The 144,179-nt window shown below is 42.2% G+C and overlaps 1 protein-coding gene and 1 pseudogene across 2 annotated transcripts; one reads left to right on the top strand and one right to left on the bottom strand.

Moving 5' to 3' along the window:
* Positions 1 to 27,898: 27,898 nt before the first annotated feature.
* On the bottom strand, positions 27,899 to 94,063 carry NPR3 (natriuretic peptide receptor 3). 2 transcript variants are annotated; one of them, XM_012531652.3, is made up of 8 exons: positions 92,771 to 94,063; positions 83,317 to 83,439; positions 68,993 to 69,159; positions 40,663 to 40,798; positions 34,967 to 35,061; positions 33,002 to 33,137; positions 31,165 to 31,252; positions 27,899 to 30,164 (listed from the first exon to the last, which is right to left on the bottom strand). In XM_012531652.3, exons 1-8 carry the CDS (start codon positions 93,525 to 93,527, stop codon positions 30,053 to 30,055), a joined length of 1,614 nt encoding a protein of 537 aa, XP_012387106.2. In that variant the 5' UTR covers positions 93,528 to 94,063; the 3' UTR covers positions 27,899 to 30,052. The 2 variants fall into 2 exon arrangements, with proteins under 2 accessions (XP_012387106.2, XP_004266074.2); XM_004266026.3 differs by having other exon boundaries at positions 29,120 to 30,164; positions 31,165 to 31,249.
* Positions 63,003 to 63,596, top strand: LOC105747807 (coiled-coil domain-containing protein 167-like; annotated as a pseudogene).
* Positions 94,064 to 144,179: the final 50,116 nt, after the last annotated feature.

The following is a 144,179-nucleotide window of genomic DNA, read 5'->3' on the forward strand; positions in this document are numbered from 1 at the left end:
ATCCCCAAAATAATCCTACTTGAAAGACTCCTCACAGGCATTCATGGAAGTCTCCAGCCTCTTAGACTTCATTTACATTTCATAGCTTTCACTGAATTTTCTTCAACTGTCTCTCCAAACATGCTTCTCTGGTCCATAAATCATTTCCAGTGAAACTTGGATCATATTTGTTGTAATTCCTGTAACTTTGCTAGAACCGGAGGCAGACCATTCATTTCTAAGCAAAGCTCTACTTAAAAGATTACCTTTGCCATTTCCCAGTCAGCATTGTCAGTAACTCCATCCTCCCTCCTGATAATCATGATGGTCTGTATCTCCCTAAAATAGGGGTTACTGCGACCCTTGTTGCCACTTTTAATTTCATTGCTTCTTTATAAACCTTTATTTATTAAACTATGAAACAAGTCTGTTCAAATTGCATGGGGCCAAATGTGAGAGAAATGCTGTAACATTTGATATTCCCAGCCTTCCCCAACCTTGTCCTTTTAAGTAAAAAACCTTTTATACTAAAATTTAGATAACACGTAAGGCTCAGAGGTGACTTCTTCCAGTATATGAAATTTTCATTGGGGCTAATGTAAGGTGGAACTTCAGGGAGGGAGCATGTTCTGAAGCTCTTGAAATATTGATATTATAACATTAAGGTAACCACTTACTCCGCTGGGTCTGAGGGCTCTGAGAAGTCAGAGGAATTGCTCACTGTGCCACTGCTACCTGGAGTTTCACTTTTTTTAAAAAATTTTTTATTGGAGTATAGTTGACTTAAAATGTTGTGTTAGTTTCAGTTGTATAGCAAAGTGAAACAGTTTTATATATATATATATATATATATATATATATCCATTCTTTTTCAGATTCTTTTCCCATGTAGGTTATTACAGAATATTCAGTAAAGTTCCCTGTGTTATACAGTAGGTACTTATTAGTTATCTGTTTTACATATAGTAGTGTGTATATGTTAATCCCAATCTTCTAATTTATCACTTCCTACAACATCTCCCCTTTGGTAACCATAAGTTTGATTTTGAGATCTGTGTGTCTGCTTCTGTTTTGTAAATAAGTTCATTTGTATCATTTTTATTAGATTCTACATATAAGTGATATCATATGATATTTGTCTTTCTCTGGCTGACTTACTTCACTTAGTATGATAATCTCTAGGCCCATCAATGTTGCTGCAAATGGCATTATTTCATCCTTTTTATGGCTGAGTAATATTCCACTGTATATAGGTACCACATCTTCTTTAGCCATTCCTCTGTCGATGGACATTTAGGTTACTTCCATGTCTTGGCTATTGTAAATAGTGCTACAATGAACATTGGGGTGCATGTATCTTTTTAAATTATGGTTTTCTCCAGATATATGCCCAGGAGTGGGATTGCTGGATCATATGGTACTTCTATATTTAATTTTTAAGGAACCTCCGTACTGTTCTCCATAATGGTTGTACCAATTTACATTCCCACCAACAGTGTAGGAGGGTTCCCTTTTCTCCACACCTGCTCCAGCATTTATTGTTTGTCGATTTTTTGATGATAGCCATTCTCACTAGTGTGAAGTGATACCTCATAGTAATTTTGATTTGCATTTCTCTAATAATTAGTGATGTTGAGCATCTTTTCATGTGCTTTTTGGCCATCTGTATGTCTTCTCTGGAGAAATGTCTATTCAGATCTTCCAGCCATTTTTTGATTGGGCTGTTTGGTTTTTTGATATTTAGCTGCATGGGCTGTTTGTATATTTTGGAGATTAATCCCTTGCCAGTCACATCATTTGCAAATATTTTCTCCCATTCTGAGGCCAATATCACTGATGAACATAGATGCAAGAATCCTCAACAAGATACTAGCAAACTGAATCCAACAATACATTAACAGGATTATACACCATGATCAAGTGGGATTCATCTCAGAGATGCAAGGATTCTTCAACATACACAAATCAATCAATGTGATACACCACATTAGCAAACTGAAGAATAAAAACCATATGATCATCTCAATAGATGCAGAAAAAGCTTTTGACAAAATTCAACACCCATTTATGATAAAAAAAAACTCTTCAGAAAGTGGGCACAGAGGGAAACTAAATCAACATAATAAAGGCCATATATGACAAACCTACTACTAACATCATTCTCAATGGTGAAAAACTGAAAGCATTTCCTCTAAGATCAGGAACAAGACAAGGATGTCCACTCTCACCACTTTTATTCAACATAGTTTTGGAAGTCCTAGCCACGGCAATCAGAGAAGAAAAAGAAATAAAAGGAAACCAAGTTGGAAAAGAAGTAAAATTGTCACTGTTTGCAGATGACATAGTAATATACATAGAAAATCCTAAAGATGCTACCAGAAAACTATTAGAGCTCATCAATGAATTTGGTAAAGTTGCAGGATACAAAACTAATACACAGAAATCTGTTGCATTTCTATACACTAAGGAGGAAAGATTAGAAAGAGAAGTTAAGGGAAAAATCCCATTTACCACTGCAACAAAAAGAATAAAATATCTAGGAATAAACCTACCTAAGGAGGTAAAAGACCTGTACTCAGAAAACTATAAGATGCTGATTTAAAAAACTCAAAGATGACACAAACAGATGGAGAGATATACCATGTTCTTGGATTAGAAGAATCAATATTGTCAAAATGAAAGCAACCTACAGATTCAATGCAATTCCTATCAAATTACCAATGGCATTTTTCACAAAACTAGAACAAAAATTTTCACAATTTGTATGGAAACACAAAAGACCCTGAATAGCCAAAGCAATCTTGAGAAAGAAAAATGGAGCTGGAGGAATCAGGCTCCCTGACTTCAGACCATACTACAAAGCTACAGTAGTCAAAACAGTATAGTACTGGCACAAAAGCAGAAATATAGATCAATGGAACAGGATAGAAAGTCCAGAGTTAAACCCATGCACCTGTGGTCACCTAATCTATGACAAAGGAGGCAAGAATATACAATGGAGAAAAGACAGCCTATTCAATATGTGGTGCTGGGAAAACTGGACAACTACATGTAGAAGAATGAACACCTAACACCCTAACACCATACAAAAAATAAACTCAAAATGGATTAAAGGCCTAAATGTAAGGACGGATACTGTAAAACTCTTAGAGGAAAAGAGAGGCAGAACACTCTCTGACATAAATTGCAGCAATATCTTTTTTGATCCACCTCCTAGATTAATGAAAATAAAAACAAAAATAAACAACTGGGACCAAGTTAAACTTAAAAGCTTTTGCACAGCAAAGGAAACCATAAACAAAATGGAGTTTCACTTTTTAAATGATCTGAGTGTAGTTAGGAAGCAGCCTGATCCGTAAAAACCACCTACGACAGAGAACTCCACAGTAGGAGAGGCATTCTCTCTGCCTTCACCCGTCCTGGAACACAGAGAACACATAAAGGCAAGCTCCTCTTTAAGTCCCCTGAAAGAACAAAGTCTCTCTGGATGTGCATACATCCACCAGAGCACTGTGTGCAGGGCATCACCACTGTTTGATCAGCTGCCTTTGTTGTGAGATTGTCAGCTCTGTGAGGGTCCTATGGCCATCTCTAGTACCTGGCCCAGTGACCACCCCTATTCACTCATTCATGTATTCTTTCATTCATTTAACAGATATTAATATAGTGCTAGCACTCTGGGCCAGGTGTAGGTAGTACAATGATGAGCTGCCTTTTAGAACCTGTTGTCTATTTGTTAATGTTATCTGTTCGTTAATGCATAAATATTTGCAGAATAAATGAAGGGTCAAAGGAGAGAATAAATGAACCCCATACTGTCTTATGTTGTTGTCTCACTGCTTCATCATATACCCCCAGCCATCCGGGACAGCTTTAACTGTGAGGAAGTCCTGATGTTGAATCAAGGTCTGTTGCCCTGAAGCTTCTATATATTAGTCCATAAAGAAAGGAGCAGCTGACGACAGCTGCTATGTCCCTGGGCCTTCTCCTCTCCAGTCTAAACATCCTCAGTGTTTTCAGGGGTTCCTTGAGATAGCTACATCAGGAATAGCATGGAATGGTTTGAGTTGCCCCACCAGTCTCCTTGCTTCCCTCAAAATTCTCTCCACTTGGTCTATAAGCTCCTCTGAGCATTATCCCCATAACAGAACCCCTGCCTCCAGGTGTGCTGACAACTGCACCTGCAACTCCACATTCACAGACCCAGTCTGTGGCCACATCAGCTTCTCTGAAAAACACATTCTCTTGCTGACTTAATATTGACAGTGTTGACCACACGCTTATGCTTAGACTATAGGCGGCTATTTATCCAGAAACTCCCTTTACTTCTTGAAATTTTGGAATTTCAAGGACATTTAAATGGCTCTTTTGAAAGCTGCCCTTTTTTATATGGTTCTGTTTCCCTGGTTACAGGAGAGACCTTACCAGGTTTCCTATCAGAAATCTTCCACAGAATTTTTCTGAGCATCTCTCAAGTCCAATAGCAAAAGTCAGAAGACGTGAGACTCATAAGCATTTAAGGGCCATGACCCTGCCTAATGCAAAATGATGGTCTGTAGCGAGAAAGAAGAAAACCCAAAGGAGAGGATGCCACCCAAAGGGAAGCTGAGACTAGAATGGAGAGAGCCCCAGGGCTCTTGTGTCCCTTGCCCCATTTACCCCTGAAACCCAGCAGCCTCCTTTCCTTCCCTCGGTCTGGTTGTTCTTGGATTCCAAGAGCCAATCAATTCACTTTCTGCCCTTTTGCCTAAGTCCAGTTGGGTTTCTGTAAGTTTGCAACCAAAAAATTCCTGACTAAAACAACCCGTAATTTTTTCTTCCTGAGTGCTGCTGTGCTGTTCCTAAACCAAATATTCACAACCTGTACTTACGGATTTTTGAACTCAAAAGCAGGATCTTACATTCACTGCTATGGAACATCATCTGGTTTTATTTGATTCATAATTCTAGTGTAGCTGGTCACAAATTTGCACACACTACCTTCAGTTGTGCTAAGAAAATGTGGCTTTTGTAAACTTTTGGTAACAGAGCTAGTCACCCTCATAAGACCCTGCTGGGTGGCAGGAAAAAAAATAAATTTTCCGGTAATGATGTTTCATTAAAGAAGACTTTTAAGCCAGAAGAAACTGACTCAGTTCTTTTGAATAAATTTTCAGTCCATTGGGGCACTCCAACCCTTCTTCTCCAAGATGTCAACTAGCTGAAGGAGGGAATCATGAGACCTCATGACGATGGAAAAGGGTCCCCAAATCCAAGTGGCATCCTCTGGTTCTCACTGGTCTAACCATGGAGCAGCTTGTCCAGTCTCATCCCTGAGAGATCAATGGCCCCAACTGAGCCTTGGGTTATCATACTGGCACCCACGGCTGGATCAGTAGCCCTGGCCATTTGCCTCTGGTCACAAACTCACCGTATGCTGTTGTCAAATAAAAACAAATCCAGACTTAATAAGATGAGACTTTATCCAAAGGATTGTTGCAAAAGGGGGAAAGGTTATTGCAGAAGGAGCAGGGGCTATTGTAATAGGAGAACTTTGTGACCATAGGTCTGCAAGCCTCTCAAGAATTCAGCAAAAAATAATTTTTCTTTTATAGAGAGGAGTAAACAGGGCTAAAAAGAACTGGGTGTGGGGAAGTTCAATGAAAGGGTGGTGTGATGGAATAGTAGAGCAGAGAGTATATTGTACTCTGAGACCAGCCTATTCTTAGGAGGGGTTGTACTCTGGCTCAGGGTAGGCCAAAGTTCAGAGACCTGGGAGAAAGAGAGAATCCTAACTCTTAACTAAACCAGTTTGCTTAACAAGTTATTTTGTTGCAATTGATCAGTATACACAAGCAGTTTAGCTAATCATTTATGAGGCAAAAATGGGCATTTGGGGACTGTGTATCTGGTCTTGTCATAGGTAGACAAGGTGGCATCAGAAAGTCTTTTCTAGGTCCTATGAGGGAGGGTGGTTCTTTACGGTGATCCCTTTCCTGGAACACAAAAGGTTGGGGGATTTCTTATCCTTTACTTGTTTTCCAGGATCACAGGGTTCGGGTAAGGTCTAACACTATCACTGTGAACTTTTGTTTTCACTCTAAGTCCTCTCAGCTTCTCCATGTGCCCTCCTTGGGGCACGGGAGAATGTCTGGGCTCTGAAAATGAAACAAACAGATCATAGGAGGCTGGAAGTGGTGTGTCTGATCCTTCCATCAACCTGCTTCTCTGTCTGGGACATACCACATTGGAAGCTGTGGCTGCCCAACCCATTGAGAGGCCAGTTCCAGAATTTTGCAAGTCATCTCAGTCTACATCTAAAGAAACTGACCAATCATCCCAATATGACTGGGTTTATGGAAACCTATCTGGATATTTCTTCAGTCCTTGCATTTTTGGCCTTGAATAAAGTCCCCAAAGCCCTTACGTCTGACTTCCATATCTTACTCTAGCTCCTTCCTCCTTCCCACAGCCCTCTGAGATTGCAAGGGATGAGCTTTCCTTCCTTCTTTAATGGCAGAGGCTTCTGAGACATCATACCTAAGTTCCCTCTGCTCTGTTACTTATAGTAAACCTCAATGGTCTGAGACCAAAGAGGAGCAGTGTACTCCTAGTTATATATCCAGGAGAAATAAGACATATGTCCACACAAAAACCAGTTCAGGAACATTCAAGCAGCATTATCCATAATAGCCAAAAATGGAAACAACCGGAATGTCCATCGATTGATGAAGGGATAAATCAAATGTGGCCTGTCTTGCAAAGGACTATTATTTGGCAATAAAAATGAATGAAATACTGACCCGTGCTACAACTTGGATGAACCTTGAAAGTGCTATGCTAAGTGAAAGAGTCCAGTAACAAAAGACCACATGTTGTATGATTCCTTTTGTATGTAATAGCCACGATAGGCAAATCCATAGAGACAACAGTAGTGGTTGCCGAGAGCTAGGGGAGGGAGGAAGGGGTGTTGCCTGCAAATAGGTACAGGGTTTCTTTCTGGGATAATGAAAATATTCTAAAATTAGATTATGGTGATGGTTGCACAACTCTGTGAATATACTAAAAGCCATTGAATTGTACACAGTGTTTTGTGAGCTGTCTTCAATATATTTGCCGTATTATAGTGTAATCTGTAACCTTATATGCTAAGGGTGAGGATGGCCTCTAGGAGCTGAGGATACCCTCTAGCCAGCAGCCAGCAGGAAGCTAGGGCCCTTAGTCTCACAGCCACAAGGAATAAATTCTGCCAACAACCTGAGAGAGCTTGAAAGAGGATACTTTTCCAGTCAGGCCTCCAAATGAGAACACAGCCTGGCTGATACTTTGATTGTTGCAGCCTGAATCCAGAGAATCCAGCTAAGCCTTGATCATATTCTTGACCCACAGAAATAGTAAGATACATATAGTATAGAATATATATAGTACGTAAATATATAGATAAAATAGTGACATAGCAAATGTATACTGTTTTAAGATACTATGATTATAGCAATTTGTGACATGGCACAGAAATCTAATACAGGGTCATATAGTGAGGGAACAAACTGTTCAGACATGTGCCTTTGTTCTGCTTCAGATTATATTGCCCCTTTAGTCAGGTGGCTGAATCAGGACTCAGAAGAGCTAGGATCCCATTAGACAGTTCCCATTAAATTGTGACCAGCAATTTCCTTCCCTTCTCTATGCCTCATTTTTCTCACCTGTAAAATGAGTATATCATAGTGGTTGAACTCTAAGGACCATTACAGCTCAAGAATTTTTTGTCCTATGGCCCAAAAAGAGGAAGATACCCTTGAAAGGCATTTGAACTGAGGTGAAGCAGAAAAGAATGAAGTTTGGACATAATGGAACAGAAATGAGCAAGTATTGAAGACTAAAAGGAAACTCAGCTCAGAACAGAAAGTTTAAAAAGCCCATATACTGATGGCTCCATAGAAGTCAGTGAAATGACCCAGACCAATTACAGACACGACGCTGGCACACCCTGCCAAGTGGGCAATGGGACCATTAGTACTTCCCACTTTTGGTTTTATGGACTTCATTCTGAAGACATCCATTGTTTGGGTGTTTTTTTAATCTAGCTCAAATCTTTTCCAGTGAAAGAAAAAAGAATTTACCTTTAGCCCAACTCTGAGAAACTCTGTGGAAATCCTCTTCATGTTCTCCATCCCTAATACCAGGCATTGCTCAGTTATTAGACCACTGTCATGACTTCTTGTTAGTCGGAAGAGCAGAGCCAATGTTCCTAGAAGTAAACCCGAGCAACAAACTCATGTGAAATAGTTTTGTGGGTCTCCATTTTCTAATGCTACATAAAGAAAGGCTTTGAATAGTGCTGGATTTTGGGAAGATCCATGGTGAGTATTTTCTAAGATTTCAAAGTCAATGGGGGCAAAACTGAGAACATAAATTCTAAAACCATCATAAGCTGAATGTTGGAAAAAGAGAAGCAAGTGTTCTTTTCAGGGTGAAAAAAAAAAAAAAAAAGCCCTGCTCATTAAGGCCTTAGCATGAATCTACTCTTACAAGTCTAATCCATGAATAAACTAAGAAATATAACTTTGCTGAAAAATTCCTCATGGATTTACAAGTTGCTGTAAGTCCCCGAGGAGTGGGGTTTGAGCTATAAAGTTGCCTGAGGTATACAAGTCTGTACAGTGTAGTGAGAATTTGGAAACTGACATCTGTCCACAACAAAGACACTACTGATACCAAAAACCAGACCTATCTGGCTTTCTGTCCCCTGGGTTACATAGCACTTAGTGTGGGTTTAAGAGTAACTTAATGGTTGCTGTCTCAAGAAAGAGGGAATTTTGAGCTATTGTTGGATGTGTGAAAGCAGAAGAGCCAACCTAGATTTCTTAAAAATCTAGAACTTTAAGTCATTTAATTTAATTTTTATCTTAAATTTATCATATAATTGGTCTAATAATATTCAAAATTCTTAACTACTTAGAAACATATAGGTAAAACCAGAAAACAAATGTACATATACCTTTACTCCTCTTGTCAAATGAAATAACACTATTAAAGAGCCCAGCAAATAGAAGGTATCAATAAATGTAGGTTTCCAACAAGGACCTACTGTATAGCACAGGGAGCTATATTCAATATCTTGTAATAGCCTATAATGGAAAAGAATCTGACAAAGAATATATATATTTATATATATCTTATATATATTCTTTAATATATATATGTACCTTTGCTGTACACCTGTAACTAACACAACATTGTAACAACTATACTTCAATAAAAAGGTTAAATTTTTTTAATTTAAAATTAAAAAGTAAAAATAAATGTAGGTTTCATTTCATCTTCCATTCTGTGCTTTATTCAAATGTCCCATGATAATGGACCAATTCTTTGCCAACTCTTAGATTTTGTAATGAACTAAGCTGAATGTTAAATGTGTTGTTTCGGATGAACATCAGTTAAAAACACAGTCACAAAACTGGACTATAGTAAGACTAAGCTGAGAATATTGACTATCCAATCTCTGATGCTACATCCATTTGTGAAGCTTGCGTTGGTCAAATGCAACCTTCCTTTCTTCCTCAACTGAGGAAGGATCTAATTTGGAAGAACTATGGGAGATAGGAAAATGAGTAACTTTGGGGACATAAGAATGCCTGGTCAGAGTAAGGATTATTTTATCTTCTGTATATTTTGCTAATTAGACTGAATCAAAAATCTGGAAGTCAATGATTGGTAGTGATCTTACCACCTTAAACAGATAGCTGGATGCTCATCAGATGGAGGACTTCAGGGAGATGTTTTGTGACCCTTAGATCTCTTCAGGATGGGCTTTTTTCTTAGCTTGGAGTTCATTCAGACTTTCTAGTTCACATTCAAGAATTCAATAAAAGAAAATGTTTAGCAATTTCACTCAGTGTATTTAATTACATATCAAATACTCATCCACCAAAAAATGTATTGGTGTCCAACTACATTCAAAATGTCTTGCCAATTAAGAAGAGCAGTTTGGAGAGAAACATAGGAAATAAATAAGACATAATTCCTGGCCTCTAAGAATACCTAGTCCTGGTGGGAGAAATGAGACATAGTCACGTACAACCACAATACAAGGTAAGATACGCTGTAAGAGGAATACAGGTAATATAAAATGTGAGTTTGAAGACAGAAGGATTATTTGGGATTAGCAGGAGTCAAAAAAATATTCAATAGTATTTTCCATTGACTTCACAGTAAGGAGCAATCAGATTTATCTTAGAATCAAGGACCTCTGAGAAATCTTCAAATCCAATCCTTTATCCCATGGGTTCTTAAGTAGAAATCCATGGACTGACTTTAGAGTATTTAGACCTTCTACATTGCTTCTCATTCTTTATCTCCTTTGGAAACTCACCCTCTTCTACCCTGTCATTAAATATTGAAGTTCCTCAAATATTCATCTCAGGCCCATTCATCCATACCCATGACTTCAATAGCTATAAATATCAATGATTCCTAAATTTATCTCTCTAGTCAAGATCTCATCTCTAAGTTCCATATATTTCACTGCCTACTAGGCATCTCCACTAGGAAAACACAACACTTCCAAGATGTACCTCATAATCTTCCCCCTTAAACCTCGTCCTCCTTTATAGTTACTCCCTGCATCCATCCTTAAACCCCTACAACCCTATCTCCACCCACTGAAATTAGACCATCTTTTTTCCAACTCATAGCCGACCATGTCACACTTTTGTTAAGATCCTTTAACAGCTTCTCATTGTTCATTAGTTAAAGACCAAACCCTACAAGGCGTCATGATTTTGGATGCTTTTGGATGCAAATAACAGAGAACCCTCACTCAACTAGCTTAACTAATAATGATGTCACTTAACAAGAAGTCCTTAAAATGGTGGCTCCAGATGGATCATCAGCGTCTTCAAGGACCCAATTTTCTTCCATCTTTTTTCTCTGCCATTGAATTGTTTTAAGATTTCTGGTTTATGTTCACCATAGTTTGTTCATGAAGGAAAAATTTTCTTCCCATATCAATCCTTCATTGAACTGTTATTTAAAGTGTCCTCATTTTGTCTTTTAATTATGATGAGGGCATTTTGCAAGGCACTTTCAAGTGTGATTAGGTAGGGTCCATGGGATATGTTGCTTCACCAAGGTGCACATTTTTGAGAACAACCACCCTGGTCACATGGCGAAAAAGGGTCATGGTCCCATACTAACTTATCTGTAAAGCAGCAGAAGCCAATGAGTTTCAAGGTCAGAAGAATTGTTGTATTGGACTGAAATGTTTAATAGTGTTCAATCATGAATAGGTTGGCACACTGTGTTTCCTTCAAGCTACCTCCCAATAAGATAAAATATTTATTGATTGTGAGTCATAAATTCTCCCCTTGCCATGTATGTGTTGTGTTAAATGGGTACAGGGCTGTAACTCAAGAGATAATAAGGAAATAAAAGGGAATGTAAGAAGTACAATTTCTTATTTTAGAGCCATGCTCTGGGGAGAGGCACACCAGGCAGAAATGCACCATGAGATACCCTCTTTGGGAATGGCATAATGCTGACAGGAATACAGCTTGCAAAGCTAAATACACCAGGTTCTAATCCAATATTAACTGCAAATAAAATCTGATGAACAGAAAGTCATTTGCAGTAAAAGTTCTATGTTGCTTGTAGTCATTACTTAAAGGTAGCCAAGGCAACCTTTGTGACCTCCAAAAAAAAGCCAACCACCCTAGCTTGAGGAGAGACCGAGACTGAAAATCAGAAGGGAATGGACTCCTATAGTTCTAGTCTAGTCTGTTCCAAGCATATAAAAGACATGGCACAATGACCCTAGCATGAGCTCACAGAGGAAAAGCAGAAGCCAAGATGAAGTGGTCTTTCCATCATTAGGAAAACACACAGAAGGCTTATAAGAAGAGTTCTATAAAGCTTATGTAATGAACCTAGGTGGAACTTGGTAGTGAACATTAATTGAGTGATAATTTTGGATGGAAAGCAAACATGAACTTTCTGGATGTTTTCTACTCTTGATCAGAAAACTCTTAATTTGTAACAACTTCTTTTAATTTTGAAGATCATTCGAATACCCATCGCCATTGAAAACTGAACTAAGCAACTAGAGACTTACTGATGGGATATTTTCAAAACATCCATAATTCCAAGAATCTTATGAAGAAATATAAGAAAGATATTGCCATCTCACATCCATTAGGATGGCTACTGTCAAAAAAACAGAAAATAACAAGTGTTGGCAAGCATGTAGAGAATTTGGAACCCTTGTGCCCTATTGGTAGGAATGTAAAATGGGTAGCTGCTATAGAAAATAGTACAGAGCTTCCTCAAAAAATTAAAAATAGAACTACTATATGATCCAGCAATCCCACTTCTATGTATACATCCAAAAGAATTGAAAGCAGGATCTCAAAGAGATATTTGCACACCCGCGTTTATATCAGCACTATTGACAATAGCCAAGAGATGGAAACAACCCAGATGTTCATCAACAGATGAAAGTAAAAATAAAATGTGATGTATTCATACAGTGGAATATTATTCAACCTTAAAAAAGAAAGAAATTCTGACACATACTAAAACATGGATGAACCTTGAGGACATTATGCTAAGTGAAATAAGTCAGTCCCCAAAAGGCAAAAATACTGTATGATTCCACTTATATGACGCATCTAGTAGTCAAAGTCATAGAAATAGAAAGAAGAATGGTGGTTACCAGGACCTAGGGGGAGGGCAAAAGGGGGAGTTGTTTAATGGGTAAAGAGTTTCAGATTGGCAAGATAAAAAACGTTCTGGAGATCCATTTCACAACAACGTGAATATGCTTAACACTACTGAACTGCATACTTAAAAATGGCTAAGAAGGTAAATTTTATGTTATGTGTTTTTTACCACCACCATAACAAAAAAGACATTGCCAATTCCTTCACTGGCAATTAACTTCAGGAGAGACTTGGCGAGAGACTTCCTCACAGGTAACGGGAAGATGGATGGGGGAAAGAATACGGAGAGTTTAAGGGGTCTGGATTTGTCTGTCCTTCCCAGTAACTTGGGAACTATTGAGGCTGCAGAGCATAAATGAAGAGAGAGCTGAGATAATAACCTTGGGATACAAAAGGGATTGAAGAGTCTTATGCAAGACCTCCTTCCTGCTAACTTCAGGTCTCCTCAATTCTGAATCTCTTGATAGATCTGCATCTTTTGATACGACACACCCACTCACTCTGTCCTTCTCAGAATCTGTACTACCTGAACTGTCAAAGCAGAGTCTTCATATGATTTGCCTCTATTGTGCTGGGGAGAAGACTCAGAGAAAGTACTGCGTCCTGAGAGCTACAACACAAGAGGCAGGTGAGCCATCTAAGGGTGGAAACACATGGTTCTTTAGGTTGGATCAAGGCAATAGTTCAAAATATTCAGGCACAGGCTAACACAATAAACCACAGGATTACAAAGAAATGAAAAGAAGGCCAGCCAGTGGGTCAGAGCCTAAGAAACAGAGACCAGTAGTCTGGACCATAGACATGACTAGGAGCCTCCCTTTCCCAGGTGGGAAGTATGACCAACAGAGGTTTAGGGACTCAGTCAGGTGGTCCAGGCAGCAGATGCAGAAGCCCTGCAGCAAAATGTAACTGATGCCCCTGTCAGAGAGCTCTTCCCAGGAGTAATACAGACCACCCAGTACAGAAACTCACCTCATCTCAAAGACTCTGATTCAGGACTTCACCAATGCCTGACACTTTCTACTAAGGGTAAGAAGGTGCATCTGTTGTTGATCTGTTTCCATTCTCTTTACATCAGATTTCAAAGACTTCACTTCTGGCAGTATGGAGGATGGGATTACCTAGAAACTACCCACTGCAGAACAGCTAGAAATGCTGGGTAACTCTAACAAACATTCCTTTAAATACACACTTGAGCTCACCAAAAAAATCAATGGAAAGCTCAGGAACCCAAAATGCATAAGGAGCGGAATGAACACTGGAACAGTAAAAGCATGAGCCCTGGTACAAAGCAGGTGGGGATTTGTCAGTTTACAGAAACCAGGACTTGGGTTTTAGCCAGACAGGAAGAGAGAATGAATGTTTCCGAGAAAATATGCCATGACTAGGTATCTCTCTTAGGTGACCCTGGGTGACTTCTAGCCTTCTAGTCAGAACCAGTGTCCAGATCTTTCTTCCCATTGACTGGTCCTGAGAAAGAACCTGGTAAACTTTCTTTGGTGGTTCTTCTGGATATGTTTATCTCTGTCAGAAAGCAGAGGACATTGAAGGTACTTAAGTACAATTTATAAACTCTGGAGACCCTCAGTGTCCTCTGGCTCTGGGCATTTAGTCACCTGAGAGCCTTTAGCTCCTCATTTTCTCACACAGATTCACAAAGTTTAGGGGTACATCTTCCACTCTTCCCGCCTGCCCCGCTCCCAGGCACCTAGAGTCTAGAATCTCTAGCCCAGAGGATCCTGAGTTCAGAGCCTACTTTGCCTTAAAATGAGCAGTCAAGCCTAGAATGTTCTTTCTGAAAAATTAAACAATTATTCCTTTTAGAAGGCGGAAGCCTGTCTGTTTTTGAAGCCAAATATGATGCGTTTACTTTAACAAGTCTCCATAGTGACAACTTTGGTCACGGCCACCTCAAGTCTGGAACCAGCATCTAGGAGAAAATTTGGAGGTCTCAGGACATGGCACCAAACTGTCAGGTCAGGAGACCAGTAGGCACCTTGGAAGGAAAAAAGGAGCGCACAGTTACGGTAGAAACAGAACTCCTTATCGGTGATGTTTGTCCTTAAACAAGGAATTCCGTGTTTTCCTGAGAAGGTAAATATGAAAAGTTTATTAGCCCTGAGATGACTCACTGAAACGCACCCAGAGTAGCTGTATGTTCACTGGGAGACCCCCACTGGCATTGCAGGCTGTAAATTATGGTCATTCCTAAGAGGTAACAAGAGAGGTTCTGTCAGCTGTGCGATTACTTTGTTTTGGCAGGACACTTTGGAGTCAAGAAAACATTGGCTGGGGTTCAAGGCCAAGACTTTGGATCAGCTGCCTCCATAATTTTTCAGAAATGTGATGACTGTTCCTCAAGAAATAGTTTCCTAAGAAAGCTGCAGGAATGTCTTCTGTACATGTTCAAATGGGATTTAAAGAATGAAGCCCTTGGGGACTGACCAGTTCAACCGAGTTACCACGGGCTTCTCAAGCAAGGGGTGAGAAGGCCAGGTCACATCAGGAAGCGTGCTCACCAAGTGGCGTGAAAGAATTAGCGATTTTCATTGAGATAAGGCATGCCTGGACTCTGTATCTTCTACAAGATATATGAGAACAGCAATATAAAATCTACTGAGGTTACCCAGATAGATCTTCTCTCTTCGAGTTCTGTGTTAAACTAACAGTGTACTACGCTTCCTATGCTTCTCCATATCCTGTTTGGATGTAATAATTGTAAAAAGGAGAATCATGTGAACATCTCACTGGCCCCCAGCCCTCCAGAGGGCCACTGGGTGCACTCACTCTTTCTTGCCTATTCATAGTCCTTGATTTATATAGCAGAAAGAGTCATTCATACTTTAAAAATTCAGGTAATCATTGCAATTTGAATACCCGAGTCTATGGCTTGGTGTGAAGAACATTCCCTGCTCTTTTTTATTTAGCATAACATTGCATCTATGTAAACACTGTATTAATACTGTATATTGGGTTCGTCAACAGAAACATTTACAATGTACCTGAGTTCCTAAGAGAAAAGAAGATAAAGTTTGGGTTGTTGGAGGTTAGGTATGAAATTGAGAGTCGAATATTGAGTCAGAAATTCCATCACGGAAGCATAGACATGATGCCTGAGGAGGACTGAGCAAGCTTAGCTGTGAGGGCAGAGAGAGGAAAATGCCGGTCCTTTGAGGCAGTAGCTGGGCCATGCAGATAATAACCTGAAAATTCGCTTATTATCAGCTATTGCAGTCATTTTATTGATTTTATAGGAATAAAATTAAGTATATTAAAAACACCATTTGCTCTCTAAGAGATTAAAGAAAGATGGTAGCCGGTCTCTGAGAGTTTACATAGTTCACACAAATGGTTTCCAAGATGGAGGCTGATGATGGATTTCTCATTCTATTTAGGAAATTATATTCACTTGTCTTGGGGAAGCCTGTAAAAATTTCTCTGCTCCACTATGAGTGTGCTTAGATCGTTTCTACACTAGAATACAATATTTAAAATGTCACAAGAGGGCTTCCCTGGTGGCGCAGTGGTTGAGAGTCCGCCTGCCGATGCAGGGGACACAGGTTCGTGCCCCGGTCCGGGAAGATCCCACGTGCCGTGGAGCGGCTGGGCCCGTGAGCCATAGCCGCTGAGCCTGCGCGTCCGGAGCCTGTGCTCCGCAACGGGAGAGGCCACAACAGTGAGAGGCCCGCGTACCGCAAAAATAAAATAAAATGTCACAAGATAGTGTTATGCAAATGGTATGGACTGAGATCTTACTTGGAAGGCCTACTATATTTCAATTGTTTTGAATTGAGTTATTTATTTATTTATTTTATTTATTTATTTTGTTTTTGGCTCTGTTGGGTCTTTGTTGCTGCATGCGGGCTTTCTCTAGTTGCGGTGCACAGGCATCTCATAGCGGTGGCTCGTCTTTATTGTGGAGCACAGGCTCTAGGCATGCAGACTTCAGTAGTTGTGGCACACGGGGGCTCAGTAGTTGTGGCTCGCGGGCTCTAGAGCGCCGGCTCAGTTGTGGTGCACGAGTTTAGTTCTGTGGCATGTGGGATCTTCCTGGACTGGGGATTGAACCCATGTCCCCTGCATTGGCAGGAGGATTCTTAACCACTGCACCACCAGGGAAGTCCCTTGAATTGGATTTTTATTTTCTATATTTTTTATCATGTTGCCAACTTTATCATGTGTGCCATGTGGTGAGTGGGGGTGGGTGTACATTTAAGGAGGTGGGAGAGTCTAAAAAGTTCAACAACGAAGCTTCCAATTATTAGATCCCCAGGGATTCTCATCCTTTTGTGCCATTCTCCCTTTGCCATCCCACAACTTGCAATCCATACACAAACCTCGCTAAAATACTAAGGGTTTCTTGTGAGACAACAATTTGGGAATATTAGCTGAGGCCGCAAAAACATTTTCATATTTTAAGGATTTCTGTTATAAGAATCAGAATCTTTGCTCTCTCAGCAGACCCTTAGGGCAGAACTCTCTCCAGGGCTCTTGTTAAGCTGGGAAGTTCATCCTAACACTCAAGATTCTTTTTAGGGTCTGAGGTGTCTTTCATCTGCTAGTATAAAAAAAGCACTAGACTTTTGGAGCCCTGGGTTCTAGACCTGAGATTATTGTTTGCCAGCTGTGAGATTTTGAACAGATCATTTAACTTCTCAGAACATCAATTTCTTTATCTGTGAAAGAGAAGTGTCGTTGTTGGGTTGAGTTCTGGGTTCACCTACTAGGAAGACAAGGATGGCAGACAGTGGTGTGCTGGTGAGCATTTAACAACCGTGTCTCTGAAGGGAATGTGCTGTGGTTTGTAGTGTTTGTTGATTTCCGTGGTGTAAATACTCGTACCACGGCCCATTTCTAGCTACCTGTGTGACGTCGCTGAAGGTGGAGCTGAGAAGAGATGTACTGTAGCAAGCACACCATTATTTTGTATTTCCGTACAGACACCTTACAGATAATGTAAATAACCTCAAATGCATAGGTAATGTAAATAACTGTAGCAAGCACACCATTATTTTGTATTTCCGTACAGACACCTTACAGATAATGTAAATAACCTCAAATGCATAGGTAATGGGAAAATGTAGTAATTAGAAAGTGACGGTTTGAGTCTTTATTTCCTTTGCTTTTAATAAGATTTATTTAATTGTGATCTAGTTTTTAAGAATGGCTTTGTTTGCGCACCAGCTCACGGAGTTCCTGAAAATGTAATAACTTGTTCTTACAAGCCAGTAGGAGCCAGCTCCAGCACGCCACCAGTGGGTCTGGTTTCTTTATGGGACAGAGATGAACCAGAGAATGACAATTCATTCTTAAATAAAATCTAAGAAAGCCTTTCAGCAAAGACTCACTTGAATGAGAATATATAGGATCTTGGATGGGTAGAAATGAGAATAAAACGGAAAAAGCATCCACAGTGATATGCAGGACTTGGGCACCAGGGGCTGTTCTTTTTTCTCTTAAGTCAGAGCAGCTAAGTTTAAAAGGGCTTAAAGTAAGAAAAAACAGTTTCAGTGTGATGGTTTGGAAGGACACACTAAGTGGAGGTCTCTAATGTGTTGTCCCATTATTGTCACTATCCTTACTGTTGTTATTATAGTAAGCTGATAAGTAGTGATCTGTCTCACTATAGAAGCTGCTTGTAAGGTAGCTAAGAGTTCAACCTTGGGGACTGGTTTTGAGAAACAGCTATGAAACCTTTGAAGGAAAGAGCTTCAGTCTGAGATGTTTGTTCTGCCAACAGTTTTGGTTTGAAGATGACTTAATCATGACTAGTCAGAATGTGAGGGATCGCTCAAAGAAGGGCAAAGATAGACTATTAAGAATCTGGGCTGGGACACAGGTTTTGTGTGGCCCTTAAAAGAATCAGCCAGCAGGGAATTACTCAAAAAATATCTCTAAGCTCCTGGGATACACAAAGGGGGGAAGGCTGGCCCAGAAGACAAGATACAGTCTTGTGTAACAATGAATAAACAAGCGGACATTTTGTAATTCCATCAGACAACAGACTATGTTTCTAGACTGGTGGATTTCAGGAATTTCACCCATTATTTGCCAACTTTTTATTTTGTCTAATAAAGACATTAAAAAAAAAAAAAAAAACCACGGCTTCCCTGGTGATACAGTGGTTAAGAATCCGCCTGCCAATGCAGCGGACACGGGTTCAATCCCTGGTCCAGGAAGATCTCACATGCTGCAGAGCAACTAATCTCTTGCACCACTACTACTGAGCCTGCACTCTGGAGCCTGTGGGCCACAACTACTGAGCCCGCATGCCGCAACTACTGAGCCCGCATGCTGCAACTACTGAAGCCTGCGCACCTAGAGCCTGTGCTCTGCAACAAGAGAAGCCACCGCAATGAGAAGCCCACGCACCACAACGCAGAGTAGCCCCCTCTCGCCGCAACTAAAGAAAGCCCGCGCGCAGCAATGAAGACCCAACACAGCCAAAAAAAAAAAAAAAAAACCCACTACTAGCGTCACTACCATTTTATAATAGAAAAGGTATTTTTTTCACAACTCAGACACAAAATCACTAAGTTATAATCTCAGAAGAAGAGCCAGTGCTTTAAATACTGAATCAACTTGTGTTTATGAGCATTTCCCTATTATTGTCCTAATTTTTCTTATTTCAGCACAAACTGGTAAAACTCCATGGATTGACACAAGTCTGCAAATGGTATTGATACTTGGGAACCTCTGAGCTACAGTGCTAAATTCTGCTATAAACATACTATCCTTTTCTTACCATAGTGGTTGATGTGTGGTAGGACAAGAGGTGACAGAGGATTAAAGGTGGAGGGTCTTTGGGGGTCTTGTAGACATACTGAGGACATTAGGACACCGAGGGTGCCTCTGGTGTATTTTAGAGGGAGGAGAGCTCGGGTTCTAGAACAGACTTGCTACTTTCACGCCTTGGTGCTGTCATTTCCTGACTGGGGATCAGGGCAAGGTGTTGAAGCACTCTGTGTCTCAGAGGTGACCACAGAGCCAGGCTCGTAGGGCTGTGGTGGGATACAGGACTGCGTAAGATACAGGACTTAGAACAGCCTCTGGCAGAGGGTCTGTGCAACAGACGCGAGCTATTGCAGCTGCTCTGTGCCAGGAACCTCACAGCCACAATCTTGGTACCCCCCAGCATCGTCATCTATGAAATGAGGATGAGGTTAGAAGGATGCATGTCTACCACAAGGTTCATGGCAAAAAGACCCCACGTCTTCTGTTTGGGACCAGGCTTGACACCAGGAACCCAAGAACTTGAGGCAATAAGTAAAGCTGTCTCATGAAAATAGTAACAGCTCCAGTTTATTGAGCTGCTGCTGCATATCAGACATCGCTTGAACCCTACAAAGTAGTTAATATTCTCCTGATTGTACAAAGGACGAAACTGAGGCTGAGCGAGGCCTGTGGTTTGCTGGGCCCCAGAGCTAGTAAACAGAAAAGCAGGAATTTAAGCTCTGGAGTCCTCCTTGTGGGAGGACATTTAAGAATATCCCAGTTTTAAGAAAATTTCACAAAGCAGAAAGATTATGGATTGAGTATTAACATTACAAAACTACATGGAGTCTCTTTGGGTAATAATTCCCCTGGGGCGGGAAATATTTTATTTTAGAATCACTTAGCACTTGACAAAGATGATACAGGAAGAGAAACAAATCTAAAGTGTCAGAGAAATCTTTGAAGACCAGCAGCTTGGAAGTTATGACGTTGAAAAGATAAGTAAGGTGGCAGTAGAAGAAATGGGGCAAAGGTCCACGTGATTGTCCAGTTAGCTGTACGTGCAGAGTTTGCAAGCCCCGAAGCCCTGATGTAAATCAGAAAACTGGGTGTAAGAACATCGAGAGTGTGGGGATCTGACAAACTGGAGAGCATTTGCCCCATCCAAACACATTCAAATTCCTTTTGTTCTTTTTTTTCCTTTCTAAACACTGGCTGGCCAAACAAAACACATCTGCAGACCACCCATTCGTAACCCCTGCGACAACAAATGCCACAAAATAGAGTAGCGCTCATCCGAGGCGAGGGTGGATGAGGAAGCTTACAGAGGAGTTGGGATGTGAACTGCAGATAAAGGATGGATGGACCTGATTAGAAAGCAAAGGGTTTTCCAGGTGGGAGGAACAGTGGGAATAAAACGTTGCTGGCAGGAAAGTGCAGGGAAAGTTTAGTGGATGACAAGTAAATCAATTTGAGTAAGTCAATTTCAGCATAATTTGACTGAACAAGGAATAGTGAATAATAAGCAATAAAGGAAGACTGAGGGGGTAGGGCTGTGACACCAGGAACCGAATATGGAAGCTGACCTCTGAGGATTGGGAGTCATTATAGGTTACTGAACAAGAGAGAAGCATTAGGGCTTCCCTGGTGGCGCAGTGGTTGAGAGTCCGCCTGCCAATGCAGGGGACACGGGTTCGTGCCCCAGTCTGGGAAGATCCCACATGCCGCGGAGCGGCTGGGCCCGTGAGCCATGGCCGCTGAGCCTGCGCGTCCAGAGCCTGTGCTCTGCAACGGGAGAGGCCACGACAGTGAGAGGCCCACATACTACAAAAAAAAAAAGAGAGAAAGAGAAGCATTATCACAGCAGTATTTTAGGGAGACTGACATGGCAGTGGTGAGACAAATGAGTTAAAAGAGGAGAGCTTAGAAATAAGAGTTAGGAGGCTGCTCCCTGCTAATTTGGGGTGAGGTTTAGATAAAGGCCTGGTTTGGCGGCAGTAAACATGGAGAGGCAGAGATGGATGAGAATCTGATTGGTTGTGGAGAGTGAAAAGGGCGCGAGGTCTACTAATCGAGACTGAACTGACCACGAGCCACGGGATTCAGCAGTTTGGCATGGCCGTTGCTACGGCCACCGGTCTGCCTTCAAACCCCAGGCCTGCCGCCTAGTAGCTGGGAGGCCTTGGGCAAGTTACTTAGCCTCTCTGTGCCTCTAAGGTGAGGAGGTTGACCGTAGTCCTGCTTCGTAGGGGTGACGTGTGGATAACCATGTCTGGTGAAATAAACGAGCACAGTTTAGGTGCTTGGCGCAGTCTTGCCATGTAGGGAGCTCCCCATAAAGAACCACTGGGGTTGGATTGAGATGGGCACACGCTCCTTGTCCTTCTTCATTCTCCTTCCGAATAAAACGCTGAGAACAGTCATCAAGGGTATACGACTAAGACACCAGGGGGCCAGCTCTATTTAGATAGGGCCTCTTGCAGGATTTTCGCCTGAAAGCATAAAATACCTTTGACGGCACCCACGACGGCCACAGCTGGGGGAGCACAGCTCGCACGCACAGCTGGGGCTTCTCAAGCATTTGATGGAACTGGTCCAGCCCCGCCAGAGGGTGCCCAGCACTGGCGCCTGCAAGAAGGGATGTGGAGGAGGGGCCGCAGCCTGGAATGCAGCCTCCCAGACCTGCCTCACCCGACCCTCTGCACTGTGGCGGGCTTTCCAGAAAAGCGCTCTGTCTTCATCTGGTCTCTGGGGCCACTAGGTCCCATGGGGAGAAGCCCCACAAGCACCAGGGATTTCATGGCTTTGATGAGGTCACTTTCCAGCAGGCAGCAGGATGCCTGGTCTCTCTTGGCCCACTGGAGTGGCCGTGGAAAAAGAACCCCCTTTTGTCTACACTGGAAAATCCCCCCCGTCATCCACTAACACACTTATGAGGTGCCGCTGTTGCATTTGGGACAAAATCCCGGCTTTCTCAGGGGAGGCCTGGGGTGAGGGCAGCCCCTGGTGGGAAAGATGTTCTTTAGGGCACACGAGATTCCCTCATGTTGCAGGGGAGAACGTACTGCTCTGACTGATCACAGCTGCTAGCGTCATTGCCCAGGGGGGATGAGGTCCAGGGAGCGGTCCTTAAGGTCCTCTCAGCCAGTGGCGGAAATCAGGATGTGTGTGGCAGGTGTGACACACTGGCCCAGCTGAGGAGAAAACAGATTTGAATGAAACTGCTCACGCCCTCTGAGAGCTTCATCACTGTCCCCTCCTGTCCCTTGTCTGGACCTTTTGGCGGGTGGGGGAGACAGTGTACGGAAAAGGGACCTCTTTCTCTTCATAGTCTCTCATCTCATCCTCTAAGAAGGCAGGACTAGGTGTCATCAAGCCAAATTGCCTTGAAAAGGCTCAAAAATGGCCAGCTGAGAGTTTTGTCTCCTTATCCAAGGAAACAGGAGAGTGTGGTAATCGTTCTTTTGAAGGCTTCACTGTGTGGCAAGTTTGAAGTCCTCCCAGCAGGCTGATGAACTCGGCACTATGATTATCCCCATTGTCACACAGGTTACACAGCCACAAGGATCAGAGTCAGGATATAAACCCCAGGAGTCTGGCTCCACTGTGTCTTCGTCTATGAAATGGGAATGATAGGGCTTTGGCAGCTATGACAGGGATGCACAAAGCCTGCAAAAGGAATTATTTTTCGTGGTTCTAGTTTGATGATAATAGATCGCTTATTAAATTGCTAATTTTTTAAAGATCCGCAGCCATTGGTACCTCTCCCAATAGTAGATGCTATTTAAGTCAACCTCAGAAGCCCATGATTTAGGGTTAGGGTGAGGCCCTAAATCAATGGTTTTTGGAGCTCCCAAGGGTTCTTCCAGGGACATACCTCCCGCTAGTTGCAGTCATGAGGCATCTTTAGCCTATTGTGGGGTGTTGGGTGTTCATGAAGAAATTCAAAATGGGTAGGATGTGGAATGGAAAGATTCAGGGAGGCCATGGTCCCCAAAGTGATGTAGGAAAGTAGTGATAATACTCTGTGCTATGGACTGAATGTTTATGTCCCCCTTAAAATTCATATGTTGAAGTCCAAACCCCAGTGTGGCTGTATTTGCCTCCAAGGAAGCAATTAAGGTTAAACGAGGTCATAAAGATGGGGCCCCATCATAGGATTAGTGTCCTTATAAGAAGAGACACCAAAGAGCCTCCCTCCTCCCTCTCTCTCTCTCTCTACACACACACACACACACACACACACACAGGACAGGCCATGTGAGGATGCAGGAAGAAGCCAGCCATTTACAAGCCAGGAGGAAAGCCCTCATCAGGAACCAAACTTTCCAGAACTGTGAGAAATACATTTCTGTTGTATAAGCCCGAGCCTATGGTATTTTGTTACAACAGCCCAAGTAGACTGAGACACCTGTGCTTCCTGGAGGTTTCCTGGCCCCGCCCTTCATTCCTGCCAGGACCCAACCTCCAACCCTAGAGTCAGCATCCTGATGCAGAACCTTCTCAAACTCCAGTACCCAATGTGTCATTGGTGGTATTGCCAGGGGACCTCACTGGCGGTGGCAACAGCAGCAGCAGGGCCCGGGACACATTGATCCAACCCTGAGGATTGCTATGTGTTTCTTGGGCTTAAAGTAAATCATGACTAACTTCCCAGAGAGTGAAGCAGCTTTTTACAAGCCAGAGTCACCTGTAGATGCTCCAGGCTATTGACTTGTTTAGTACCCTAGAAACTGAGGAGCTCTTTAGAATGACAAAACTGACTTGAGACCTCTTCAGAGTGGGCAAGGCACATAATAATATGAGGCCAACTGGAGCTATGTGGTGTCCTCAAGCTGTGGAGACTCAGGATATCATTCACAAAGATTTCTCCCCTTACCTGCCAATTCAAGGTTTGCTCCTCATTTTAATAATATATTCTTTTCTTATTTCTGCAAATTTCCCTGTCCTGGGAAGAAATTCTTGAGTTCTTTCATGGGTACCATTCAGACAGCACAATTCATCCCATCTGCTAATTAATCTTTTACTTAAACTGGTCCTAGGAGACCAGAAAGTCCTCGGAGAATATGGATATGTGCAGTGTATGTTGGTTGAATTATAAACAGGAAAAGGTTTCTGTGGGACGTATTTTTTTAATGAGAACACATTGTTATACTGTGAGCATGTGGCATTCTTGCTTAACAGAAACATTTACAAGAACACATACACATTTATATCCAAACACCAGATGAAGATATCTTAACTGACCAATTTGCACCAGAAATAAAATATATTATACAAAACAGGGGTTATATCCACAGTCATTAATTCTCGTTTTCTACACAAAACAACAATAAATTAAATCACATTATATGCAGATAGTTCTACTTACATTCGAATAATAAACTGTATGTAGCTGTCAGCTTTTACTTTTACTTTTCTACCAGACTCATGGTAGGTATGTACTGTTCGGTAGTCCTATATAGTAAATTATCAGTGAATAATATGGCCCAGAAGACAAGGGCTGCAGAAGTAATCCCCCACGTGTCTGTTCTGTGTCCTCTTGAATTCAATTATGCACCATGCACAGGGAACAAAACTCAGATTCCCAGGACCCAGCAGAAAGATCTGCAAACTCACAGCATCTCCAGGCTGTTATGGGCACCTCATTGCTGTCTTGTAGGACACACCACACTGAACATTTTAAGATCTTGGCATTGAATAATAAATAGGATATCCTGTCTCAAAATCCAAATTTTCCTCTTTCTCAACCTTCTCTGAGCAATTATTATGTGCTATGACAGCTTTGTTCTCCTAGCAAATAGAATACACTTTGGTAGCCTATGTTGTGACTTACCCTGGTGAATGGGCCCTTTATTCCTTGCACGTAGAAATTTAGGTCTTTAAACATGTGAATCAAAGCAATGCAGCACTGTAGCTAACTCTTAATTCTGCTTGTTCAAATATGTCCCCTAGGAATCATCCCACACCTGATACATCAAAGAGTTATTGTAATATATGGATTTTTACTTCTGAGACTCAGCTCCCACTGAAACCCTTTCACCGTGTTTGAAGTGGCTTAAAATATGAACATCAACAGCATCAGCTGGTTTAGAATTGCTTTGCCTTTGGTATGAATTCACATTAGTGGTTAATGAGAAATTTGAACAAACTGCAATCCAGCACCTTTCGAAAGTCGATGTAATCCTGGAGTCTAGCTATGGGGCACACCTGCAAGCTCTACATGCTGAAAACCGAAGCCAGGTTTGTTGGAGCATATGCACATCAGAGGCTTGAACTGCCCTGGGAGCACGTGGTCAAGTTAGGTAAGGGTTCTGATCAAAAGCCAGCTGCATTCTTACAGCCAGCACATGGTCTTCTTTCCCCCCGAGGAAGCATGGAGGTACTCACAAGCTGCTACCTGCATGGCACGATGCTGATGCATCTTTGCAGCCATGGTGGACAGTGGAAAGGGTGTTGGCGGGAGGGGTGGTAAAGATGCTGGCAGCTGGCAACACTACCCTCTTCCGTTTCTTTCGGAAGAGCTTGATCCTGATTCTTCTTGCTGGGTGTGTCCCAAGCTTCTTACTGAAGAGGAACTAAATTATAGGTTATTCTATAGTTCTAAAGATCAACTGAAAAAGAAACAGATTCCTCTGAACAGCGCCACCTCATTCTCTGTGCTTCCGCACTGCCCCCAAAACATACTCCATGTTATTAGTTTCCTTTTTTTCTACTGAAGAAGAAACTCAGCTCGTCTTCAGCTTCCTCATGAAGCACTGAACCACACGGCATAACTAAACCAACCCCATGAAACGTAGACCGAGGGACCTGACTTTGGTTGGTGTTTGGCTTTATGACTGCATCCACTCAGGATCTGAATGCTTTGTGTCCCAAGAAACACAGGTATGTGTTCCTTTCAGTTTATAAACACTCCCTTAATACCAGTGGCATAATATTCTATTTGGTCTCCTAAGAGACTTCCACAAACAGCTACTTTATGCTCACTCACAAGAAGGTGGTCAGCCCACCGGACCTACTCCGAATTCCTGTCTCTGTCTGTATAAGGTCTATACAATGGCCTCACTTTCACGGTCAACGGCAAATCTCACACTCCCAAAATCAGCGGCAAGCAGAAGTAAAGTGGTCAATTAGGGGAGCAAAGGGCACAGGTGCCTTGAATAAGTGAATGATACCAGGAGCATGTGATTAGGGAGAAGTGCTTGACATTCCAAAGCAAAAGACTTTGAATTTACGGAAGAAGAGAAAAGGAGGCATTAACTTTCCCTTTCTCCCCTTCCTCCATTAAATATAGCTTCTGAAGTGTAAAGAACCATTTTAAAGCCTGTGGAACCATGTCTGCGGTTCAGGAAAGGACAAGCTGATGGTTCTTCCAAGAAAGGTAGTGTTTACAGGGACTTCCTTGTGGAGGCTGTGGCCATTCTGGGGGAAGCTCCACACTCTACACAGAAAGTTCTTCCTGGATAGAAGTGATCACCTAGAGAAAGCTTTTATTTCTGAGTCCAGAAAAGAAAAAATCTAAGATGATGATGATGACCATAAAAACCTATACTTATTTCCAACACCAAGAGTATACACACAAAAAGCATATACTCATTCTGACCTGTATCAATGTCAGCTTATGTTTGGCCAGATAAGAAAATACTGATAAAGTATCCCTTTTGAAATCTGAACGCCCTGGAGTTCAGGATAATAATTTATGAACGATTTAAGAACTAAAGTCCTATTTATTTTACCATATGATATGTGGCTACTGGTGAAGTTGCCCCATGAATAACTAGTTGTCAAACATGTTAGCAGTTAGGAATTTCAATCCCGATTTATAACTTCCAGAAGTCTTAACCCAGGGTAACCTTGGGCCAAACACCTACACTTTTAGCAAAGGTTTCCCAACTTAAGGGAGCTTTAAAAACTTAATAAAGTTTTGTAACTCATGTGACAATTTCAAGGAAGAAAGGATAGCAAACAGACATGTAAATAAACAATCTTAAGAACACTAGAATCACTTTAAGATTGGAAGAGAATGGCGTCCAAATATCAGAAACCTTATGATTTGCTCTACCATTTTTTTTTTTTTTTTTTTCAGTACGCGGGCCGCTCACTGTTGTGGCCTCTCCCATTGCGGAGCACAGGCTCCGGACGCGCAGGCCCAGCGGCCATGGCTCACGGGCCCAGCCGCTCCACGGCATGTGGGATCCTCCCGGACTGGGGCACGAACCCGTGTCCCCCGCATCGGCAGGCGGACTCTCAACCACTGCGCCACCAGGGAAGCCCTGCTCTACCATTTTTAAAAGACTAAATTCTCACTTAAAATTTTTAAGATTTTACCTGGGAATATAATATTAAGTTTAGAACTATTCCTCTACCTGAAGTAGAAATAAAAGATATTTGCTTTAAAAAGGTTAGCGTTAACAGTCCCTATATAAATTCTAGAAAGGTTAGAAATGTTTCTACCCAAAGACTGCAGCCAGGTAAGAGTGTTTTTTCCCTATAATAAGCACATAGGCTCAAAATTTTAATGTTTTTTTACAAACACAAGATAATAGAGAATGAGTATCTCTAAAATACATGGAAAACATCACTGAAAAACATAAATGAGAGAGAAATAGTCTCTCAACTCACAAAAGTAAGATGGATGCAACTCTTCCATTCTGTTTTCACGTTGAGTCCTGAGATGTTACACGCGTCACTTTCCTGGATTTTACTTCCCAAACTGTCTTCCTGTGTCAGAATTTCTGGCGCTGGCCTCTCTTGCCTGCTTTTTCCATCCTGTTTTGAATTCAGCACTTTTTCATTTGCACCCAGCATGGAGAACTACAACATAGTCCCTTGAGTTGATCAGAGTTCATTCTTTTATCATGTTCTCCAACTGCCTGCGTTCCATTTTTAAACAATAGAGGGGGAATGTGCCTCACGCAGAAATAATCCATTCACTTTGGCTGAAGTAGGAGTGGCGGAGGCCTCCAGGGAAGCAAGCTCAGGCCAACTTCCAGGACACACGGCTCTCACTCGCCCTGCCTCACCTCCACCATTACCAGTGTGAGCCACAGCCTCCATCACTACCTAGGAATTGCTCCAATTCTGGTATTCCCCTATTTTCTTAAACTGCCCCATTTTCCTCCTATAGATGGTCTTTTCCAGACATTAAGATAATTTTTAAAACTATTTTCCGGCTGCTCAAAACATTATTGAGGAAAGACCCTCGTGACGTCATGATAAGATGGTACAGTGATCTGGCAACTTCCCATTCTTCCCTCATTGTCTATTTTCTCCACAAATTATACATGAAAGTGGCAACCTGAGTTTAAACCTATGAGCAGAGTACTAGGCACAAAGTAGAGATTTGATATATACTTATTCAACCCTGTCCAAATTCCTCATATCCCTACGCCTGTTACATGGGTTACTAGTGGATGACTGCAAGCCTCTCTGGAGTTTACTAAAAGGGAATATAGTAGCTATTTAGATTCCCTCTTTTAACCAAAATCATCATTGTGAATTTTGGTAAAATGTCATCTATTAAATGTATCGTTTCTGTGCTTACTGTCAAGTTCTAACTCTATAAAGTTCTTCTTGAGAAAAAAGGACTGCCTCCCTTTTATAAAACCTGACTTAATTCTATTAAATTTCATCCTTGGTCTTGACACTCATCACTGGCCAGAACTGGAAGGAGTCTATCCCTAAAACAAGTTGCATTTAAAACAGGTAAATTGATGTATTCCTGTAGAGTCTATAATCTAAGTACATTTCCAGATCTCTGTAATTAAAGCAGCAATTTGTATTGGGCTACAGCCACGGGGAAGAGGAAAAGAGGGAGAAAAAGAGAGGCATCTTTCATCATTATTGGTTTGTTGTACACTTTACCCATGCTTTTAAAATAGAAGTGAAATTTAATCTTCAAAATGAAAAAATAGACACATTTTCTAATAGTAAAATATAAGATTAAAATACTTTAAAATAAAGTGTTAGTGTGAAATAGGGCTTTTTTATATTAAAAAATGAAACATCTTAGATTTGCTTTTCTTGTATAAATCCTCTTAACTTATTAATAGTTACAACTTTCCAGAGTAGCTTTTATGAGACGCTGAAGGAGACAGGGGGCAGGGGGGGGATTCTTTTTCGAGATATGAAGTCAGGACCTGAATGTACACATCGGACAGAGCAGTTTTCAACTTCAGATCTGTCCACCAGCGCTAGAGAAAGGAATGATGTATTTCCTACCTTGAGACTTTTCATTACGTTTTCTTCTTCTTGGGGTTAAATTCTTTTCAAGGATATTCTACTTGTAAAAATTATTTTATTCTAGCTATAAAACATCTCATTTAAGAAAAACACATTTTATAGCCTTGCATAAAATCCCCGCAAAAGCCATCAAGATATGGAGACATCAGACCTTCAAAACATAAATCTGATCATGTGCCCTTGAAATAGTATGAACATTTAACAAAGTGACGTTATATTCTTATATTTGTTTGTCACGAGATGAAAGGCCGGGAGGCATATGGTGATTAATAACATTTCCTGAGCTTCTAAAGAAATTTTACAACGAAATGACTAACTGCTTAAAAGAATGAGTTTTTCAAGAGCGCCCCTTCTGTTCCATTGATGTTTTTCATCCCATTTATCTCCTTAAAGAATCTCAAGCCAAAAGAATAGGCTTCCTTTTAAGCCACCGAAAAATGGGATCTGATGGAATCTTCCCGTAACTCCCGATGTTTTCCAACGTTGCTTTCTTCTTGCTGGTGTCGCCTCTCAATGGTTATTCTGTATTTCTTCCTGGGTAAAGGGAAAGTGAATGTAGTAATAAAACCTCGCTTGGCTACAAAATACTATGGTTTCTCTTACAAAGAATGCCCTCAAGGGACATCTGGGTTTGGGTTAATAAATGAGAAGTGACACAATATGAAACCCTGGTCAAAGATTAAAGTAGTGTGCCCTAAGGCATTGTGCCCTTATTCAAGGAGGAAAATTGGCCTGCTTTCCCAGACGCCATAGAACAAGGCTTCCCCTTCTTCCCTGGGTGCCTCGTGGGTTAAGTCTTGTCTATTCTGCCACAGAAGCTCTCCCCAGCTCCCAGGATATGCCCTAGATAAAGATCAGATGAAGCGTAAAGGAATACAATTGTCCCCACAAAGAGTCACATACACCCGCAGTTACAGTTCCATACAGAAATGAAAAAAATCACGGTCCGCTGACTTAAGAATAAGCCACAGACTCAACCACCAAAGATTGCAGAGGAATGAACAGGTCTCAAGATGCGAAACTATCGGTATCTTGAACACACATAAATATTACAACTTTACAAGACTCGGGGCTTAACCACAGTGGTCACTAAGCATGTGGGTTCTCAAATACCGAGCACAGATGTCCTGAGAGCGTAGGCTGCTTGGAGCCACTACGTCCTCTACAGAAGGTGAGCCCAGCACCTGTTTCTAAACTGGAGGAAGCCGGAGACTGGGGAAGTTGATTCTCCCTTTGTCCAGATTCCCTCTCCACTTTCGCATGTGGTGGGCGGTAGGAATGGGGTCAGAATATTTGTAAGCCAAAGACAGCAGTGGCTCTGTGGCCCATAGGGGGAGGCAGTAGAAACCTTGACCCACTCCTGGTATGCTAACCCACTGACCACCAAACCAGCGTCACACCAAAGGAATGGCTCAGTTCTTCTCACCACATGCTTTTTGGGTAAGAGCAAGATAGGCACAGGTCACAAGGAGGATCGTTCGAAGGCAAGTGGCAAAGGGGAGTGAATTTTAAAACCTTATAAAGTGGTCCTAACCTGAAAAAGTAGAAGGCCATTAGCAAACCAGCTCCTAGTAAGGCTCCCACAACAATTCCTGTCACCGCTGACTCTTCTAGGCCACCTGCTTGAAAAAGAAACAGAGATAATCTGAGTTCATGTTGAGAAATAGCTAGAAATCCCTCATTCTGACGTTTCAGTCATTGAAAACTTTCATTCATTGGAAGGTGTTTCTCAATTTCCCACTTGGGGCAAATTTTCCAATTTTCCTTTCTTTTTGAGAACTATTTTCTAGGGGATCCTGTTCGTTGTTGTGGCAGTGGTGGTTGTGGTTTGGTTTGGGGTTTGAGGGTTTTTTACCAAGTGCAAAGCTTAAAAAGCACTTAAGGGCTTCCCTGGTGGCGCAGTGGTTGAGAGTCCGCCTGCCGATGCAGGGGACACGGGTTCGTGCCCCGGTCTGGGAAGATCCCACATGCCACAGAGCGGCTGGGCCCGTGAGCCATGGCCGCTAAGCCTGCGCGTCTGGAGCCTGTGCTCCGCAATGGGAGAGGCCACAACAGTGAGAGGCCTGCGTACCGCAAAAAAAAAAAAAAAAAAAAAAGCACTTAAGAAAATACTAGATGAATGACTGTTACAAAAAAAAAAAGTGAGCACAGTGGGAATAAAGCAGGTTCAAGGAGGATTTGAAGAAAACTGGAAACTGAAGTTTTCAGATCTAGCCACACTCTTGAGTTTACTGGCAGAGAAGACAACCATGGAGACCATGGGACTGAGCCGGCTCTTCTCATTTTCAGTGTCACTTGGATGGTGACACTTCCAAGTGCTGGAAGATTTGGTGAGAAAATTCATTGGGTTAATGTTCTGTTTCTAGATGTTCTCTCACCAAAGCCAGAGTTTCATGTCAAAATGTCTTATATAGCTTTGTGAAAATGTAACAGTTTGAAACAATCAAGTTCAGTGGTGTCCCAGTTATTATATAAAAACGATAAATAGCTAGCTTGTGTAGAAAGAGTTTAGGACACAGTCTTACATGCATTCGTATTTAATCCTCAGAGCAGTCCTAAGAGTGGGATACATTTCTTTCATTTTACATATGAGAAAACTGAGGCTTAAAGAAATAGAAGAACACTCCTGGGTTCACAAAACCAGTAAGTGACAACGGTGGGATTCCAAATCCAGGCCCAATAACTCCAGAGACTGTGTTCTTAACATATTTCTGCCTTATGCCTTCCCGTAATTATTGCATATACAAAAATACCTCACAGGTTAAAGACTGTTCCCAAGACATAAGGAGCACACATACATTAGCCTAAACTGAACAAGTTCCCTGAAAGGTCGATACTCACTTTGCCCTCCCTCAGTAGCTTATCAAAGCGTCTTGCTAAAACAATGATTTCCAACCATTTTCCTACTTTTAAGCTCCTTATGAGACCCTCCACTTGCTTCTATATTTATGACAAGGCTGCTCATAAATAACAGATTTCACACTTATTTGCCAATTTGTAAATTTTCAGGTGCCTAAGGGACACTGGTTCTGAGGGATAAGAGAATAAATACAAACTTTGAAACAAGAGATGAATAAGCGAGTGACATTTAGTATTTGATATTTTAATCCTCCCTAAAAGTGTAAACCTCAAATACTAAGAAATTATAGTACAAGATGTAAAAATAGGGAGATGCCTTCTACCACTTTGGAAAAGGATGGAAGGGAAGAAGGACCTAGAAGCCTCTGCTGAAGGCGGATGCCAGTTTGTGAACTGTTCCCATGGGTCTTACCACATCAGAAACAGGAATCTGCACTTTCAGGGCATGACCCCTGCATTATACTGATACCATAGATGATGAAACACAGAGCGAATTAAGTCTCTAAACTTACATGCTTTGCAAGGAGAGCTGTTTGTGTGCTCCACCATTCTGGTTTCATCTATTCTCAGCTTTAAAGGTCCCCAAGGATATTTGACGTTCGGTCGCATTTCAAAACGACCTTCTTTTCCAAAGTAATCACCAATAACCTATATAAAGGCAAAAAATATATACATATACACACTGAAAGGTCAAAGTTATCTGGTTCCAAAGGAGGCACAGAGTGGGCTCCCCTGTCGTTCACACTGACTACAATGGTGTGTTTCTGAGGACTTTGTAGGTCAAGATTTTCAGGCGCCAACAGCGCTCTTAAGGTGAGCATAATTTATGGAGAGCGGGCTCCCCATGGCAGGGAAGGTGGTTATACAGAAAGCAATAAGCTGGGAAGGCATGGCTTTTCCCTTGCTCACGGGAGAGGGCACTGCTACTCCCACCTGCCACAGAGCAGCCCACGTGGTCAGCCATCTGTCAGGCCCAAGTTCCTTTCAGGGACGAGGGATGTCAGGACCCATCTTAAGGGTCCCAGGCTAAGTGGGCCTCACACCACTCAGTTAGCCTGACATATAATTCAAGCATTAGAGAGCGTCTTCAGGAACTTCCCACTTCACCCTCCTCGGGTTGCAAAACTATTCCCCATCCTGACTTCAGGGGTTACAGTCTCCTCTCTGATGAATTTACCCTATTTACACCCCACTTCCAAGCTGAACTCCTTTTCAATTAGCTCCTGTGGCCCCTGACAAAAATCAGTATTCTTTTATGGGTCAGTTCCAGGTTCACTCTCAGTTTCTGGTTCAACAGCCGTTTCATCAGCTCCCCGAGCCCTGACCTAGAAGTACCTTCCCACCCAGGTTCTCGGGATCCGTTTCCCTTTTGTCTGGGCACCGGCACCCTGCTCCTGAGCGGCCTGTGACACTCCCTCCCCCTCTCTCTCCTGAAGGAGGCCAGCAAGCTCTCATAGGCCATTTCATGTCAGAATGAAAAGAATTCTAGATAATCACCAAACTAACAATCACTGGCATGTACTGAGCACATACCAAGTACTTTACACACATGCACTCCTGACTCCTCACCACAACCCTATCTATAATAGACGGTTACTATCCACCTTTTATAGAGGGGGAGACTCGAATATACACGAGACCCAGACCATCGAAGAGTAAAAAACCGTGCAGTAAATGCAGCAAGTGCGGGTCCTGCCGGCTCAGCCCCTCCCACAAAGGCCAAGTACGTGTGGACTGAGAGAAGACAGTCCTTCATGCAGGGTCGCAGGAAGTGTGACAGGAGCATCAACTCTGGGTGAGAGCCTTCAGAGAAGCAGAGAGGGAGCCGCATTATGGGACCTGAAACACTGCCTATTCCTATAATCTTTATTTATGTATTTATCATGTAAAGTTTATACAGTCCTTTTCTAGGTTCCATTTTATCTGGTGTTTGTGATCATCACGTGAGGTCAGCAAGGGAGAGATTATGATTTCCTCATTACAGCCGAGGAAGCTGAGGCCAAGAGCTTGACACCCCAGGAAGTGTCAGAAACTCCTCTGTGTGTCCAGGGCACCCTTTTCTCTTCGTGATGCTATCCTGAAACTCCATCATCTTTTGAAATACTAATGCATGTCCAGTTTGTACCCACCCCTGCCAAAAACAATTTTTTTTTCAAATTTTTAGGGAGGAAGTAAATACACAATTTCACTTTACGTCTCTCAGCTGATGATGCTGTCCTGTATCTTAGGACTGAGGTGTGATTCTTGGCCACTTGAAAGGTAGGATTTCCCCACTTAGGATAAACGTGGAACCATTTCCTGAAGTCTTCCCTGATACCCTCAACCAGAAGGAAGCCCTCTCTTGGAAACTCCCTGTGTGCAGCTCATTTTTATTTGGAGGCTGCTTTCGGGGCAGCTATTTGGACACCAGGACAAATACATTCCTTGGAATTTCAACAAGCAGAGGAGCGGCTGGGGCAGAAGTCCTGTTTGCTTACCTCCTGGGTGCCCGCTTCCGTGTCGGTCATGGCAATCACGGAGAAATCCCCGTACCGGTCTCCATTGGCATCTATGGACACCTGCCCGGCAATACCTAGAGGATGAGATGGAAAGGACTCCAGTTGGTTACTTAAAATGCCTCTGTCCGCCAACAAAAACAAGAAAATGAATTGACAGGACTTTTTAAAACAAACTCATGCCACAGGGAATCTCATCAAACTCGGAGCATTTTTGTTGGCATTTGAAAAGACATTGTAATTTCATCTGTGTCTGCATTCCTAAATTCTTAACATTTCTCCATTTAAAAATGAAAAGAAAAAGAAACAAATGACCTTCTTTGGGGAATATGTTAAAGAAGAAAAAAAAAAGATTAAGGCTAATCCCGAAAGCAGTATGCTTATCCCAGAGTTTTGTATTAATTTTTTTAAAAAATGCAGAGCGAGAAGTGGAGCTGTAGTACAGTTCCTAGACTTGTCAGGGGTTCACGTTATCACTGGGCAAACACTTATAAAAGAAAACCCATTCCAGGCCCAGGACTCAGTGAATGTGCTTGCCTGTGGGCTCCTTGGACGCCCAGGACAGCAAAGGGCCTGCTTCGCAGGTCATGGGAGCCAAGAGCAAAGATGAGCTAGTTTTATCTCACTTGTGTTCATTCATTCATTGTTTGGGGGGTTTTGTTTTTGTCTTCCAGTTTAATGGAGATGTAACTGACATATCTCACTGTGTGAGTTTCAAGTGTACAGCATAAAGGTTTGACTTAACAGATACTGTGAAATGAGTTTAACATTCATCATCTCATATAGATACAGTAAAGTATTCATTGTTTATCCAGTGATAACTAGGGGCTGAATTTAATGCTGAGGCAAAGATGATCTGGACACAGTGTCTGCTCAAGAGAGAGGCAGCCTAGACAAGGGGTTTATTTTGGTGGCGCTGGAATCCAACTGCCTGCATCTGAATCCCAGCTTTCACATTTCCTAGCCTATGACCTTGGGCAAGGATTTAGCCCACAGAGCCTCAGTCTCCAGGACTGTAAAAGAGGCATAATAGTAGCTCCCTGCCAAGAGGCTGCTGAAAAGATTAAGTGAGCTAAAACAGGTAAAGTGCTTTCAACATGGGTTTAAGAGAAGTCGGTCGTTTCCTTCTTTTGTCGTTACTTCTATCGCTATGCCTGGAATCTGGGAGAGGACATTCTGACTGTGCCCACACCACTCAGAAGAGGAGCTGGCACATCTAGTTGGAGACTCCTGGGGGACTCAGTAAAAGAGAGCAGGTCTTTTATAGGAATGTTGGTGAAGCCTCTGATTCAGACAAGCAGCCAGCAGAGTGTGGGAGTGTTCTAGGCAGAAAGGCAGCCCTGTTAGTATTTACAAAGCCACAAAAGCTGAAAGGAATCCAAGGGACGGTGAGGTTTTGGGGGAGGTGGCCCATGTGTATGGAAGGGAACAGTGAGACGTAAAGCTGGAACAGCTGGAACAGGGTGGCCAGAGCATGGAGGGCCTTGAGTGCCACACAAAGGATTTGGATTTACTTTGGTTAGCAATGGTGGCTTACAGCAGCTAATCAATAAAAGCAAATACGTATATACTATTAGTTGATATTAAATATGTCTATATTGCAATTTTCATTAACTAAGAGAATTTATATGTCAGCCACATTCTAAGTATTTGTTTTCTTTCAATTTAAACTGTGGCAAAGTTCAGTGTAATTCTTAATTGGCACCTCTACTGATGTGGTTCTCTCCGGAAGTAAAATGAATGTCTGGGAAAAGGGATCCCAAGGGAACGCTCCATCCTCTAGTGTGGTTTGGAGAGGGCAAGTATGTGGGTTTACTGTCCTCTGGGTTGCTGTTTGAAGGCCCACTGATTTTTCCAGACTTTGGTCTACTTTGCCGGAAACAGAAATGGAGCTACTATTCATCTTGATTTCTTTGTCTTCTTAACATAGACTGATTACAAAGGATACACCTATCTCAAGCTAGCTTATCCTTGACAGTCTATACAACTTTTAAGTAATTAATGTCATTTAAATATATATATATTTATCTCCAAACATATTGGCTGTCTAAAACCACATGCCGTTCTGTTCAGAGGTGTTTATGATGGTGTGTTCTGCTACGTGTTTTGCAGAGTATTTTATAAGGCAAGGTGGCCCTAGTAATCCAAGACCTCACTACACTTTAAGCTATTACAATTCTGCCAAGAAATGGGGTGTGAACCCTCAGGTGGCCAATTAGCAAGTGAGACTTCACCTGAGAGTATTGTACATAAGGTGAGATCGTCAGGCTGACAGCAGAATTTTCCTGTACATAAGTAATGAGACTTTCCACCCTCATTTCTATTGGCCTGTAGCGGAGCTCAAGGTTTGAGCCACAGTCCTATTTACCTTGTCACTCTGACGTCTCACACAGAGAGAAATTCAGCTTCTTCCCAGGCCATTTATTGAAAACCTTGAGATTTGGTCATAGGTTTCACGGTAATGAAATCCAAATCTGTCAAATAACGTCCAGAGTATTTTTCCCTTGACAACTTTATGGTCACTTACAGTGACCATTAAAATTTAAATGGTTTTTAATTTTAGAACAGTTGGGGATTTTTTTATAGTTCTTTTGTGGGCTACCCTCAGATTGATCATTGTTTAGCAAATAAAAGGGGTTCTTCAAACAATTCAAGGTCAAAACTTACCTTGGCTTCAATTATCTTTACATTTGGACAAATGAGATTCTAAGTTTAGACTGAACTATACAGTTGATTGTTTTGGGACTCATTTCGTATTGCCTGTGTAGACCCAGCCCTAGAATGGAAGCATCAGGTTGGCCTATGGGAAAATTTAGTCCATGTCCTCTAAAGAAAACTGAGTTCCAGCCATTGTGGGCACCTGCCCTTCCCTTAACAACCTCCCTCAGATGACCAAGAGCAAATGACCACATCGTGTAGTGAGGAGTAACTAGGAACAGGATGTGGCCTACCAAGGTCATGTCCACACATGCCGGTTTCTCAGTGCACAGGACACAACTTCTGGGAAATTTGACTCAGTCCTAATATGCCCCCTGACTTATCCTATTTGATTCCAACTCCTCAGCTGAAGCAGTCAGAGGTCGAGCAAGATAATCCTGGAGGCTTATTTTATTCATTCATGTCCTACAATCTGTCCAGAGTTAAAGCAGATGTCACTCTAGTTTTGAGTAAGATGTGGCATCCACTGAAACCACCAAGGAGAAATGAAATCCACCAAATGTCACCATAGCTGCTGCCCAGACAACTCTCGCTGGAACTTGACCTCTCTGTACCATCCTACCCTTTCTAATAACCAAGGGCAAGACGAGGCAGTGGAGTGGACGGGAGTCCCAAGGGAAAAAAAAAACACGTGCCCCAAATCTAGCCTTGATAAATACATATAGGCATAGCCCCAGTGCATTAAAGGACGAGTTGGCATGATGCAGAACTGAAAGGGTCTTTGTCAGTCATCGGCTAGTCCAGCCCCCTTAGTACTGGTGACAAAGAAGAAGCCCAAAGGACTGAGGTCACAGCCAGTGGCTAGGTTGTGGGTTTCCTGACCTCTGGTCAGTGACCTGTATGGCAGCGGTCCTCAGATGCTACCCACCAGCATACTACAGTTTATTTTCCTCAGCCCCCAGAAAGCCCCCATCTAAAAAAGACTCAAGACAGATCCTGACCCTCGACACCCTCTGGTGGCTTTCCATCTCACTCAGGTGGAAACCCAAGGTCCTCAATGCAGCTTCCGGGCCCACAGGATCTGGCCCCACTACCTCTGACTCTGGCTACGATCACACTGCGGCTCACATACTGCTGCAGCCACACCGGCCTCCTCGCTCTTACGGGGGCCCTCAGCACTCTCCTGCCAGATACACTCAGGGTCTCTGTGTTTGCTGCTGTCTCTGGAATAGTCTCTCCTAAACATCTACATAATTTCTCTCACTACTCTGAGGTCTCTACTCAACCACCGCTTATCAGAAAGACCTTCCCAGACAACTCTATTTAAATTAGCAGTCCTACCACACCCCTCCCATCACTTTCCAGCCCCCTAACCTGCTTTACTTTATAGCCCCTGAAGTGGTATATTTATTCGTTTATCGCCAGTTCCCGCTACTACCATGGAAGCTCAGTTGATAGCAGGGGATTTCCTTAGTTCACCGCTGAATCCTCAGCGCCTTGACCGGCGCCTCGCACATAGTAAGTGCTCAAGAATATCTGATGAATGAATGAGTGAGTGAATCTGAAGTTGATATCCGCAGGGCTCCAGCAGCTGGATCATTCTCATATTGAGTCTCATGTTCATTTTTTTTTTTTGACTGATGGGGAGGTGAGAGGAAACTAGCACTCCACATGCTGTTACCAAGAATATGGACTGGTAGACCTTTCTGGAAGATATTTGGCAATACCTAATGTACTTTAAAAGGTACCAACATACTTTTGGACCCAGATAGTCCATGACTGAGAATGTTCCCTATTGGATGTACTCACAAAAATTCATCAAGATGTGTAAGATCATAATAGCATTTTGCATAATAGCAAAAACTGTAAACAACAGAAGTGCCCATCACTAGGAGACTGGTTAAAGAAATACTTGTACAGCCAAACAGTGGAAAAATATGGAACCATCATGTAAAAATGTGCTGAATCTATGAGCGCTCATACGGAAAATTCTTCTGCTTGACATACAAGTGAAAAAGCTAAGGTGAAGAATGGCATTCATAGTATGACCCTTTTGTGTAAATTTTTAGATAAGATATACAAATGCATATGTGCTGGCAGAAGGCATAAAATATGTTTAGGCTGAATCATAGGAAATCGTTAATAGTGATTACACTGGGGACAGGGGACTAGGGTGTGAAGGGAAAACTTTCACTTTTCATTTTGTACATTTTTGTAGCATTCAAATTTTCCAGCCAAGAATGGTCTCATTCTTGTACAATGTTTAAATGTCAACGGAGATTGCTTGAGTGATGAGATGACGAGCCATTTTGTTGTTGTCATTGTTCTTATACTTCTCTGTTCTTAAGCAACAGCTGGTATTCACCATTTTAAAAAATAAAATATAAGCAGAGAGCTCAAATGGACCTGCTTATCATCTCAAACCTCCCAGTTTTGAACAGAGGAATGTATATCTGGGATTATTCCTTTTAAAACTGATCACAGGGCTTCCCTGGTGGCGCAGTGGTTGAGAGTCCGCCTGCCGATGCAGGGGACACGGGTTTGTGCCCCGGTCCGGGAAGATCCCACATGCCGCGGAGAGGCTGGGCCCGTGAGCCACGGCCGCTGAGCCTGCGCGTCCAGAGCCTGTGCTCCGCAACGGGAGAGGCCACAACAGTGAGAGGCCCGCGTAATGCCAAAAAAAAAAAAACTGATCACAGAACTCTTCACAAACTGATTATTTGTTGTGAATGAAGCTTGCGATTAATTTTAAGAAGCCTAGAGCTGTCATCTAGTCATCAGGAGACAAGGCTCTTCCTATATCAGGGGGACTCTTTCAAAGCACTTTCACAAGTTTATCTCATTTAATTTTCACAACAAGCCTGTGAAGTGGGTTGATCTTAACTTATTCTCCTTCTTCTACAGCTGAGAAAAGTAAGACACCGGCAAGGTCCCAAGGTTGTAAGAGAGAAAAACAGAACCAGGAAAGAAGCAGCTTGGTCAGCTGCAGAGTGTTGTTGCCTTGTAGACTGAAACCTCACCTTCAAATGTTCTGTTCCAAGTCTGCTGGATAATTTTCCCTCCATCCTTCTTACTGTAACCAGCTCTGAGTACTTCATGTAAAGCCAGGACGTAGAGGAGGATGGCATCGTGGAATCCTTCAACAAACATGTTAACCTGGAAAGGAAAGCCCAGCTGGGTGAGCCCAGACAACAAACGACTCACATTCGGGAATAATGTGGGCAAATCCAAGTGGTTAACAAGTTAGACTCGAGGCCCGTAAGCAATGGCAGAGGTGTGCGAAAGAGTAGCTAACAAGACTCATGCCACAATTTTCCTGGCACTGGCTTCGTCAGGAAAACCCTTCCCCCGTTTGGGAGTTTGGAGAGCAGACAAGATATTACAGAAGTCAAGAACATTGTACCTGTGGGCCAGGTTAAGTATTCCAGGTGCATCAGCCTTTGCCCATAGATGCCTCTGCACACGTGCCCTCCTTCTTCCCACATCTGCTCTCCACCTCAGGCCAACTAGAGTCCAACCTTCCCCCTGAGGTCTTCTCCATCTTCACCAGCCCCTGTGATCTCCATGCCCTGAATGTAGAGCATGGCTAAAAACACAGTAGGGGTCCATTCATTCATATTCAAATACTACTGAACTCCTAGTAGAGCGCAAAGGGGGCAAAGAGGAATGGACGCTGCCATCTCTGCCTGCCCAGCATTTCTGTCCTCTCCTCTACCAGCATCAACATCTCAGTTTCTCTTTCCAGTTTGTGTTCTGAGTAGTTCCAGGGCATCTGACCACTCCCTACCTCCAGTCCCTGCCAAGCGCCAAGGACAAGAGTGGAAACGGGCCATTGGTTTATCTCAGTTGAGTCCTGGCTCAAGTAAGATAGCCCTTGCGCTCAGAAACATACAACTTCATGTGAAATTGGAGAAGTCACTTAATCCTTCTGAGCCTGTGTCCTTCTATAAGCACCATTTGGCAAGTTCTGATACCACATTTAAACCCACTGTAACATTCATTGAACATGAACTGAGCAAATACAATCTTGAAACACTTAGTAACTTACAGATTAGGTATAAGAGTACCCCCAAATTCCAGCCTTCTTCTTTCAGAAGAATGGAATTCCATGCAGCAGAGTGAATTGGGCATCCCACAGACAACCACGGTGAGGCATTGAGAGAGGCATTCCCGCCCCAGTCATAGAAAGAAACCCCGGAGGAAGAGAGCCACCTGGTTCAAATACACAAACATTCACAGAAGACATGGCTCAACGTCCAGTTCTTCTTGGCCTCATCCCACCCTGAAGGACAATAAGTCCTGTTTGCATCAGAGGAGCGAATATTTCAGAATCGCCAAAGCCTAGTGCTGAGAGGCAGGCTAGAATAATGGTTAAAGAGCCTGGGCTCGCCACCCAGCTCTGCCACTTCCTGGCTGTGCTTTTGCACCACTCTGGGTCTCAGTTTTCCCCATCTGGAAAATGAAGAAAATATTCGTGCCTATCTCAAGGGGTTGCTGTCATGTTTAAGTGAACTAATAGATGTAAAATATGTAAAAGTCAGCACTCCCTGTTAGCTTTTGTTGTTATTGTCTAGAGACAGAGAATTATAAACCTAGGAATCCTGCTTAGCTTCTAATTCCTAATAGCAGTGTTCAAAAAATAAGGGATCTAATTACTATTACAACATATCTTATTGACCCACTTTACACTTAATGGAAACTAAGCCTCCTTGTTCATGCTTTCATATTCCAAACAGTTCTCTTCCACAAAGTCACGTCCTTAATTCCACCCAACTGCGATGGGTGCAGCCCAAGCTAGTCAATTTCACTGACCCTCTGGGAGAGGCAGAGGACAGAAGAGTATGGTTTACAGGAGACCCCTCAGTTAGCTGCTAGACCCAGAGTCTAATCCTGGCCCTGACATGTTAGTTGATCTCTCAAGTCTTCAATATCCTTATCGACTAAATGTGAGTTTAGTATCTACTCATCTCACAGAACTCTTCTGGGGATTAAATGAACGAGTGCATGTAAAACATCTAACACAGCTCTTGGGACTGTGAAAGCAAATGGTAGACATTAGCTCTTACTGTTAGCCATCAAGTCTCAGAGTCATTATTTTTTTAGGCAAAGCAGAATGGTGTAGAAATAAAATCTACTAGTCAAAGATAATTTTCTGCTGATTGTGCTATGCTAATTCGATTTTCCAGAGGAATATGAAATTTCCACTTAGGCCACGAAGTCATCACGGCTTGAGAACGTAGCATGCTGATGAGTTAATGAGCGGACTGTAGCTGTGTAACTTAATCCTCAGGCCACAATGAAAACTATTTTTTCAAAAGATCAATCTTCCCTTTGATAATTGTATAAAAACCACCCTGCTACAGAGGGAAGCATCATAGAATCGTGGAATATGGGAAACATAAGATGCCTTTGAAAAGCCCTGGTCCGATCCACTCCTTACTTTGAGAACCTAAAGGCATCACTCACCTGCCATCTCCCTGCATTCTGTAAGTGAGAATTGTTCCATCTATAGTCCTTGCTCTGAGGGAGTCTAAGACAGCCCCTACTTAGACTGTGAAGTACCAGCTGCTGGACATCACCTGTCCACCTCGCTCCCTCCTCTTTCTCAAAATCCTAACCCTGGGCCGCCACGCTGCCACTGGCCACCCAAAGCACTGGACACGTGTCCCAGCACCACCCTCTGTCTGGCTCTTGAGCTCCCTTCCTTCTTGATACGCCCTCTGAGCTGCCCCCTCTACAATCGGGATGGGAAGAATAATTATCTGGCTGAAAAACATGAACTTGGATTACTTCTGTCCTCACAGGCTTAATGGTAGAAGAGAATAGATAGGCTCTCAATACCTGCTCGCGTCCAAAAACTCATTTTATCTGGGTTTGCAAATGAAATGCAAAATTTACCTTCTTTCCTCTCAAATTGGCTGAGTGTCTCCCTCTCCTGCCAAAATTAGCAGGAGAGCTGCTGGCCCCCACTGAGGTTCACTCACACCCCAGCCCGCTGCGGGGGACGTTTCATAACACCTACCTCATAGGACCTCAAGCCAGAAGCAAGACCCCAGAGACCGTCTTTTCTCGAGGAGAACATTCTCACATCCACACGTGTTTTTTAATGGGAGGAAAGCCCATTAGCACATTATAGACACTGAAAATTGGAAGTGCCAATTTTTTTAAAAAATGAGGGAGAAAAATAAATCCAGAGTATTAAGTTGCCTTTGGAACACTTTCCACTGGCCCCCAGGCTGAAAGGAACGAGGTCATCTGGTCCGTCCTCCCCCACCCCCCCACCTCCGCCTCTGGCCAGAACAACACTGCGACTTCAAACTCCTGCCTGACAGATCAGGCAGTGGTTACTAAAGGAAGAAAACAGCGTTCCCTCTTCTGACCGACCTGTTCTAGTAGTAAGCCTCATTTCTAGCCGTAAAGCCCTTCCTTACTGTCATTAGCCATGAGTCTTCCTTAAATTCCTAAATGCAGCCATTCCCCTGCTCGATGGCAGAGTTAAGAGAACATATACAGTTCATGAGCCATAGGAGTTTCGTCTCCACCAAACAGCACCGCCGCCCCCCACTGGTGCGTAGATGGACTCCACACAAGGTAGCTGGTGAAGTTGACCCCCGTGAGGGACCAAGCTCCAGGATGATAATGATTTGCGCTGTGCATCAAAGTGTCTCTCGTTCAAACAAGATGGAAATCGTTCACCATCTTCCGCTCATTCTGGGGAGTTTGCCCAGAACAAGGAAGCATGCTCTCCCATCATTTCGTCTCAGTTCCCTTGATTTTGTCCTCTGGTGCTGGCCAGTGGCAGCTATTCCACATAAAAGAAAGCCATTTTTGCCTTTGGCCTTTCTCCCTGATAGCACCTGTCAGCCACGTCTATTTGTTAGTGTAGTTTCTTCTTAATTCTCTATCATGGGAAAAGCTGAATACAAATCTAGTTCTTTTCCAAAGCGGACTCACAGATACAGAGGACAAACCAGTGGCTACCAGTGGGGAGAGGGAAGGAGGGAGGAGCAATATAGGAATAGGGGATCAAGAGGTACAAACAATTAGGTATAAAATAAGCTACAAAGACACATTGTACAATGTGGGGAATATGGCCAGAATTTTATAATAACTATTAATGGCATATAACCTTTAAAAATCATGAACCACTATATTGTACACCAGTAATTTATATAATATTGTACATCAGCTATCCTTCAATTAAAAAAAAAAAAGAAATCTAGTTCTTTTTTAACTGAGCATAAAGCGTTGCGGTTCCTGACATGGCTCTTATCTGTGACAGTGAGCAGAGTCTTTCTCATTTCTCTTTGGGGAGACAAATTCATAGGTGAATTCCTCAATGCCTGTGCTCCAAACAAGACAGCAGAGAATGCTACATGCCTCAGCTGTTCTTGTAAAGTGAGAGTGGACCACCCGGCAGTAATCTCGCTCCCAGGGTCGTCTGGATACCTGAGAAAGCCTGTAAAGCTCTCAGATGGAGACCAGTGGGAGAAAGCTACCAAAGTTAAGCACAAGGCTAGGCTCTCCCAGGGCTTCGCTCGTGGTGTTCACATGTACTCAAGCATGTCGTAAGGTGGTTCTGTCTTTCTCACCACAAACCAACGGTTCCAAATGCAAATCAGGAGAGCACAGGGTTTGGGGCAGTGTTTCTTAAGAGTCTTTTGAAAAGACATGAGCCTTAACGTCCCCATCAGTTAAAGGGGAGATCAGGGACAAGGACATTTTGATGGCAGGCAGATAAGAGGAGAGATGGTCCAGGACCTGCCTCTCCCTATCACAGCAGAAACAGTGGCAGCTTCATCTTGAATTATTAGTAATAAGACCCTGAAAATGAACCTTGTCCTGCCCTCCTAGGCCACTGGAGATGGTAGACACAGAAGAAAGTGGCCTGGCCATGCTGCATGGGGAGGCCAAAGGTTAAAGGACATTATGCATTTGATGAACACTGCACACATGACCTCCATACAATAAAAATATAGATCCTATCTGTTTTCATTCCATTTGCTTTTGAAACATAAAATTTTAAATCTACAATATAGAGTAACAACAGCAGGAACTTCCATAAATCAAGTGATATCACCAATTCTTCAACATCAAAAGAGGGGTTCTCACTCTTACTGGCATACACCCCTCTTCTATACCGGGCCTTCTATACTGCTCTTCTATACTGGGCCTGCCTTCATGGAATTCACACTTGGTCACTTGCTGACTTGTTTTAGCCTTGAGGAAAGTGAAGTTGTACATTTTTACCCTTATCCTAGTAACTCCGAGGAAATGCAAAGGGCAAGTGACTTACCAAGAGTCAGGCAGCAGACCTGGGAGAGAGCCAGGGTCCAGCCCTGTGCTTGGCCGAAGAATTGCCATATCGTCTGGCAGACTTGTTTGGGGTGGGGATGGGCCCTAAGTCGCCCAAATGACTGTCTCCATCCCAGGCTCAGCCCTGCCCCTATAGTAATGCCCTAGACTGGGAAACTAACTTGGGTCTCCTAGCCTAAAGTGTGGCTGCCTGCAAATAGAAGCAGCTTTTTTTCTCTCTCTCATCACCTAAAACAAAATGGATCATTAAACAAAAGCAGCCCCGGGGAAGATCATTAAGTCAAGTTCTGACCCCTCAGGTGTCTCCCACGCTACCGCAATCGGCTGCCCTTCTAATGACGGGAACGGCAGCGCAGGCTGTGCGCAGGTGCCGCGGTGCTGGTGGACGGCATCCACTTACATGAGGCAACCTCAGCGAGGAGAGCCGCCCCGAGAAACGAGGTGGAGGAGAACTCCGTGAAACTGGGCTGCTGGAATTAGTGGGTGTGGAGCGCAAGCATGAGAATGACTTTTTAAAATTCTCCCAGTGCTCATACAGGGAATTCGGTCATCTGATACGTGTGCCCTTTGAATGTGTCCCACACACACGTCATATGAGGATGCTTCTCATCACCTATCACTCTTGAAGGCTTAGTTGAGAAATGCACATACCTAATGACATAATCGTCTCTGGCTTTCAGATGAATCAGGTGAGCAATGTCTGTCCTTGGCCTTCATGTCCCACCAGTGCCCGACCAGATGTGCCTCCGGAAAGCCTGGGGACCCGACCCCCACAGCCTGCTCTGGACACTTGCTGGCCTTCTTTCCAGGGGTCTATGTTCCTGTCGGGCACAATGTCGAGGTGGGTAAACACACACACCAAACCCAAGGGGGAAGGGCCGAGGCAGGCAGCAAGTGTCCTGCTCACTCTGCTGGACGGTGGGGCAGCCCCGAGACTGCAAGTGGGGTGACCAAGCCAGAGTGAGATGGAGACCGGGGGACACAGGGGGACAATTTCTGGCCTCACTCCTTCTGAAAGGCTAGACCCTACTTTATCCACCTTGACGACATCCTTGAAAGCTGAGCCTGAGAACTTCAGAGAGCTTTCCTTAAATCTCTCGAGTCACCTGGAGATGTGATTACAAGGAAGAGATAAGCAAAAATCTAGGCTTTGTATCAGGATGACTTTCTTTTTCATTTCTGTCTTGTGTCTTAAAATGAAACCTCTCCTTCTTATTCAAGCAGTTTCAAGGTGTGGTGAGGACGGAGTTAAGATCCAGAAGCCCGACTCCCAGTTCAAGCAGCTCTGGTTTATTCACTCACTGTGAACAGTCAGCAGCTTAATTTTGTTCAGTTCTTAATTCAGAGTTTCCGAAGCTGGATTCCACACAGCAGCAGCATTCCTTAACATGTTAACAGATGGCTCTAGAAATAGCACTCTCATGGTTAAACAGGTTTACAAAATGCTAGATTGAACAAAGTCAAGCAGTTCTCTTTACTTCCAGGTATTAACTATGATATTGAACATATTCTAGGAGCTCCTATATATAAGTTCAGCTCCTATATTCTAGGAGCTGAACTTAAGAATTTAAGTTCTACTGTGTTTAGTCCTTACAAAACCTTCATAGATGGACACTGTTATTACCCTATAAGAGACACTCTGACTAACATCCTAAACAGAAACGAGAGATCTTTGTCGGTGGATGGGGTCAAAACTGCAGAAAATGTTGGGTGGGCAAGTTCTTAAGGAGGGGTCCAAACCAGGCTTGCCTAGTTATGACATCTATCCAACTGGCACATATGTTCAGCCAGCTAAGGTTGTAAAACAGTTTTGTGCTCTGGTTTCTGCTTCTAACTGGCTAATAGTTGAGGAGTTCTACAAGTTGAGCACGTAGGCTGGAAAGACCAGCGAGGGTCTATAAAAGAGAAGACTAACAATGTACTGGAAGATGAGGGAGGGACAGAACCCACACCTAGAGACAGAATGAGAGGGCAGAAGATGGAAGAAGAAAAGAGGAGAGGGGACATGAGGCAACACACTAACTGTTAAGCAGATATTTAAACCAGCAGCTCAGATCAAGTGAATCAGGATTTCTGACCCATCTGTGAATAAAAAGGCCTGTTAATCCTATTAATCCCACTTCTGGGTATATATCTTAAGGAACGGAAGTCAGTGTCTGGAAGAGATACTGCACTCTGTTCATGGCATCTTTTTTCACAATAGCCAAGCTATGGAAACAACTGTGTCCACTGGCAGATGAACGATTAAAGAAAATGTGTGAAAGAGAGAGACACATAGAATTTAGTCATAAAAAAATATGGAAATCCTGCCACTTGTGACAATCTGGAGGGCGTTATGCTAAGTAAAATAAGCCATACAGAGAAAGACAATGCTATATGATCTCACCTGTGTGGAATCTAAAAAAGTCAGATTCATAGAAAAAGAGAGTTGAACGGTGGTTGCCAGAGGCTGGAGAGTGGGAGAAATGGGGAGATGTTGGTAAAAGGGTAAAAACTTTCAGTTATAAGATGAATAAGTTCTGGGGCTCTGATGTACAGCATGGTGACTACTGTTAACAATACTGTATTGTATACATGTGATTTACTAAGAGAGTAAATCTTAAAATGTTCTCACCACCAGAAAATAAAAATAGAAAAGGTAACTATACGAGGTCATGGTGTGTTAACTAACCGTCTTGTGGTAATCACTTCACAATGTACACACGTAGCAAATCACTATGTCGTACACCTTCAATTTATGTGAATTCATTTGTCAATTATAGCTCATTAAAGATGTGGGGGGAGGAGGGTGGTTGCTTATGGGGGTAGAAACTGATTGGAAAGGGACATGAGGAAACTGCATGTGGTCCTGCAAATCTCCTATATCTTAACAGGAGTAGTAGTTGCATGGACATACACATTTATCAGAGGTGATCAAATAGCACAATCAAGAGCTATGGGTTTCATTGTGTATAAATTTTATTAAGTAAAATAATAAACTTATCTCTGAGATACATATTAAAATGCTTAAGATGAAACGAGGATGCCTTAGATTTGCTTCAGAATTACTGGCGCCGAGGGGTAAGGGTGGGAAAAAAGTTTGGGATGAAATTAGACTGACTTGGTTAATTATTGAAGCTGAGTGGTGAGGACACAGAGTCTCACATACTGTGCTCTCCATTTTTGTATGTATTTAAAATTCCCCATAATAAACATTTTCTTAATTCCCTAAATGAATATCCCAAGTCCGGAAAATTGTGGAAAACTTTCCACAGTAGCTTCTATAAGAACATATGAAAATACATAATCATAAGGTCAACATTCATGTTTTGTCCAGTCCAGTTCTGTTGTCTGTCACTGAACTAAATTCATTTTTAATTTTTAAATGAATAAGTCTTTAAAGGTATTTGTATATCGCCAATATCAACTTTAAAGAATAGGGCCTCACACCAAAAGATCAACACACTCTGAATCCCATGTGGGATCCAGCATAATGAACTGATCTAAATCATTCTGGAACCCATGTTAAGACAGCCTTTGGAAAATATGCAAGTAATGAGTTTCATACGCTTACTAACTACCAGGAAAAATAGTCGTTCCTTGTCATTATCCTGAAAGTATCCCTTCAGGTCTACTGCTTGAGAATTCAGTTAAGTCTTCAGATTTCAAGAAATGCCCCATGGTCTTCACAAGGTTGGATGGTGCAACATTTCAAAGAGATGGATCTTTTTAAGTCTATTTCGTAAGAAAATTGTTTCACTCCCTTGGGCAATTAAAAGATACTCTATTTCTTTTTAAAAACATTTAGGGCTAACATATTCTTCTAATGTGAGGAGACTCGTTTCTCTTAAGAAAGTTACCAGAACTATGCAGAGTACTCTAGATGCAGATGTATCATGATTTTGAATCATGGATAGAATGACACTGAGTTTCATAAATATATTGGTCACAATACAAGAGAGACCCTTGGGTACACATTTTAGGGAGCTGCATCATGTTAACCTCACAGGCATTCTTAACAGCCTAAAAGAATTACAGAATCACAAGTTTACAACTCGAAGGGAATTTACAGCTCATATAGTCCAACCAGCATATTGTGTAAACGAGAAGCTGAAGCCTGTAATAGTTGCCTGATTCACTCAATGTTGCACAGATAGTAAGAACAGAGCTGCGACTGGAACTCAAATCTCCTGGCTCCAAATCAGTACCTGCATCATCGGTGTTGATTTGTCTATCAAGCAAGGCACCTCCTTAAAGACCAAACTCACACCCAAGGATAGAGCATCAATATGAGTTCTCTAACACGTATAAGATTTCCAAGATGTTATATGCACATCAAGAGAGAGAAAAGAAGAACGAAGAAGTTTGCCCTAGCAAACACATTTTTAATAACCTGTCAGGAAAGTATAATCAAAGGAGGGGGGAGAAAAGGTGATATTGGATACCAGATTGTTTAAGTTAGCTCCAGGTTCCCTTTAAAACAATGTAAATTGACCAAAAGGCTTAATCTGTTTAAGCCCACTGCTCGTAAAGTCAATTCATCATTATTTAAGGATCTGCTATATCTTTCTTAAGAGCTGAGGCACAGAACTTAAAGGGGAAAAATCCTAATCAGAGGCTCTGTTCTCAAAGAACTAAGACGTCAATAATCCTACGTCAAATATCACTGTCATCTGACGCAAGGACTCTCCCTCACTCCCAGGGCATAATGAATGCATTAAGGTTGGCAGTCAGCTCACGTTCTTCCTCTCCACCCACATTACTGCATTCGTACTGAACCATTTCAATCTCCCTGTGCATTATCCATTCATTGATCATTGAACACTTCATCTTCACTGAACTTCATCAATTCACTCTCATGCACATAGCCTAGGCCAAAGCTTCTCAGAACTGTGCACACAGTTCACCTGCAAATCTTGTTCAAATGCAGATTCTGATTCAGCAGGTCTGAGGGATAGAGCACTACACCTCCTCATTTCTACAGTCTCCCAGGTGATGCTGGTGCCACTGGTCCATAGACCACCCTTTGAGTAGCAAAGATCTTATCATCACCCAGAACTGCTCTACTTTCAAAATCCTTGAAAATCTCTTTTTGACTACAGTCTCCTACTTTCTACTTTCTTCTGCATGCAGAATAAGTTCTTTGAACTCGGAGCTCCATCCTCCTTGACTCCCCCTCTAGGCTTGGTCCAGCAGAGCTCAGAATGGAGCAGTTCTGAATGAAAGGATGAGGCAGGTAGACACAGTGTTATTCAGGCAGAGGTGCCAATGGGCAATTGGAACTCGGGGTCTGCCACTCAAAGACAGGCTGGAGTTGGAGATAGAAATTTAAGTGTTATCCACCTCAAGATGAACATCCCACCCAGGCGAGTGGATGTGCTGCCCAGAAAGTGTTTAGAGAAGAAAAAGGGCCAAGGAAAGAATCTGGGAAACACTAATATTTGTGGAGCAAGTGGAAAAGGGGAGTCATGAAAGGAGACCAGGAAAGTCTACAATGTAGGCAGAGAACTTAGACACGGTGGTGTCTTGGCAGCCAAGGGAGGAGCAAATTTCAAGAAAGAGAGACTTTTCCAAACTCCTCCTCTACAAAAATCCCCTCATTCAAGGCAGGTGATTTTGCTCACTATTCCCTAAATGTGTCTACTGCCTCCTTCTTCTAAGCTGGGATTCCCTATATTAGCCTCTCTGAGGAGGCTCTTCTGCACCCACCTCTTCTTACCCATCCTTCAAGAGCCACCCACACAAGTGATGAATTGTCCTCACAAGACACAATGCCTTGGCTGAAGGAGGCGCTCAGTAAGTGTGCAATGGCGGGCATACAGGTTCAATGAACAACCGTCTGCAGGCTTAACTGTATGCCTGGTGATACATAGGGTCAAATGATCAACAAAAACGCATGTGCATCTAGAGGGCATATGTGCTGTATCTGAAATCTGTTCTACCCAAGAAATTCTTAGACATAGGGCTACCATAAATATACTGCTGGGTATATTTCCGTCACTGCTGAGTTACGAAAAGAGAAAATGGCCCCAAATTGAAATGAATGTAGTTTGTAGAGCAACGATGGGCAAATTAGAGTGCCGATCTGATGCAGGACTATTTACTAATAAATGAAATCTCTTTAAGATCTTTAGGATAGGGTAAAAACAAAGCTGGCTGACTTCAGTGATTTAGTAATTATCCCACATAGAGATAACGGTAAAGGGAATAATACAGGTCCCAAATTTAGGCCAATTGTCAAATTGTTCATTATACACACACAAATTCTCTGCTCACCTCCTCCCTATCTGTAAACCACAGTCTGTGGGAGCAAGACTTTTAGAACCAGGACTTCCCTGGTGGCGCAGTGGTTAAGAATCCGCCTGCCAATGCAGGGGACATGGGTTCGATCCGTGGTCCGGGAAGATCCCACATGCCTCACAGCAACGAAGCCCGTGTGCCACAACTACTGAAGGCTGTGCGCCTAGAGCCCGTGTTCCGCAACAACCGCGATGTTGTTGATGAGAAGCCACCGCGATGAGAAGCCCGCGCAATGAAGAGTAGCACCCGCTCGCCGCAACTAGAGAAAGCCTGCGCGCAGCAATGAAGACCCCACGCAGCCAAAAATAAATAAATAAAATTTTGTAAAAAAAGAAGAGAGAGGGACACGGTGGCTGATGCCTCTTGTTTTAAAAAAAGGAAAAAAAAAAAGATTTTTGGAACCTTATAAAATGAAGCAAGTTCTCTCCAGGGGGGAAATCAGATGATAAAGACTAATCCAAAATAATTTCCTACAGCTTAAGTCACTTTCGAATTTCATAACCAGGAAGGGGTTGAGCCCCCAGCAATATATTATTCTAGTTCCTCCCTTTTAACAATTGGCTGGACCCCAGAAAGGATGCCATTTGACACTGCTGCTGCACACTGCTCACAGGGCCACGGAGATGCTCTGCTCTCTGCAGCTGGGGCTGTTTTCTTCGGACACTATCAGTCAAAGCGCTTAAGCTTCGAAAACCCCTTTACAATCATTCTTCATAACTTCCAAGAGCAACCTGGTGTGGTTTTCTCCATTTTACAGATTAACGTCTTCGGCACACAAGGTGGCACGCCCCCGGGTCGCCGATTGTTTTAATGCCTATCAATTAACATTTACTGAACCACTACCTTGGGCTCCTCCGCCATGTCCACTCACACGGACTGAAGCATCAATGGCCAGGCCTTATGAACCCAACTCTGCCCACGGACTTTCAAAACTGTGGCTGCAGTCAGCATCAAACACCAAGAGTCCTCTGTTAGTGCAGCGGCCAACGAAGCCGACGGGGCCCATCGGCCTCCCTCCCCTCTTCCAAGCTGGAAGGCTGAACACATGGGCACTCCTCTCTGGTTCCTGTCAAATTATGGGAAATGCAGCCATTTTGCCGCTGCTCTATTAGTAAAATGCAAAGCTTCACGTAAGTTTAGAAAGTACCACGCTGCTCTAGCCACAGGGCGGCCCGACTAAATAAATGTTTCCTGAGCAGAGCTCTCTGGCAGAAAGACTAAAGCCTGGCATTTGAAAGGCTCACTCATCTCCTCCACGGAACAGAAAAGTATCACCTTTAGGTTTACTTATGTTGTCTTCCTTTTCCATTGAAATGAAATATCCTGGTAAAGCTAATCTACTGAACCCCCAATATCTTTGTGGAAATGAGTTCCTCACCAAGTGGAGAAAGAAGGCTGCTGAGGCCCCCAGAGCACAGAGATGTTGGAAGGGAGGAGAAAGGCAGAAGAAAGAACTCTGAGCTTTCATCCTCTCCAGTTTTGCCCCATGCTTCTTCACTTATGCTAATGGGTATAACTGTTCGAGCTGATGTATGTTCTTTCTGCAAGCTGAACTGGTAATGCATCTCTAGTCCATATTTTAAGTGACCTGACTCTTCTAGAAAGAATGTGCTTCTGCTGTAAAGAGTTTGGCCAAATGCGTGAAACGCCCTTCTACTCCATTCAGTGACGATACAGGAAGAAAAACAAAGGAAAATAGCTTGGCTTTTGGATTGTGAAACTTATTTCCACACTGCATTGCTATTTTAGTCATGCGCATTTGAGTACATTGTCACCATTATTGCAAAATAGCTTTCTAACTGAAACTACATCACTGCATATAATGGAAAAAAAAAATGCAGTGATTGTCTTTTGAAAGGTCAAAATGAAGTCTACTGCTTGGAAAAATCATTTCCAAGTGGGGTGCTGTGGATTCTCCTTGAACATTTTCCACTTGCACCAGTTCAACAGCATTTTTGCAATTAATAAATCCACACCTGCCAATATGTAGAAATCACAAGTAAATGGATACCTATTTACAATCAAACAAAAATACTTTAGCCAGGAGATTCCCAAGTTGTTTTACTATTCTAATTTAGCACAACTAAAGCTATTTAAAAGTTACAGAAATAAACAATTTTAAAACATTTTTCCCTTTTATGTCAAGAAAGTGAAATTGATGTATTTTTTTAGATTTCGGTACATCTTTCTTTAAATGTGTTTTGAAAGCCGACTGGTATTTCTTTAGCTAGAAAATAAAAGAATGGCTTTTAAAAAGCCATTCCTCTTGCAGTCCTTATTCTGCCTGATTACATCTTCCTAATAAAACTAATCTTATTAATATGTTGGTATGTGAACACATTACTTTTCTCTTGTTAAAAGCCAACTTGTGGTTTGCTTTGAGTCTTTCAAATACAATTAGCAAAGCCCTCCAGTGCCGGAAAGGGCCTTTTCATTTGGACAAATTATTCCCTGGCTGACTTTAAAGAAAAGGGGGTGAGGGCCCAGGGCAGGGTGGTGTGGGGGGTACTCTCCTATTCTGATGCAGCTCTGGCAGACACAAAAGGCTGCCTGTGCACACCCTCACCAGAAGTGGGGCAAATACTGCTTGCGTCCGCTGCATTTTTTTTTTCTCTTTCATTGGTTTTACTGAAGAGCTAACTGAAAATTTTCAGTAAGAGTATCCAGTTCCGGGCTTCCCTGGTGGCGCAGTGGTTGAGAGTCCGCCTGCTGATGCAGGGGGCGTGGGTTCGTGCCCCGGTCCGGGAGGATCCCACATGCCGTGGAGCGGCTGGGCCCGTGAGCCATGGCCGCTGGGCCTGCGCGTCCGGAGCCTGTGCTCCGCAGCAGGAGAGGCCACAGCAGTGAGAGGCCCGCGTACCGCCAAAAAAAAAAAAAAAAAAAAAGAGTATCCAGTTCCAATTAAATGATAGTATATAAGACAATAAGGGGGGAAGTGCCCAGCCAAGATTTCACTGATGAGCTGATAACTTCTCAACTGATAACACCTCCCACACTGCATCTGTGGAAAACCAGTGTCAAAACACAAGCTGGATTAGACAGCTTTACTGCTGGGCCTTCCCCTCATTGAAGGAAATGAGAGTGTTGTTTCTCAACATTTTGGACTTTCCAAAATGTAATGCCTGGCCTATCTAAACAATGACTTATTAAACCTTGTCTCTTTTCAAATACTGTGGCTAGATAAGATGCAGGCTCCAGGCTCCCATTTCGTTTTCGAGTGTCAGAGGGAAACCTGGGAGGGAGGAATGGCCCAATACACATCCCACCTCCCTAATAATTCTGCTGTGCATCAGACACTGCCGGAATATTTGTTTAATTAGTTAAATTTTCAACTTTTAAATAAGGAGAAAAAACAAGCTATGGGTGGCCTGCTAACCTCAAATGAGCAAATATCCAAGGTTATAAAATCACCTCCTGCTCAGAATACCTGGTTAGAAATAAAAACAGCATTTACCAAATTCTACCCCAAGTCAAGAACAGAGGTCGCATTAAGAAGTATGAAACTGAATTTGAAAGCCAGAGTACCAAGGGTGCAGCATTATTTCATTAAAAAAATGGACTCTGCACATTCTCTATAACTAAAACACCTTTCTTTAACAACAACATCAAAAAGCCATCGCTGAGATTAACTGGAGAAATACTTTTTTAAAAAATGCATCTAAACCACTCTTAAAAACCAGGCTCTATTTTGTGTTTGCAAAACGACACTTGCAGCTGGATCCCTGCAAATGCAAATTGGACGCAGAACATTGCAATTACTTAGTTTGTGTACACAAAGATGAGTTTTGCATATACAAAGGGTTTCAGGCTGCAGAACGGTGACCAGTCTGGAGCTGAAGAAAAGTTGGTCCTTTGTATTTTAAAGCTGGAGTAATGAAAATTTCCAAGAGACTTTTATGATATAATGTTATAAGCAGCAGAATACTTTACTAGAATAAAATTCTCCTAAAATGCAGGTGGGTGGGTTGTGATGATTGTTACATTGTGATTTTTCAATAAAGGGTAAGTAAATTCCATATCCAGATATTGACAATGAAATAACAACATCTAAATTAAGACTAAAGTTAGAAAAACACTTTCAACATATAATAACAGAAACCTGGGAATGGGAAAGCCCCTTGAGGCGGTGGCCCCAATCTCTGGTTTTACAACAGAGGAAGCCCTAAGAAGTAAAGGGACCCAGCCAAGGGCCTTCTCAGCCCAAGTCCAGGGTCAGGAGCGCTGTCTTCTCTCCTACAGCTCCTTTCCCAGCTGGATTGCCTTTGGTTCTAGAATAATGCTGTCTGCAACATTGGAGATTACTAGGGAACAGATCCTCTTCAGAGGAGATGGTCTCTACTACCCAAGGTTGCACTGGAAGGTGACTGAGTCCCATGTTGGAACCCTCTATACAAGTTTATGTCTTCCAATGTTTTCACTTTTTTCTGAAGTATTTTGTTGTACAATAAGAGAGTCCTAAGAGATTCTAGAAAGGGTGCAAAATTGCTACCACTGCATTGTGATAAATTACAAATAACCCACCAGGACACAAACAGGTCCCATTATTTTTATGTAAATATTCCATTTTTTAACCTTAAAACTTAGCTTTTTAAAAAATCCACGTTAAAACCTAAACTTCTACTTACACTGGCACCAGGTTTCCTAGATGATATTCCTATACGTGTTCCTTTTTCCAATGACACTGGCATAAGAGCTGTATTAGAAGAAACAGTTTAGCCCTGGACACAGAGTAAAATAAAGTCTTCATACACTAGTACGACAAACCTGTAAAAGAACAAGCCTTTTCTTAGTGAGTATATATTATTGTTCATGTGTGTTGCTTCTGTACAACTGCTTTTGAAGAATCACAGAGGGCAGGCATATCTGTGAGGGTAAGAAAGAAAGCACTGAGCTAATAAATCAAGATTAAGTAGCCACTAGAAGAGAAGCTGTAACCAAGTGGGAATTTCTAAAGAAGCAAGAGCATTCTGGACTAAAAGAAATACACTGACCCCCTCTCTCAAACACACACTCTGTCTCTCCCTTCCTCTTCCTTCTTTGCTTTGAATGTAACCAGATCACCACAACCACCACCACCCCCAAAAAATAAAGATGGCGCCACCATCTCTGCATACTTGCCTGGTACTGAGAGACTTCAGTAAGTCACAACCATTGAAACATACATTCCCTGCAAAATCCCCACTAAAATGACAATGAAATTTTTAAGATGTAAGTTTACCAGTTGAAAGAGTACAGGAAGGAAATAGTAGATGAGGAAAGTCAAAAAAAGTTTGGAAGTTGGAAAGGGGTAGGTGACTCAACAGACCTGAGAAACCTAAATCCAAGTGTGCATGGGAGCGTGACAGGGAATTCCAACAAGAAGCAAAGAACTCCAGTCCAGAGGCTCTAACCTGGAGACACTAGTTACCTCTGGAGGCAGGGATGCAGTGGGGTTGGAAATACTGGGATTAGTTGAAAATCTGTACAAGAAGCACTTAAATGTCAGATCCCCCCACCCCCAAGCCTTAAACAGAGAAGAAACTGTCCCTTCCTATCCAGGCAGAAGACAGGAGATTTATTGTCTGAATATGTTGACACGAAGATCCGACTGGGAGGGTACAAGGCACAGCTGGAGATTGGGTGAAGCATAATACTGAAAATTGAGGTGTAAGTGAAAAGTCCTCAATCCTAAAGGTGAGAGTCCCCCCTTTCTAGGCTCCCAGAATGTAGGGCAGGCTTATGACTCTCAAGAAGTTATTTGGAGGAGAATTATTTATTGAAACTGACCAGCCTAAGAGAAACAACCCTCACATAATCATATTTGGGATAACCCTTTGAAAAAGCCAACTTGACATGTTATCACCCTACAATAAAGTCCACCACTAGACAAGTTCCCATGCACACAGAACTTAGATAAGGATTACCAACAGTTTAAGAAAAGCTTATAATATGAAAGAGAAAGAATTCAAAATGAATATTTTTAGAAAGGAATTTGAAAGAAATAGGCAAGCAGGAAGTAAAAGAAAACTTTAAAAAAATCTCAACAAAGATGAAATATCTGCAATTATATGAAGCACCTTTATTATATGTGCCCTTAGAAAGAAAAAATTATGACAGCCCACCAATTATAAAATGAATCTCAACTTTAGATAAGTTAAAATGTGAACGAAGTATATTCTAGAACTGATGAAAGAGTATACTCAGGAAAAGAAGATATTGCATCCAGGAAACAAGGTCAGTGTGTAATTCTTTTAAAAGAGAACAAAAAAGAGGTCTTGTAAATTAAAAATATGATATCAAAAATTAAAAATTCAGTAGACAGGTTGGAAGATAAAGTTGTGGCAATCACAGAAAATAAAAGAAGTTGGAAGAGTTGAAAAAATGGGGGAACCCAAGGAGAAACACTTCGAGACACATATTAATCAAACTAAGAAAAATTAAATTCAAAGAAAAAATATTAAAAGCAGCAAGGGAAAAGCAAAAAGTAACATACAAGGGAATCCCCATAAGGTTTTCAGCTGACTTTTCAGCAGAAACTGCAGGCCAGAAGGGAGTGGCAGGATATATTCAAAGTAATGAAAGGGGGAAACCTACAACAAAGATTACTCTACCCAGCAAGGATCTCATTCAGATTCAATGGAGAAATCAAAAGCTTTACAGACAAGCAAAACTAAGAGAATTCAGCGTCACCAAATCAGCTTTACGACAAATGCTAAAGGAACTTCTCTAGGCAGGAAACACAAGAGAAGAAAAAGACCTACAAAAACAAACCCAAAACAATAAAGAAAATGGTAATAGGGACATACATATTGATAATTACCTTAAATGTAAACAGATTATATGCCCCAACCAAAAGACACAGACTGGCCAAACGGATACAAAAACAAGACCTATATATATGCTGCCTGCAAGAGACCCACTTCAGACCTAGGGACACATACAGGTAAAGTGAGGGGATGGAAAAAGATATTCCATGCAAATGGAAATCAAAAGAAAGCTGGAGTAGCAATACTCATATCAGATAAACTAGACTTTAAAATAAAGACTGTCACAGAGACAAGGAAGGACACTACATAATGATCAAGGGATCCATCCAAGAAGACATAACAATTATAAATATTTATGAACGCAACATAGGAGCACCTCAATACATAAGGCAAATGCTAACAGCCATGAAAGAAGAAATTGACAGTAACACAATAATAGTGGGGGACTTTAACACTTCACTTACACCAATGGACAGATCATCCAGACAGAAAATAAATAAGGAAACACAAGCTTTAAATGACACAATAGACCAGATAGACTTAATTGACATTTATAGGACATTCCATCCCAAAACAGCAGAATACACTTTCTTCTCAAGTGCACACAGAACATTCTCCAGGATAGATCATATCTTGGGTCACAAATGAAGTTTCAGTAAATTTCTCCTCTCTCAGCAGGAGAAAATTGAAATCATATCAAGCATCTTTTCTGACCACAACACTGTGAGATTAGAAATCAATTACAGGAAAAAAAAAAACTGTAAAAAAAACACAAACACATAGAGGCTAAACAATATGCTACTAAATAGCTAAGAGATCACTGAAGAAATCAAAGACGAAATCAAAAATTATATACAAACAAATGACAATGAAAACACGATGACCCAAAACCTATGGGGTGCAGCAAAAGCAGTCCTAAGAGGGAAGATTAGAGCAATTCAATCCTACCTCAAGAAACAAGAAAAATCTGAAATAAACAACCTAACCTTACACCTAAAGCAATTAGAGAAAAAGAACAAACAAAACCCAAAGTTAGTAGAAGGAAACAAATCATAAAAATCAGAGCAGAAAATAATGAAATAGAAACAAAGAAAACAATAGCAAAAATCAATGAAACTAAAAGCTGGTTCTTTTTATTCTTCAATTTGTTAATATGGTGTATCACATTGGTTGATTTGCATATACCAAAGAATCCTTGCACCCCTGTCCTTCAAAACTAAGGTGAAATTCAACAAAGAAGGAGATTTGATATCCAAGAAAAAGAGGATCCAGTACAGGAGAGAACTAAAGGTTGGTACTGAAGAAAGCAATTACTCTAAACTAGAGCAGGAAGACAAAAGGGGGAAAAAAGAAACGTCATTATCCAAAATTTTTGGCTGAGGGAATAAGAATGAAATAGTGAGAATTACATGGAAGCAAGTAAAAAACCAAGGAAATTACTAACTGCAGAAAAAACAAAAAGCTAGGCAGGAAAAGAAATGTAATCATAGAACACTACATGATTCAGTTGTAAATACATATACATATATATGCATGTCATAATAATAAAAGCTCTATTTTTTTAGCTTCAAATTTTATTTTGTGACTATACCTTTAACTAAAAATTATGTCACAAAATATTGGGAGGATGGGAGGAAAAAGAAGTATTGGTAGAGGAAGAGTGTATAAAGGAGCTAAATCTTTTTCCATTTTACAAAATCACAAAATAATATCAAAATTTTTAATATTCAAAACATCAATATAGATAAGCTATTTTAGAAATATAAAGGGAATCAGCAGAGGCCAATAAAAACGTTAAGGAGGGCTTCCCTCGTGGCGCAGTGGTTGAGAGTCTGCCTGCTGATGCAGGGGACACGGGTTCGTGCCCCGGTCCGGGAGGATCCCACATGCCGCGGAGCGGCTGGGCCCGTGAGCCATGGCCGCTGAGCCTGCGCATCCGGAGCCTGTGCTCCGCAACGGGAGAGGCCACAACAGTGAGAGGCCCACGTGCCGCAAAAAAGGAAAAAAAAAAAAAAAAAAAAAAAAAACGTTAAGGATTATGGCCTCCAAAGAATGGCAGTCAGGAGTGGAGAAGAGCAGAATGGGAGACTTGTGTTTGCCTTAACTCTCAGAGTATTATGAATTCATTTTTAATTCAGTGTGGGTCTTCTTTCATTGTATTCAATCTAGAAAATCATGTATCGTTTTGATTTAAACAACTACAACATCAAGGAAAGAGGGTGAGCTTCACCCAAGGGCAGAGCCAACTGTTAAAGGGCCAGCCAGTGAATGGGTCTCAGAAGTGCCAAACACAATAGGAGAATGGGGCAAAGCCAAGAGTGGGATTTACAGGACCGAGAAGTCAGAGCAGCTGCCAGAGGGGAAAAGAGGTCTCCAACATTGGCTCAGTCTAAACTGAGAAATAGTAGCTGGGACAAAGTTAAGTCTACCTCTTAAAGATCTCATGTGAAAACACTGGTAGTTGTAAAGACTGGACTGACTCCCTAGTTCAGAATGAAGGAATAAATAAATGAATTAGTATCTCTTTCATCTCAGAAATAAAACTAATGGTTTTAGAATATAAGATTAAAAAATGTTAGAGCATTCAGGTGTCTCTTCATTTTCTTCCAGGGGAGTGATTTTTCAATGCAGTCCTGCTTGCACAATGTTGTACCCTATCCGTAGGAATAAATAGGGCTTGGGACAGTAACTGGTCAAATGGTATGCTGACTAACTCTGGTCTAGTTCAATGATTCTTACCTTTTTGTGACATTGACCCCATTAAAAATCAGATGAAGGGTGCTGGCCCCTCTCTCCAGAAATATACACATGTGCCCTTACGTACAAACTTTTGCACAGAACTGTAAAGAGTTAATGCACCCTAACTCAGGAAACCCTCATCCACTTAAAGAGGTCATGGAAAGCTGGATGAATTTGGAGGGAGCCTCCTACTAACGAACTAAGTGAACCCACTCCACCGTGTTTGATTTCATTTCTCTAGAAACATGGATATTTTCACACATGTGCCACATTTGGTCTACTGCAAGATAAACTGTCCAGACTTGTGTGAATGCCATCAGTGTGTCAGAGTGCTGACACTGAAGTGAATGATGTTTCCAATCTGTGCTGGCACAGGAATGCAGCTCTTGTAGCCTCCCAGAGCTCATGGCCATGGATATTTATATACTTGCTCAAGTATTTTTAGGTGATGAAGATCCCACCCAAGATGGGACCATTACATGGTCCAGGATCAAGTTCACAGCCATGGTCCCTGGGGTGCTCAATAAACAGCATCTGCTGATTTAGGAAATGGTGGTTTACACTTCAGAAGAAAACAGGCAAAATAGATCGCTGCAGATGGAGAGGAGACGGAGTCCTAGCCGGACTTTGTCAAGTATGTGAAAGAGTAAAGAGAAACTGATATGTTAAAAGTGTGTGTTTGGGCAGGCAGGGGGCAGGAAAAGGAAGGAAGCGCTCCTGCCTGTGCCGCCTGCCGGGCTCACTTGTAGGGCCTGAGACACTTAATCTTCGGGTCATGGGTTTGCCCCCATATTGGGCACATTGTTGTTAAAAAGGTCAGACTGATGTAGTGGATAAAGAAAGCCACTGACCAGGAGTCAGGGGATGCAACTAATCTTGGCTTGGCCACCACACAGCGCATTCTAAAACCAAATACCAGTGCTCTAGAATTGGAACAATTCGGTGGCAGAGGCCAAACAGCTCCATCCAGACACCCTGGAGTGAGAGCCACTGCACATGTGGGCGACCCAATATAAACCACCAGAGAGCGTCCAGTAATGACTCCGGGAACCCGGCAAGTAACATGACTAAAAAGAAGCTAGAGGACTTCCCTGGTGGCGCAGTGGTTGAGAGTCCGCCTGCCGATGCAGGGGACACGGGTTCGTGCCCCGGTCCGGGAGGATCCCGCGTGCCGCGGAGCGTCTGGGCCCGTGAGCCATGGCCGCTGAGCCGGCGCGTCCGGAGCCTGTGCTCCGCAATGGGAGAGGCCGCGGCAGTGACAGGCCCGCGTACCGCAAAAAAAAAAAAAAAAGAAGCTGGAGAATCTGGGCATCGCTCTAGAGATCGATGGGCTGGAGAAGAAGCTGTCACGTCGGAGGGACCTGGAGGCTGTGAACTCCGGGCTCTACGGGGCGGAGCTGGGCTCAGAGGCCAGGAGGTTTCTGGAGAAGGAGAAAAGCAGCCTGATGAACAAAGCCTCCGACTATGAGAAGGAGCTGCAGCTGCTTCGGCAGGAGAACCGGAAAACATGCTGCTGTCGGTGGCCATCTTCCTCCTTCGGACCCTCATCGACGCCTACTGGACCCTGTGAGCCTGAGATTTCTCCAGTCAGCACAGGCTTCCCCTCAGCGCCGTGGTCACGGCCAAGCAGGCCCGTCAAGCCTCCAGAGGGCCAAGGTACAAGGGCCATTTCTGCCTGACCCAGACATCGCAGCAGGGCTTCCTGTCGGCCCAGCCCCTCTCGCCTCCTGTTCCTGCTGTGGGGCTTGAGTCTCCAGAAGGACTTTGTGCTGGCTTAGCCCAAGGGAAAGGCAGTAAAGACCACCCTGGCTGCAAGACAGAACCCCACCAGAGGAGGCTAGACAGACACTTGGCAAGCACTTGTCTGAGCCACGCTGGGAGTCCCACTGATATCTGACGGCCTCTCCAGTGGGGCTTTACTTCTAACTTCAGATTTCTGATGCCGCCCACTAGAAGGTCTTCAGAATCCCCACTGTAAAAACCCATTACTACCCCCCAGTACCATCTCCCACAGTATAAGTGGATCTGAACTCCTGGCTTTGTGTACCTGATAAGGTCTAAGCACAGGACTCTGTCACCACCCAGCATTGTTGTACTGACTGCAATATAGCGGTTACATTTGGAAAAGCCACCTCACCTCCCTGGGCCTCAGTTTTCACCACTGTACAGGAAGGGGCTTGGATTTGATGTCTTCTGGTCCAGTAATAACCCCAAATAATAAGCATAATAATAATAGATTACATTTATCGGCTGCGTCCTATGTGCCGAGCATACAGTAAGGGGGATGCAAGAGTGAACAGAAACAGACATGGTTGCTGCTCTCATGGAACTTACTGTCTGGCAAAAGAGGCCAACGTTAACTTAAAAAAATCCCACACATAGACGTGTGGTTACAACCAGAGAGGCATGCTATGATAGAAAGGAGCGGAGTGTGTGAGACTCGTCTGGAGTGTCAGGAAAAGACATCCTGAGAGAGTGGTGTTTGAGTTAACTTCTGAAGGATGAGCAGGGGTGCTGGGGAGAACACTGACATGCAGAAGCCTCATAAACATTGGTTACGTTGGCCTGGAATATGAGAAACAAAAGTAAGAGAAATCATGGCTACCATGTATTGAATATTTACTTAGTGCTTGGCATTGTGTTCAATATTATTTACATACAATGCTTGAGTTCTTTCAGTGACCTTGTCAGTTAAAAATTATTTATCCCCATTTTAGAGTCAGTAAACTAAGGCACAGTTTCAGAAACATGCTCAAGACCAAAACAGTAAGACGCAGAGCTAGGTCTGTGAAACCCCACGCCTGCACACTTAACCATCAGGCTATACCATCTCCCAATATAATGGGCCCTATTAAAAGATGATGCATCAGAATAGATAAGGTTTCCACCAGGTTCACTAGTAAAAGGACAAATATACTTTTAAAAATACTATTATAGTACCCAAAGGAATGGCGGAGACACTGTCATAGATACATGTGGTAATAATGAGACAATTACAGTACATGCAACACCCAGAGCCCCAATGATAGCCCAGCCCTAAGCAATCCTATTTTCCATCGCATCGCACACCTGTACCCGCCCAACTACCCACCAGAGATGAGTGAAACAGGAGTGGACTTCCAACCTAGAGAGCCTAATCTACAGGCTGCCAATAGCCTTTGAGACAACCCAGCATGGAAATCTCCACCAAGGCAAACTTGTACAGGTTCAACCACAATTATATTCTCCAAGACATGAACTGGGAAATAGAGGAGTTTAAGACTTGGTATAGAGAGAGAGCAGAGTTATTTCAGGAGTGCAGAGATTATTAAAGTTAGAAAACTCTAGTAATGAAGGTGGTTCAAAGATACAAATGTCCAATTATAAGATAAATATCAATACATTCCAGGGATGAGATGTACAGCAAGATGACCATAGTCAACAATACTGTATTGTATATTTGAAAGTTACTAAGATAGTAGATTTTTATAGTTCTCATCACCAGAAAAAAAATTTGTTTGTAACTATGTGAGATGATCAATGTTAACCAAACTTATTGTGATGATCATTTCTCAATATACACAAATATCAAATCCTTATGTTGTACTTACACTTATACAATGTTATATGTCAGTTATATCTCAATAAAACTGGGGTTCAGGGGGAAAACCCTGGTAATGCAACTCACCACATTATAACAGAATGAAGAAAAAAATCTGATTATTTCAATAGATATAGAAAACGCATTTGATAATATTCAAACACCCCAACCTACACAGGTGATAAAATTCCACAGAACTGAATACCCACGCACATGCACATACACACATAAGTACAAACAAAATTGAGGAAATGTGAGTAAAATTAGTGCATTGTATCAGTGTCAATATCCTGGTTGTGATCTTACATATAGTTTTCCAAAATGTTACCACTGGGGAAAACTAGGCACTATATACGAGGAATGTCTCCATATTGCATCTTAAAACTGCATGTAAATTTGCACTCATCTCAGTTAAAAGTCACTTTAAAAAAAGAGAAGGCAAGAGTTGGAGATGAAGGTAGGGAGAAAGAGAGAAGGAGAGGGAGAACAAGAGAGGGGGAGAAACAAAGCAACATTAATAACAAAATTTGGTAAATTTAAAATATATAATAATAATTTTATTAAAAAATACCATTGCCATTCCATCCTTCTAATGTTTCAGTATAGCCTTATAAAATTTTTTAAGCTCCAAATTTTTGCATCTTGAGAAGATCCCAAGCTTTCCAAAGACACCAACCACATGCTAATCTGATGACTGTGATACTAGCATACATGACATGGGGTCAAGGATATCATTTAGTTTACAATGCCTACAATCAAAAGCTGTGTCCTGACATAGAGAACAGAAATGTGGTCGCCAAGGGGGAGGGGGGTGGGGGAGGGATGGAGTGGGAGTTTGGGGTTAGCAGATGCAAACTAGTATATATAGGATGGATAAACAACAAGGTCTTACTATATGGCACAGGGAACTATATTCAATATCCTGTGATAAACCATAATGGAAAAGAACATGAAAAAGAATATATATATGTATAACTGAATCACTTTGCTGTACAGCAGAAATTAACACAACATTGTAAATCAGCTATACTTCAGTTAAGAAAAAACCTGTGTCCAGATCCTTTCCTAATCTACATTATGTGAATCTTTATGTTTTCTGTGCTATTTTTGTTTCAGTTATCCTAATAAAGGGAATCATTTTGCCAGAACAGAACCTCACCAACAAATAAAAACAAATAAAAGAGAACTTCCACATCTAATAAAGACTCTTTCCCCAAAACCCCACAGTAAACATCACACTTAAATGGTGATGTGAACAGATATGAAATCTGTTACATGCTGTTCCCTTTAAAGTTCAGAACAAGGCAAGGATGCCCACTACCACTACTTATATTCAATACTGTATTGGGATCCTAGCCAGTATCATTAAAAGTTTTAATTTAATTAATTATACTTAATTTAATAGACAATGTAATTAAATATCTCTTGATTAAGCATACTTAAAAGAAGAACTGAAAAGAAACAAAACTGTTACTGTTCACAGGTCTTGTGGTTGTTTAGAAAATGCATGGTAAAACTTTAGAATAGAGTCCACCAAAGTTGCTGGATTTGAGATCCAGTAACAAGGACTGAAGAGCTCACGATGGGTGTCACTAACAGAAATTCTAAGTAGATGAGACAACCCATGAGTTGTCTCAACCCATGAGAAGCAGCAAGAATGAGGAAAGAGCTGAGGCTTAGGATGAAGACCACCAAGCCTTGTTACTCCGCTCCAGCATCTCCCGCTGCAGGAGATCAAGCTCTAGCCTCCGCGAGGCCCCGTATCTCCCTCTTCCGCGATACTCACCACAACCACCTGTCTAAACTAACCTGATAAACGGCTGCAGTGGCACTCAAAAGAGCACAGCTAAAACACACATAACTACGAAAGACAGAGTAAGTCATTATGAGGAGCTCCAATTTCTACATTATCATTTTTATTTATGTATAAAATCCGTTTTAATGATCCCACCATCAGAGGGAAGCGATATTGTAATCTACAACTACAAATAATCTCTAAAGCAGCAGTATTGGATTTGGAATGTATTACGGGTCTTTGGAGTAGGTACACCTTCCAGGGAGATCTTGCCTAGACTACCCTTAAAATAAGATTTAACATTCTGAACACAGGATAACTAATGACCAAGAAGATGTACCTGATAGTGCAATGGAATGCCAACTTTTGCCCACTAAGTATCATCATGTTGGACGACCTGTACCGAAATACTTGAACTTCAACAACCTTAGGAAAGAGGTTAGACAAAAGGACACCATTTCTGAGTTTTTAAACCAGAAAATTAATATGAACCCAGTAAATTAAAGTAACATACAGTGGCATAGGTAAAAGACTTGGATGTTTTCAGTATTGACACAGGCCACCTCTGGCAGAACTACTGAAGAGAACTACAATGTCCTTTGTGTCCTTTCACATTCCTGAGGCAAAAGATTCGGATGATGACAATACTATCATAGGTTTCTGCAAACTTGGGCTCTACTTCTTTCATAATTAAGAACACCCTGCCCAACATGACAGCCACTGGCCCCTTATTGCTACTGAGCACTTGAACTGAATTAAGATACTCTGTAAGGGTAAAATACACACTGGATTTCAAAGACTTCATACAAGCAAAAAATATATACAATCTCAGTCATAATTTTACATTGATTAAATGTTGAAATGATTTTTTTCTATTTAAGTGAAATAAAATGTATTATTAAAATTAATTTCATCTGTTTTTTTTAACGTTTTCTAATGTGGCTACTAAAAACTTTTTAATTACATTTGTGGCTCACATTACATATCTAGAAGACAGTGTTAATTTAGAAAGTCAAAAGGTATTTTAAATGATACGTGTATAATATATAAATCGCATTTAAGACATTAATGCATGTTTATAAGACACTTTGTATGTCATTTGGTAGCAAATTCCTATAAAGATAGGCATGATCTTATAACAATAGTACAAAAGAGGCACCATTCATTGAGTTCCAACTTTTTGACCTGACAGTGCTAAAGACTTCAGCTAGATTATCTGTAACCCTCCCATCCTCATCTGAATGAGGGAGACTGAGGAATCTGCCCCAGATCACACAGCTAGGTGTCCCTCTACTTAATCCTGAGCCTGGCCTGAGCTCCTGACTCCAGTCCACTCTTGGAAGAGGCATGAGTAACAACCTCACTAATGGTGTGCGACACTCTGGAATACTTCAGTAGGGAACAGCCTGCAGCAGAAGGAGGCGACAACACGGCCACAAAAGAGAGAAGCAGACTGGCCACGAAGCTAAGACAGATTGCCAAAAGAAGGAGCCTTCTAAAATCCAAAATACCTTCCTCACCAAGCTCTGGAAAAATCAGGCATGCAAAACTTTGGCAATCCTTCATCCGTCTTCTCCTCCAACACGCTCCTAGCAGAATAGGTGATGGAAGTCTCCAGATCTCTGCTCAGCATGACCACAAGTACCCACAGAAAGCAATTTCCCTTCCTTCAGCAGCGGGCAAAGTGTAAGTGAAGCGTGGGGTGATGGGCGCCTGGTGGGGAGGAGGGAGGAGAGCTGGCCAGAAAAAAAAAAAAAAAAAAAAACACAGGAAGCAAGAGTGACATTCAGACGAGAACCTAGGAATGGTTCAGAACAGGACGCTTTATCACACCTGATTTAATTCGAAGACTGTTTTCAGGATGCGAAGGTCTAGACTCATAATCAGTTACTTACGTAATCCTCCTCACTGAGCCCTTGCTTCTCAACAGAACTTTTCACCTCCATGGAAAACTTCTCAAACTCAGGTTTCACTGTCCTCAGTAGAGTGATTGTTTGGAGGGATGAGTACGCCTGCTTAGCTTCAAAGTCGTGTTTGTCTCCTCTCTTCCATGAGCCATCTCCTACGGGAGAAGGAAAAATATTTACAATTCCAAGCCAGTCACCATAAAGGGGCCATTCTCCCTTTCCAACTGCGAAGTGTCTCTACATGTTTCTTTTGGTGGCTGGGGCAGGAGGTATTGTCACAGTTTTGCACTTGGATAGAAAGTGACAATGTCAAGATCCTCAAAGGAGAAGAACACGTGTTCCTTGAAATGTGAGGCAGAAACAAAAGCACTGTTGGGTTCATTGCCTTATAATAACCCTGTAACTAATTTTCAGCCCCCGAGAATTGCAGCACTGCAGGAGTAAGCAGTAGGTCTATTCCTTTCCATTCACACTTAGTTTTTAATATTTTTTAATCAACTCTGGAGGTCAACCAAGATGTTACTGCGCTACAGTAAACCCGACACTATGTAGATGTGGAAGGCAGGGATGGCTACGTACGACAACACGAGTATTATAAAGTTGGTGCTAAAAGGAAAAGGTTTGAGGGCTTCCCTGGTGGCGCAGTGATTGAGAGTCCGCCTGCCGATGCAGGGGACACGGGTTCGTGCCCCGGTCCGGGAAGATCCCACATGCCGCGGAGCGGCTAGGCCCGTGAGCCATGGCCGCTGAGCCTGCGCGTCCGGAGCCTGTGCTCCGCAATGGGAAAGGCCCCAACAGTGAGAGGCCCGCGTACCGCCAAAAAAAAAAGGTTTGAGATTATTGATATTTCTTGAAATGTTTCTCGAATCTCTTCAGACTGAAAAGTAGCTTAGGTGAACTTGAGGATTTATATCTCTCTAGTGCTGGCAACATCAAAAAGATTATTTATTGGACAAGTCGATCTGTGCATCAATAGTAATAAAATAAAAATTGCTAACATTTATTGAGTGTATATATATATATGTATATATATATTATAATAAAAGCTTAATTATTGAACACTTTATATTTATAAACTCATTTAATCCTCACAAGATCCCGTGACTGTGGGTACAATTATCCTCTCTATTTTACAGATGAGGAAACTGAGGCATTCAGAAGCTGGGTACCCCGCTGCTTCACAGCTCTCCCTTTCACAAAAGCAAAGGCAAATTACATGGATAAGAATCATTCCTCTTCTCTTTATTATTTCATTTTTGAGAAAACATGTGGCTTGCAGGACCCCAAAAGGAAACATGGACCTCTAACTTTTGACCATAATAATAATAATTCTGTGAATTATCATTATGAGTTCTTGAGATCTCTGCAAATACAACAAGGCATTCAACCAGCTGGAGTCCAACATCACAGTCATTTGTTTGCCCTGAGCCCAGAGTCCAGTGCAGATGCCCAGAGTCCAGCGGCTAAGAGAAGATGCTTCTGGAATGTGCAGCCAGGGCTCCATGGCCCTTGCTCTACTCTTACAGAAAAAGTTCAGTTAGGAGCTGGTGGTTTTGGAATTTCTATCATAGCTTAAATCAGACAAACATGGATTAACTGAACTACGTGCAAGTTTCTGTGACAGCCAGCACAGTGGGCACCATAAACGTTTTGAACAGTCTCCACCACTTCAAGAGGGGGATTCAGAGATGGGCATGTAAACACCTGAAGTCATTACAGGGTAACAGTTAGCTTACTATGCGGGGCGGGCGGTGGTACATGGAAACCACGCAGAGTACAGAGGAAGAGGTAACCAGCTCCAAAGAGGGAAATTTCATGCCAGGAGGAGGCATCAGCCTGGCCCTAAATGTGTGAATAGGATTTTAATAAGAGGAGAAGGGGATGGAAAAGCATGCTTGGCAGAATCTACGGCACGGGCAGAGGTGCAAATGTGCATGACATCCAGTGGGCAGCTGGGAACCTCTGTCTGGAGCATGAGAAAAGGCAGAGACAAAGAATTTGTTTGTGGAGGCATCTGTTTAATCATAATCCTAAAAATAGCAGCCATTTATTAATTGCTTAGTATGTGCCAGGGAGCTGTTAAAAGATAAATAAGACAGAGTCAAGGACAGAATTCATTAAGAGCTCGATCCATTCGCAATGAGCACAAGAGTAAATTTCAAGCCACTGAACAAAACTTGATGAAGTCCTCCTCCTCCACTATGAAACCTCCCAAACCCCAGGGAGGCCACAGCTATGCCGGCGCTTGCTCAGAGGGCAAGCGAGCTGTGTGGCACTGTCATCTGCCAGGGCCAACCCCTCTGGGTGCTGAAGACATGGACAACACAGCCTTCTGTCAAGAGGCCAAATCCATTTGCCAGCAAGACCCCAAATTCTAAGAATGTCCATCTTCAACCCATGAAGGAACCCATTTCTTCTAGGTGTGCAATCCACATGTATTGATTCTTTTTTAATTGACTCGAGGTATCAAGAATCAGCAGGAATGGTGTTTCTTAGGCAATGAGGGTCAGAGTTTCTCGGCTTTGAGTAAGAGAACCCTCCAGGCACAAGAAAGGAAATAACCCTATAGGGTATTATGCTGTGTAATTCACATAGAACTGGAAACAGCAACTATCTTAGTTACTAATATGGAAAAAACTTTTTTTTTTTATCTTGAAAGAAGTGAAATACAGTACAATAAATCTGTCTACCACAATCTAAAAGGTAATGATCTTGGGGTTTCGTTTTCTAGAAAAAAAGAAGGGACTTCCCTGGCGGTCCAGTGGTCAGGGGGCATGGGTTTGAATCCCTGGTCGAGGAACTAAGATCCCACACTACCGTGTGGCACGGCCAAAAAATAAAAACAAACAAAAATTTTAAAAAAGAAAGAAAGAAGAGTGGAAACAAAAGTGCTTAGTAAATGTAAGCCAAACTAAATAGGTATCTAGTCACAACCATAACCGATACTATGACTTCCTGCTTTGTGTGTGTTTCTTATTGTACTGTGTCAGTAACCTCTCAGGGCCACTGAACCCTAGGAAAAGCAGAGGTCGGCTTGGCATGATGCCCCATCAGTGGGGACAAGTTTAATTCAGCAGACACTGGGTGCCTCTGGAGATCTACGCGCGGAACAGAAGAATGACATGATCAGACTCATGCCTTGGGAAATAGCAATGGATTAGACTGGGAGACGCTGAGGGTTCACAGCCACAGTAACCCAGGCAAGGGGTTACCAGAGGTTATATGTGGGAAGTCACACCCCCCCAAAAATTGAACATGGCTCTCCGGGTGGTTAGAATTACAGGCATCTTTTCTTTTCTTTTCTTTTTTTATGTGTTTTTCTGACTTTAGCAAATTTTCAGCAGTATATTTACTGCTTTTATAATCATAAAAAGAGGGAGGGCCCTTGAGAATGAATGCAGAGGGCTGTGCAAGAGGAATCTGAAGACTCTACAAGAGTGAGGGAGTGAACGACAGCCGAGAGGGACGCGCGTCACCAGTGATGCCAGAGGGGAAAAGCAAATGGTTGTCAGAAGAAATAGCAGAGCCAGAGGGAGGAGGAGGGGTTACGTGGACACGGAAATGACAGTGATATCAGTTAGGGTCATGGTCAATCCAAGGTGACTGACTACAGAGCACCCAAGGGGCAGCACCAGGCTGGGGTTGGAAAGAGGGGTCTGAAGCCAGCAAGAGAAGTGAGGGCTAGAGAGAATGCTGGCTGTCGCGTCCATATGTCTTATACTTAGTACCCAGAAGCAGAGGGCGGAGGGTGAGCACACACACTTTGGGGACGCTGTTTTTAGTGGGCAAAGGACTAAAAGGAGACAGAAGAGCTAAGAGAAAGCCCGAAGAATGCTGTACCACCAAAGCTAAGAAAAACAGGGTTTCCGGAAAGAAATGGGCGGAAACAGTACGGCAAGGACTAGAGCTGTATATAGCTCTACTGTAGCAGCCACTAGCTCCATGGGTGACTGCTTACCTTTCAATTACTGAAGATTAAATAAAATTTCAGTTTCTCACTCGCACTGGCCACATTTTAAATGTGCAATAGTCACATGTGGCCAGTGGCTCCTGTACTGGGCAATACAGTAGGACACAGCCAGCATCATAGAAAGTTCCCCTGGACAACACTGCTTTAGAGGCATGTAGGCACAGTCTGCACTAAGGCTGATGGCTTTGGTGATGAGAAGGTCAGCGGCGACCTAACACTCTCAGAGGAGTGGTGGGTCTTGTTGTCATACTCTTACAATGGTCCTGAACAAGGGATTAAGAAGAGGAGAAAGAAGTCGGCTAATGAGAAGTAGGGCAGAGAAGGTGATGCTTGCAGTTGCTTCAGGAATAAGGGAAAGTGAATTTGCTTTCTTTGTTTGGTTTGGTTTTAAACATCATGGAGCCCCAAGCTCGCATTTAGAGTGAGAAGGGTACAGAATATTTGTGAAAGAGGAAATAACCTGTTCAGCACCAAGCCCTGTGCTTGGCAATCCTGCGGCCAGGGAGCTGGCAAGAGCCGGCAGTACTGGGATAACTGTGTCATCCTGTAGCTCTCAGTACTTACCGAGGACCCAGCACATAGAAAGCCTTCGGTAAATGTGTGCTGAATGACGGAGCTGAGACATCACAGACTACATCCAAAAAATGATGCCTGGAGTACACCTGGGCTGGCTGCAGAGTACGTGGCTCTTGCCCTCTGGAAGCCAATTAAGTGAGACAAAAGGATTGACCACCCTGCCTCACCCCAACCTCTCCAAATACCCAGGAGTTACCTGCTTGCCTTGAGCGAGGCTGGTCCAGATTCTCCCATCAGTGATAACAGCACCACTTACTGAGCGATGCCATTGTGAATGGCTTTGCCTGGAGCATTTCATTTTTTAATCCTAATGAAAACTCTATGAGGAATATTTAAGTATGATCCCCATCTTACAGATAAGGAAACTGAGGCTCAAGGAGATTAACATGCCCGAAGTCACTTGGTTAATAAGTAGAAGCAGGATTCAAACGCAAGCCAGCCTCCAAACTCCAGTGCGGTGCCTGCTCTTCATTCATCTCATCAAAGTTTGGTGTGTTCTAAGATTTAAAACTTCAAATTCAGTGGAGGACAAGAATGTTAAAAATAAAAGTAACAGAGGAAGAAAGATCAGAGGAAGAAGTGTCTAAACGTGGTTTAACAACTCTTACAGTTGAAAGACTGTGTGAGAATTCCTTCTCTTTTCTCATTACCCTAAACTGACTATAACAGGAATATATCACTTTAATAGCAAAATATAAATCCAACCCTTCCCCAGTTTTTCTGCCATTTTTCTACTTTTAGCGAGTCAAGTAATTTATGTGCATGACCAGCCCTGGAATTCTCCCATCCTCACCTTACTGAGTGCTTCTGTGTTCTCAGGAAGTCAGGAAAGCTCTACAATAACCTTACAGTCCCAGACAAGATTGCGCAAATGACTTTCCACCTAACTTACATCCAAAGAACATAATGCCAGCGAATGAAAATGCCAACAGGTGCTATTCAAAACCCTGCAGCGCAATATATATCATCTTCACTCTGGATTTTTTTAAAACCTCTCCTTTCAATCTTATTTTCCATCACTTGAATTCCCTCATAATACATTCAGAACTCCTGTAACAATATAATTGGGGCAGATCTGAGAATTTTTCTGAGTGCTCACCAAGACAATCTAATAATCAGTAAATATGGACACGCTATCAATATGTTTTCTTAAAAAACCAATCTCAAGTATTATTTAAAACAGAGCCTTTTTCTAGAACTGGTGTAGACTTTGATGTGAGGAAGCACAGGGAGAAGAGGATGTTGGAGAAATTTTCAGGATAATATATCTGATTCTTAGAGTATAAAAATCTCAGAGAAAGTCCTTTATGAGTGACAGACACCAGAACCTTGGTCTAGGTCACTGTGCCTGCCATAAGATTCTATTTACTGCTTCTACTCTGAAGAGGAAAAGTGCTTCAGGGTCTGCGGCAAACCTCCCTACATCCATTCTCTCTGTTACTCCCTTAGTAACAGATTCCTGAATTGATGTGGGGTAGCAGTGAGCCCAGCTAAAAGCACACATTTCCTGGCCCCCCTCTCAACCACGGGTAGCAAATGATACGTAAGCGAAAGTTAATGAGTGGGGCTTCCAGAGAGCCCTTCAAACAGAACTGAGTCAACTGAAAAGGATCTCTTTTTGCCTCTCATCTTTCCCCTTCTGTCTTGCCTAGAATTAAGACACAATCCCTGGAATCCTAGCCACTATCTCATGATCTTGAGGATGGATGCCATTCACTAGGATTGAGGGAGTAGAAAACAAGAAGAAGCTTGGGTCCCTGATGACATTATGGAACCATCATTCTGCCCTGGACTGCCCACCTCTGCACTTCTTACAATTGAGAGAATAAACCTCTACATTTGTTTAAATTACTATAGCTGGAAGTCTTGGTTATTTGCAGGCAGATATAATTCCTAATGCACCCAGGTCCTTAGGATGTACTAGATAAAAGTTGACTAATTGGGTAACAAAAAAATGTATGGCCTAGGGCTTCCCTGGTGGTGCAGTGGTTGAGAGTCCACCTGCCGATGCAGGGGACACGGGTTTGTGCCCCGGTCCGGGAAGATCCCACATGCCACAGAGCGGCTGGGCCCGTGAGCCATGGCCGCTGAGCCTGCGCGTCCAGAGCCTGTGCTCCGCAACGGGAGAGGCCACAACAGTGAGAGGCCCACATACCACACACACAAAAAAAAAAGTATGGCCTAAATCAAGCTATATAACTGCACCATAAGAAAATGTACAAACTTATCACTTTTAAAGTACTATATGTAATGGTCAAAGTAAACTAAAATTAATAGTAAATATAGTGAACATTTACTAAGCACTCATCATGTTCCAAGCAGTTTTCTGTTTCTCTCACATACACCACCTCAGTTATTACTCAGCCTGATGCCATGAGATAAGTACTATTATTATCATTAGAAGAAACTAAGACTTGCAGGGGAAGGGCAGGGTTATGTCAGTTTGCCAAGAGCTAGTACATGGCACAGACTCTCAGGCAGGCTGACAGCCGAGCGCAAAGCCTAAGCAACCAGGCTGTAAAAGGGAAAAGAAAGGGGATATAATCAGAAAAACCCTGACACCACAGAAATACAAAGGATCATGAGACACTACTGTAAGCAACTGTATGCCAATAAAATGGACAACATGGAAGAAATGGACAAATTCTAAGAAAGGTACAATCTCCCAAGACTGAACCAGGAAGAACAGAAATATGACCAGACCAGTCACAAGCACTGAAATTGAAACTGTTATTTAAAAACTCCCAACAAACAAAAGCCCAGGACCTGATGGCTTCACAGGCGAATTCTATCAAACATTTAAAGAAGAGCTAATACCTATCCTTCTGAAACTGTTCCAAAAAATTGCAGGGGAAGGAAAACTCCCAAACTCATTCTATGAGCTCACCATCACCCTGATACCAAAACCAGACAAAAATGTCACAAAAAAAGAAAATTACAGGCCAATATCACTGATGAACATAGATGCAAAAATCCTCAACAAAATACTAGCCATCTGAATCCAACAATACACTAAAAGGATCATATACCATGATCAAGTGGGATTTATCCCAGGGATGCAAGGATTTTTCAAAATCCACAAATCAATCAGTGTGATACACCACATCAACAAATTGAAGAATAAAAACCATATGAGCATCGCAATAGATGCAGAAAAAGTTTTTGACAAAATCCAGCCCCATTTATGATAAAAACTCTATAGAAAGCGGGCACAAAGGGAATATACCTCAACATAATAAAAGCCATATATGACAAAACTACAGTTAATATCATACTCAATGGAGAAAAGCTGAAAGCATTTCCTCTAAGATCAGGAACAAGACAAGGATGTCCACTCTTGCTACTTTTATTCAACATAATTTTGGAAGTCCTAGCTATGGCAATCAGAGAAGAAAAAGAAATAAAAGGAATCCAAATTGGAAAAGAAAAGTTAAACTGTCACTGTTTGCAGATGACATGATACTATATGTAGAAAATCCCAAAGATGGTACCAGAAAACTACTAGAGCTCATCAATGAATTTGGTAAATTTGCAGGTTACAAAATTAATTAATACACAGAAATCTGTTGCATTCCTATACACTAACAACAAAAGATCAGAAAGAGAAATTCAAGAAACAATCCCACTTACCATCACATCAAAAAGAATAAAATACTTAGGAATAAACCTACCTAAGGTGACAAAAGACCTGAACTCTGAAAACTATAAGATGCTGATGAAAGAAATCAAAGAAGACACAAACAGATGGAAAGATATACCATGTTCTTGGATTGGAAGAATCCATACTGTCAAAATGACGATACTACCCAAGGGAGTCTGCAGATTCAATGCAATCCCTATCAAATTACCAATAGCATTTTTCACAGAACTAGAACAAAAAAATGTTAAAATGTTTATGGAGACACAAAAGACCCTGAACAGCTAAAGCAATCTTGAGAAAGAAAATGGAGCTGGAGGAATCAGGCTTCCTGACTTCAGACTATATTACAAAGCTATAGTCATCAAAACAGTATGGTACTGGGCTTCCCTGGTGGCACAGTCATTAAGAATCCGCCTGCCAATACAGGGGACACGGGTTCGAGCCCTGGTCCGGGAAGATCCCACATACCGTGGAGCAACTAAGCCCATGCGCCACAACTGAGCCTGTGCTCTATAGCCTGCAAGTCACAACTACTGAGCCCATGAGCCTAGAGCCCATGCTCCACAACAAAAGAAGCCACCGTGATCAGAAACCTGCACACTGCAACGAAGAGTAGCCCCAACTCACCACAATAGAGAAAGCCCACGCACAGCAACGAAGAACCAATGCAGCCAAAAATAAATAAATTTTTTAAAAAAACAGTATGGTACTGGCACAAAAATAGAAATATAGATCAATGGCATAGGATAGAAAGCCCAGAAATAAACCCACACTCCTATGGTCAATTAATCTACAACAAAGAAGTCAAGACTATACAATGGGGGAAAGACAGTCTCTTTAATAAATGGTGCTGGGAAAACTGGACAGCTACATGTAAAAAAAATGAAATTAGAACACTCTTTAACACCATACACAAAAATAAGCTCAAAATGGATTAAAGACCTAAATGTAAGACTGAACACTATAAAATTCTTAGAGAAAACATAGGCAGAACACTCTCTGACATAAACTGCAGCAAGATTTTTTCTGATCTGTCTCCCAGAGTAATGGAAATAAAAACAAAAATAAACAAATGGGACCTAATTTAACTCAAAAGCTTTTGCACAGCAAAGGAAACCATAAATAAAACAAAAAGACAACCCACAGATTGGGAGAAAATATTTGCAAATGATGTGACCAACAAGGGATTAGTCTCCAAAATTTACAAACAGCTCAAGTGGCTTAATATCATCAAAACAAACAACCCAATCAAAACATGGGCAGAAGACCTAAATAGACATTTCTCCAAAGAAGACATACAGATGGCCAAGAGGCACATGAAAAGACGTTCAACATCGCTAATTACTAGAGAAATGCAAATCAAAACTACAGTGAGATATCACCTCACACCAGTCAAAACAGCTATCATCAAAAAATCTACAAAAAATAAATGCTGGAGAGTGCGTGAAGAGAAGGGAACCCTCCCACACCGTTGGTGGGAATGTAAATTGGTACAGCCACTGTGGAGAACTGTATGGAGGTTCCTTAAAAAACTAAAAATAGGACTACCATATGATCCCTCTATCCCACTCCTGGGCACATATACAGAGAAAAACATGGTCTGAAAGGATACATGCACCCCAATGTTCATTGCAGCACTGTTTACAATAGCCAAGACATGGAAGCAACCTAAATATCCATCGACAGAGGAATGGATAAAGAAGATATGGCACATATATACAATGGCATATTACTCATTCATTAAAAAGGATGAAATAATACCATTTGCGGCAACATGGATGGACCTAGAGATTGTCATACTGAGTGAAGTAAGTCAGACAGAGAAAGAGAAATATCATATGATGTCACTTATATGCAGAATCTAAAAAGAAATGATACAAATGAACTTATTTACAAAACAGAAACAGACTCACAGACTTAGAGAACGAACTTATGGTTACCAGAAAGAAAGGGTCGGGGGAAGGGATAGTTACCGAGTTTGGGATTGTCATGCACACACCGCTATATTTAAAATGTATAACCAACAAGGACCTACTGTATAGCACAGGGAACTCTGCTCAATATTATGTAACAACCTAAATGGGAAAAGAATTTGAAAAAGAATAGGCACGTGTATATGTATAACTGAATCACTTTGCTGTACACCTGAAATTATCACAACATTGTTAATCAACTATACTGCAATATAAAGTAAAAAGTTTTAAAAAATAAAATAAATAAATTTTTAAAAATTTGAAAAAAGAAAAACCAAGGATTTGGTAGATTGTATCAGAGCACATTGTATAACTCCATGCAATTCAGTTTTCAAGAAGCAGAAAAACTGAACTAATGGAAAAATAAGTTTTAAAAAGTTGTCCCAAAAATCACCAACAATAAGTCATACATACATAAAGCCAATAGTAAGTCATATACCTATGTATATACATATACATGACTTCTTATGCACTCGTATTTTGCACTGAGAAGGATACAGCACCACTTTTGTAGTATTCTTGCCAAAAATGTGTAAACTCAACTTATCATTTGAAAACACCAGATAAATCCAAATTGAGAGACATTCTACAAAATAACAGACTTATCCAAAGTGTCAGGTCATAAATAACAAGGAAAGGTTGAAGAACTATCACAGACTAGAGAAGATTAAGAAGACACACAACTGGGCTTCCCTAGTGGCGCAGTGGTTGAGAGTCCGCCTGCCCATGCAGGGGACGCGGGTTCGTGCCCCGGTCCGGGAGGATCCCACATGCCGCGGAGCGGCTGGGCCCGTGAGCCATGGCTGCTGAGCCTGCGCATCCGGAGCCTGTGCTCCGCAACGGGAGAGGCCACAACTGTGAGAGGCCCGCGTACTGCAAAAAAAACAAACAAACAAACAAAAAGAAAACACACAACTAAATAGATTGGATCCTGGAACAGAAAAAGAGCATTCGGAGGAAACGTAGTAAATTTCAAATAAAGCCTGTAGTTTAGTCAGTAGTATTGTACTAATGTTAATTTTCTTATTTTGATAATTGTACTATGCCCATTTAAATTGTTAACATTAGAGGAATCTGGGCAAAAAGTATACACAAACTCTATTTTTTTTAAAGTTCTCTGTACATCTAAAATTATTTCAAAATAGATTTGTTTTTCAATTTTCCAAAAATTACCTCTGAAAAGAAGTTAGGTCCAGATCGAGAGTTGAATTGTTTCAAGGAATATTCTTATGGTATATAAACTGTTCTAGAGCATAAAAACAATGGAAAGTGTCCCAATTAATTTTATAAAGCTAATATTAACCTGATATTAAAATCTGACAATACCACCTGAATGCAAGAAAACTGTCTAATCTCATGAGTATAGATTCAAAAATCGTAAATAAAACACTAAAAAGTTAAAATCAGCAATACATCTAAAAAAAATCATGACAAACTATGCTTAATTCCAAGAATACTATAATGGCTCAATACTAGGAAATTTATTAAAAGTACAGATAAAATATATTTGATAACACTCATACTCACTTCCAATTTTTAAAACCACACTTCATAAACTAAAGAATATTTTAACATCTACTTCTGACAAGATATTAGAAATTAAGTATCACCATTGTTATATAATATTATTCTAGAGGCTACGGCCAATGCAGTAAGAAAAGAAAGATAAATATAACATTCAACTATCAAAATGGAGGCATAACTATTGTTATTATTTGAAAGTGATTAAGAAAATCTATTAGAACAGAGGATTTAATATGTGGAATTCTTGTTTTCTATATAACGACTACAGTTACAAAATGTAATAGGAAAAGATCATGAACATAATAAAAACCAAAAAACATAAAATGTCTAAGAATGAACTCAGCAAGAATGGTGCAGAATTCAAATAAAGAAAACTGCAAAACTCTGCTTACGGACATAAAAAGAAATTCAAATAAATAAAATAATTTAAAAGTTAGATGATACAGGGTTGACAGAGATACAGGAAAACAAAATATCTCATACACCATTGCAAAAATGTAAATTGGCAAACCTCTTTAAAGGACAACTTTGGCAATATCTATCAAAATTTAAATGCATGTAACATTTGACCCAGAATTCTACTTCTAGAAGTTTGTCTTACAGATTACACACACATACATATGTGTGTATGTATGTGCACACATGAATGCACATGGCAAGACAACTCAATATAGCATTGCTCTTACAGCAAAAAGCTGGAAACAACATAAATATTAAAAAACAAAAGACTGATTAAGAAAGATGGCATATCAGCATTATAAAATACTATGTATCCATGCAATAGATAGTATGATCATTTTATTGAACATTTTTCATAAATATATAATTTTTAATAAAATAGACAAGACGGACATCTAAATATTATCAATGTACCTTTATCTGCATGGCAGAGTTTCAGTAACTTATTTTCTTCCCTATGCTTTTCTATGTTTCTCAAATTTTCTGTAATACTTGTGTATTGTAATGAGCAGGGAAAAGTAATGCAAGCTCTATCCGTGGATGAAAGGAATTCCAGTACCTAATTTGTACTTGCGCACTTATAATATGCATTCACATGCATTGCCTCAAAATGCTATGCTTGCAGTAGCCAACTTGCAAAACTCAGAATAAATTTTTTTCATTTTTCACCAGTCTCTACCACTGTCTCAATGAATTCAATACTGTAACCAATGATGTAATTACATTCTGATCTTGGGTCAAGAAGCAAAACTGCCACTCTGCTTGTGTAAAGATAGGGGGAAAGACAGTGATGGGAGCAAGCAGGGGAAAACTGGGTGTTTATCCTGCAAGCCTCAAATCTTCAATTTTATCCGCTACAGGAAGAGAGGTTACTTTTGATTCAACAACTTTGCTTTATTCCCGTGAGAAGTATGATTCATTATGTTTATACACAATGATCTACTGCTTAAGTAAGCCAGGAGCTTATCAGAGCAGGAAACTGAGGCATATGCTTTAAGGTTTAGATCCCATCTAACTATATCTCGACCATGATAACTGAGAAGTGGAGCTCAGCATGAACATGCTGTTCGTGATACACACACTTACAGTTCCCCTGTAACTGCCAACGTGCAGTACTTGAGAAAATGGTCCATAGCCCTACACTCTTTACTTCAGAGAGAGCCCTAACCACATTTGGGGAAAATGTTTTATACCTGCGATCTTGATGACTTCCTAGAACACCCTCCATCACAGGAACCCTGGGAACTTCCCCAGATCCATTTTAAGGAGTTAAATGCTTTTGATTGTAACTGTTAGTGGCTTCCCAACTTTTTTTTTTTTTTTTTGCAGTCGCTGGCCTCTCACTGTTGTGGCCTCACCCGTTGCGGAGCACAGGCTCCGGACGCGCAGGCTCAGCGGCCATGGCTCATGGGCCTGGTTGCTCCGCGGCACGCGGGATCCTCCCGGACCGGGGCACGGACCCGTGTCCCCTGCATCGGCAGGAGGACTCTCAACCACTGCGCCACCAGGAAAGCCCAAGCTCCCCAAATTTTTATAAGAGAAGCTAAGAGACAGTAATCTAGAAGGAGGAGGGACTGGGAGCAGCACCTTTCAAAATTTTTTACCTCGATTTACAGTAATGGTTATTTTATTTAGTTCACATTGTGGTCCATTACAAATACATGTGTAACATGCATAAATATATACACACAAACATGTAATCATATTCCTAAAATAAAAGTTGTATGAAACCATACATATGCTATGTGTGACACACTTTGACATGTTCTATTCTATTACGTTGATGTGTTCGAGTCTATTCCATGCTACTAAAAATTCTGTCCAAATCTCCCTAAAATTACTCCAGCAGTCCATCATGGTGGCAACCCAAAGTTGGAAATGCACTGGGGAGGGGTCCTCAGGGCCTGGATTTATGATCCTTTGGAGTGCTGGAGTGAGCTATGTTCTCCCCAAGTCCCTTGGCATCACAGGAGGTGGTAACTTTTTGCTCTGAGTTCTCAGAGAAGGAAAGCTTGAGACCTTATGAGAAGTGGGAGTGTTCAGAATCACAAATTTCTAAAACCCTATCTATGGAAATCAAATCTACAGAGATGACTCAAGTTATTGGCCCTGTCTCACAATCCCTTTTTGACACCCTGGCAGTGGGAGGGGAAACCGGAGGCAGAGTTACCGTAGGAAGAGCTGTTGAAGAGCTCGATGTTGAAGAAGGCGTAGTCTCCGCTGGTCATCCCGTGCCTGTGCGCCGCCAGCATGATGCCGCGGATGGTGTCGCTGCTCGCACACATGATCACCACTGCGGGGAGGAACAAACAGACGCGTGAAACGCCCCTGCACGGAGGACAGCATCTGACGGGGAACAGGGCACGGCTAAAGTCCTAAAGAATCCTCACAAATTATTCATGAATTACAAAGGTCAGAATAATAGCTTGACAGTGGAGAAAGCTATCCATCGCCACCATAACAAAGTGATGGACATCAACATCACTCACCATGGGAGCAGACTCAGGAGTTCCCTGGTGTAACACACCCCGGGCCCCAAACCTCACAGTGGGCGACCTGAATCTAATCAGAAGGAAGGCTCTGCAAACCCAGCTTGGGGGACAGTGTATAGAATAGCGGACCTGCGCCCTTCAAAGTGGTCACTTTCATGAAAAACAAAGATGGCCTGAGGAAATGTTCTAGACTAAAAGAGACTTAGAGAAACAGAAAGCTGACTGCAGTGTGTGGTCCTGGATTGGATCCTGGACCTTAGAAAAATAATAATAAAAGTTTTTCTACAAAGGGCATTATTGAGACAACTGGAGAAATTTGAATAAGGTCTGTAAATTGGATAATAGTATTGTGTTTGTGTTAAAGTTCTTGCTTTTCATAATTCTACTGTGGTTATATGAGTGGATGTCCTTGTTCTTAGGAAACACACACTTCAGTTTTCAGGGGTAAAAGAGCATGATAGCTCTATTTACTCTCAAATGGTTCATTAAAAAGATAGTAATATTTGTGCATGTATATGTACATGCGTATATATTTGGAGGGGCAAGGGAGGGAAGGGGGAGATTAGAATGACAAAGTATACCAGCAGAACGCTAACCATTGGTGAAAATCTGGGTGAAGGCTATAGGAGGCGCTTTATACGTTCTTACGTCTCTTCCAAACATACACAATTGTTTCAGAATGAATTCCTTTAAAAAAAAGACTTCAAATAAATTCCCAGATTTGCCCAATATAAGATAGTGAGGATTGTCAACTGCTTTTTATGCTTTTACTAGCATAGTAAACCTACTTTCCTGAGAAAGCTTTCATTTGGCAAATCAGAGGATGCAGCGAGTGCTACAGGCTTTCTGCAGTCTGAATGTAGAACCCTTTTTCTCAAGCTGTCTCAACATACATAGGAAATAATTACCAAGATTCCAGGTCCCTCCCCACGTGCTCTCAGTTCACAGCCACACTGTCAGAGCTGAGAGGCTTTAAGCAGCTGCAGAATAGTGTTGTCTGCCACGTAAGAGCTGCAACGGCCTCGAGGCAAGTGGGGACCTGGCCTTCATCCAGTTATTTTGATCACTGTTGATGGCCCCTGGCCCCCAAGACAGTGCCCGCTGTGCTTTTCTGCACACATGGAGGAGAGGAGAAGCCTGGGCGCCATAACCACATTATCGCCATGCGTGCCAGCCCTGCAGGTTGTGTATGTTCTTTGTAAAAGCATGGGTGCTGAAAGATGCAGAACAAACTTCAGGCTGTGCCAAAGCCTCCTTGGCAGCCTGCGCGAAGGGCCAGGCGCTTGCTGACATTTCGTTTACTGCACAGGTTAATTCAGAGTGTTAGATCATGACTCTGACATTTCTTACGACAAAAGGGCTCAGGCGACAGGCTCAAAGTCTGCAGAACAAGTTTTTAAAACAATACAAGACTCCGATAGATTTATAACTGTGGGAGTAGGTGTTGTTTGTGCCTGCAAATATAGTTATATATTTGGGATGAATAGTCAAATTTCAAGATGTCTCAGTAAGGAAGCTTTTGAAGAAACTCCTCATTACTCACTGTGATCTAGACACTTGTTTTAGCTCCGATTTGATTCCAGTCCTCTAAATGACAAAAGAGCCAAGGTGTCTCCCAAAACAGCCTGGGCTAAGGCTGGACAAGTTGGAAGAGTGTGCATTCCAAGGGTGGGCATCACCGGGAGGCTCCAGGAAGCTCTGGCTGACTCTCCACTGGCAGACCTCATCATCTTTTGATCACGTGACCATAGTCCAGAGTCTGGCTCTAAACCTTAAGACACAGAACCTGATTCTGTCAGCACATAAAGAGTAGAGTCATTGCTTGGGGGAGCAGAGTCCCGATAACCTAACTCAGATATTTTTACATAATCTGAAGTGAAGATTAATTTCAATGAGGACCACAGTGGTCACAAACATGTTTGTGCCGACATAGACCTGGGAGTGCTCATTGAGGAGCCAAATTATAAGCAGAAGGATGTTAGTGAGGGTGACGTCAGAATCAGGGAGATCAGCTGCAGGGTTCAAGCATCCAAAGGCATCAGGTCTTGATAACCCAAAGCATCCGTCTAAGAGCTACACCTGGCCCAGGCCTGAACAGGCTGTGTCCTCAGGCCAGAGCACAGGCTTCCCCAAGTCCTGGATGGGCTGTGCCCAACACTGGCCTCTCTGTCACTTCTTTTCTATGTTTACAGCCCTGGCCCTTCTCCTTCTCTCTCTTCCCATCACCACTAAGACCAACCCCTTGTGATAGACACATTCTTTCTTTAAATGTCAGTACCTGCGTGGACCAAGCAAGAGTGACACAGAGCAGCACTGAGCCTATCTGAGCAGACTGGAATTATTGTAGATCCCATCTGTTTTGTGTGGACAATGTGGTCCAATTCTGAAAACGAAATCCCAACTCCCATCGTCATGGGTCAGGTATTGTTTTTCTTCCACAAAACAAACCCATAGTGCACATTATCACCCAGTTTAAGTTGGAGCAAGCACTTAATGACACTGGCCGAGCAGTCAGAATGCAGAGTCCTTCTACATTTGTAGAATGTTCCTTAATCTCTTATGGCTTTTTCATTCATGCCTAATTCAACAGCAAGTATTTTTAGCAACATGCCTCTATACAATCTTTCGGAAGGTTGAAAATAGTTTTCACTGAAATAGCTTTCTCTTCTTACTCATGTTTCATCAGTTTACATAATAACTAATTAAATTGCATACTTATAATAATAAGTACAACTGCTTTAAACAGATTTATGAGAAATGTGCTGGCAAACATGGGAGAAGTATACCAGCTACCAGCGTTCACTGACAGCCAATAAAGTTTATAGAGGAAAGGAGAGCATCAGCTAACGCTGCAAGCTGCTTAAGTGGAGGTCAATTAAAATAATTTCTGCTACACTTAAGTATATTTAAATATATAAATATTTAAACATATATTAAGTATATTTAAGTATATTAAATAGATATTTAAATATATAAGTACTAACATTTTTGGTCAAATTGTTAAACTTCTAGAAGAGGAAATGATGATGCGATTCCAAGTTTCTGGATAGACTTTTCATCATTCTGCTCTATTTTTTCCCCCTTGCCAAAGAACATGTGATATTCCATGTTACCCTCCACTATCTGTGATATTCCATGTTACCCTCCACTATCTGATTCCCACAATGTCTTCTGTTAAGTGGCTTCTCCCTACTGCAACACGTTCTTGCAATCACTCTAAGAATAGCAGAGAGAAGTACAAAGGGGTGGCTAGAGAAGTCAATTCAGAGACCGCAAAACAATCCAGGAAGCATACCTGAGTTAGAGTGATACCCTTTCCCCCTTTCAGGTTTACATTTGGAGCAACCTCTAACAGAAGGCCACTCTTCATCTCCCCATGTGCCTTCATTTGTCCCTCTCCCCCCATTCCCGTGGGGGAGGAGAAGGAGGGAACTGTCTGATTGCTGAGTCTGGAAAAGACAACTGGGCATACGGGACTCAGCCCTTTCTTCCTTCCTCTTTGGGGTGTGTCTGCTTGCAGAGAGTACTCATTACGGGCAACTTTCACCCTGTAGTAAGGGGCGTGTCCTGGAGCGGGGCCTGCAGCACTACCTGTGATTTAGTGGATGACCCTGCCTAATTATGAGGGGAAGTAATAGCAGGCAGGCCCTTTTGGCAACAGATCTAAACCCATGTTCTCCAATAGGTTATCAATAATAAAAATGACATTTTCATATTCTCCATCTGACTCTTGCATCCATCTTCTATTTAATTCTAAACTTACAAGGGAGAAGAGAGGTTATTCCATGGAAGCAAAACAAGATATGCCATGTACTGCAAATTGAAAATATGACAGCAGAAATTTAAAACTAAAACTCAATAGTAACTGTGGGAGTAGCCAAAGAAACATCTAAGTAAGAGGAACTTTTTTTTAAAAGACAGGTGGTAAATAGGAGAAAAGGGATGAGAAAAACAGAGTCCCAAATCAGAAAGCCTAACATACAAATAAAACAAATTGTAGAAAGAGAGAACAGAGAAAATGAGGGGATATAAGAAATAATTTAAGACATTTTCCCGGAACTAAAAGACATGAGTTTGTGAATGGAAGAGACTTACCCTTCAATACCCTAAAGGGCATACAGCAAAATATGGGCACACAAGTACAATCAAAATGAAATGTTAAAACACTGGGAGAAAAAGGGGATTCTAAAAATTTACCGAAAAAAAAGCAAATAGCAAACAATAGGTCAAAAATCACAATCGAATCAAGCTTTCCAATAGCACCACTGGAACGTAAATTGACAATTCTTCAAATGTTGAGGAAAAATTATTTCCAACCTGGAATTCTATAGTTATGTATAAGGGTAGGAAGAAGAAATTTCAGTCATGAAAGGTCTCAAACTTTAGCTCTCATCCATCCTTTCTCAGAAAGCTCCTGGAGGATGTGCTCCACCAAAAGAAGGCCATAAACCAAGAAATAGGAAAACATAGGGATCTAGCTCAAAAGGGAGAGGTGACAGAGTTGCAGAGGATGTGGAAGAAAGACTCCAGAGTGGCAACCATGTGGTATGCTTAGAAAATAACCAAACTGGAGCAACTCAGGAGGCTTAAAATAGAGAATTGGTAGATGATTTAGTTATAAGTTCATAGGAAACTAAGCAAAAATAGACTATATTTTTAACCCCAAGGAAAACAAGTAGGGCAATAAAGAAATATCATTGTAGTAGCTTATATGGCTCAACTACATATAGCATTTAGAAGGTAATAATAATACAGACACTGAATACTGAGCTAACCAAAAACAAACCTGACACGATCATATTGAAAGGATGACTGGAAGGAAAGCTTGAGTGTGTGGTTAACAGGCAGTAGAAGAAAACTAAATCACTATCTTCCCCTGGGATGGCAAGAAATAAGACCTAAACCTGAAAAAAATAAAAAATAATGTTATTTAGAGGTCTGAAGTCAAATACCTACAGACATAGCTACAGGAGTTGAAAATAGTTGCCTCTGGGAGGTGAGATATGGGGAGCAGGAGATAGGAAACTCTTACTCCTAGTAAGAGTTGTGTCATTTTCTGACTTTCTAAACTACATAGCTGTATAACTTTCATAAAAATAAAATCTATTATTTAAAAATATATATTTCTCTCTGGCTGTTTTTACTTTACATAAGCAATAGGTTTCATTTGCAAAATAGAGACTGCACCTTTATTTTTTTTGTTCACAAAGTTCCATCTACTCCAAAGGCTTTCAGAATTTCTACACTGCAGCCTACAATGCTTCTTTTACCCCCTGCTATGAATTAGTTATTTTACGTTTATCATGGGTTCTTTGCTTAAAAACTCTGACCAAACTCTCTGTCATTTACCCCAGCCTAATTCTAAAAATAAATGACTCTTCTACTGATTAAATACTGTTATCACTACAGTTGTTATGCAGGCCAAGAATAATGACATATTAATAACTAAAAAGATAAAACTACAGTTCTTCATACAAAAATGTTGTGTGCACACACTTCTGGCTCTGCATCTCTTCTGGCTCTGCATCTACATCTCTGCATGAGATGTATAGACAAAACAACTGCTAGCTTTTATTGCTTAAAAAAATATTTCTTTTTAAACTTCCCTTTTTAAAAATAAATTTATCATTGAGTATAGAATATTGAGGGTAGTAGTTGACTTTTTAAAAATAATACATGCTCAGGTGTGTGTATTTTAGTGATATATGTTAGCTAAAAACATGAGAGAAAAAATGTTAATTATTGATTTTGATAGTAAATCCCTAAGAAGAATAAATAATACCCCTCAGTTTTTCATTCTATAGCACACACATAGCCAAATGAAATTTTAGTTATATTATTATTAGAGATGGTGGCATTATCAGTTTTACCCTTTAAGAGACCAAAACTTTTGGGACTTCCCTGGTGGCACAGTGGTTAAGAATCCGTCTGCCAATGAAAGGGACATGGGTTCAAGCCCTGGTCCGGGAAGATCCCACATGCCGCCGAGCAGCTAAGCCCGTGCGCCACAACTACTGACCCTGCGCTCTAGAGCCCGTGAGCCACAACTACTGAAGGCCGTGCGCCTAGAGCCTGTACTCCGCAACAAGAGAAGCCACCGCAATGAGAAGCCTGTGAACCGCAACAAAGAGTAGCCCCTGCTCCTGCAACTAGAGAAAGCCTGCACACAGCAACAAAGACCCAACACAGCCAAAAACTTGATTAATTAATTTTTTTAAAAAAGAGAGATTAAAACTTTTGTGATCTGATTTTAAAGATGAACTTAAGTCCAAAAAGATGCTAAAAGCATTACCTTCAAAGGGGGGGTGGGTGATAGTTCTATGATATTTAATATGGAATTTTCAAAGACAAAAATAGAGTCAGTTCCATTTTACACTTGAGTGAGCAGAAGTCAGAACCACCAAATACCAGTCTGAAGAGGCCCGATTCTCATCCCACCTCCGTTTCACAGAAGAGGAAATTCGGCCTCTGAGAAAGTAAGTGACTTGGGCAGGCCCTGCAGCAGCTGAGTGCAGCCGCCAGATCCAGAGGGTCTGCTTCTCACCCTTGACATGGTCTCGCCTTCCGGTAAAGGAGATTATCACCATATATATAAAATAGTTATAACAACTCCAATAAAACCTAGGTTTATTGAGCACTCAGTAGGCATCTGCACTGTTTCAGAGCATTCCTGTAAGATAGCTCATTTGCTCCTCCCAGCATCCCCCCACTTTACCTGAGGAGCCTGAGGTACAGAGGTTTATGGAAGCCCAAGCTCCCTCCCCAGTGAATGCCTCAGCCAGGCCAAGAGCTCTGAAAATTCAAACGCCACTAAATCCTTGTACTGGACCACTATTTAACCCATTAACCACTTATGGTGAAATAAAGGTGATTAGTAAAACTAAAAGACCCCCAGAGAGAGCTCTGTTATCAAGCAGCTTTCTCTCCTGAGAGTAGGGAATTTCAGGGGAGGGAGGAGGGCTTAGGGGAGAAATTATTTTGTTTTATATTTCTGAACAACTGCCAAGTCACTGTTGGAAACGTATTTTAGAGTAAGAATGGTAACCTTCTCACCTGTAAAACATACCGGTCAGTCAAACAAACTTTCACCACGAGATTCAAACTTGGGGGAAAAAAAAAAGTAAAGAGGCTTGGGAACATCTACGAGGCTTTCGGAATTAAAAAATAATCAGCAGCAAGACTGTAGCCCAATCTCTTTGAAGCCCCCAGGCCCACTAGGGCCCTGACGCCCTCCCTACCCTCTGGCTCAGCCACACCCTTGTGAGGCTGAGGGGCCCCCGGTGGCCTCGATCTGCCCTCTTCTGGGCTGACCTCGGCCACGAATCCCAGGCCACGTGCGAGGAGATCACCGCTGGCACTGAGACCTTCAGGGCAGTAGCATCACGGACGCATTGGCAGACCGCGGATCTCGCCCGTAGGGGGACACACCCCCATCCCCAGCCCAAGCTGGGAAGTCTCCAACTCCTAGCTCCAAGCCCTCGGGAGCGAGAGCTGAATAATCAGGTTCGGGGGCTAGAGCAGCCCGAGGTGTGCAGGGGTCTGCCGTAACCTGGGGACTGGGAGTGGGAGAGCAGATGTGGCTTTCTCAGCCTGGCGTGGCGAATCCGCAGCCATTGTATACAAGTGCCCTTTTTCATAATCAGCAAAGCCGGCGCCCCGCCTGCTTGGCTGGCAGGAATTCGGCGCAGACAGCCTGGAGTTCGAACGCTCAAAACTTGGGCGTGCATCCCCACTGTCAACACTTCCCGCCTCCTCGCTCTAAAGAGTGCGTTCACTCCGAGTCCGAAGTAGTCAAACTGGGAAGGGGGATGACCGCAGCGCCATCCTCTTTGGAACCTTTACCCACTCTCACCTGTTCCTGAGGCCCCCTGCCTCCGCTTGCGCTGTCTCCCACGGCCAGCGCCCAGGTGCCCAGCCGTGCCAAGTCGTGGGCTAGCCCCGCGCCCGGCTCGGCCCCTCTCCCCTTCCGTCTCCCCGCGTGGGGTAGTGGGACCCTCTCCCCTTCCGTCTCCCCGTGTCGGGTAGTGGGGAGCTTTGCTGGGGTTGCACCCCACTGACAATAGAGGCGCGTGCGCGCCGAGCGGGAGCAGGCAGGATTCCCTGAGTGATATGCACCCAAACCTGACATCGGTAAGGAGGGAGCTGCGCTATGCTGGCATCTCCGCCCGCCATCCCGCAGGTCTACTCTGCAGTACAATGAGGCAGCCGCACTGGGGGATTCCGCGATTATATATCCGTGACCTGCCGCTTCTCCTCCCACTCCCTGTAGCCATAGACACTACCCTCAACCTTGAGCTCTTTGGCCAGTTTGGTGGTTATTCAAACCCCCAAAGACCCACGGAGAAAACTTCAAGGGGGCGGGGGCGGGGGGACGTGGAAAGGAGGTTCAGCGCCCGCTTCCCCAGCGCGCGCGCTCTAGCAAAGCCTAGCTGCCGGCGCTTTAGACCGCGATGCCGAACGCGCCGGGGGCAGTGAGTGTCGCCAGAGTCCAGACACTGCGAGGCATTTTTGATGGAAACCACAGAAGCCCGTTCATAAGCGGCTGGAGGGGCCAGGGAAGGAATGAGAAGGGCGATACAATGAGCCTTTAAAAGAAAGCTGGGATCTGTGCGAGGAGCAGCCGGGAAACCCGGAGACCGGAGCGGACCGTGAGGCGGAGCGTAGAGCGTACACTTCCGCACTCGGAGGGGGCGCACGTCGGCAAAGACCGGGTAACAAATTCCTTCGGCCTCGTCACGCTTTCAGACCCTGGTTGGAGAAGGGCACCCGTAGTGAGCCCCTAACCACAAGCCCGGCGCCGGAGCCAGGGAAGCGAGAAAGAAAAAACCCAGGAGCTTTGACAGCACCTGTTGGACCAGAGCACTAGCGAGTTGCGAGCTCACATGCCCCTCCCCCAGGCTCCACCACCTCCCCGGGACGCTCTGCGTACACCCCACCACAGCCATGGATGATGGTCAAAGGTCGTCGCAGCCAGACAGCGCACAGCCTGGCGAGTCCAAGCGCACGCGCCCTCCCCGGGTCCTCAGTGCCGCAGCGGGTAGTGGGGTCCCCAGAGGAGCGGACGAGCGTGTAGCGAGAGCCGCGGAGAGCGGTTGGGTTAGGGCCTGGGGCCCGAGGCGCACTTCTGCTCACCTCGCTCACTGGCCTGGATGTAGCGCACGATGTCGTCCACATCCAAGTCTTTGGTCTCATCAAAATTGTAGGCGGACGTGTGCAAGCCTTCCTCCTGGAAGACCTCATGGACCCCCTCGAGGGTGAAGTAGCAGTTCCGCTCCAGCTTGTCGTCGCTGTAGACCAGCACGGCGCGGCTCCACTGGTGGTGGCGGAACAGGGCGAGCATCATCTCGCCCATCTTGGCGTACGCGGGCGCCACGCGCGTGAGGTGAGAGTACTCCGTGTCCTTATGCCGGAAGCCGGCTGCCAGTGCCCCGGCCGACAGCATGGGTAGGTCCCAGTGCGACGCTAGCCGGGCCACCGGCGCCGCCGCGTACTCGCACACAGGCCCCAGGATGAGGTCGGGCTTGGCGCCCCGCGCCGCCGCCACGCGGTCCACCAGACTGAAGAGTGCGCGGTTGCCGCAGTCCGAGTCTTCGTAGGCCACCTGGAAGCGAGTGCCGGGTGGCAGAAGCCGCCGCCGGGTCCCGTTGCCCTCCACGCTGCGCAGCGCGTATTCGATGGCCGGCCGCACCCGAGCCAGGGAGAACAGGTACGAGTCGTCCTGGGGCAACAGCACCAGCACCTCGATCTTCTGCGGCGGCAGCGCCTCTCTTTCCCGGCGCCCGCCGCCCGGGCCCGCGCCCCCGCCGACGCCACCACCCGTGCAGCCGGCCAGCAACGCCCAACCGAGCAGGACGCACGCGGAGAAAGTGAGCACCAGCAGGGACGGCATCGTGCCGCAGGAAAGCGCCTGCCCTCGGTGCGGACTCGCCCTCTGCCCCCCACCGACCCTTCCTCTTTCCTCCCCACTCTTCTCTCCGAGGTCCCTGCGCCCCCTTGGGCGCTCTAAGAAAACAGAATACCCCCTTCACTAACTCGCCGAAAGAGAGAGGAAGAGTCCTCCTTTGCAATGCCACTCGTTTAAAAAAAAAAGAAAAAAAGAAAAAGTTCACCGGGTGTAAACCTGTACGTCTGTAATATATTTATATATATACTTTTTATAAATATATATATTCGCCCTCCCTTTATATATACTATTTTGCTTAGAGGTGGCTTCTTATTTGGGCATTGCTAAGGTTGCTTTTGAAAGCGTATTTGTAAAAGAAGAAAAAGTTAGACTTGTCCAAGTGCTTGTAATTGACGGTGCATCTCCCTCGCGTTTGATCTCATTGATTCGCGCCGGTTCCTGGATCCATAACCCGCGTTTAAATAGCGTGGCAGCGGCGGAGCGTGTTACCACACAAGGCGCGCCGAGGCCCGGCTTGTATTTCCAGCGGGTGGGGAGGGTGGGGGGGGTGGCGGCTGGGCTAGGGGAGCCTCTCATTAACATTCTTACATCAGGGCTCCTCCCCGCACCCCTACTCTTCCCACCCCTCCCCTGTCCCTAACTCCCCGCTCCCCGCCAGACCTGGGCCTTTTCCTTAAAGCCACAGTCGCTCACTTCTGTACCGGCGGGAGCCCCCAACGCGCTACACAGCCACCTGGGTGTAGCGGGGTCCCCGCCTCCCCCTGGCCCCGCACGCGGCAGCTCTCTTTCCAGTTCCGGGCTTTAAAAATGGAAATATGTCTGAAAGTAAAGAAACGCGCGCAGGCATACACACACACACACACACACACACACACACACACACACACACCCCACGCCGTGCAAAAAACAACAGGATTAAAGGAAGGAGGTGGCCCTGGAAATTGGTGGTTTCGTTGCAAAAAAAAAAAAACACCCTAGGTCCCGATGGCTCTCACCTCTTTCTCACTCCAGCCACATTCCCTCCTGATGCGCCCACTCGGGGCGTGCACTCGACCTTCCCGGTCCTCTGGCGCAAGGTCAGGGAACAGGGACCAAGGTCCCGGGGCAGACGGCTCGGTCGCGGACCTGGAGCGCCCAGCTAGCCCAGGCGTCCCAACTATCCCTCCTTCCCGCGCTCCCCACCCCCGCCGGCCTCCTCCCCCAGAGCCGCGCGAGTTCGCGCCAGAGTCGCAGTGCTGCCGGGCATCCAGGGCCCCCGGCGCACTGACACCTCCGCCGGCGCGCTGCGAGCAGAAAAGTTAAACTTGTTGCTTCCAAAGGCGAGAGAACATTTCTTCTGAAGGTGGCAGAAAGAAAGCTTGAAAAGCATCTCCAAGGCGTCCTCTGGGCTTTACTTGCTAAGCCAGGTAATTAAATAAAGAGACCTTCGCCCTAAAGCTTTACGCCGAGGGTCCCCTGGGTGGAGGCGCGTCCTCCGCTCCAATCCGTGCGCTCGGAAATCCCACCGCTTCTCCTGCGGGCAGCGCGAGACCCTGTGCTCCGGCTTCGGTAGCGCCGAGGAAGGTCCTGCGTCCAAGACCTAGTCTTGCCACTTGTCACAGGCACAGCAGCGGTGGAGACGAGGGTGGAAACGGCCGTGGAGAAGTCCATGGCCAGAGGAGCGTCGCCGGAGTCCGCCGCGCTGCAGGGCAGGTCCGAATGGGAGCTTGACCCTCTGAACGTGGTAACACACCGAGGTCATTTGCAGTGGGAACGTACTACATTGGACGGGTGAATTCTGACACTGAAGTCCCACAAATTAAAATAAATTGAAAATGGTCTTTCATTTGGGCGTCCGTGTCCACAAATTTCTATTAGTCTATTAGACCAACGCCCTCTTTCGGCAGAAACTTGTAGCCGACTTGTAACCCCGATGCCACCACCCCAGGCGCTGAGTTTGCTTTTTGGTCTTTGTTTTATTTTTCTTTGTTTAACGCCGAGGCCTCAAAGAGCAGTCGCTCTCATTTGTGACGATAAAAAGGCAAATTGGGGTTTCCGGAGATGTGGCAATTTCAGGCATCAGCGCTCGTCACCTTTAACAGAACCCTCCTTATCGCTCTTTCTGGCACCGTAAATGTAATTATGAGTAACGTCTCATCCTCCGGGGCATTTAGAGTTCAGATTATGCACTGTGATCCCTGAATCTTCAAGTAAGACCTTATTACTCCTGCGAAAACTTTCATTTATTTTATTACAGCTGCTAACCAGTAGCAAACGAGGCATCTGTGTACAATTTAATTCCACACAAAGGGTAGTCCTCACATACTGGAAATTGAGATGTAGAGCTTCACAGCGATAAAATCCCCCCTGAACTCCTAGGAAGGGGGGAGGGAGGGAGGGAAAGAGGGAGGGAGGAAGGGAAAGAGGGAGGGAGGGAGGGAAGAGGGAGAGAGAGAAACAAGCTAAATCCCGAATTCCAAGGGTCTTAATGGATTCCGAAACTGGTTGCCAGGAGACGTGAAGGAACCAAGGTTTACTATTACTGCTCGCTATGCCCCGTGTCTGGGGAACACTGGCCAACGGCGATATGATTCCGCACACTGTGTAACGTGGGCTTAGTCGGAAAGGCTGGGGTTTCAGTGGCACCGGGTGTGAACGCCTCTCCCCTAACAGGAGCTGCCCGTTCGCGCCAAGGGTCACGGGCAGGGTAGTCAGTGCATTTATGTTCGAGCGAGTATCGCAGCCTCTCAGTGGCCTTTGGATCAGAGCTCTCAACTTCCAGTTTGTCATTCAAGAGCACTGACAAACCGTGTAAGGGAGAGCCCCCAAACTAGGCAGCAATACCAGAAAAGCCAATGTTACCTCTCTTGCTAATGCTCAAAGCACCCCTTACATTTTTCCATTGAACAGAACTTTTTCCATTGAGCAGGATTTTTTTATTGAGGTATAGTTGACATATGACATTATGTTAGTCTTGGATATAACACAATGATATGATATTTGTATATATTGTGAAATGATCACCACCGCAAGTCTAGTTGACATTTGTCACCATAGAATTACAAAAACATTTTTTCTTGTGATGAGAACTTACAGATCTGCTCTTAGCCACTTTCAGATATGCAATACTGTATTATTAGCTATAGTCACCATGCTGTACATTACATCCCCATGACATCATTTTATAGAATTTAGGATTTTTGAAGAAAGCTTTTCAAATGAAAATAGCCACAAGATTATAGGAAGACCTGCCAAGTAATATATGTATATGGATTTAACATTACCAGTTTTATTCACTTTCCATCAAATTAGATTTTCCCAGGCAACTGAAAGTGTGCATATCATGAAGTTCTCCAATCTTAGGGCTGGAAAAATTTTAGAAGTCACCTAGCCTGAGACCCTTCACTCTCTATGTGGAGAATCTAGGCCAAAGAATATAAATACCTCTTCATCCCCAGAGAATATTTTTACATGGGATTGGATTAGAAATAAATACTTATTATACCATGTAAAAGAATGTTGGGAACAAAGTTAAATTTCATTAAGGAGTAACATGCTTTATATCAAACTTTGATTTTATACGAAGCTGTTTTGAAAATATGCAGCATAGTAACACAATTACTAATAGATTATAGTATAACTTTTGCAGCGTCATAATCACAAAGATGAATCAAATCAAGAAGGTAGGAAAAAAGAAAAAATAGAAATAACTCATCCCTTGGACTCAATTTTTCAATACTGTTCCCTTCAATTCTGTAAAACTTGAAATGGGGGAAAAAAGAAGCACTTTTTTTAACATTCAAAAGATTGCTAACCTTTTCACCGAGTGCATTCTTTCTGACTACAATTACTGAATGAAAACAAAAGGAAGTTACAGGGAAATGCTGCAAAATAAAATAAAATTAGCCAAATAAAAAGCAATGTTAGCCCTAAATGTGATATTACAGAAAACATCAATAATAGACTTTTTATAGGATTTAGAACTCTCATCGATATCCACAAATCATATTTTTTAACTTTGTTACTAAAATCAAGTGGCAAGTTTTCTATAAAGTATTCAGCTGTTTGCTTTCCATCTGTGAAATGAAATCATGTCTCTATGGCATTCCTTTTCCACCAGGGAAGACAACATTCTATAGGGAACCTCAACCGGTGATTCTTTGAAATGGGTTAGAAATGCTATAACAGAAGGACGTTTTCTCTACCAACTGTCACAGTCTGTGTGATCTCCCTCAGAATTCACGCAGCAGTCTCTAAAGTGCCTTTCAAAGAGTATCTCCTCTCCCTTGTTAAGCCAGCCCCGAAGTCATATTGTAGAATAACCCTATGAAGCCTGTAGCCCACAAAGAAAGTGTCCTCTGGGGACAGAATTGTTGAAAACACACTTCCCCCTAGAGGCAGAAAAGATGAAAGAATATTACACATAATTCAAGAACATTTCTGTAATTCAATAAGTGTTGAGCTTTTGTTTTTAACATATAGTTGATCTTTTAGGGGGAACCATCCATTCAAGACATGGGAGGAAAATCAATAAAGGGCAAAAAATTAAATTGAAACCTTGCCTCTAGGTTTTAGCTTTCCTTAGCAGGGACTCTGTTAATTGATCTCTTTTCTTCTTTTATACAAATCTACAATTTTTTGCCAGCACTGTAAGTAAAAGCAATTACATATTTTTTCTATTTAAACTTATGATTTACTTTCATCAGAAAATGCAGTTAAATGTGGCCTCGAGGGATTCTTTTGAAAATGCTGCTCTACCAGATTTATCTCCTTGTGATCAGATTTGTTTCTGTATTACTGTCCTCCGAGGTTTCCATCAACCACAATCTCTCTTCATTTCTTTGGAGATGTCCTGAGACAAAATGACATTAGAAACACTTCCGAAAAATGTAGAACTCATCTGTGATTTAACCTGAGTTGCTGGCATGAGGTTTTCTAGGATTTGCAAGCTACATCAAGCATTCTCACCGTTGATTTATAGACAAGTCATTTAATATAAATCATGAGATTCACAAAAACAAGTGTATGTGCCTCAACTTTATCCATAACACTTCTGACTCCATTTAATTGGTTTATTTAGTTGTACATGGCATTACTCCAAAAAGGACTTAAGAAGGTATGTAAAAATATAAAATGGAATTTTAGAGAATTTTTCTCAGGGCAAAATGCACAGCCATTGCATCCTACTCTGCTACTTTTTTTCTTAAGGTTTTACTAACAGTTGCAAGCCTCGGCAATGGTCACCTCTCCCGTCTGAGTTCCCACAGCATCCCTCGGGGTCGTGATCACACTCAATTTTATTTCCATTTACAAGGAAGCAGTCTGGATAGGGACCGAGTCCTCAGAGCCGTGTCCTGCGGGAACAGCACGCGTTTGGAAGCCTCACAACATGTCCCGAGATTATCTCCTCACTTATTTGCCCTTCAGTTTCCTCGTTTCCCTCAGTTTTCTCCTTCTAACATGGAGATAATGGTCTTGCCCTGGTGCTGTAGAAGTAAGGGTCAGAAAAAAAAATATTGATAGACTCACAGTGCTTCGTATACAGTAGGAAATTAATAAATGGCAGCTCTTGCTATTACATTCCCTTCAATGCCTGGTGAAGAGTACTATACCAAGTAAGTGTTCGATCAATGTTCCATAAATTCATTATGGAATGAGTGAATGAATGAATTTAAAACCCAAAACCAAGATGGTTTATGCGTACCTTGTTTGGAATTATCTATTGCCTGATCACAACAGACTTTATTTAATAAACCTTCTTTTTTAACTTTAACAGTGGCTTTTTTGGAGGCAACTTTTTGGCAATCACTCTGATATTGGCCCTGGATTCCCAGACTCAGATATTTCCTGATAAGCTTGAGGCAGGAGCTTGTTCAGTGTTCTTTCCTCTGCATAGTGGGGCAAAGAGAACAAGAGCTCATGCGCATAGCTACCCTTCACAGCTTTAAGGCTCCTCCAGAAACTCAGGCTAAAGGGAGCAAGGGGAAATGGGGCAAATCAGAGAGCAGTTTTAAAAATGGAAGAAATAGAAGTGGCTGGTGCCTGCAAGGGGCCGGACCTTCAAGATAAAGGGGAGCAAATGCTGTATGGAAGCACAAAGAGGATTGTACTGGAAGTAATGTATTTAATTTATAGATCATGGATATTACCATAAGTAATGAGAAAAGAGTAGAATGTCCTAATGCATTAAAACCCAGGCTGTAAAAATGTCAGACCCAGGGCTGAATGCTCTTGTCCAATTCAAAAAACTTTTTAAACATCTACAGTGTGTCAAGGACAATGGTGTTCTCTAGCTTAAACCTATTGCATCAGACATTCACTTGTTTTATTTGGGGTTATGATTTGACCCAAGTTATATTTGAATCTATGTGATAGTCGCGTGTGCAAAGTTTAAGAGAAACATTATCAGGACAAAAATATATCAAATTTCATCTTATAAACATAACATTTTTTTAAATCTTATAAAAATCATTTTCCTGATGTTATTACATCACAATATTGAGCAGTTTATACTCCAAATTAATCAGCATTAATCCACTAGAATGTAAACTCCATGAGGGCTGGGATATTTTTTTTTCTTTAATCCTGCATTCTCTCCTTCAAGAATGATGTAGTTGGCACTTGAAATTTCATTTCACCAATGATAAATCCAAAAAATGCAAGTTTCCTATAAAACAGAATTTAGAAGAGAAATAATAAAGCAGTGAAAGGAAAAAGATAATTCAAAGAGAAATTAGCTCATATATATTCATATACATAACTTCTAAAATAACTTTTTAAATATTCAGATATCATCACGTTGGAGTTACGATTATGCAAATAATATCATAAGCCAAAGATCCTAAATACTAACTTCAAGAGATCTTAACACATTGACATACCAGCACCTCATCACTCATACCTAATTCGTGATTATTTCCTCGCTAAGAGAAAAATGCAGTATTCTAAAAAAAAAAAACAAAGAAAAACTCAGTACATTATCTTTTGTAACGCTGTGAACAGGAATTAAAGATTATGAGGAAAATTTGTGTTACCACCGTGTACAATGTTGTGAGATATAGTTTTTTATTTCTTTCCAGCAAGTACATTCCAAGAGGTATTATATCTTGGAAAGCTGATGCATGAGACTAAAATAGAATAGAATGCCATGAGGAAAACATCAGGAAAATGCTTGACATTTGCCCTCTCATATTTTTGGTGATCATGTTGTGACATCAAATTTCGCCCTGACATTAGTGGAGAAAACTGTTTCATCCAGTTAACATTGTTACTTTTCAGTTGTTGGTAATTCCTCTACATTAAATGCTCTTCTTTTCTCTTCATCCTTCCCACAAAAATATTCCCTTTTCAGCCTTTATGTTCTTTTTCCCTTTACTAACTGCCTGGGGAAAATAGTAAGAATTATTTTAACATAAGCCCTGTTGCTTTGCAGACTTTTGGAAGTCTGGAGGTGAGATATGGAAATGACTTTCCACTTGGGCAAATTGTCATATTCAAGTGTATATAAGTGTACAAATTGTCTCAAATTGCAAGTCATTCATGTTCTAGTGAATCATTTTGGGGTTTTTGTTTAACCTCAGGTACAACTGTTTTAATTAACTAGCCTCAATTCTTGGCACGTTCATCATCAATCTGTACGGTTCTTGTCTTATTTTAAGTTCTCATCTTCATTGCTCCCTTCATATTCCTTTCACTCTATAAGATCCTCTTTATGTGTTTAATACATGCTGTAGATAAGTCTATATTCTTAAAAAAGAGTGTGTCTTGTGCATACATGTGTTATTCTAATACAGAAACTGTATTATGCTACTTCTTATTTTCACAGACAGTGTTATGGATTGATCTTAACAAAACTATTAGGGGGAAAATCTACATCATTAGTTTCATTTTGTTTAGTTTTTAGAACTAGTCATCTCTTCATTGACGAATAATTGTCAAATATAATTATACATATTTAATGTACAACGTGATGGTGTGATATACATTGTGGAGTAGTGACCAAGATCAAGATGATTAGCACATATATCACCTCATAGAGGTAACTCATTTGTGTGTGTGTGTGTGTGTGTGTGTGTGTGTGTGTGTGTGGTGAGAATGCTTAAAATCTACTCTCAGCAACTTCCAAGTGTACAATACCAGACTGTACATTTGATCCTCAGAACTTATTCTTCTTATAACTGAAAGCTGACCCACTTTGACTGGCATCTCCTCAATGCCCCTCCTCCTAGCTCCTGGCAATCACTATTCTATTCACTGTTTCTCTATGGAATCAACTTTTTCTTTATTCCACTGATACCATACAGTGTATAGTAATTTTCTTTCTCTGGCCTTATTTCACTTAACATAAGGCTCTGAATTTTCATCCATGTTGTCGCAAATAGCAGGATTTCCTTTTTTTATGGCTGAATGATATTCCATTGTATATTCATTGTAATACATACATACATATACATATACATCACATTTTTCTTATTCATTCATCCATCGAAGGATATTTAGGTTGCTTCCATATCTTTGCTATTGTGAGTAATGCTGTGATGAACATGGTAATGCAGATATCTCTTTGAGATACTGATTTTATTTCCTTTGGATATATACCCGGAAGTGGCATTCCTGGATCATATGGAAGCTCTATTTTTAATTTTTTAAGGAATCACCACACTGTTTTCCATAATGACTGTACCCATTTACATTCCCACCAAAAAGTGTATGCGTTCCCTTTTCTCCACATCCTCACCATTTGTTATCTCTTACCTTTTTGGTAAGAGTCATCCTAATAGGTATGAGGTGATAATCTCATTGTGGTTTTGATTTGCATTTCCTGATGATTAGTGGTGTTGAGCATCTTTTTGTATACGTATTGGCCAGTTGTATGTCTTCTTTGGAAAAAAAAAAGTCTATTCAGGTCCTTTGTCCATTTTTTAATTAGATTATTTGCTTTTTCCTGTTAAGTTGTATGAGTTCTTATATATCTTAAATATTAACCCCTTATCAGATATATTGTTTACAGGTATCTTCTCCCATTCCATAGGTTGCCTTTTCAATTTATTGACTGTTTCCTTTGCTGTGTAGAAGCTCTTTAGTTTGATGTGGTTCCACTTGTTTATTTTAGCTTTTGTTGCTTGTGCTTTGGTGTCTTATCCAAGAATCATTGCCAAGACCAATGTCAAGGAGCTTTTTCCCTGTTTTCTTCTAGGAGTTTTATGGATTCAGGTCTTACATTTAAGTCTTTAATCCATTTCAAGTCACTATTTGTGAGTGGTGTAAGATAGAGGTTCAATTTCATTCTTTTGCATGTGGATATCCAGTTTTCCCAACACCATGTATTGAAGAGACTCTCCATTCTTGGTGCCCTTGTCAAAGATTAGTTGACTGGGCTTCCCTGGTGGCACAGTGGTTAAGAATCTGCCTGCCAATGCAGGGGACATGGGTTCCTGCCCCTGTCCAGGAGGATCCCACATGCCATGGAGCGGCTAGGCCCGTGAGCCACAACTACTGAGCCTGCACGTCTGGAGCCTGTGCTCCGCAATGGGAGAGGCCGCGACAGTGAGAGCCCTGTGCACCACAATTAAAAAAAAAAAAAAAAGATTAGTTGACCACATATGCATGGGTCTATTTCTAGGTTCTTAAATCTGATCCACTGATCTATATGCTTGCTTTTATGCCAGAACCATACTATTTTAATTACTATAGCTTTTTAATATAGTTTGAAATCAGGAAGTATAATGCCTCCAGCTTTGTTCTTCATTCTCAGGATTGTTTTGGCTATTAGGGGTCTTTTGTGGTTTCATACAATTTTAGGACAGTTTTTTCTATTTCTGTGAAAAATGCCATTGGAATTTTGATAGGCAGTGCATTATATCTATAGATTGCTTTGGGTAGTATGGACATCTTAAGAACATTAATTCTTCTAATCCAAGAATATGGGATATCTTTTCCATTTATTTGTGTCTTCTTCCACTTCTTTCATCAATGTCATAGTTTTTAGTGTACTGGTCTTTCACCTCCTTGGCTATATTTATTCCAAGTATTTTATTGTTTTTGATGCCATTGTAAATGGGATTGCTTTCTTAATTTCTCTTCAGATAGTTCATTGTTAGTGTAAAGAAACATAACTGATTTTTGTTTGTTGATTTTATATCCTGCAACTTTATCGAATTCATGTACAGTTCTAACAATTTTTCAGAGAGCCATTAGGGTTTGCTATATATAAGATCATGTCATCTGCAAACAGAGATAATTTTACTTCTTCCTTTCCTATTTGGATGCCTTTTATTCCTTTTCCTTGCCTTTTCCTCGTGAGAGTGGCCGTCTGCTGTTCCTGATCTTAGGGGGGAAGTCTTTTTAACTTCACAATGTTGAGTATGATGCTAGCTGTGGACTTGTCATATATAGCCTTTATTATGTCACCACAGTGACAGTTTCAACCCTGGGGAAGACACAGCAGTGGGGACACAGCAGTGGGCAGCTCCATTAGCTGAGTTTGGTGCTGGTGAGGACTGCGGGGGTCCTCAGTAGCAAAGCCTGCAAACGTCCACAGCAATGAGGCTTGCTGGGTTTCTACTGCTGTCCCTTGCCTCTTGGGGTAAAATCCCTCCAAGGGGATCCCGCTCAGTGCCAAGCTGCTTTGGACTGGGGGATGGGTGACACAGGTAAAATGCTTCCTACTCTTTTCCATGTGGCCATCCTCCATTTTTGAGCCCTGCAGAGTTTCTACTACTTCTTCACTACAGTCCAGAGCTTTCTCAGAGCTATTTTTATCAGTTTGTAGTTGCTCATTTATTGTTTTGTTGTTTTTGTTGAGCAGGCAAGCGTTGAGACCTCCTAGCCTGCCACGTTGCTGGCCTACATCATTACTTTTGAATGCCGCATAGTATTCTACCATATTTCACTTGTTCACTCCTCCAGTTTCTTTTTTTTTTTGGCCTCCCTGTGCAGTTAGCAGGATCTCAGTTACCCGACCAGGGATCGAACCCTGGCCACTGCAGTGACAATGCCAAATCCTAGTCACTAGGCTACCAGGGAACTCCCATTCTCCTAGTTTTTGATGCCTGTGTCCATTCTCTGCTACCAGAAACTGCTCTGATGATGATTTTCATCTGTGTCCCCTTTTGGACTTATAGTAGAGTTTCCCTGGGGTATATTTTGCTGCATCAACATGTATATGTGTTTTTACTTTACTTATTATGGTCAGATTACAACAGAATGGCAGCATCAATTTATACTCCCTCCAGCTCTACATGAGGGTTTCCTTTAGGAACTTCTTTACAGTAAAAATTCAGTATGTTTCCAGTGGCTATTTGGTATGTCTCCATTACCAAAGAGGAGGGCCAAACCAGTTTCCTCAGATCTTTCATAACTTCAGAGTCTGCTTTCTAGATGAAAAGAGAGTTTGAACAAAAGTCCTGGACCAGACATTTAATTGTCTGAATTAAGTCACCTACTTCTTCCTGTCTAAACACTGTGGCCAAAGGAATCACATGTGAGAACTGAATAATTGATTGCCCTGAGTAAAATCCTAGTGTTCTTACCAAATGAGGGAGGAACGGATGCTGGGTGGCCAAAAACAACACATGCTTACTGAAGAGCACATTCTTAAAACCATAGCCTTGTGGTTAGGGGATATGACCAACCCATAACCCTAACCCTAGCCATAACTTCTCTGAGCAATTTCCAATATGTCTCAGTTTTCTGTTTCTACATAAAGGATCACCTCAAAATATAATGGCTTGAAACAGCAACCATTTATTTACTCATGATTCTGCAAATGAGCTCAGCCGGGTGGTTCTGGGATTTTTCTCATTCATGATTTCTCACGTGGCTACAATCATCTGGTAGTTTATCTAGGGCTGGAAGATCCAAGAGGGCCTCACTCACATGCCTGGAGATTAGCTGGGGCTGCTGGCTGTTAAGTCTCAGTTCTCATCCATGCAACCTCTTCAACAAGATGACCTAGCTTTCTTACACTTTCTTACAGGTGATCCAAGAATACAAGTCCCAGTACAAAAGCACATATCAAGTCTCTGGCTTGACATTTGCTGATGTCTCATTGGCCAGAGCATGTCACATGGCCAAGGCCAGCGTCAGTGTGGGAAGGCGATACAATACATAAGGGAGTGAGTACCAGATGCATGATTCATTGGCAGCCATTAAAATAAGAATCTACCATGCTAGAGGACAGAAAATTCCACAACATACTACCCTAAAATGGTGAGTTTTACTGAGAGTCACCTAGGGAAGAGGTATGACTCCCTGGCCAAAAATTGAAACCAAGTAGGACAAGCCCAGAGAAAAATTTGTCTCTTCTGGCTTGAGCCAGCCTGGGAGACTGAGGGAGCACTGAGGTGATGGGTTCTAAGATGAAAACTCCCCATGGATTCTGGAGAGGAGCTCAAGGTACAGACAAAATACAGGCAATGTGGCTTTGGATTTTTCCCAGTTCTTTAAAGCTGAAGAACATCTACTGAATATAGCTTCTGAGCCATGGATGCCGTCTTTGGCAATGGCAGACAGGGCTATTGTCCATCCAATGTCCATTCTCCCCTTTGTTCTTAGAACCCCACTTTATTCAAGGAAACAATCTTCTCTGCTGATAAACTATTATTGATCATCCTCCCTTGACACTTAGCATGGCCATGTGAAACGAAGTTTAGCTAATCAAATGTAACTACAAGTTACATTAGAAGTTGGGTAAAAATTTCAGGAAGGCTCTTTTTAAAGGGAGGGCATACACTAAGGCGCTTGTTCCTTTCTATTCTTCCTTCCTGGTATATGTACATGATGGCTGGAGCTCCAGCAATCATATCAGACTATAAAATGACCTTGAAAATAGAGCCCTCATGTTAAGGATGGTGGAAGAGAAAAATCAGTGTCTGAGTCCCCTATGATAGACCTGCAGGCTTCTTTTACAAGAGTGAATGAATTCATATTTTTATGCCATTCTTTGTTTGAGTTTTTGGTCAATATACATGAACCTAGTCCTAACCTAGTCCATCAAGGTAGGTTGAATAACTTGTATTATGTAAATTAGGCTGTTGTGGTTTCTTGAAACTTGATATTTACTTTCCTTTTATTCTTTCCTGTTATACAGAAAAGTCCTTTGAAGACTTTTCTCACTGGTGGGTCTATAGAACCCTCAGATCCACTGTGAGATGGACCTGAGTCAGGACTCCATTTATTACCTGGTCTCCCATTTGCCCCCACTATAAAAGTGGTCCACAAAAATGTTTTGGTTCCCTGGATAGCAATGTTAAATTGTACCCCAGGTCCAACAGTCCTTGTAATGTTTGGGTATTGCCTTTTCCCCAGTGATTGGTTATCTGCGTAAATGCCATAGGTGTCCTTGGGAAAGGACTAGGGGGATTGTCACCATATACACTTGCCATGGTATTGCAGAGTCCTTCCTCCTGGAGATATGGCCTCTCCCTTAATTCAGGGGTTCTAGGTCTTAAAACAGCTCGGGGTCTGGAAACTGAGCAAAGGATCATGACTTTTGGGTCTGGATGCATTCAGCCCTTTTATCATCCATCCTTGATTTCTCTTGTTGCATAAATTAAGCAATACCCTTATTGCCTGCCTTCTGTCTTGCTCCTAGGGAAGACATCTTCTGTTAACCAACCCTGAGCCTTCTTAGAGGTCAAACCCACTCACCCCATGCCCCTCTGATTTTGTAGCCTCGTTTCTTCTGATGATTAAAGACCAACAGGTCTTTATTATTTTAGAATCCTATTATCCCCTTGTTACCAGGAAGTTCAGTTCTATATCAGCGTCTCCTATCATCAAGGACAAATACCAGTGAGCATTTCAGTGAATCTGGTGCCCTCTCACCAGAGCATTTGTTTAATACATTGATAAATAGACTATTCTCTGGGCCCTTTCCCAGAACATAATCAGCTAATGGGCTCGCTGACCTTAGATTGTATGTCTATTCTAGCATGCCCTCTTCTCTGAAACTTCTGATCTGTTTTTCACTGCCTACCACAGCAGCTCTGGAATTTCTATTTCGCTTGGTGTGAGCCTTCCCTTTCTTTTCAGGGTCATTGCCAATATTGTTAAATCATGTATCATGGAAGCGTGCTCCCGTGATAAACTCCTTTATTATGTTCTAACTTCCCTTCATGCAGCACCCTCAGGACCCAGTTCCATACCCATCCTCCCAACAGCAGCTACCATGTTGGTAAGTTCTTACACTTCCTTCCAGGTAGAGTTGCTATCCTTCCTTAGCAGGCCAGCACTTCGACAGATGAGTTTTATTGTGATTTGACCCTAATTATTGACCTGGTAGCCAGGATGTGAGATGGGTGTAGATCCCAAGGGGACTTCTTATTATTGTCTTGCGTGGCAGAGGCTTCCAAGTTGTTTTCAAGCAAGAGGGTGGGAGGGAAGGTCCTTTAACAGGGAGTAGTGGGCCCTTTCTGCAGCCCTAGGAAGTTCCGATTTCCCCATTTCATGTCATATGCTACTACTCTTTTCCAGTCAGGGCCATGGCCTTGGTGTCACAGACTTTCTAATATTAAAAATTCAACCACCTCTGGAGCACTAGTATTCTTATATGCACTGTGCCTGATCCCTTTGATTTTTAAGCGTCTGCTTATATGCTGCCCAAAAGGCCTTCTGACTTTCATACTTAACCTTTAATTAATAATTAATATTCCTCAGTTTTCATTGTCTTACTCTATTTGATTAATTTTCCTCAGGAATAGCCATCCAATTCCACAGTTCTTATAATAACTACTTCCACCAAACTTCTCAGACACCTGTGGTATTGCCCCTACCTCTGCATTCCTTTCCACAATCCACCCATAAATTCCTTTCCGTTGGTATCCCATCCCAGTACACCAACCGTGACAGTTTTAATGAATGCATTGCTACAAGCCTGGGGTGATCTGTGTTCCACTTGCCACCATTGATGCTGTCCTCAATGCCAGTCAGCTGGAAGATGATCCGGCTCCAAAATCTCATTGTAGGGTTGGCTTCCTCATACCACACCTGGCACCAACTCTCATAGATGTGGTTCTCTGGGAAACACACTCTAAGAGAAGATTTGTATGCAGGAAATTTACTGGTAAATGTTTTCATGATGAGAACATCTGTGGGAGAGTGAAGCAGGAGAATCAGGCAGAGAGAGGGGTTGAGTTGCAATACAATTCCACTAAGAGTTCTGGAGCTGGGATGCCTAAGTTTGAAGCAAGGTATCCAGCTTCACCTTGAAGTCTGACCCCTATGAGATGCATGACCTTGGATGAAGTGGCTTTCTTCAGCTTATAAAGGCAATTCCTGGAGAGCAACTCAGCTGACAGTCCTCAGCTAGCAACATTCCCAGAAGCTGATGGAATGAGTGTGTCTCTGCCCTAAAACAGGGATCTGGAAAGCAGAACACACATTCACCATAGCCGGGGAGACACCGCAAGTGAAATGGTCTCTTCAATATCAACAGGAATGAATGAATCCAATGTGTTAGAGATGTTGGAGACCCAGAAGCAGTACTTAGCAATCCAAGGTAAAGTAGAAACACATGATTACTATTCTACAGGACTGGGACTAGGGCGAGGCAATCAAGACACACCGGACACAAAATTTAAGGAGACATTCACTCTCAAGGTTGTGGCAGTGAAGGGCTTAGCACTCATGTTACCCCCCGAGAGTGAGTGCCTCCTTAAATTTTGTATCCTAGGCACCTTGCTTGCCTTACCTTCCTCCCCTTCCTGCTCTTATAGACAGTAATGTCATCATTGTAATTAAAATGTTCTGATCCATGTGAAACTTTGGTTACTTTTAATTTATTATTTGGTCCCTGGAATAAAAATATAAAGTTAAACTGCTAAGGTCCTACTTGACTTGAATAAAAAACACAAAGTCCTAAGAGTAACAACACTTTGCCCAATTTTCAGTCCGGAATCCATTCACAGAGTTGGTGAAGAAAAGTCTGGGTTCCATTGAGGAAAGAAGGAACCTGAAGTAACACCACAAGTGGGTACTGTGACTCTTCTTCCGATTCTTCTCCAAAGGGACCTTTAGCTATTCATCAGTATAACCATGCACTAGGTAAAAAGGGAAATACCCAAAATTTTGGAAAACTATTGTTACACTGAATCAAGGGTAATTCTAACTCCCAGAGCGCCCAGATATCACTACAGTCTACCAATCACAGTAGAGATAATAAAGGACACATGATATGCTGACTTTTTCTTTAACTTTATCCACCTCACCAGAGGTCCAATGGGACTGTCATACTATCCATGATTACCAAAAATATAGATATCCTCAGCAACTCAAGAATACTTTCATTGCCTTCTAACCCATAGAGTAAGGACTATTTTAGTAGACAAGACCAAGTGGAAACTCAAGGATTTCCCCTCCTTTCCAAAATTGAAAACCAAAAGCAATTCTGCATTTCTGAGAAATTACCAAGATTGGGGGCATCATGAAATATTTTTTATATGTGAGGGAAGAAGATGATTCCTATCACATGTCCATTTATATGTCCAATTTGGCTGGAATGAAAAGAGTATAATCTTGGGAAAATGACAGTGAATTATTTGATGTTCAATCTGGTAGAGACAGCATTTGTAGTCATCTAAACAGATGTGGGCAAACCAAACAGCCCCCTTGAAACTGTTATGCAACTACTGACTTAACAAGTTATTTCTCCAACCCAGGATTTAGAAAATTTGCCAATAAAGATGGTAAATATTTCAGACTTTGCTGGCCATATAGTATGTCTCAACTACTCCACTCTGTCCTTGTAGCATGAAAGCAGCCTTAGAGAATCCATAAATGAATTCATATCACTGTGTTCCAATAAAACTTGATTTACAAGAACAGAAAGCTGTAATTTTCTGACACCAGCTCTAGCCTAATAAATTAAAAACCCCAGATCAAGTTTCCTTGACCTGGCAGGGAAAGCAGTATACTTTTATGACAGCACCTCAGGTGTATTTCAACTCACTAGCTTGAAACATAATTTTGCAGGGACCTTGACTGTCTTACTATCTCATAGGTCATCACACTGATCAAGTACTTTTGTAACATATTAAGTGTATCTGGAAACATAAAATGACAAATACTATTCAGACCATTTAAAATATATGCTTAGGTGAAGACAGAAGATAGGGCCCATGAAAATACATGTATTTGCACTGTAAAATAAAGGACAAATTTACGCATCTTATACTCCATACCCTTAAGAAAGAAAGATACATTTCACTTGCCAGGCTCTTTGAATTTTGGAGGCACTGTATACTGTGTTTGGGTTTGCTACAGTGACCCAGCTAAACTGAAAGACTGCTAGCTTTAAGTGGGGACCAAAGTAAAAGCAAGCTCTCCAACAAGTCTAGGCTGAAGTATAAGAAGTCTGCTACTTGTCATTATGATGTAGGAGATCCTTGAAGTGTCTGTGGAAGATGGAGATACTGTCTAGATACAAGCTTCACTAGAAGCATCACAATAGCTGGCCTTGGAGTTGGAGCAAGTAAATACTCTCCTTGTGAGGAGCATTCCTTGGCTTGTTGCTTGACCTTGATGAAGACAGAATGTGACCATAGACCACCAAGTGACCATGTGACCTGAGCTGTCCATCCTGAACTGAGTTTTATCTAACCCCTTCACATAAAGCCAAACATGCCCAGCAGTTCCCCACATCAAATGGAAGAAGTATGTATAAGTTCAAGCCCACCAGATACTGGAGGGTCATGGGGAAGATTTTTACTCTCTCTGAATAAATACTACTCATTCCATACTGATACTCCTTCCTTAATTTACACCTTTGGTCATAGGAAATGTATTCCAGCCAACTCACTGGTGAAGGGGAGAAAAACAAGCCTGGTTTAAGGATAATGCTGCAAAGTATGTTAGCATCAGCTAGAAGCAGACTCTGAAGTTACAGCCCCCATCTCACCCACCTGCAAGTGGCCTCGAAGAGACAGTGGAAAAGATTTTACCTGTCTACTTTACCTTGAAGGAGATATGGCCTGAGTAAGAATATTTGATTTATGTATATGGGAGAGACTGTTAATTGCCTTTCAAGATCCACTGTCCCCTTCAGTCTTGGTGATTTTAGCTAGGCACATTGCTTGATGTAGACATGTGATGAGATGTAAGCAGTAATGTCATGTGTCATTTCCAGAGAGGCTTATGAAAGAAATTGGAGTTTGCTATCCGCCCCCTTCCTCCTTTCTCCAGTTAGAAGGAAACATGATGTCTACAGCTCAAGAAGCTATCTTGGATCAAGGGATGAGGATCACACCTAAAGAAGAAGAGGTAGTGATAGCCCTGAATGGTACAGCTGAAGACTTCTCTAGGTTATAAACTTCTTTCTTGCTTAAGCCACTACATTGAGTTTTTCTGTGATATGCAGATGAACTTAATCCAAATTCACGTGATGGAAAAAGATTAATGGAATGACTCCATGGTCAGAGCTCTGGTCGGAAGAAGATTTGAAGATTGCTGACAAAGAGATGTAGGGATAAGTTATGTTGATAGACATTTTGAATGGGTCTAGAGTGTGAGAATATTTGTGTTTCATGTCAATGCTCAGCAGAAATTTCCTACCCTGGAGGAGGGTCTTAGTTATTCAGGTGGGAAAGATGACCTTGTCTAGCAACTTCCTTCCCCAGCCACTCCATTGCTGTTTAAAGGCCTCATAAACAAACTATCCATGCTGTCAGGAGCAGAGGTTATACATCACCTCCACAAAATAGACTTTGCCTTAGCAAAACTGGCTTAGCTACTGCTACTATGAGTACCCAGTTTGACAACAGCAGGGACCAACCCTGAGATAACGATTCTCTGGGTGAAACATCCACCTCTCTGAAGGGAAGCTAACTACACTGAATCCCTTCCTCTGGGTAGAAATGTAATATTTTCACTGAAATGTATACTTATTCTGTATTTGGATTGATTTCCTTATCACAGTGCTTCTGCCAGCTCCATCATCTATGGAGTTACTGTCATGGTATCCCACACACCATTACTTATGACCAAGGAATTAACTTTACAATGAAAAAAGGTAGGTAATAATCTCATTCCCATGAGATCTGCAGGTTTTATCACATACTCGCTATCTGTCAGAAGCAGCTAGTTTTAAAGAACATAGGAAAAACCTATTTAAGTTTCAATCAAAATACGTTGCTGTTGCTTCCACAGCCAGAATACATGGCTCTAGGAATGAAGGGACAGAAATGGGGTTGTCACATGTCATTATTACTCCTGATGACCCACTTTCAAATGTTATGCTGCCATCTCTGTGACTCTGGGTTCTGCTGGTTTTGAACCCAGGAAGGAATGATTTCACAATTGACAATGGCTACTTGGAATCTGTGTACCAATGAGTAAATAAGCAAAATATAGGATGAGTCCTAAGTTGGTCTTACATTGTCTAGAAGGGTTAATCCTAACTATTAAGGGGAACTAGATGTGCCGAAACACAGAAACATGAATGGAATTAAAGGGCTCCCATGAGGTCCTCCTCGCATGAAAACACCAGTGATAAGCAGACAGGGCTGACTACCAGAACCCTCAGAACACAGGCAGCATATCTGAGCCAAGGAATCAGACTCCAGTGGATTAAAGGTTTGGGGGTCAATTCATCAGGTGAAGAGCAGTAACAAGCTGAGATACCAGCTGAAGTCAAAGGATCCACGGCATGGCAGAGTCCCTAAACCCCATGATAGCCTCCTGATTTGGTACAAATTTGAGAGTTCTGATCTCTACTCTTGTTTCCATCCTCATTCTATCCCACGTATGTTTGTATATTTTACCTACTTTCTCTTTTTCTCTCTGTTTGCTCCACTGTCACATTGATAACTTTACAATGTGGTCCATCAGCTGTGGAATATTGAGATGGGATCATCACAGAATTAGAGAAATAATGGACCCTATCGAAAACTCCTGATCCAGAGTCTGGTTACTATCACCAATGTGATTTGAGTTGCTCTTCCTCAGGAGAAAGAGTGAGTGCCTTTTTAGGCACATGAGGAATAACTTATCATGTGAGGTGATTTTCTTGTTTGGCTGTGAGGTATGGGGATACTCTTGAGGGTGAAAATCGAGAGGCCAAAGTGATGGCTGCAATGAATATTTGTCAGGCTTTTCTTCCCTTAGCCTCCCCAACCTTCACCCCTTCCGATTTTAGGGTGATATGGGTGGGGTTCGGTGCTCTGCCTCCTGCTGTGGAAATCAGGTCATTTTTCATTTATTACAAAATGTAAGTCCATGCATCTATTTTTCAGCATATATCAAAAGTGTTAGGTACTGCTAATAAATTAAGAGGAAAGGTCTCTACTACTGGGGGTTTCTATTTTAAGACCTAAAGATGGGCTTTGAACAGTCATAGAACAAATCCCAAGTAAATTATTAACATGTCAAATTTTTAGAAGAATTCAGCCAGTCCCATCTTTCATTTCACAGACGGAGAGCCTAGAAATTTCTGTGAATGGCCAGTGCCACCAAATAAAGCCAAGCCAAGAAGCAAGGCATCATGACTCTATCATCCCTCAGTAGGATATGTCTTATTGTGTTATCATACATTATTATTAGGAACTTTGGAGATTTTTGTTCTGAGCCTGAAGTGTGTGGAGGTGTTACTCGGTGATTGTTTAGTATTTGACCTAATTTTCTAAACTTTCTATATTCAGCCTTTTATCAAGTAAGTCCTTTTTTAAAATCTACACATCTTATTTTTCAGGAATAATGGTTTTAATTGGGTTATATTTCTATTTGGTTTATCCTCCTAATGAATCACTCATTCTTAAAAGTTCCTGTGTTTCCTAGTGTCATCATGAGTAGACACTCTTCTATTTCTCAACGGGAGTTATTTTTAAGCTGCCAGAGCCACAAAGATCAAACGGAAGCTTTGGCTGACACATCTTTTACATGACTAGTTACTGGACTTTGGGGAAAGATTCACACTGTGTAAAATTTGCGTAGCCGTAGACATATTTTCGTCATAGAAAATCCAGGGGGCCTCTTGTTTCATTCAGCTATTCAAAGATGATGAAGCAAAGTAGTAGATTGTTTTCTTCTTCCTTTGAACAAGGAAGAACCATGAAGACACAGTTAAAAAACAAGAAAAATAAAAAACAAACTGCAATATCCAAAAGACATTCTGTATTATGGAAAAAACTCTGCCCACACAGTGTGCAGAGCCTCAGGACTTGGGCAATCCTAAAACCTCAGATGCACACTGACCCTGCCTGGATGTTGCTATAAACTGGAAAAGTGCGCTGAGCATAGGCATAGAATTGGGACCCCAGGCAGCTTTGGAATGTTTATGGTTAAGAAGAGAAAGAAGGTGTTCTAAAATGTACCCGGGATTTGTTTTAATCAGGTATGGTGAAGTGACACTGCCTTTGAAAGAAGAGTTTATTGCTTACATTTCCCAAGAGAAGGGGGCTTGACACACCACGCAGGACCACGTGGGGAAGCACTGAAGTGGGTGGGTCAGGAGGCAGAAGGGGAGAAGGAAGAAGTATGGCCAGAGATTTTTTTGTGGTTTCTGAGGGAAGGAATGGGCAAGGCAGGGTTGGCAAGTTTGAACAAGAGTAGAATTGAATCATTTGAATAATTTGTAGGGCTATGGGCTGTTGGAATGGTCTCCAGTTGTCCAGTATCTGATTTTGAGGGCAAGGAAATTGGTTTGGTGTGTGAGTTAAACAAAGGAGGTGGCCAGGGACAGGGTCTTCGGATGGGTTAGTGTGCATATGAAAGTTAAGCTCATGGAAAAGTTGTTTGCTCTCTCTAGGAAGCAGCTCATCCTGGAGGGGCCGTCTCTCCCAAGCCAGCAAGGGCGGCCAGAGATGTCAAAGCAGATAAAGATCATGATTAATACAAAAGGCAACTATTAGGCAAGTTGTTCTTTGGTGGAGTTAACCAAAAACAAAATATCATGGTAGAACTGCTCTTTAATATTCATTAAGTCTTACGGAAAAAAAAAGAGGAAATCTATACAATCTCTGGATTTTATATGTGGTTCTGTCCCAAACATTGACCAATGCTGGTAGAATATATTACTGAACTAATAACCTAAATCACAGAAGTACAATTAAGTTCAGGAAGTTTTACATTATTGTAAGGATAGATGGACGCTTTGCCCTCCTCCTCTCCAATTTAGAATGTATATATGGATAGAGGCAGACATTGGAATGAGGCTGCCACCAACCAAGGAATGCCTGGAACCACCAGGGCTATAAAAGGCAAGGAAGGATCCTCTCCCTACAGCCTTCAGAGGGAGCATGGCCCTGTGGACACCTTGATTTTGGACTTCTAGCCTCCTGAACTGTGAGAGAATAAATTTCTGTTGTTTTAAGCCAAAACAAAACAAAAAAAAACTGTACATATGTACATATTTCTTTCTGCATTAACATTTTTTATTTAAAGGTATATTACTTTTCCAATAGCAGTTTTCCTTCTTTTCTAGGCTGTGGTTTAGTTGAATAGAATAAAAATTAACATGTGTTTATCAGCAAAACCTATCAGAGTAGCTAGAAATTGAAAACAATCTAAATACCCAAAGCTAAGAGATTAAGTAAATGATGAGATATCCATACAATGAAACATGAAACAGGTATTTCAAATAATGTTGCTGAAGAACAATGAATATTTTCAATACGCTTAATGAAAAATGTAAGTTACAAAATTCTGTGTTCTATGTGATCTGCTTTTCTGTAAAAAAAAGTATTTACATGCATTAAAAAAAAAGAGGCTGGGAGGATACAGAGAATGTGCACCAAGATGGGATCCACCATAGATATGGGCTGTGAGATTATAGTTGATTTATTTTCTTCTTTCTCCATATTTATATTCTTAAATTTTCTATAAATATGTATTATTTTATAAAAATGAGAAAATAATGGGAAAAGATGAGACAATAAAAATATTTATTTTTATTTTATTATACTGGAGTTTCTTTTCCCAAAGAAATTTTCTCCTACTGCTGGTTCTGCTGGGTCACAAGGCTCCAGTGGCAGGGCAGCCAGGGTCAGCTGGGGTCAGAGCCTAGACCTTCTGCAGAGCCATTTCTTATTCCAGGTCCCATTCAAAACTGTTGCCCTATGGGATATGCCTCCAAAATCCACAGAAGCTCACCAGTGCTTATTGGTGAGCAAGGCGTGGTGCAACAACACGTCTCTCACTGTAGAAAGAATATCCCCAAATACCCAGATCACTGGACTCTGGAAATTCACCAAGATGGCAAAGCCCTAATCTTTCTCAGTATTTATTTTTCATACCGGGGCATGCAAAGGCATCAAAAGAATTTTCTACTTCTTGATCACCAAGTCCCATTAGCATAATTCCAACTACTATGGGAATATCAAAATGGCCACTATTTCTCCAAACTATACTGTGATAGCAAGAGAACTGACATATACGGGATGGGATATATATTCCAAACACCTTGGACAATACACCATGCTGCCGAACCATGTCTGAGTCTACCCAGTACGTGAAATCTGGACTCCTGTAAGAATGCTCCAGTGTTAATCAATTCCAGCCAAAAGAGCCTTCAGTGTTGTCTTATTTGGTCTAACACCTTTAGAATCCACTCTCATGTATGTTCCTCAGACTCTCGCCAAGCCTGATCAGTGACATCTTGTAACTCTGTATAAACTCTCTCTTCCAAGCCTGGTCTTTGTGCCTCTCAGTCAGGGCTCTGTTGGATTTTAACTCTTGTTACAGGCCTCAAGGCAATAAGTGGTAACATTAGTTTAGGAGGCAATCACCAGATGTTTCCATTTTAAAGGCTTTTAGCAGAGGAAGGCTTATTCCCTCGGAGGCGGGTGAGGTTTTCTCTGCTGGCAAGGGAGTGGAAGGGAATTTACAAGTTCCAAGTTCTCAGCCTTGTCCTAATGTCTTCAAGCCATGGCTCCTGTCCCACTGGAGCCCCACGAGTGCCCTTACCCTAGGCTAAGAAGCCTAGCAATTTAAGCATTTAATTGACTTACAATTCTTCATCCTTTACCCCTCAGCTGTATCAACCCTGAAGTTAGAAGGGATGGAGAATTCCTTCAAAGCTGTGTGGAGGGCTTCTGGTTCCCTATGAGTATTCTTAAGTCTATGATCATAGCTTTTCATTTCTCTCGTACTGTCTAGGGTTCTCAGAAGCCAAGTGACTCCACAGTCTTTACAAACACTACTGTCACTATAGCAACTAAGTCCCACGGCCACTTGATCTCCCCCCGCCTTTCCTGCCACCTGCACTTCACTCCTGGATACCACGCAGTGATGACTGGAATAGTCATGATGCCACTCCAGGCCACGAACTACCCACGGCCCATACTCCCCTGACCCCTGTCAAGGAAGTAATCTCTGTGCTTCTTGAACGTACACACAACCCAATCCCAAAATCTGTTTCAAGGATCTGTTTTCTATGTATAAAGAGAACGAATATAAATTATAACTGGGTTTGTCCCTTAGTTCAATAATCCCACATAGAACACCAAAATTAAACACAGATGGCAATTGTCCCCTCATTTTACACGGGCTGGATCATATTACATCATTTTTCAGTCTAAAATCTCTAATCTGTCATTCCCTGGCTAATGTCTCTTCTCTCTCCATGCTCACTCGACTATTAATTAAGCATTTCCTTGGGGGTACTTAATTCCTTGCTTTCTACCTGAAATAGAATATCAGTGTGCTGCTTCAAACAAAATCAATGCTTTTTCCAAGAAGAATACGAGTGGATTTAATTTCTTTTATTATTTTTGCAGCCCCAGCATGTGGCTCAATTGTGGCCTCATAAAACGACCTCTTGTGATATCAAAATTATCGTAACAATAATCTTTATGTTTTGAATGTTTACTATATGGTTTATATACCTTGTCTCATTTAATCTTCACATCAATTCCATGTGGTATACACCATTTTAATCCCCCCATTTATCCATGAAGAAAACTGAGGCTTAGAGAGTTTAACATAAGTAACATCCTCAAGGTCACACAGCTGGTAAGTGAAAGAACCAGCTCTTGGACGCTAAAGCCACAAGCCTCCATGGCTTCTTTCAGTAGTGTTTACAGAATGAAGAGCCAAATGAGGAGCCCCAGTCAATGTTATCCATCGCATTTCCACATTATTTTACTGACCCCGAACAAAATTTCCTGGAATTATCACTAACCGTTTATATCAGACTTCACTCTTACATCCCCATCAATGGTGGCTTGTTAAACAGAAACCAACTCTGGCTAAATTTACCAAAAATAAAGGGATTTGTTGAAAGGTCAGGTTAGTCCACAGAATTTAAGCAGCAGCTGACCAGCAAATCTTGGAAAGGACAGAATCCAGGCGAAGGCAGGGAATAAGGTAACAGGAAGTAGTAGACAGACTCCACCATTGGGATGAATCAGCTTCAACTATTTTCAGTCCTTGTGTCACTCTGCTTCAAGCCTCAAATTCCAGGGAGAGTATGACTGACATCATCTGGATCCTCTGTCCAGCCCTACGCCAGGGGATGGGGGTGGAGGAAGGATGGGGCACTGTGATTGGCAGCTCCACCAAGACTGCATTCCAGAAAGGAAAACAGAGGGGAAGTAACCAAAAGAAGTCTTCGCGGGCGCTAGGCAAGCAAGTGCAAAAGGTCTGCTGCAATGACTTTAACACATCCATGATCAGAGAGAAAGATTTATACTCTTGAAAATATAAAAAGAAATGCACATAGAGGCAATTGATAAAGAGTCCAAAACATTTAGAGCACTGTTTCTCAAAAGGACCACTTTTTAAAAAATACATAAAAGATTATAAAACAAACACCCTCGTGGATCATCTAGTGTTGTCTTCAATTACCTTTTTACTGCAATGTTACTTAGATGTGTACCAATATAAAACTAGGGGTAAAAATCTTTGGATTTATAGCACTTATAAAATTATAAAGCCACAACAAGGTTTAACACAACAAGCCACTCAATTCAAACAAAATGACAAAACCAATATAATTCAAATTACTTACCTAAGTTTAACCTGACAGGTGATATTTTTCTGAAACTGAGCTGCGACTCCCGACGTGAACATAGTACTGATGGCTATACTGCGGGCATCCTGGAGCTCAGCATTGCTATGCCACTGTGTGTCTTATGATGACTCAATTCCCCCAACATTTTTCCCTTCAATCCACTGGAAAACCTTGCGACAGCTGGGCCAGTTCATTGCTTTTTCTTCGTTTGGTGTGAAAATATCTCTCCCTATCAGCCCATGATAATTAGAGTACTGCTACTTGCTGTTAATGAATTGAAAACCCAAATGCAAATAGAGGTGTAACAATTCTTGGCACTTCTCAGTTATGAGCTGGTCACTCAGATGATCATAACTGAGTGCTGATATGAAATTTTTGAGATACCTTAGAAATATAAATGCGACTTTTAAACTATCTATTGGAGGATCTGAGACTATGTCCTTGGAACCCCAGGAATCATGACCCCCAGTTTGAGAAAAAGTGGTTTAGAGCAATGGCATCCCCCTTAGTATAAATGCATACCCTCCTAAGATAAACCCTTTGAAGGGTATGGCAATGATTTGCTGCTATAAATTCCTAGACAGGTATTTGGTGTAAAATTTCCACATGCATTCTGATAGTTCTTAGGCCCTTGATATTCTGCAAATGTATTTTAAAAAGAAAAATACCTTACAGCCTTCTGATAATCTCTATTAAGTAGGTGAAAGCTCTACTTTCCATGAATATATTAATATATATTTTTCAAATTGTATAAAAAAGCATGTAAATTGAATCCATGAGTACAGTTTAAGATTCAGACCATTCTTCTAGTTATGAAATTGCTAATAATTAGCTACTCTCCTGAGTAAATGCACATGTGGAGAATTTCACTGACTAGTGATTGTGAAACACAGTACTTGATTTTGAAATATTTCTCATCCAGTAAGATTAAATGACATTCTGCTCTATTTAAAAAGATCAACTCAACATAACCAAACATTTTTTCATAATATTCTTCTTTTCATCTTGTTTATGGTTTCCTTTGTTGTGCAAAAGCTTTTAAGTTTCATTGGGTCCCATTTGTTTATTTTTGTTCTTATTTCCATTTCTCTAGAAGGTGGGTCAAAAAGGATCTTGCTGTGATTTATGTCATAGAGTATTCTGCTTTATTTTCCGCTAAGAGTTTTATAGTGTCTGGCCTTACATTTAGGTCTTTAATCCATTTTGAGTTTATTTTTGTGTATGGTGTTAAGGAGTGTTCTAATTCCATCCTTTTACATGCATCTCTCCAGTTTACCCAGCACCACTTATTGAAGAGACTGTGTTTTCTCCATTGTATAGTCTTTCCTCCTTTATCAAAGATAAGGTGACCATAAGTGCATGGATTTATCTCTGGGCTTTCTGTCCTGTTCCATTGATCTATATTTCTGTTTCTGTGCCAATACCATACTGTCTTGATTAATGTAGGTTTGTAGTATAGTCTGAAGTCAGAGAGCCTGATTCCTCCAGCTCCATTTTTCTTTCTCAGGATTGCTTTGGCTATTCGGGGTCTTTTGTATTTCCATACAAATTGTGAAATTTTTTGTTCTAGTTCTGTGAAAAATGCCATTGGCAGTTTGATGGGGATTGCACTGAATCTGTAGATTGCTTTGGGTAGTATAGTCATTTTCACAATGTTGATTCTTCCAATCCAAGAACATGGTATATCTCTCCATCTGTTTGTATCATCTTTAACTTCTTTCATCTGTGTCATATAGTTTTCTGCATTCAGGTCTTTTGTCTCCTTAGGTAGGTTTATTCCTAGGTATTTTATTCTTTTTGTTGCAGTGGTAAATGGGAGTGTTTCCTTAATTTCTCTTTCAGACTTTTCATCATTAGTGTATGGGAATGCAAGAGATTTCTGTGCATTAATTTTTTATCCTGCTACTTTACCAAATTCATTGATTAGCTTTAGTAGTTTTCTGGTAGCATCTTTAGGATTCTCTATGTATAGTATTATGTCATCTGCACACAGTGACAGTTTTACTTCTTCTTTTCCGATTTGGATTCCTTTTATTTCCTTTTCTTCTCTGATTGCTGTGGCTAAAACTTCCAAAACTATGTTGAATAATAGTGGTGAGAGTGGGCAACCTTGTCTTGGCCCTGATCTTAGTGGAAATGGTTTCAGTTTTTCACCATTGAGAACCATGTTGGCTGTGGGTTTGTAATATATGGCCTTTATTATGTTGAGGTAAGTTCCCTCTATGCCTACTTTCTGGAGAGTTTTTATCATAAATCAGTGTTGAATTTTGTCAAAAGCTTTTTATGCATCTATTGAGATGATTATATGTTTTTTCTCCTTCAATTTGTTAATATGGTGTATCACATTGATTGATTTGCTTATATTGAAGAATCCTTGCATTCCTGGGATAAACCCCACTTGATCATGGTGTATCATCCTTTTAATGTGCTGCCGGATTCTGCTTGCTAGTATTTTGTCGAGGATTTTTGCAACTATGTTCATCAGTGATATTGGTCTGTAGTTTTCTTTCTTTGTGACATCTTTGTCTGGCTTTGGTATCAGGGTGATAGTGGCCTCATAGAATGAGTTTGGGAGTGTTCCTCCCTCTGCTATATTTTGGAAGAGTTTGAGAAGGATAGGTGTTAGCTTTCCTCTAAATGGTTGATAGAATTTGCCTGTGAAGCCATCTGGTCCTGGGCTTTTTTTGTTGGAAGGTTTTTAATCACAGTTGCAATCTCAGTGCTTGTAATTGCTCTGTTTATATTTTCTATTTCTTCCTGGTTCAGTCTTGGAAAGTTGTGATTTTCTAAGAATTTGTCCATTTCTTCCAAGTTGTCCATTTAATTGGCATATAGTTATTTGTGGTAATCTCTCATGATCCTTTGTATTCCTGAAGTGTCAGTTGTTACTTCTACTTTTTCATTTCTAATTCTGTTGATTTGAGTCTTCTCCCTTTTTTTCTTGATGAGTCTGGCTAATGGCTTATCAGTTTTGTTTATCTTCTCAACGAACCAGCTTTTAGTTTTATTGCTCTTTGCTGCTGTTTCCTTCATTTCTTTTTCATTTATTTCTGATGTGATCTTTATGATGTCTTTCCTTCTGCTAACTTGGTGGGGAGGTAGTTCTCCTTTCACTAATTGCTTTAGCTGTAAGTTTAGGTTGTTTATTTGAGATGTTTCTTGTTTCTTGAGGTAGGATTGTATTGCTATAAACTTCCCTCTTAGAACTGCTTTTGCTGCATCCTATGGATTTGGGTTGTCTTGTTTTCATTGTCATTTGTTTCTAGGTATTTTTTGATTTCCTCTTTGATTTCTTCAGTGATCTCTTGATTATTTAGTAGCATATTGTTTACCCTCCATGTGTTTGTACTTTTTACAGTTTTCTTCCTGTAATTGATATCTAGTCTCATAGTGTTGTGTTCGGAAAAGATACCTGATATGATTTCAATCTTCTTAAATTTACGAAGGCTTGATTTGTGACCCAAGATATGATCTATCCTGGAGAATGTTCCATGAGCACTTGAGAAGAAAGTGTATTCTGTTGTTGTTGGATGGAATGTCCTGTAGATATCAATTAAGTTCATCTTGTTTAATGTGTCATTTAAAGCTTGTGTTTCCTTATTTATTTTCATTTTGGATGATCTGTCCATTGGTGAAAGTGGGGTGTTAAAGTCCCCTACTATGATTGTGTTACTGTCGATTTCCCCTTTTATGGCTGTTAGCATTTGCCTTTTGTGTTGAGGTGCTCCTATGTTGGGTGCATAAATATTTACAATTGTTATATCTTCTTTTTGGATTGATCCCTTGATCATTATGTAGTGTCCTTCTTTGTCTCTTGTAATAGTCTTTATTTTAAAGTCTATTTTTTCTGACATGAGAATTGCTACTCCAGCTTTCTTTTGATTTCCATTTGCATGGAATATCTTTTCCATCCCCTCACTTTCAGTCTCTGTGTGTCCCTAGGTCTGAAGTGGGTCTCTTGTAGACAGCATATATATGGGTCTTGTTTTTGTATCCATTCAGCCAGTCTCTGTGTTTTGGTTGGAGCATTTAATCCATTTACGTTTAAGGTAATTATCGATATGTATGTTCCTATTACCATTTTCTTAATTTGGGGGGGTTTGTTATTGTACATCTTTTCCTTCTCTTGTGTTTCCTGCCTAGAGAAGTTCCTTTAGTATTTGTTGCAAAGCTGGTTTGGTGGTGTTGAATTCTCTCACCTTTTGCTTGTCTCTCGAATCTGAATGAGATCCTTGCTGGGTAGAGTAATCTTGGTTGTAGGTTTTTCCATTTCATCACTTTAAATATGTCCTGCCACTCCCTTTTGGCTTGCAGAATTTCTGCTGAAAGATCAGCTGTTAACCTTATGGGGATTCCCTTGTATGTTATTTGTTGCTTTTCCCTTGCTGCTTTCAATATTTTTTCTTTGTATTTAATTTTTGATACTTTGATTAATATGTGTCTTGGCATGTTTCTCCTTGGATTTATCCTGTATGGAACTTTCTGTGCTTCCTGGACTTGATTATTTCCTTTCCCATATTAGGGAAGTTTTCAGTTATAATCTCTGCAAATATTTTCTCAGTGCCTTTCTTTTTCAAGTCTTCTTCTGGGACCCCAATAATTCGAATGTTGGTGCATTTAATGTTGTCCCAGAAGTCTCTGAGACTGTCCTCAATTCCTTTCATTCTTTTTTCTTTATTCTGTTCTGTGGTAGTTATTTCCACTATTTTGTCTTCCAGGTCACTTATCTGTTCTTATGCCTCAGTTTTTCTGCTATTGATTCCTTCTAGAGAATTTTTAATTTCATTTATTGTGTAGTTCATCATTGTTTGTTTGCTCTTTAGTTCTTCTAGGTCCTTGCTAAACGTTTCTTGTATTTTCTCCATTGTAGTTCCAAGATTATGGATCATCTTTACTATCATTACTCTGAATTCTTCTTCATGTAGAGTGCCTATTTCCTCTTCATCTGTTTGGTCTGGTAGGTTTTTACCTTGGTCTTTCATCTGCTGCATATTTCTCTGTCTTCTCATTTTGCTTAACTTACTGTGTTTGGGGTCTCCTTTTCACAGCCTGCAGATTTGTAGTTCCCATTGTTTTTGGTGTCTGCCCCCAGTGAGTAAGGTTGGTTCAGTGGGTTGTGTAGGCTTCCTGGTGGAGGGTACTGGTGCCTGTGTTCTGGTGGATGAGGCTGGATCTTGTCTTTCTGGGGGCAGGACCACGTCTGGTGGTGTTTTTTGGGGTGTCTGTGAACTTATTATGATTTTAGGCAGCCTCTCTGCTAATGGGTGGTGTTGTGTTCCTGTCTTCCTAGTTATTTGGCATGGGGTGTTCTGCACTGGAGCTTGCTGGTCGTTGAGTGGAGCTGAGTCTTAGCACTGAGACAGAGATCTCTGGGAGAGCTCTCCCCAATTGACATTATGTGGGGCCAGGAGGTCTCTGGTGGTCCAATATCCTGAACTCGGCTCTCCCACCTCAGAGGCTCAGGCCTGACAGCCGGCTGGAGCACCAAGACCCTGTCAGCCAGATGGCCAGGTATGTGGGGAGTTTCTTGCCTTTTGGGAAGTCTGAGGTCTTCTGCCAGCATTCAGTAAGTGTTCTGTAGGAGTTGTTCCATATGTAGATGTATTTTTGATGTATTTATGGGGAGGAAGGTGATCTCCACATCTTACTCCTCCACCATCTTGAGGGTCCTCAACATAACCAAATTTTACATGCATTGTCTTTCTAATGCATTCTAACAATTATTCTAAATTACATGGCTGAGTTACACTAAGAATTACAGCATCTTTTTTTTAAAAAAGGACAGAGCACTGATAGCTGTGAAGAAATGTTTTCATATGTGAGATAAGAATGCCCCAAGAATGTTTAAATTTTGCATTTATATATCTAAAATTATCTCAAAAAACTATATATTAGTATGTTATGGTTTATTTGGTTGATCACCTGTGTTATAACAATGAGAAATCTTTTTATTTTCACTGGTGAAATCAGTCTCTTTAATTTATAATTATGCCTTGTTTACAAATATATTGGAAACACGAACAGATAGCACTAAGAATATTTTGGTGAAGAATAGCTCTCATATCATCCATATAAGAAAAGGCAATCTTGTGTGTACTGATTGTATTATAAATGACAGAATGATTCTGATGACATATTAACAGAGCTATCAATAAAGTGCTAGGTTTGTGAAGAGAGGCTATACAGAAACCTCTTCTTAATATTTAGTTTCATTTTATGAAATGTAATTATCTTTAACTTCCACAGTCAGCTATTCAAAGAATTGGCCTTTATTAATAATACAGTTAGGGTAAAATGTTCCACTGACATTTTATATCTCTGTATGAAAACTCCTGTGATGAAGTTGGTCATACTGAAAGAATGTAGGATTGGGCAAGTTTATTTGCACAGTTCAAAATGAGATAATAGGTAGGTAATAACAAAAACAAATTCTCTAGAGGTTTCTATATTATCTATCACTTTTACAGTAACTTATGAGTGAAAATTACAATAACTTACAAGAGAAAATTAGGTAATTTTCAAAATACCAGAAAATCTCTGGCTTATCCCTGGGTTAGTTGTGAGTTACAAGCGGGGGAAACATCCAGCAGAAAGTGTCAAGCATGTCAGGGTCTTCATTTTCTAACTGAATGTGAATCAGCTTATGAGCGCCACATAATGAAGTACAATGGGGGCTTTGAAACCAGCTGGGGCTGAATACAGGCTTTGCCATTTATGAACTGTGTGATGTAATGCATGTCCTTAACCACTCTGAACTTCAATTCCTTTATCCAGGTAAAGAGGGTAATAAGATTTACCTGTAGGTTTCCTTTCTAGCTCTCTTATCTGGTCTGTAATTTCAACACATCATATGACTTCACCAGCCCTACCTATCTTCAAGTGAAAATGAAAGTTTTAATGGTTCTCAACAGAACATTATTTCCTCCCCCCTCGGGGTCAGTTGGAAATGTGTGGGGTGTTCTTTGGTTGGCACAAAAACTAAGGGAATCAAACACGCTAAATGCCCTGTAACAAGGTGGGCGGATGAGCATGGGGAATAGTCCCATAAACAAAATTTTGGTTTGTTTTTGTTTTATTTCTGGAAAACCAACAGAGCCCTATTGTGGAACTAAACTAGATCACCTCTAAGTTCTTTTCACTCAGACATTTCATCACTTTATTTTCTGTCATTGTTTCTTTACATTTATGTCAGATGAACCAGATAATTAAATGCTGCGAGCCACCATGACACGTGAGCACGTTTATCAAAATTAAGAATGTGGAGTAAGGAGTTGGCTTTGGTTGGTTGGAGTGAAGGACTCAAGGCAAGTCTAAGAGTCTGTGAGACAGAAGCTTCCCTGGAGATAGTTCCTAAAGCAGCTCACTGTGCAAAGTAGAGGAAACTCACATTTAATGAGCACAGTTACAGGTGTTCTGAGGTTACCCCCACTTAATCCACACAGCAACCCTATGTGGCCTGTCATATTTTCTTTAATTTATAGGTGATGAACTCTACGCATAGCTCCAGGGATTTTTTTTCCAACCTAGGTGACTTAAATTCTGTGTGTATGTTTCTGTCTGTGTGTCTGTGTGTGTTTTCAAAATCACAGAAAAGAAGTACAACATAAAGAATAGATTTGAACACTTCACCTGTCTGGGTCCTTCCCCATCTGTGTTCAGGTCACATAGCCCTGCATACCCCACCACCACACAAGGTTGCTTCCACTTGTCAGCATCCAGGCCTGACTGACCCAAGGCCTCGGAGAGAAAGGACGTTCTTCCCCCTCCTCTTATGCTCCCATCTCCTTCCCCAGGACTAACCTCTTCTCAGGATGACTGGTGGTCAGACTCTCCATTCGTTTCAGGGGAGACTCCAGCCTCCACCCCCGGGACTGGATAGTGTTCCTTAGCTTCGAAAGACATCAGAACATATTTCTAGATCAGGATGTTTGCCAAGTGGGTTCACTCTTTAATCACACCGTGTGCGGTCAGCCATAATCCCATCCGGTCCCTTTACTCCCAGCGAAGTTCCTTGACACAGTCTCTCCTCCACCACAAGGGAAGGGAAGATGTGGCCTGTGTGTGTTCCCAGGATCTCCACTGAAGAGACCCTGAAGAACACACATTGCTCCAGTATCTGGAGCAGCGACGTACAAAACAACACAGCCTGGATCTGGACCTAGAAAGGCCTCCCCTCCCTGAAGGGAAGAGAGCAGGGAGGCAGCTCGGCCCAGTAATGGCCCTCGTGTACACGATTCGACAGATCATTTAGCGCACACCTCTCCGTTCCAGAAGAGGGTCTTTGCTCCACCTTTCATTGCTAAAGGCCATTCTGACTGGTTCTCCCCAGAACAAAGGGACAACCTACTCAAAAATTTAAAAGTCAGAAGACTGAAAATGACAGTTTTTCTAGTTTCGGTTCAGGTGTTGGAACATTGTGGGCTATAATATCAAGCAAGATCACTTGTTATAATCCAACAAACATACACTGACTGCCTGTTATGTACCAGGTACAATGCCAAGTCCTAAAAGACAAAAAAATTTACTTTAAAAAAGCTTCAGACTCAGGAATAAACACGTATAGAAATTCAGTCACGAGTTCCTGCTAGACGAATTCTAGCAACAAACCTTGACTGCTATCCATCTCTTTGGCAAGCCTGAGAATTTTGATTCCAGTAAACCCAAGTCATTCCTGATGGGCATATTTAGATAAGGAAGAACAGGGGTGGAAGTGGGATTGTTGAAAATAGAAAACGAAGGTAAATCACAGAGCATTTCTGCAGTGAGCGCTTAAGAAGATAAAGGAAGCTGAGAGAAGCCTACTTCCTTAGAATTGTGCTCTGGAATCATACAGAAGGAAGGAACTAAGACATACATAAGAGGGCTTGACAGCCAGGGCTGAGCAGGGACACAAGGTGCCCGGGAAGGCCGTCAACGTAGCACGTTTTCAAACCAATGCTACTTTTAAAAATGGCTTAACATTTATTTAGTGAGGTTAGGGTTAGGGGCTTTTTATTATTAAAAAGTGCATATAGGGCTTCCCTGGTGGCGCAGTGGTTGAGAGTCCACCTGCCGATGCAGGGGACGCGGGTTCGTGCCCTGGACTGAGAAGATCCCACATGCCGCGGAGCGGCTGGGCCCGTGAGCCATGGCCGCTGAGCCTGCGTGTCCGGAGCCTGTGCTCCGCCACGAGAGAGGCCACAACGGTGAGAGGCCCGCGTATCGCAAAAAAAAAAAAAAAAAAAAAAAAAGAAAGTGCATATAACTCCTCCTCTTCCCCCTCCTTCTGCTGCCCTTCTCTTTCCTTCTCAAACAATGCAGTTCTAAGGCTTTCAGGTGAGGCAGGACAAGGCGGCTTTGCACCAGAAGAGGAAAGAGCCGTGATGACCCAGAGCAGGTGTCAGAGCTCAGCAAGGAGAACACGGTACCCACACACGGGGACAGCCAGGGGGGAATCAGAGCTCTTGCACAGGGAGGAAAGGGTGTCCCCGCAGAGGAGGTGCCAGGTGGGGCATAGGGGCAAGGGTGAGAAGGATGTCTTTGTGGAAAGGCAGCCCAGCAAGGGATGTCAGCACCAGTAAGGAGGGCCTCTGGGCAGGGGAAGGGATAGCAGCAGAGATGGTAGATTGACAATATACAGGAGGGTTGATCAAAGGAGTAAATAAAGATAACGGAGCCAGGTTTCTCATGTAGAAGAGAGGTGTAAATATGGAAAGGGATGAATGAACTCAATGGTGATGGATTGGAATTGGTGATATTGGTGTGAAGTCATGGTTTTCAATAAACTTAGATGCAAGTATGTGTTTATATACATACATCAATTGAGAGAGAGACATACAGACAGGCAGAAAATCTATCCACTAAAAGGGCCTGGGAGCAACAACACCCCAGTAGCAATGAGCACACCTAAGTCTCCAGTTCTTGAATCCTAAACACCATTCTCCACTAAAAGGAACCAGGACTCTTTGAGGAAATGGTGACTCTAGGCTGGGGCAGGGAAAGTATGAGGTAAGCCTGGAGCATCTTATGCCAGAAAAGTAAGAGGTGCTCAAAGAATGAGGGGACATGCCAAAAGGACACAAAAGCCAGCTTGAATGGGGGCAAAACAGGGATAATATATCAAGATAAATTATGGTAGTCATAGATCATTACCCAAACACATGTACCCATATTCATATTGATAAAACAACCAATGAATTGTAAGTTTACAGGTAGAACATATTTACATAGTTTCAGATTCTCTCCCCACAAAATACTTATTAATTACAAAGGGGAAAAGAGACGTTTCAGAGGTAAAGAAATTCTCTGTGTTGTACTTGCAACTTTTCTGTGTGATGGTCCAAAATTATGTATATATATGTGTGTGTGTGTGTGTATTATGTATATACATATATATTTCTTAAAGTGCATATAGAAACACTAATTCAATTCTGATTGAAACAGAGACAATGGTCTGAAAAAATTCAACAGGACATTTCCAGCTTTTCTTTCCTTTTGGAATTTTCTAATCCCAGCCAATTATAGGGAGGCATATTAAATAATAAAAGAAATCCGTCACGTATTCCATCCACAAGAAGCTCCCAGTGACATGCTTTCCTGAGTTTCAGAATTCCAGTCTCCTGGGACTGCTGACTTTCAGCTGACGGAAGGAGCCTTCATGTGGGCATTGCAAAAATATTTAGGAGATATAGCTTGGCGCACAGGTTATTTTGTTTCTACTCAAGGGTGCCGTCTGTGCGCAGAACCAATTTACCATTGTACTACTCTGTTCCCATGCTGCTGGAGCCCCACATGGATCACTGCCCTGAACACATGCCTGCTCCCACCACCACTCCCCAGGCTCTATTGGGGCCATCATGTTGGAACAATGGGTGAGTGGGAGAAATGACTCAACAGTCCTGACTCAAAGACCATTTGAATGGACATGCAGATGCAGAGGAACAAAAATGCCTTTTATTGCACATGCCATCTCAGCAAAGCAAACACATTTGCATGCATATTGTTGCAAGTTCAGAGGAAAGAGACCCTAAAAAAATTCTTCCAAGCAAGGGGTTGCACATTTAAATTGTTTGTAACATATCCACGATTTTAGGATGTATAAAACACTATGGATAATCAGAGCTGCCATGTGTGGTTGGGCAGGTTGTGTACTGCACAAGGGCATGTGGCCGTTTGCGGCTGTGTCCACCCAGAGAAAGAGTGCATTTTAAATTTTGCACAGAGTAGCTATATGACCTGGCAGCAGCCCTGAATGTATTATCTTTACTGCTCTAGTGAACAACAAAAAATTGTATAAGAACTGTTACATGTTCACTTCTGACTACACTCTCTCAGCTCTTAAAATCTTGTTCTTCAACTATAAATTCTCCTTCCCTGCAGAGTGCCAGGAACCTCACCCTTGTAATTTGGGAAGGCTGGAGAAATAGGACAACATGATACTCGCAGAGTAAAGACTGTACAAAGTACCAGGTGACTGGAGAAGAACAGGCAGTTGCTTTTACACTTGCCGGTAACATTTTGTATGAGGCAGAAATGTAGAACTGGTGAAGCTGGATTTTCATATTATCATTTGGATAAAGTCATACTCAATATTATCATAGTGAAGAAATTCTGTATTCAATATAAAAATTTTACCTAACATATGTCTGCATCTAATTCCACGGAAAAAATTAACATCTGCTGCATAAGTCCCTGGGGAGGAAATTCTGGAACATTGATTTACCCTGCTAAAGCAAGCCCTTGCTGGAATGACCATACTAGAGAGGTTTTCAGTAAGAATTACTGTTGATACAAAAAAAAAACCTTTATCCCCTTTTCACGTGGAATTTTGTATAAAAGGAAAACAAGAGAATACATTCTCACTGACCATGCTGTTTAGAAAGACAAGTAGGCAAATTACTAATTATATAATAATTGAAGAGTTCAAATTTGAGTCAAATCAATTTTTAAGTCGGATACAGTGTTGAAAAACTATAAATCATTCATTGGTTCGGTATGTAGTTTGACTCCATAATGAAACTAGTTCAAATTTCTTTTTAACGTTTTATTATAGAAAAAAAATGTTGCTTTTAAAAATAAAGCGAGAGGGCTTCCCTGGTGGCGCAGTGGTTGAGAGTCTGCCTGCCAATGCAGGGGACATGGGTTCGTGCCCCGGTCCGGGAAGATCCCACATGCCGCAGAGTGGCTGGGCCGGTGAGCCTATGGCCGCTGAGCCTGCGCGTCCAGAGCCTGTGCTCCGCAACGGGAGAGGCCACAACAGTGAGAGGCCCGTGTACCGCAAAAAATAAATAAACAAATAAAAATAAATAAACAATAAAAATAAAGCGAGAGAGTGGCATGGACATATATACACTACCAAATGTAAAGTAGATAGCTAGTGGGAAGCAGCCGCATAGCACAGGGAGATCAGCTCGGTGTTTTGTGACCACCGAGAGGGGTGGGATAGGGAGGGTGGGAGGGAGGGAGACGCAAGAGGGAAGAGATATGGGAACATATGTATATGTATAACTGATTCACTTTGTTATAAAGCAGAAACTAACACACCCTTGTAAAGCAATTATACTCCAATAAAGATGTAAAATAAATAAATAAATAAAAATAACCCAAATAACTACATTGTGTCTTATGCTTAGATTTTTAAATTAATTATTGCTCTATTATTAAGTATTTCAAAACATACAGAAGAGTATAGAGAGTCTCCCTACCACGTGGCTATAACAAATATTTCCATTTTGCCATATTCACTTCAGTTTTTTTGTTAAAGAAGTGAAACTTACCTATGCGGCCGCTGTTCTCTATGTGGCTTTATCCAAGGCCATTTCCTCCCTCCCATCCAGAGGAAGCCACTATTCTGAAGCTGGAATGTTTCCATGCCAAGCATACTTTTACACTTTTACCTCCTATGTACATAAACAATATAATTCTATAACTTGGGGTTTTTTTCACTTAACCTTATGTTTTTAATATTTTTCCATATCATTATGCATACTTCTAAGTCATTCATGCTGATTGCTGTAAGGTATAGCAATAGTTTATCCATTCTGCTACTGAAGGAAATTTTAGTTGTTTGCAGTTTTTCACCATTACAAACAAGATTTTGGTGAATATTCTCATGCATTTTTCCTGGAACACAGGCAACAGAGTTTTTCCAGAGAGATCTATCCATCCCATTTGCTTTTCCATAAAGGTTGCTTAAGTATGGCAATATATATATAACCATAGCTAGCAACCAGAGGTTGCTGAGAAATTCTTCCCTTCGTGGAGGAGAACATAATGGTCCCGGAAGGCTCTGGGTAACCTGGGCCTCTCCTGTATGCAATGGCTGTTACAGAAGCCCACCTCACTAGGGGAACAGCATGGCCCTTCCAGTCCTATCCTCCTCCACAAGGAGACCTCATACATCCAGGGCGTGCAGCTCTCATCCTGCAGGCACCCGGGCAGGTGCTTCTAAAATCTGCAACAGACCAATGGAAGCACTGTGGCAATGACATAGGCACATGACAAACAGCCAAAGCTGTCTGGAGGTTTAAAGGTGAACATGACAGCTGTGGTAGGCGAATTAATCCCCCCCACCAAAGACGTCCATATCTAATCCTCAAACCCTGTGCATATGTTTTCTCACATGGCAGAAGGGACTTCGCAGGTATGATTAAGTGAGGGACCTTGAGAAGAGGTGATTATCCTGGATTATCTGCAAGATTTGGGGTCCAAGGTAATCACAAAGGTCGTAATAAGAGGGAGGCAGGAAGATCAGAGTTAGAGTGACACTGGAAGATGCTAGGCTGCTGTCTTCGAAGATGGCAGAAGGGGCCACGAACCAAGGAACGCGGGCAGCCTCTGGAAGCTGAAAAGGGCAAGGAAAGGGACCTTCCCCTACAGCCTCCAGAAGGAACACAGACACCTTGATTTCAGCTCAGTGGTTTTAGCCCGTTTTCACTTCTGACCTCCAGAACTGTGAGATAGTAAGTTCATGTTGTTTTAAGTCTCTGAGTTCATGGTAATTGATCGCAGGAGCGGTATGAAACAATGACAAAGTTGGATGAGGATCGCAAAGAAGAGGCACCCCACTCCTTACGCATCCAGAGAACAGAGTGGCTGCTGCAGAGACTGACCTGGAGACTGCCCACCAGAACCCAAGCCACTGCACCAAGGGCCCCATGTGGATCACCATCTGGGATCTGACCACCCATTCCTACAAGTAGTCCATGGAGACCTGTAGAATTAGTGGGTATAGTTGGTTGAAACAAATCAATGCGTTGTCTGTTTTGACTTTCCCTTCAAGGCATCGGAGGAAATTCTTTCTGGCATCCCTTGGCTCTCCAGTGAGTCCCAGACTTTGGAATCTATAGCCTTGTTCTCTGTCTCCCTGTTCTGCATCTGGGGACTGCTCCCTGACCTCCACCCACCTGGCATCCTACGCTCCAGCCCAAGTGGGCACATCCAGACCTCACTTTGGGCTGCCTGTGGCTCTCACTGACGTGGGACCTCTGGAAGCTGACTCCTGGCCTGTCTCCTCTGAGCATGGTTGTGTTTTATGACAAATTTGGATCTCACTGTCCCATTCCCTGGACTTCTAACCTGGTTTTGTTTGTCCTCCAGCTTGGCCTGACCTCTGAGACCTAGACCTTGACCTGACAAACACGTCTTGTTATAACACCATGGCTTCATATGAAGAACACTTCACAGCTAGTTCTTCCACCTGTTTAGTTTAGCATCATCGCTCAAAGGAGAATATTTCTCTTCTGCAACCTGCATAGAAGAGTAGCCACGATAAACTGACAACCTACTCCAGTGCCTGGAGCTATGTGGGCAGCTCTACATACATCTCCCCTGTGATCCTAAAAGTTCCTGGGTGTGTCAGAGCTCAGAATGTCAGTGCCCCAGGCCTCTTCTGGAAAACACACCTTCACCTTTCAGAGCTGCTCCCATCACCCTGTAAAGACCATGTTGATAGAGCGGACGTAGCTAATTGTGGTTCCCCACTCTCCTGGCCACAGTAGCAGCACGTGAGCTGAGCTAATAGAATACCCCACCCACCTGCCCACCAAGATCAGGCACCTGACCTCAAGTCAGGGGCTAATCGCAGCTCTTCTGCAGAAGGTTTTTAATAGAACATTAATGGGGAAGAGCCCTTTCTTGGAAATGAGGTGAGGGGGCAAGCTCAGAGGTGGGAGCCGGGTCTCTAATCTTATGGGGAGAGCTGAAGAGAATGAAATAGACTCAAGGACACAAGAGTCACACAGAGAGAATAAACTTTAACAGCATTTAAGTCCCTGGAGACACACAATGAATAGTGGTTCCAAGTGTGGGCTTAGAGACAGACTGCCTAGGCAACCCTAGGAAACAACCTCTCCGAACCTGAGTTTCTACTTTTGTAAAAAGAAGATAATAATAGTCCTTAACTCACAGGGCTGTTGTGAGGTTGAGCAAATTAATGCACATGAAGCATGTTGAATGGTGTCTGGCACATGGTCACCCCACAATAAACATTAACTATTAGAAGCTTCTCCAGTTGGCCACGAGGCTACCTCCACCCACGTCCTACCATTGATTTGGTTCCCCGAGCAAATGGTTTCTAAGTTGATGTTTGGTCTCTATTATTTGAAGCCTGAAGAGTCCTGAGGAATATTGTCATTATTCCCCTGAATTCCTGAATTCCATGAGATGCTCTAGGAGAAAAGTTTCCATTGATAAGTTTGGGCAACTCTTGGGTATTCATTGTGCTTTAATTTATCTATTGCTCCCCCTCTTTGATAGTCTCATTCTATTTTAATATATTAAAGGCTCTGAGTGACCCTATAATTAAAAAGTCAGTTGAGGGACCTCCCTGGCAGCGCAGTGGTTAAGAATCCGCCTGCCAATGCAGGGAACATGGGTTCGAGCCCTGGTCTGGGAAGACCCCACATGCCGCAGAGAAACTAAGCCCGTGCACCACAACTATTGAGCCTGTGCTCTAGAGCCCATGAGCCACAACTACTGAGCCCATGCGCCTAGAGCCCATGCTCCACAACAAGAGAAGCCACCGCAATGAGAAGCCTGCACACCGCAACGAACAGTAGCCCCCAGTCGCCACAACTAGAGAAAGCCCGTGCACAGCAACAAAGACCCAATGCAGGCAAAAAAATAAAAATAAAAATAATTAATTAATTAATTTTTTTTTTAAAAGTTGAACTTTATTTAACCCAGCACCTTCCAAACTTAATTAACTTTTGTTCCTTTTTCTTTCCTGTGATCTTTTTTTCCTATTCTACAAAGTTAGCAAGATACACTTTGGTATAAGGAACAGAACATAAAGATGAGAAACCTGAAGAATCTGCTGAGTGACAAGTTGAACCCAGATTTACTTAGATCTAAGATGTATGTTCTTTCTGCGGTTCTGTGCACATATACACACACAAGTACCATTAAATCATTTGGAAGGTAAGTGTTAGACATTCTGGTTTTGAGTTTGCATTTCCATTTTAAGTGTTACTTTCCTAGAGAACAAAGTTATTATTATTATTTTGCAATTGACAAGGAAAATTAGTTATTTCTGAGATATACATTTTAAAGTAATAACTAGAATTATGACTTATAACATTATACCAGAACATATAAGATTTTTAGAAATTTCATGTAGTGTCTGAAACATTTATATTAACATATTTCCATACAAATAACCCAAAGAAAGTTTAGTATTAGTTGTTTTGTTTGTTTGTTTGTTTATACTGCAGGTTCTTATTAGTCATCAATTTTATACGCATCAGTGTATACATGTCAATCCCAATTTGGAAGGTAAGTGTTAGACATTCTGGTTTTGAGTTTGCGTTTCCATTTTAAGTATTACTTTCCTAGAGAACAAACTTTGGTTTGGTTTTGTTTTGTATTTTTAGTGCTTGCTCTTGCAGATCCGTACATACCATGCAAAACTAAGTAGGATTAAATCTTTTTAAGACAATTCTGAATAAAAATTATATGAGATATGCAACGACCTCTCCTTTGAAAAGTTACGAGAAAGATGGCTTTTCATTTTTGGTTGCCAGAGCAAACTGTGGAAGAAGCACTAGCTTGGGAGATGTTTTCACTACAACTGACACTATCAGTACCTTTGTCTTCATTTGTAGGATGGCCAAATTATTGCACAAGTACTCACATTTCCCTCTGGACCAGATCAACTTCTGATTACCCGAAACTGTGTGTCTTGAACTGTAGGTCAAATCTGGGCAATGAATATTATTATCATTATCATTTTTATTGTTATGATTTGATAGTGTTGGGCCCTAAGAATTGCCAGAGGGGACTTTTGGACCAAGGGAGAGACCTGGTTCCCTCTGGAAGCCTTACAATCTAAATTAGACTGAGTTGTATAACAGTTTTAGGCATCTGATATGGGACTTGCCAAATTTCATGGCTTCAGGCACACGGAATGCACATCCCTGTTCCAGGGAGGCTAAATATTTTTCCAAATCAGTAGATAAAACAAACTCCCTGACCTCAACTTACTTCCTGGCGCCTGGAGTCCTGAGTAGCTGATGAAGAGTGCCTGTCTGCGATCAAGTGACAGGACACACTCAGACTGGCTCCTGCACTCAGGACCTTGTGGTACCTGATCCCATCTCCATCTTCGGAGCTAAGATTTTGGCCACAACTTCAAGATCTAAGTCCAGAGGGCAATGGGCCAGGGTTAGATACTATTAGATGCCATTGAATCAGCCTTGAAGGGCAACTGTGGCTTCTTGGGGCATGAGGCAATGTGCTGCAGCTGGCAGCCGGTGAAAGCCAGGGATTGCAGACCCCAGGGCAAATCACATCCCGAACGTCATATCTGAAATGAAGAGGTGGTCACACCACTGTCAGGTTTTAGACCTTACAGAGCCAACCAAGTAAATCCATCCAAGGGAACCTGAAGCTTCTGGCCTAAGATTTGGTGGGGAGGACTCTGTAACTACTCGACAGTGACATCTGCTGACCGAGTTAGACACAGCCACCTCCCAGACAAAACTGAATGAGCTCAGCTTTGAAGACTCAGAGGAATGTAAATGACGGGGGAAATTCCCGTGGGTGGTTGAGAGAGAGACTAACAGCAGAAGCAAGATCGCAGAGATTTTAAAATATTATAGAGTGATATAGACAATAAAAATTCATTTCATAGTATCACAAAGGCCTTGGAGTGTTTTCCAGGAGAGATGCTGGCCCTGCTAGGCCCCATACCAGAACATTTCTGTGTTCATCAGCTCACTCTGATGGTGATTACTTTGAGGTTTTCCCTATCCAGTCAATTCCATTTGCCTTTTAGACTCTTCTGCCTTTGCACTGATGTACAGATGCACGCTTTTCTCCCCAACTTCTTCTCTCCCTGCCCCATCCTCCTGCGAGTAAGTCATGTTTGATTAAGAGGTTTGGGTTCCTGTCTCTTCTCTTTATTGAGTCATCTAAATAACTTTCTTTCTGAAATCCCCTGCTGAACCTGGGGAGCCACGAAGCTGCAGTCTCCCATTTGTTACCAAACCAAACTTGGGTCACTTGCCCACACTCACAGTAAAACCAATCTACTGACACCAGGTGGTGGTGAAGGAAAGTGCAGCATACATTGCAGGGCACCAAGCAAGGAGTCCAGGTAGCTAGTGCTTAAAAGGCCTGAGCTCCTCGAAGGCTTTCAAGGAAAGGTTATCAAGACAGGGTGAGGGAGGGGGTTGTGGGGTGTGTGATCAGCTCGTGGACATTCTTCTGATTGGTTGGTGGTGAGGTAATCGGGAGTCAACGTGTTCAACCTTCTGGTTCCAACCGGTCTAGGGTCTACATGCTTGTGGGCAGCAGACAGTTAACTTCTCCCACCTGGTGAGGGCTTCAGTCTCTGCAAAACAGCTCAAAGAATGTGGCTCAGAATATTATCTATAGTCATTGAGAAGGAACTAAATGTCCTTGACTTTGCTTAATGGCTAAATTATTATTATTTTGTCTTGCTTGACTGTTTTCCTTTCCTTCTGCCTTTTCTCACTTCTTTGATTAAATTTACTCTTTGAAACTCAGGGAAGGCCTAGGAGGCTAAAGCTTTCCTACAGACAAGAGGCATGTGGAGGACATGGGGGGTGGGTGTCTGTTCCAGGAAGCCCCATAGGGCCCTGCTTAGTCACAACCTCACATCCTGCTTCATAGTGCTGTGGATCAGCCAGCAGCTCAGGTCCTAAGGGACACAACCCCACGTCATTCCAAACTGCTCTAAACCTGGTAGCCACCCTTCTCCCCACCAAGGCCACGAAACTGGCCACACTACTGAAGTGGGCTCCTTCAGGGCACTGTTCACCCCACCGTAGGTCCTGACAGTTTACCCTTTGAAGGCTAGGAGGGCACCCCTTCCCACTCTGCATCCCTCAGGACCCACCTGGTACACTGCTACCCATACAGGTGGCCCTTGATAAATGCTTACTGTAAGAATGAATGATTGAGAGGCTTGTTTTAATTCAAGGACATTAGCGCATTGAAAAGGTTTTGCTCATAGCTATCGCCAGGCCCAAATACTCAAAACCGGAAACCTGGAAATTAAACATTTTCGAAGAAAAACTGAGTCTGTCTTCCTGGCCTTTCCTATCATTGTCTGTTTCAAAATAAAAATAAAAACAAACAACCACCACCACCAAAAAACTCCTTTTGGACATTTGTCTCAACTAAGACCACAACACAGTGCTCTAAATTTCTCTAATTTTCTCTTTAAGAAAGTAAATTAGTTTAAGTTCTTCAAGAAAATACTCAAAGAAGACTCCTGTGCACGAGAGTCAGGAGTTGAATCGGGAATTGGCGTCATTTCCCAGATCTCAGACCGGGGACCAGCTTTGAAGAGTGACATCAGAAGGCTGAGAATTATAGCTTCAACTGATTCAGGAAAATAAATGAAACCTTGGTGGTTTGCTGTTAAAACTCTCCTTTACAAGAGGAAATTTTTTCTTTCAATTTTCATTTGGTAGTTAAAATGCATGTATAAAAATCAGTATTTTTTTTTGAATGTTGTCACAAAGATTAGACTCACATAATGTCTAGGTATAGATATATGTTTTTAGTCCTTTCATGATTGCCATGCAACTCTGGGGGAGCCTATAGGGATTTCAGGGTGGATTTCATGTTATCTGAGGTTGTTTAGTAATTATGAAAACTAAACTCTCTAAGCAAGATCTGTATTGTGCACATGGATGTCTGTCATTTGGAAGGAAGGATGATGCAAGAGTGACTTAGATGGAGTAAAGTGGTGACTATCTAGGACCCAGAGAGAAAGATGACACTTGAGCAATGTAGTCCATAAAGGGTGCCTGGCACATCATGGTGTTTTGTCTGGAGCACTGGGGAGGTACAGCTGAAACACCATGAAGCCACATCCATGAGACAAAGGGGTGACGACTCCCGGCAAAGGGCCACCCTCTTCCAAAATGTTGAGGGGCCTCCTGACAGGGGATTTCCGCATCATGACTTCCTCTGCAGAGGGGTGGTCACTGCTGGGAGAGCCAGCTGGCGGGGCAATGGGAAATAGAAAAAATGGAGCTTAGAATTCTCTCGTGGGATAGAATTTGGAAGCTTTAGTTATCTCTCATACCCTGAGAATCAGGGAACAAGGCAGCTCACTCCAGTGGACCATAAACAGGGACAATTTGGCCAAAGGACTATGGTGCTTCCTGTTGCAATCAGTGATCCTCTGCCTTTTGTCATGTCCTAGCTCTTAGGAAAGCCTCTCTCCAGTGACATGACCTCGGCTGTGCTATCGAGCATGAGTGGAAGGGTCATGCTTCCCTGTTGAGGCCAGTTTTGTCAAAGGGGAAATGATACTCCCCACCTTCACCCCTACCCCCATGGGGGCGCTGGTGGTGCTGGGGCTGCCTATGAGAGATCCCCCCAGGACAGTTGAACGTGGAGACAAACAACAGAGCTATAAGATCCAGCTGTTCCTCTTCTCCAGGGTTCACCTTGAATGATCTGGTTATTGGGTTTGGTTTGTTTTTTTTTTAACAAAATTGGGGGTGGGGGACAATTACGTACAGACACCATTTCCTAGATGAAATAATCTGATATGGAAAATGAAAGAAGTTGTTATAGACTGAACTGAACCCCAAACTCATATGTTGAAACCCTAACCCCCGCTATGACTGTATGTGGAGATAGAGCCTTTAAGAGGTGATTAAAGTCAAATGAAGTCATAAGGGTGGGGCCCTAATCCTATAGGACTGGTGTCTTTCTACAAAAAGGAAAGACACCAGAAATCTCTCTCCCACGGGCCCACAGGGAAGAGGCCATGTGAGGGGACAGCTAGAGGGCAACTTCTACAAGCCAGGAAGAGCAGACTCACCAGAAACCAAGCCCAATGGCACCTCAGTCTCAGACTTCTAGCATCCAGAACTGTAAAGAAAGATAAACTTCTGTTGTTTAAGCCACCTGGCCTGTGGTATTTTGCCATGGCAGCCCAAGCAGACTAATTCAGAAGACAAGGTCCCTAGCTCCTGGAACAAGCCTTGCCTTTTGCTGAGGTGCCTGTTAAAACTTGACATCTTCACAGGATAATGTAAGTTCTCCAAGGACCTGGAAAAGAGGCAACTATCAAACTTGCTACTGGTTTGAACAAAGTGCAGTACATGCTCCAAGGCTCCCAGGGGAAAAGGCACTCCATGATCAAAAGACGATAGCATCTTTGTGCTTTAACAGCATTTCCTTTTCCAGAAAACATCCACATTTTGAGAGACCATCAATTCTTGTATCTGTAAACACCATGGTGGCTTTTTACAGTATTACTCAGCAAGCTACGTATTCCTGTCTGCATCCTGTAGGGACTTTCAAATGCTTAGCATGTTGCCTGGAACACACTAGACCCTCAGTCATTATTCGTCAACTTCAACTGAACTTCAGAAGAAAATATTATGAGTGCATTTCTGAATCTTGAACTTGCTAAGGGCAGGAATGAGAGTGTTGAATTTATCCCTATGTCCCATCCCCAGGGCCCTTAATAGAGGGTATGCAATTGTGGCTCAATAAATGTTGGCTTACACGTTGACATTTAACAAAACGAACACCCAGCCATTTGAAATATTTGGTGAAAACTGCTCGTTCTTTTCACATTCGGAGGAGGTTGCTCGTTTGCCTCAGTTTGCCTCAGGTTTCTCAATCTGGTTCTTTTTTTTTTTTTTTTTTTGGTTGGTTGGTTTGTTTTTGCAACATTCCTGGCACGGTGTCAGAAAAACATTATAAAACAGCAGTCTTAAGACAATCAGCAGAACATCTGAGTCATAACTAAGACATAACCCAGGAATTTGAAATGCAAAGAAACCATTTTTTTCTTAAATTTTCTGAACCAGAAACACATAGTAAACACAGTCTAGTAATACAGATGGTTAAAGAGACTGGAACTTTAACATACAGCTTTTTTCTCTGCAGTGTTGAATTCGTAAAACAGATACTTTCTGTATGATGCTCTTTACTTTTGATAATTTGAAGGCTGTCTCTAACCCTTATAAGTGAGAACAACGGGCTGAATTGGAAATGCAATAACTTTCATCACATAACAGCACGATGATCATTAGTTAAGTGATGTCTCTATAACTAACTAAATTGTTCCCCCTCATCCACTCCTTTTGTTGAAATGTCTGTATTGTTATTTTGAGTTGTTTTCCTGTACTATGATTTTGAAGCCCGTACAATGAAGATTTGCAGGGTGTGGCAGGCAACTAAAACTGTCTACTGGGGTATGGAAACTGTTGACACATAAAAGTTATGGTCAGTGGGGAAAGTCATCACCTCTAATTCAGGCTCCTGGACTTCCCTGGTGGCGCAGTGGTGGAGAATCCGCCTGCCAATGCAGGGGACATGGGTTCGAGCCCTGGTCCGGGAGGATCCCACATGCTGCAGAGCAACTAAGCCCGTGCGCCACAACTACTGAACCTGCGCACCTAGAGCCCGTGAGCCACAACTACTGAGCCTGTGCTCTAGAGCCCGTGAGCCACAACTACTGATCCTGCGCACCTAGAGCCTGTGCTCCGCAACAAGAGAAGCCACTGCAATGAGAAGCCTGCGCACCACAGCAAAGAGTAGCCCCCACTCACCACAACTAGAGAAAGCCCGTGTCCAGCAACAAAGGCCCAACGCAGCCAAAAATAAAATAAATAAATAATGATAATCCGGGCTCCTTGATGTTTGGAGGCCGATCTCCATTGTTCTCCATCAGCCAGTGCAAACACTGGAAACTTTTCTGACTTTTGATCCTTAAAAAGAAAAAAAGAGCAGCTTGTGTTTTTGTTCTGAGGGTTTGGGATTTTTTTCTCCTGCCACGATCTCCTTTTTTTAGTCTGACCATTTCTAGAAGCTCACGCCCAAGTTCTGGACTCTTACAGACAACATTCCTACAATCTCCTCTCTCCACACAGAAGGTGATTCCACGAAAGTTGTTTGTTTCAGGTGTTTGGTCCATCTGCAGAATTTGAAATCTGGGGGGCTGTGGGCTCATCTAACATCGAATTTTTAAAAAGTCATTATCAATGTCCAAAAAAAAAGGAAAGATCTGGCGCCCCTGGGTCTCCATTTTCAAATGGCAACTTCTGGCCAAAGTCAAGCAACAGCCGCTTTCTGGACCACGCGTCCACTCTTCAGTTTGCCCGTCCCCACCGCTCCCCTAGGACAGCCGGCCCCCCCACTCCTTTTCCTTCCCTGTCTGGCTCCCAAAAGCCTTTGAGTCTGTGGCCTCTTATCCGCATCCAATGTTGGTTAGCGGACCAGGTGAGAACGATAACGCCCTCCCATGTTCGCAGGTGGCCAGTCTAACCTGTGTGGTCCAGGACAACGGCCACTAGCCTCACTGAGCACTTGAAATGTGGCTAATATGGCCACAAACAAACTTTAATTTTTATTTAATTTTTCGTAATTGTTTAACATAATAGCATATTGGACAGTGCAGGTCTAGACCAAGAGAGGTTATAAGATTGAAAGATTTTGTTACCCACATGCAAGTGCTGGTCTATTATTATTTCCCTTGGGATCAGAGCAGGCATCTTCATTGCAGGCGCTCGTTCGTTAGCGCATCTCTAGCACAAGGACATCACCGCCTCTGAGCACAGAAGCTGATCAGGCCCAACGATTCAGTCCCCAGGCTGCCGTCCTCTCTCTTCTACTCCCGATCGTCAGTGCACAGAAAGTCACTAGGATGTCATGTAAGTGTGGAAATTTAAGAGGAGACAAAAGTGACCAATCTTCAGAGCCTTCCCTCTCTACCTCTTGCCTCTTGCCTTCAAATCCTCCGACCATGGGAAGCACAGAAGGGAACTGGGAGGCATAGATATTGGCCCCTCCTCACTTGCCGGGCTGAACTGTGCTAATACATATTCTACGGACCAGCTTGGAAAACAAAGTAAACCCTTGAAAGAAAGGTTTTCTACGAATGGAGGATGGGTTGATCTTAAGGCCTTTCCTGAGAGAGCCCAGAGCCTCCTTAGGATGCCAGTGAAGACAGAGACCCTCAAGGAGCAATGGCAGTGGAGCGGACGGCCCCCAAGGCGTAGAGGGCTGCTTAGAGAGGTGAGATCAAAGGAAGAACTGCGTTATGACTCCGTCTGGACTGGCTGCTATGATTTCCTAAAGCTGGCAGTGCTTGTGCTTCTGTCCAAATGCTTGCAAAAGAAGCTCATTCTCCACTTCCCCCTCTGCTTCTAAACATGACCCAAACCTCTCCTCTCAAACCCTGCTGGATGGTTATAACACAAAATCCAACCGATATCCAAGGTGGAGGACAAGCCCGT

This window comes from Orcinus orca, chromosome 3, assembly GCF_937001465.1.
Source record: "Orcinus orca chromosome 3, mOrcOrc1.1, whole genome shotgun sequence".
Lineage (NCBI taxonomy): Eukaryota > Metazoa > Chordata > Mammalia > Artiodactyla > Delphinidae > Orcinus > Orcinus orca.

What these genes read in the sequence shown, in the direction of transcription:
- NPR3 (XM_012531652.3), bottom strand. Translation starts at nt 93,527, where the DNA reads ATGCCGTCCCTGCTGGTGCTCACTTTCTCCGCGTGCGTCCTGCTCGGT. An exon ending in TTGGAACAGAACATTTGAAG is followed by an intron (nt 35,062 to 40,662) that starts GTGAGGTTTCAG and finishes CTCATCCTCTAG; the next exon opens with GTATTGCCGGGCAGGTGTCC. An exon ending in CAGCTCTCCTTGCAAAGCAT is followed by an intron (nt 31,253 to 33,001) that starts GTAAGTTTAGAG and finishes TTCTTTTTCAAG; the next exon opens with CAGGTGGCCTAGAAGAGTCA.